The 114,985-nt window shown below is 41.6% G+C and overlaps 1 protein-coding gene across 1 annotated transcript; it reads left to right on the top strand.

The window, feature by feature from the left end:
* The first annotated feature begins 15,541 nt into the window (after positions 1 to 15,541).
* On the top strand, positions 15,542 to 99,023 carry LOC125461586 (cadherin-like protein 26). Its single transcript, XM_059652633.1, has 17 exons — positions 15,542 to 15,613; positions 21,010 to 21,132; positions 23,845 to 24,003; positions 29,369 to 29,513; positions 31,945 to 32,111; positions 34,587 to 34,715; positions 42,095 to 42,280; positions 50,096 to 50,364; positions 56,639 to 56,781; positions 66,095 to 66,328; positions 67,117 to 67,338; positions 69,105 to 69,226; positions 74,786 to 74,905; positions 80,194 to 80,283; positions 88,348 to 88,437; positions 94,895 to 94,984; positions 96,493 to 99,023. The coding sequence occupies exons 1-17, from the start codon at positions 15,572 to 15,574 to the stop codon at positions 96,682 to 96,684; spliced, it is 2,523 nt and encodes an 840-aa protein (XP_059508616.1). The 5' UTR covers positions 15,542 to 15,571; the 3' UTR covers positions 96,685 to 99,023.
* Positions 99,024 to 114,985: the final 15,962 nt, after the last annotated feature.

Raw genomic sequence — 114,985 nt, 5'->3', positions numbered from 1 at the left:
CTAACTGCCTTCTTAACCAGCTGTAATGAAAATTTCAAAGAATTTTGAACCTCAACTTGTAGGTCTTTCAGCACCTAGGGCTCTATCAGTAATTATACAAGTTCTGTCCTTGTTTCTATTACCAAAATGCAATACCTCACATTTACCCAAATTAAGCTCCATCTGCCACTCCTCAGCCCATTTACCCAATTGATCAAGATCTCATTCTTGACTGTCCACTACAGCTCTCACGCCATAATGCAGGCACCCTAAGGTGACCTCAGGAAGGCCAGAAACCCTCCATAGAGCAGAGGGGCAAAAGCTCACATCTTGATTTTCGGTAAGAGTACAGACCGTGACAATGTGGCCTCACAAACCTTCTGACCTTTTGGGTTTTAAGCAGCAGATGTCAGAAACATAACCACAACGATAACAGGTTTGTGGTAGCCAAGTGTTCATAGCAACTTCACTTTTTGAACCTTCATTATTCTCCAGCAAAGGGCAGAGTGCAGAATGTGTTGTGACCCGGCTTAAAAGGTTTTTCACTGAGGGATGTGGCCCACTTTTGGAAAGGAGAGAGTGCAGGCTGTTGTCCTTCTGTGGTGCAATGCCATTGGGGGAAGTGCCCCAGCTTCAGTCAGATCTTCATCTTAAATGGGAGATCTCTTATTTTTAAGCCGGTTCCCCTAATTATGTCTCATTTACAAGGGTCATCAAAGAGTGTCCACTCTGGCAAGTCCACCTTGCAATTTTGTATGTTTCAAGAAGATCACTTCTCTTCCTTCCAAGGTAATCCCTTCACTTCAGGAATCAGTCAAGTGAACTATCTCTGTATTGCTTCTAATGCAAACACATCCTTTCTCAAATAAACTGCTCAAAACTGTACACAGTATTTTCCATGACCTCGCCAATGTCCCATATATTTGTAGTGTATTTTCCTTATTTTAACATTTCATTTTCCTTGCATTTACAGCAATGATTTATTTCCCTTCCTTGTTTTTACCTGCATTTTTTATGATTCAAATATCAGGTCACGCCAGGTCCCTCTGTACCATGGAGTTTTGCAATCTTTCAGCATTTAAGTGAGGTACTGCTTTTCCATTCTTCCTGCCAATTGACAAGTTCACATCTTTTTCACATTACAAACTGTCATTTTTTTTGCTTACTGACTCTTGCTATCTAATTCTGGAAATACTCAGAAAGTGAAGCAGAATCTGTGGAGACAGAAATTGCTACTGAAGTGGAAAACAGCTGCAGCCATTTACACACTTTACACTTCAATGAGCCATTTTGCACTTTGGTTTTATATGAACTATATTATGATCATATATACAGATGTCAAATTCTAGTTCTGATATATGATTCCACATATATGCATTGCATGCTGTCATTGATTTAGTGCATGGGGTTTTCTTTTTTAATTAATTAAGTTGATTAAGTTTCAATTAAGTTGATCAATGTCAGCCTTGCCTGCATTATATCGCATTAATTTCTACCTCAGAAAATTGTGTCAGCTCCAAATCAGAGCAACAAGATGTTCAAGCCTGATACTTTAAAACAAAACAGCAGCAGGCAAAATAAAAGGAAAGAAAACCCATAACAAGAAAAAAAAATAAGAGCAGAAAAATTGGTAAAAGAAGTCAGCTCATGTGTTTATGCAAAGATATTACGTCTTTTGATCTAGTTGCCATTATATGACATGATCATGAACAATGGTCAAATCTTTCAAAGAAATAGGCAATTTATCTGAACTGGATATCATCAAGCATACATTACACTGGATAACGATTTGTTATTAATGATATCATGCCAGAGAACAACAGCTTATTTATGACTAATTTACATGTCTATCTGTGGCAGCAGACCATACATTGCTGACCGAAGTTACACTGCCAAGTCATGATAATGGCATAAGAGCAGTTCTGGTTATTCTATGTGTTAACTAAGGCATTACCTGAATGTACAGAGTTGGCTATGTATATAACTGTATGTACATCTTGGTTCATGTTATCAGAATAGGAGATGATAGGAACTGCCGATGCTGGAGAATCCGAGATAACACGGTGTGAAGCTGGATGAACACAGCAGGCCAAGCTGGAAATGAAGGGTCTCGACCTGAAATATCAACTTTCCTGCTCCTCTGATGCTGCTTGGCCTGCTGTCTTCACACCATTATCAGAAAAAGATTTCCATTTCTTAAAAGAAAATGTGGGCATTGTACTCTAGCACAAATTCTAGACCATACACGAACTATATTTTGAAGAGTGCTGTGTTCTTTTTATTCACTTATTGGGCAACACTACCTGGCCAGCATATATTGCCAATCCCTTGCTACGCTAGAGGATGTTACAGTGAGCTGCACCACTGCATTCTATCTGCTGTTGGTTTTAAAAAAGAGGAGGTTGACTTCCCCCTGAGAATTAAAGCTGAAACACCTAAAGAGAAACATCCCACCCTGTAATCTGTAAAAGAAGTGTGAAAAACGTAACCTGTCTTTCAGCAGCTTCTAGTGGTTAAACAAAATAAATCCCTGACGCTCACTCTACAGTCGACAAGTGACAATTTATTTATCTAACTCTAACACTGAACAAATTAACCACACTATTAACAAACCGAAAAAAAACCTTTCCAACTGCTAACTATTCCTGAATAAAACAAGATTCCAATGGAATACAATCGTTCCAATAAATACTAGTAAAATGCAGAGGAATGGGATTATTGTACAAAATGTGGAGGAATGGGATTGTGGGAGATATAGCAGTTTGCATCGGAAATTGGCTTGCAGAAAGAAGACAGAAGGTGGTAGTTGGTGGGAAATGTTCATCCTGGAGACCAGTTACTAGTGGTGTACTGCAAGGGTCGGTGTTGGGTCCATTGCTGTTTGTCATTTTTATCAATGACCTGGATGAGGGCGTAGAAGGATGGGTTAGTAAATTTGCAGATGACACTAAGGTCGGTGGAGTTGTGGACAGTGACGAAGGATGCTGTAGGTTACAGAGAGACATAGATAAGCTGCAGAGCTGGGCTGAGAGGTGGCAAATGGAGTTTAATGCGGACAAGTGTGAGGTGATGCACAATGGTAGGAGTAACCAGAAGGCAAAGTACAGGGCTAATGGTAAGATTCTTAGTAGTGTAGAGGAGCAGAGATATCTCGGTGTCCATGTACACAGATCCTTGAAAGTTGCCACCCAGGTTGACAGGGCTGTTAAGAAGGCATACAGTGTTTTAGCTTTTATTAATAGAGGGATCGAGTTCTGGAACCAAGCGGTTATGGTGAAGCTCTACAAAACTCTGGTGCGGCCGCACTTGGAGTATTGTGTACAGTTCTGGTCACCGCATTATAAGAAGGATGTGGAAGCTTTGGAAAGGGTGCAGAGGAGATTTACTAGGATGTTGCCTGGTATGGAGGGAAGGTCTTACGAGGAAAGGCTGAGGGACTTGAGGCTGTTTTCATTAGAGAGAAGAAGGTTGAGAGGTGACTTAATTGAAACATATAAAATAATCAGAGGGTTAGATAGGGTGGATAGGGAGAGCCTTTTTCCTAGGATGGTGATGGCGAGCACAAGGGGGCATAGCTTTAAATTGAGGGGTGAAAGATATAGGACAGATGTCAGAGGTAGTTTCTTTACTCAGAGAGTAGTAAGTGAATGAAATGCTTTGCCTGCAACGGTAGTAGATTTGTCAACTTTAGGTACATTTAAGTCGTCATTGGATAAGCATATGGGCGTACATGGAATAGTGTAGGTTAGATGGGCTTCAGATCGGTATGACAGGTTGGCACAACATCAAGGGCCGAAGGGCCTGTACTGTGCTGTAATGTTCTATGTTCTAAGTCCCACTTATATAAAATAAAAAGAATAGAATTTAGTCTCTTTAAATTATAGCCAACTACATGTCTTCCAGAATAAAAACAAAGTTGCTGGAAAAGCCCAGCAAGTCTGGCAGCACCCGTGAAGGAAAAAAATCAGAATTCATGTTCCGGGTCCAGTGTCCCTTCCTCAGAACTGGACCCGAAATGTTAACTTTGCTTTTTTCCATCATAGATGCTGCCAGACCTGCTGGGCGTTTCCAGCAATTTTGTTTTATCTCCTGATTTACAGTGACCACAGTTTTTTCGGTTTTTATTTATATCTTCCGGAATGTTCTGTACCTTCTCTGTCAAATGTTCCATCAGCAAAGCCTTCCCCGTCATTTGTTGTGTCAGCAATATTAACTAGTTGTGCCATCATTACCTTTGTTCTTTAGATGGTACCTTCTCTAAGAATTACAGAAGACTGTGAGAGCAAGCAGCTCTCTCTTGAGAGCTGAGTTGTTAACTTTGGCAGCTGGCAGTTAGCTCCCCTGTCTTTCTCCAACTGCCCCCTTCTTTTATACTCTTGATGACCTATCAATTTATTACACTAGTATTGGTTCTATGTTGTCAAAGCCATTAGATTTAAATTTAATTGGCTTTTGGTAATTAAGTGTATGCTTCAAATTAATTGGATAAATTCAAACCTTGTTGTCTTGGTAAAACTGCTGCTTGGCCTGCTGACTGTATGGTATTTTGATACAAATGTTTCAATTTGGGTGCTCCCTGTGTACTTGCAAACTTTTAAGCTGCTGCTCACTGACCTCCATTTTAAATCTCTAAGCATAGAAAAAACACATTATCTTTTAAAGGGGCCACAGAATGATTTTTCCCCTAAAATTTTACAAACACAAATTTCTAACATCAAGACCCCCAAACCAACTTCGTAACATGGTAGGCCACAATGCTGTTAAGGAGGAAATTTGACCCTGTAATTATGAAGGAATAATGATATATTTCCAAGTCAGGATGGTGAGTGGCTTGGAGAGAAAATTGTAGATGGTGGTATTCCCACATGTCTTCTGTCCTTGTCCTCAATGGAAGTGGTGTGAGTTTGGAAGATGATATTTTTAAGGAACTTTGGTGAATTTCTGCAGTGCACCATGTAGATAGTACACACTTCTACTACTGCGAATTTGTGGTGGAAGTAATGGATGTTTGTGGATGCAATGTCAATCAAGCTTCTTAAGTGTTAGAACATAGAACTTAGATCAGTATAGCACAGTACAGGTCCTTCAACCCATGATGTTGTGCCGAACTTTTACTCTAATCCTAAGGTCTATCTAATCTCCACCCGAACCTTATACTATCATCCATAGGTCTATCTAATAGCTGCTTAAATGCCCCATATGAGGCCAATACCACTACCCTCTCTGGCAATGCATTCGATGCTCCTACCACTCTCTGAGTAAAGAACCTGCCTCTGAAGTCTCCCCTATATCTACCTCCACTCAGTTTAAAACGATGCCCCTCGTAAAAGCTACCTCCATCCTAAGGAAAAGTGTCTGGCTATCTACTCTGATCTTTTGTATATCTCTATCAAGTCAGCTTTCAACCTTCATCAATCTAAAGAGAAAAGCCCTAGCTCTCCCAACCTTTCCTTGTAATACCTTCCCTTCATTCCAGGCAACATCCTGGTAAATCTCCTCTGCACCTTTTCCAACACTTCCACATTGATCGAGCTGGCCGCTTCCAGGCAAGTGGGGAGTATTCCGTTAGACTCCTGACTTGTGCGTTGCAGATGGTGAACAAGCTCAGGGCAGTCAAGAGATGTGTTATTCACTGCAGTATTCCTAACCTTGACCTCCTCCTGCATCCATTATGTTTATATGGTTCATCTGGTTGAGTTTTTGGTCAATGGTAAACTAGGCCGATGATAGTGGGGTATTCAGTGATGGTAATGCCATTGAATGTTAAGGGGGTGTAGGTAGATGGTCTCTTATTGCAGATGGTCATTACCTGGTGCAAATGTTGCTTGTCACTTCTTTCATTTTCACTCACTCTCTGGGTAATGGAGTCAGTGTAATCAGTTATTAGTGCATAATATACAGTAATACCCATCGCACAGAACCCAATCTATTAGTGTAAGTCTGTGATACCATAGCCTTCTGAACAGTTAGTGTTGTAAATAAACTTCTACATGCCTAATTCAGAAAGAACTCATGTTTCATAGTCTATGTTTCAATAGCTAACAAGAAGTAAACCACAAGTGAAATCACTAAATGTTATATCCTTATGTAGTAAACAGGATGTTTAGGCCCATATAAAGCACAAAAAGCAAAGACTGAAAATCTGACACAAAAACAGAAATTGCTGGAGAAACTCAGCAAGTCTGGCAGCATCTAGAGAGAAAGCAGAGTTGATGTTTTGAGTCGAGTGGCGCTTCTTCAGGCTAAGTTCTGAAGAAGGATGATTGGACCTGAAACATTAACTCTACTTTCTCTCCATAAATGCTGCCAGGGCTGCTGGTTTTCTCCAGCAATTTCTATTTGTGTTAGGCCCACAAATTCAGTTCAACAATTTATATTACCATGCCAATTTGCTACAAAAGTAAACATTAATCAGTATTTTGAGAAGTTTGGAGAGAATTAAAGCTCACTGTTTTTAGCCTCTTCTATGGATTAAACATGCAAGATTCAGAGTTGTTACTGTCAACAGTTTGTCTGGCTGCCTTCACGAACCTATCTTGGTTTCTATTATTTATGTTTATGGGAAAATAAATATGCAAAGTTGCCAGGAGGCAGGCAGTAGTAAGCTGATCGCTGTATTAATCAAATGTATCCATCCTGAAAATCTTGCTCAAATGCTAGCTTACTATACCAGGAAGGTTTAACTTCAACATTACATAATTCTTTAACCATAGCTTTTCATACATTTTCCAACATTATTCTGTGCTCACAGCAGTACAGTTTTATGTGCACCATCTCTTTATTAAAGAACTTGTAAAATGGCTGCTTGTGGTGTTTGTGTGTGGTTTGTGTTAGAGGTCGTGTAACAATGCAAACCGAAAAGGACATTTATTTGCTTATTTTATTATCTAAAAATCTCCCTTTCCACATCAAATGAAAGAAAACAACTTTGCATTCATTACTTATAATTGTCAGTTACCTAAGTTACAACTAAACAAACAATTGGCTCAAAGAATGACATCTTCAAACCAATTCATGCATAACCTTGGCCCACGATTGTTTGCAATTTTACACACATGATCTTGAAAATGTTTAGGGCTTGTGATGGTCACATGGGAGTTGTCAGCTTTTTCTCCATTGAATAAAATGCATTCTTGTTCAGTTTTGATATCTTCCCAGCTGGCACAGCTAATTTATGCCTCGATACCCCTTTCCTTTAGGTGCATTTGCTGTGTGCAACAAGGCAATCTTTTCATTCTTTTGATTTCAGCGTCAAAAATCCTTTGGGGTCCTTGTGCTGTTTGTGTCAATATGGCCTGCTGAACACTGTGCATGGCTGTAACTTCAAGGTTTTGACTTGTTTCTTCTGAGACCAGTCGTGGTTTAGATGTGGAATTCCAGATCTCCAGTCTTGCATTGAACTGGGCTCTCAGAATAACTTAACCCCTTGGGCTGAGCATTGTTCTAAAACAGAGCCTTAATTTTGCCTTTGAGAATTTTACTTTTGGGTCCAGTGTAATTTTGCATATGTCTGTAAATCTCATAATATTGAAGGAAGCCTATCTGGCACTTCATAATCATTGACCATTGCCTGCTCTCTTCATCACAATGCTTAGAGGCCATCTCTCTCCTTTAGACTTGGCATTGCCAATCTACTCTAATGTGTAGATTATATTGTCCAAATCTTGGTCAATGTTTTTCTAGCACCAATAGATGAAATTTTAGAATTGATATCCAACATCTCTGTAGCATTCACCTCTACAGGCTTTGCAGGCATACTTGTCTGCTTCTTAGCTAAACACATGCATGCAAAGCAGTTTAGCATTTTGCATTTGAGACTCTTTTTTCCGCAGGCTGGGCATATTTTCTTTTTTATATAAAAACTTCGCAACAATTGCAACATGTTCTGCAGCCTTGATCTTCTTGCTGGTACTTCTGTGGATGCCCTTTGCTCTTCTCTACATTGCTGCTCTTGAAAGATCTCGTCTGCTTTTCAACACAGTGAGCAGAGCTGTTTATCAAATCAGTGCATAGGTATGAGCTGCTTTTCTCCATTGTGGATAAACTCATTTGTTCTCCTGTGTATGATGTGCTTGTTAATTTACAAGCTCAGAGATTCTGCTTATGTCTGTAACTTCTTTGAGTGTCAAATTCTCTTCCCTTAATCATCGTAGTCATGTAGAATCTTTTATGCATAAGTTAATTCTATCTTCAACGATATCATCTTACTGATGCCTAAATTCACAGGTTCACTTTTGCCTTGAGCTTTACTAATGAACATGTACTATTCGTAGGTTACATTCACTTAGGTTTCAAAATATTTAAGTCAGTTTTATTTTCATTCTTCAGGGAGATTTAAGTTTGAATATACTTTGGAAGAAGCTCTCTCCAAAAGTGATAAGGTCATAGCTACTCTGGTTTGTTAACTAAACCCATATGCAATCTAGTAGTTATAAGTGTAACCTACTCAGTCACTCAACCACCACTCTTGGCCTGTATTGCCACTAGCCACTCTGCCATTGACTTCCACTAAAATCTTTCCTCCCTTTCCCCTCAAAGCAGAAGAATTGGCCTAAAACTGGACTGAGGTGGCCACAATCACAAGTGGAGTTGGTGGTGGAAATTAGAATCATAACCCATTATGAAGAGAAAATTTTAAAATTGGATGGAGATGAACACAGCCGTTATGTGGGGATGGGATGACAATCTACTCTACTAACCATGTAAAGTCATTATGTGTACTGCAATTCTCTCCCATTACTGACAGTGCAAACTCATTTTTAATCCACACAAACTTTTATCCTTCCTGCACAAAATCCTCCCTTCTTTTATGTGGTCACGAGTGGCACCCAACAAACCTCTGATCAGGATAACAAAGTGTGGAGCTAGATGAACACAGCAGGCCAAGCAGCATCTCAGGAGCACAAAAGCTGATGTTTTGGCCTAGACCCTGTTCATCCAGCTCCACACTTTGTTATCTTGGATTCTCCAGCATCTGCAGTTCCCATTATCACAGATATAATTTTAACCTCTGATCAGAGTTGGCCTGGGTCAGAGATCATCAGCTGCACCTCCACCTTTGAGGAACAAGCAAGCAACCCCCAGAGAATGAACCAGTAAGCTTTCTGCCTGTAGTCTCCACCAGCTCAGTGGTTGTCAGCGCTGTAAGTTCTTTGTCTAGATTAGAATTGGGAGTACAATCTGGTGAATACATCACTGACATATCTCTGTACTTGATCAAAGAAGAAACAGCCCAAGTCTCTGAGATTCAGATGACTGTCAGAGAACAGGACCCTCCTTAGCCATAGACAGAGTGGCTGGGGTGACAACTACTAATAACCTCTTCAAAATACACTAACAGACATTAAGAAACATCAGATACATCCTTTGTAGATGCATGATGTGTGTGTGTGTGTGTGTGTGTGTGTGTGTGCGCAAAGCTATCTGGCAGAAGTCCCAGGTGTCCCTGAGCTCCGAAGTAATGTTCTGAGGGCTGATGTGGTGCTAATATTGACCTGATAGCATGCACTGATAATGTTGTGTAGCGGATGGTTTGCCATTGCTGACTCATGCAGTTGAAGAGTGCATGAGGATGGTGTCTATGGAGCATGCAGAGACATTGTGCTGAATACACAATTGGATGTTGGCTGGGCCAAGCATTCTTCTGGTTGCAGCAGCCAGGTAGCAGCTTTGACTTACCTGTCGGAAACTTGTTCCATTCAATTTCTTAGTGAAGGGAAGGAGAATTGGATGTGGTGTATAAATAAATGAGATATAAGTACAGGAAATAAGGAAGTTGCAGTTCAATTTGACAAGATTCTAAAATTGCCATTTAAGGCTTAGAAAAATATCTTTTTCTGGTTTTATACTCACCTTTTGTATTTAAATAAGCAAAGAGACTCTTTTGACCTGAAGAACCTGTCTACTGCCTCTTCATTTCACATTCCTTAAATAAATCCAATGTCCAGAACCAGGGATCCGGGAGTGATTCAAATGACTTAAAAATCAGAAAATAACTGATTGCAAACCAGAACCTTACAGGTAGTGACCCTGCCATCATCTCTAGAAATTATGGCAGGAAGTGCCAAGTCACTGAATATTTTTTAAAAATAAATTGTTTTATTGACATCATGCTGGTACAGTTATAGCTGGAGCTACACAGAGAGCCAAACAAACAAAAATAGTTAAATGATACTTCACTATAATGTGCAATGTCACCTGTACCATCAAAATGCCTTCAGTAGGTGTTTTTCTTTCTCTCCCTACAGCAATCTTGCAGTGCAGTTCCTGGTTTCACTGTCAGGCTAGAGGGACCCTGCTCAGCAGTGGAGCCCATTAGACCTGAAGAAGTTTTTCGGTGACCTTGGACAGCAAGTTGACCCTCCATGGATTGAACTTCTGAAGTTTGGGGGATGCAAGCAAGGTAAGGCAAATTTGAAGAACAACACCTTACCTTCCAGCTGGACATCCTACAGCCCAGAGGACTCAACATTGAGTCTTCCAATTTCAAATAACCTTCCTACCCATCCCCCGCTCCCTTTCGGGCCCCACCTCCTCCATTTCATTTCACCTACTGGTCCTCCCTTCCAGCGACCGACTGGATTCATCCCTCACATTGACCGACCAGTGTCCACCTATCACCACCATTCCATCAGCCCCACTCCCCTTCCCATCCCTCTTTTTATCTGCAGCACCCCCTACCCCACATACAGTCCTCAAGAAGTCTAATACCCAAAATGCTGACTTCTCCCTTCCTCCACATGCTGCCTGGCTTGCAATGTTCTTCCAGTTCCCTGCGTCTCTACTTTAGAGGTGAGGGCCTTTCCACCTCTGGGGTGTCCGGAGAGGAGACGTCTGAGGGACCTGTCTGCAGTTTTCATCTGGCTGGGTACCTCCCGACACTGCCCTGTCTCCCTGTGAGAATGTGGGTCACCTGCAGTGTTCACTGGGTCCCAGTTCCTCCTGTTAGCATGTCTTTGGACATGGGACCCACTGACCTGGAAGACAGAGTGCAGGCATGTGGCTCTCTAGCAGACTCTGAGGATGCTGGGGCTGTCTCTCCATGACAGTCACCAACCTGTTCTGGAGGTAGCTGGATGGTTGTATGCATGAACAGAAGTGAATCCCGCAGCCTCTGAACAATGAAACCCATTGTCTCCCCCATTACTGTCTGTCTCTCCTCTTCCTTTCTGTGCATGTGGTCGGAGACTGTGATTGCTGACAACATTGGGTATTCTCCTGCGAGGGACGAAGCAGATGCTTGGCCTTTTGTAGTCCACTGAGAGCCAGTGACCTGGGGACATTCTATCCTTGGCCAGCCGTGGGGACGTGGCATTGAGGTGCTCACCAGCTAATGAAGCTAATGTTCCTGTGAGGAGTCTGTATCTGAGCTGGTGCTGGGAGCAGGAGCAGGAAGCATTGTCAATGCTTCATCTGCGGCCTCTGTACTCACATCCTCAGAGTTTCGGGGGTGTCTTTTGAGGGAGCAGATTGCTTCCCTGCAGAGGTAATGTTCATCCCACTGAAAATTGAAAGATTAAAGTTAAGGCACCACGGCCAGTGCTTAGAAGTGTTGTAGAATAAAGAAGAGTTACAGCAGTGTTACTGTGAGAGTGGCAGCGAAATGAACAGTGGTATCTACATGACTGGCAGGATGTAGGTACCCTCAGAGGAGTGGTCCTGGCTTTCTCCTTTGAGATCCAAGATTATGTTCCTGTAGGGGAGGAAGAAGTTTGATGTTGGGCACCCATCGAGCATTCCTGATGCTCTTTTGCCCTATTGTCATTAGAATGAGAATAAGGGAGGGATAAAATGATCTGAAAGTCGGGATGGGGGGGGGCATGCTGTTATTGTTGGTGTAGGCAGTAATGATATTACAGCATTTCTAGTGATTGTGGTGAGAGGGAGCCAGAGGATTTGGAAACAAGTTCGGATGAACACCTTGCCCTAGTTGCCTCAGCTTTGTGCAAATTTGTATTTATCTAGGAAACCTCCCTCCCTAGCTGACACCCTGTTTGCACAGGTTACTAAACAGGTATTTTCTAATCAGCCCAGACAGAGATGGTGGGACTTGAACCCTGGTCTCCTGGTTCAGAGAAAGGGACACTCCCACTGATAGCCCAGACTAGTGAAGGCTCAGGGAACATGGCTTTTTCTTGTTTCACCTGCAGCTGACATAATTGCAGCCTGTGAGGGATGATGTTTTTAAAAGGTCAGTAATTGACTGCTGCAGGCTTTACTTTTATCCATGGGCCTTCACAACTGGAATTTAATTTGTTAATTCAATAGTTCTCGAATACTTAGAATCATAGGGTCACACAGCACTGAAATAGGCTGTTTGGTCCAACAAGTGCATGCTGACCATGTTCCCAAACTAAACTAGTGCCACCTGTCTGCACTTGGTCCACATCCCTCCAAACTTTTCCTCTTCATGAACTTATCCAAATGTCTCCTAAACATTCTAACTGTACCTGCATCCATCACCTTTTCCAGCAGTTCATTCTCTGTGTGAAAAAGTTGCCCTTCAGTCCTTTTTAAATCTCTCTGCTCTCACCTTAAAAATAAATCCTCTAGTTTTGAACTCCCCATCCGAGGGAAATGACTCTGTTAATCACCATATCAAACGTCTCATGGTATTCAATAAGATCATCCCTGAACCGTCTATGGTTCCTGCTGAGAAAAATTCCAGTCTTTCCAGTCTGTTTTTAATATTCAAACCTGAGGAAATCAATTGCTGGAAGATTTCAGCTAAGTTGGTACATGGCCAAACAGATAATACCACACCCTATTCCCCTACTTTGCATGTAAACATGGATTATTTATGAAAAAACTGTATTGTAACCTGATATAATGATTATAATCTGCAGTATTAGTTTCATCTGCAAGTTTGCTATGTTGTTTACTACTTCTTCTTCACATAATTTTATTTTTTATCCCATTTTAAAAAATGAGAGCACATTTATACATTCCTGTTCATTTTATAATAAATGGAAGAGGATTATTTTCTACATTTATACATAATTCACTGAATCTGTAAACCTAGTCAGGTCCATACATAATAGATTGCAAAACTATGCAAAGTTTCTGAAATAACTCCATGAACGCTGTTAATATGTCACCAAGTCACCCCTTACTTACATGTGCATAGTACAAGATACTGACCCAGCTGGTTCATAGAGTGAACAGAAACTCTGGCACTCATATTTATAACTGTCAGCCAGGGCTCCTTGATTGGACCAGGTTAATGGCCTCAATCAAATAACTCATATTGTTTGAGATCCACCTAGCTGACCTCGTTCCAATCACTACAGTTTCCAGTCTGTATTTCCTGCTGGGAATCAATAGAATGTCTGGTCAGCATTGAAGCAAAGCTGGTCACTACTGACAAGGAAAACCAGGAATCACTCCTATATTCTTTTCATTCACTGGATGTGGGCATTACTCTCTAGGCCAGCATTTATTACCCATTTCTAATTGCTAGGGAACAGCTGAGAATCTACCACATTGTTTAAGTTTGGAGTCACATGTAGACCAGATCTGATAAAGATGGCAGATTTTCTTCCCTAAAGGAAGTTAGTCAATCAGTTCGTTTTTTCTGACAATCATTTCTTTTCATCCCTGATTTTTATTGAGTTCAGAATTCACCATCTGGAAAGGTGGGATTCAGACTCGTGTCCCAAGCATATTACCGGGTATTTTGGGTTACTTATCCAATGGCTTTATCATTACGCTGCATCCTTTCAGAGATACTGCAATCTCTGCAGAAGAAGCTTCTCCTGCAGCCCCATGGAATGTAAGTGCAGCTGATTATTGCCACCTTCACTGGGCCTTCCCAGCATGGACCTGCTGTAAGGCCATCAAGCTGTGCAAGCTACATTAAAGGATTTTCACAGACTTCCCCAAAACAGTATCAAAAATAAAACAGCAGGCAGAGCAAATCAAAGGTTGAGCTGGAGGTAGAAATTAAAATCTTCTGAAATAACTTTGAAAAAACATTAAGAAATGTTCTATAGAAGAAGAACTAGAATACATGGAACAGTGCACTACAGTCTTGAAATTATTTTCTCACAGCCAGTTCTGTTGATCAGCAAATTGTCTTTCTTTTTATTTATTCATTCATGGGGTGTGGGCAATGGTGGCTGGCCAGCATTTATTGCCTGTCACTAGTTGTCTTGAGAAGGTGGTGGTGAGCTGCCTTCTTGAACCGCTTCAGTCCACCTGCTGTAGGTTGACACACAATGCCATTAGGGAGAGAATTCCAGGATTTTGACCCAGTGACAATGAAGGAATGGTGATGTATTTCCAAGTCAGGATTTTGACCCAGTGACAATGAAGGAATGGTGATGTATTTCCAAGTCAGGATTTTGACCCAGTGACAATGAAGGAATGGTGATGTATTTCCAAGTCAGGATTGTAAGTGGCTTGGAGGTAGTGGGGTTCCCTTCTATCCACTGCCTTGTCCTTCTGGATGGAAGTGGTCATGAGTTTGGAAGGTGCTGTCTGAGGATCTTTGGTAAATTTCTGCTTTTTAGGTGAATTTCTGAATTACATACATCATTGTTAAAAAAAAAGCCATTGCAAATCTCTTGAACATGCTACAAGATTTTTATGGGGTTTCTAATCATGGTGTGGGAGCACGGACGTTGAAATTTTCACTGGTTTCCTGATTGCCAGCCCTGTGGGGGTGCATGACAGGATAGAATGTGGGAGTTGAGAGATGGTGGTGATAGAAAGAAAAGTGGGAGACAGTGCTGACTCTGATAGAACCCTGATTGAAAGGCTGCAAATTTAGAATTTCTACACCTGTCCAACATGCTGATCTTGTAGTGGTCAAGACGTGAACAGAACTCCCTTGTCCCTTCCCTTTATTTTATTGTACATAGTACAGGACAGCATTTGGTTGAAGGTAGCAGAAATAAGTTAATTACAATTAACATCTCTCTTGCAGCTCAAGAAAATACAAGCTGGAATATTCACCTTTTCAGTCCAAAAGTTGGAAAGTTTGCAAGAAGGAAACCTGTAGCCTGATGAATGAAGAATCTTTTAATTGCCCAGAGGGCAGCTAAGAGTCAACCATACTGTTGTGGACCACAGTTACATGTAGGCCAGGCCAGGTAAGGGTGGCACTTTCTTTCCCTGAAGGATGTTAGTGAACCAGGTGGGGTTTTCTGACAATCAGCAATGAATTCATGGTCATTGTTAGATTCTTAATTGCAGATTATTTCCCTTGATTTCAAATCCCACTATCTGCTGTGGCACGATTTTAACTTGCGTACCCAGAACATTACGTGGGTCTCTGGATTTATAGACCAGCGATGATGTCACTCGGCCGTTGCCTCATACCTTTCTTATTTCAGGGTAATGGATAGGGGGACATGGAAGGCTGAAATGAATGGAGACGATGGATCTGTCCCAAGCCTGGTTCCAATCCATTGGTTTTGCACAAATAATGTTGAAGAAACCTGTCTCTGCATCTCCAGTAATCCTCCGCCCTCCAAACTGGCAGCTTGCCTGTACTTTAATCAATTAACCTAGCAAATTGATACATGCGTCACTTGTTTATGATTTGAAAACCAAGTCCAATCTTTCACTCTTGCTGTAGACCTTCATTAACATGGGGTTGGCAATATATGCCGCGTTGCTTTTCTTCTCAGCAGTAAGTACTAGTTTACTTTACATATCGTTCATTTTTAATGTAAAATAATGCATCTTTACAGGCGTATGCTGAAATAGGTTTAATAAATTTGAAGCAGAGTTTGTATGTAAATTCTTTGTGCAGTGAATATCTGATATGTATTTTATTTGTAGTAACGTACTGTGTCATGTGAACAACACATTTTAGTATCACCAAAGCTCAACATATTTTTTGATCAGTTAGTACATGATGGTAAGGAGGAAAATTGTATTCAGTTTAGAATATTTCAACATTACCTTTTTCATGTGTTCGTTGTAATCAGTCGTATAAAGGTACAAACACAGGACCAAGCCAGCATATGTTACATAAAATGTTTATCAAACTAGAGCGGAAGTATTTTGTTAGAAGTCTTAAAATTAGATCTTGTTTGGAATTAGATAAGAATGATTAACAGTTTTGCTCACTATTATCTTCTAATAACTGTAGGTTATTTCAAATAAAAATACATTACAAAATATTTAAAATGAAGGAAACAAAGAGCATTTTAAATGCGGTCAATTTTCTTACTTCATACTTTTTAGTTTGGTTTGCGAGGAGCACATATCCAAATGTTCTCAAGAATTTAGTTTTTGATGTTTGATTGTAAAGTTCTGCTCATTCGTGTATGATATATGCAACCATCAGACATGGTTTCCCATAGGCAAGGCACTGAAAAATTCTTCTTCTTCTTTATTGAGGCAAATTTATTTTTAGGATATGAAAGATTACTCTTTTTGTTTATTGTTACACTGGCAATTACACTTTGAATATTAACTATTCCACACAAAGACCACAGAAAACATGGGAACAAATTCTCACAGTGAAATCCTCTTGAGTTTTTGCTTTAAGATGTGTTATCCACCTATTGTACTTGCGTGAAGATATTGTTACATAATTTTATATATTCTTTACCTGCTACATGAACTTGAGGAGTCGAGAAACACTGAAACAATGTCTCATTAAAACCTCATAAAACTAAGTCAATTACAAAATTGGTAGAAAGTGACTGTCAGAAAATTTGACCATTGAATCTTTACTATAATTATCTTATTCCTTGCTTAATAATCACCACTTTTTGTTTCGGCTGTGGACTGAAAGAAATGGGAAAAGGCACCTCTTTAAGCCAAAAAAAATCTACGGAAGAAGATTTTGCAGGTTTAAAAACAAATTGCTGGAACTCATTGTCAGTTGACCCACGGTGCTGACTTATGGCAGCTATGTGTGTATATGTGTGGGGTATGTGTGTCAGTTTTGCCCATAGACAGTCCTTTCATTAGTTTTTCAATTAACCAATGTTCTGGGCTCAGGAGGGCTCAGCATTGCAACAAGCACTTGTTTAGTTCTTGCACAACTGCCTGTGGGAGAGAAACATGTAACCTACAAAGAGAAAACTCCTACATTTCTCTCTTGACCTCCTGTGTAGAGAAGTAAAAGAAAATTTCCTGGTGGCTCAGTTGCCATTTTCCTGTGAAGTGCTGTCTCTGCAAATTCCGTTATTGAACGAAAAAGTGGGCGAATGATCTTCAGTCGCACTGAAAAGACAAATCTTCAAACAGTGAATGAAAGACTGAGAATTGGTATACTTGTAGTCTTGTGTCATCAATAAAGAATCAAAAGATATTGAAAGAAAATTAAAGAAAATAACTCATCAACATCCCAGGTCCGAGCTGCCACTGGAATTCTGTATCTTTGTCTCTTAATCCCCTTCCATAACATTTGTATTTTATCTAGTCTCTTTGCATTTGCTTGTAGTGCATGGGGTTTTTAAAAGTTTAAATTACAGAGTGATTAGTTAGCAATTTATGAATTTTTTCCCCTGCTATTGGTTAAAAACAGCTTGATTGCAATACACAATTATTTTCTTGTTGATGAAAAGCAAAAAAAATGGCATGCTTATTTGTTTTACCTCACTTAAACAGGTAAAACCAGATAATTTGCTGGTTTGATTAAATTTTCACTTTTGTGAAGAATCTAGGAACAGTGGGTCTTGATTTCCAGTGCATTACCGCAATAAGTTGCAACAGCTTCAAAATGTTGTATCATTTCACGCTTTATTCTGTTGGGCTTAACTGGTTGATTGGTCATTAACCCCTGACAACCCAATATTTGACATCGTCCATCCTTTACTGCGGGATTACAGGTTATTTACCTACGTCAGCAATTAAAATTTCTATTTTATACAAGTCCCTTTCACATCTCTAGCTGTGATATAAATTCTGTACCTTAACTTAGTTTATCGCCACATAATTTGATAGAATAACATTTCACAAGTAAACATTTGCTTTATCTCATCATCATTCTCTGACTGAAAGGAAACTTTCAGGGGACTCCAGATATTGAAGAATTGCCCAACGGAGTCTTCAATTTCCCAGGCAATTGCTTCAGAATCTGCTATCAAAGGGATTCTGTGGGTCCCCATATGCAACTCACATCTACCCAGGAATAAACACTAGTGAAAATCTGGGCCATCATTTTTGTTTCGTCTGTTTGTTATGTTATCATTTCCAGTTTGAAATGTGGTTTCTTGAATATGACCATCATCAGATGGACAAGATAAGCAAGAGATTCCATCCTTTTAGGGTAATTTTTATTTGCTTCGATTGGTGTTAGTCAGGTGGTAACAGCTGCAAAATGGAGTCAGTTTTCTTTCTGTCCATTCGGCATTGATTATGTTGATATTTTGAAAGGATCCTTCAGTCAGGTGTAAAATGCACCTCTCTGTAAAGCAGTATCCTCTGCCAACTTCCAGGAGCTCAATTGCTATTTCTGTTTTGTGCATTGGAGGGGGACAAATCAGTCCTATGGGTTATAAAGCTGGAGATGGTCAACAAAGATAAAAGTAGAATTGAAACCATGACAACCTTCATTTATAGGAATAAAGGAACACGAAGGCCATTGAGCCTATTCCTCCATTCAGTAGGGCTATGGCTGGCCTTGGCCCACTCTATGCACCTACTTTATGTCTATATGCGTTAACATCTTGGCTTAACAAAAAATGCCTACTGCAGATTTTATATGAACAACTGTTCTAGCATCAATGGCCATTTGTTGAAGATAGTTCCAAACCTCTAGCAACCTTAGTGTGTTAAACTATTAAACTGTGCCCCCGAGTTCTAGAATCTCCAACCAGGGGATACAGTTTCTTATATGCCCTGTCTTTTCTTATTTCTAAGTTGACAAGGAAGGTTAATTTTCAGACGTTTTGTCACCATTCTAGGTAACATCATCAGTGAGCCTCCGATGAAGCGCTGGTGTTACGTCCCGCTTTCTATTTATATAAATATATTGTTCATGTAACCCATTAACTTTCTAAATTCTGGAAAAAGCAGGGCTTAATTTGTTTGATCTCTCTTTATAACTTAATCTCTGAAGTCCAGGAGCCATTCTTGTAAACCAGATTGTACTCCTCCAATATATCCTTCCTAAGATGTAGTGCCCAGAACTGCCTACTGTGGGGTCTGCTTAGGGATTTGTAAGCCTGCAGCATAATGTTGGCATCCTTGTATTCCAGTCCTCTAGGTATTATGGTAGCTCTCCATTAGCTTTTGTGATTATTTTTTGCCCCAGTCCAGGGCATTTTAAAGATCTACATACCTGAACATCTATATACATTCATCCATCGCATTTAACGTCATACTGTGAAGAAAGTACCCAGATCTATCCTTTTTTCAATCTAAAATGGATAGCCTTATGCTTACTTACATTTAAATTCACCACCGTCATTTTGTCCATTCACTTCATCTATCAATATCCCCTTGTAAATGTATGTACCATCTATACTATCTATACTACTACCTACATTTATATCATAAGAAATGTCATGTTTCAGTACTGTCATGGGGTCATAGTTTTTACAACATAGAAAAAAGCCTTTCTCTGATGAAGGGTCTAGGCCCGAAACGACAGCTTTTGTGCTCCTGAGATGCTGCTTGGCCTGCTGTGTTCATCCAGCTCCACACTTTGTTATTTTGGCCCATTGTGTATGTGCTGGCCATCAAATATCTACCTGTTCTAATCCTATTTTCCAGTGCTTAGTGCACAGCCTTATATAATATGGCACATGCTCTGCAAAATGTTTTGACAGGTCCTGCTTCTACCATCCTTTCAGGTTGAGAAATCCAGATACGTTTGTTTTTCCCCTAAACCTTTCTAAACCTGCTATGCCTTGACCCTGGTTATTTACATCTCTAATTAGGAGAAAACGTTTTCCCTATCTATGCTCCTTATAACTTCGTAATCATCAATAAAGTATTTCCCTCATCCTTCTGTGTTCGAAAGAAAACAATCCCAGTCAATCTATTCTTTCTTTATTGCTGGATCACTCCAGCCCAGAAAACATCCTGGTGAATCTCCTTCGCACCCTCTTTAGTAGAATCATATTTTTCATATAGAGTAGTGACCAGGACTGCTCATTGAATGCCGCCTGTAGCCTAACTGACATCTTCATCATAACTTCCTTGCTGTTGTATTCAATGGCTTAACGAACAATGGATAAGCATCCCAAATGCCTTTTAGGCCAACTTATTGACTAGTCTTGCTGTCTCCAAAGGTCTGTACGAATGTACACCAAAGCTCCTCTGATTCTCTGTACTTCCAAAGGTCTTACCACTCAACATGTAATCACTTGTCTTGTTAGTCCTCTCAAAATGCACTTTGCAGGGTTGAGTTCCATTTGCTACTGTTTAGTCCATCTGACCAACCTATTGAAATCATTGCATAGTCTTAGGCTTTTCTTCTAGCTTTTAGCACACCATAATTTTCATCTCAAATGTGAACTTAGGGAAGTTAGTGAACTTCGATTTTTAATGTACAAAAGAATCAGAAAGGAACCAAGAACCAAACCCAGTGGTATGCTACTGGACATATCTTCCAGTTGCATAAACATCTTTTGAATATCATATTTTGCCTCCAGCATCTAGTCCAATTTTGATTCCAATTTCCAAATTGTCCTGGGTCTCATGTGGTTATGTGGTCTTAACTGGCTTGTCATGCTTAAAAAATGTATCCTGAAACTTTCAGTGCAATACATTATCCCCAGTTGGCCTGTAAATTTAGTAATTTTACAATGTAACAGTATTTGTGGAGTTCCTAATTTAAGTAAGCGTAATATAGGTGTTTTCAAGAAAGTCCTTCAATTAGCAAGAAGATGTAAGATTAAGCATTAATTGGGCATTATGTGAGTGGCAAAAATTGATGAGTACAATTTAATAATCAAGTATACTGATTTTTGTTCATTCTAAGGAGGATTTCTAATTGGTTGGGTTTGAAGTAAAATTCATTCTTCAGAGTAGAACCTGTGGAATCTATTCAGCTATTTGACACAGTGATCAATGTTAATGTTAGATATTAAAATGCTAAATATTGAAACTGAATTTTAGGATTTGAGCAGAGTGGGAGCACAACGCTCAGTAGTGTTGCATCGTGAGAAGAGAAGGTGGATTTCTGCAACTTTCAAACTTACAGAAGAAGATGTGGGTCCTTTCCCTAAAAAAGCAATAAAGGTAGGTATTAATATATGAGGAAAAAGGAAATTCTTTTCTTTGCAACTGTAATGTAGATAATGAAAAGATTTGTCAGTTGGAATATTTTAATGTAATTCAGCGTTCTACATTGTGTATTTTGCGTGTTCATAATTTTACGAGTAAGACTGATGATTGAATTTTTCTAGCGTTATAGCTAAGCATTGACTCCATCAATGTCTGACAAATAAATTAGCTTGATATTGGTTATTTAACTTTATTTAATTCTAGTTACTTTCTTCAAGGTATATAACAAACTTATTTTTATAACTGATGTATGCCTTCATTTATTATTGCATCCAATTTGCTCACTTAATATATGGGGCAGAACTGCGGCTCAGTGGCTAACACTACTGCCTCATATTGCCAGAGGCCTGGGTTCAACTCCACTTTCAGGTCCAAGGTGGAGTTTGTGCATTCTCCCCATGTCTGTATGGGTTTCCTCCCACAGTGCAATGATGTGCAGGTTAGGTGGATTGATCATACTAAATTGCCCATAGTGTTCAGGATGCTTTGAGGGAAAGTGTGGACGTGTTGGGCCATTGTAGGGGTTATTTTTTTAAAAAAACTCTGGCACTACTCTGGTGCCTTGCAGTGTTGTATTAATTCTGGAACATTTAAAGATCTTCTGTGTCTTTAGCAGTTTCAACCCTAGCTCTGTGCAAAACATGAACAATGATGTAGGCCAATAAAGCAGACTGGTCTGTTTTTGTCCTTTATATAAGGATGGATTAATTCCATTGATCCCAGTAAATATACACGTGAAATTCAGATCATGATTCTCCATACCCACCAGAGGATTCTAATTCATTATAGCAGTGTCTACAATTTAAAAGTCTGGGCCGGTTTGAAAGCAGAGAGGCTTGTAAAATCCAGCATGTGGTCTTCTCATTGGCTACTCACCTCTACTGTCCTGTCTGAAATTTTATGGGAGACAGTGGTGTTGACAGGTGGCTTTCCACCCTTGGACCTCCGATGTCATTAAATGAGCAATTAATAATCATTTAAGGGTCTCCACCTGCCCCTGCTATTATTGTACCTGAGGTGGGGAAGGTCCATGTCATAATGGAATACCAACAGCTTTACCTGCATGGGATGATGTTGAGGAAAGTTTCGGGGAAGGGTGGGTATATTCCCCTCTGTGTTTATCGATGACACTTCTCCTTTCCAAGTTCCTTTACCCTCTCTCTAGTCTGTCAAACATTGTTTGTGTTTTTTTATATTCTCTTCCTCTCTTATTTTTCTGATTTTCTGTATCGTTCTGTCTTTAGTTATTTTGTGTTCGGATATCAGGATTTTGTTTATTATTGCTTCCTGTGCACATTGTCCTTTCAGTTTTCCCTCGTGGCTTCTTTCTTTCTTTGCCTAATTGCCCTTATTTTTCACTCTCATGGCTTCCTTGTCTCTACAATTTATTACTCACATGTAATGGCCTTGATTCTCTAGCCCCTTTCTCCAACTTGGGTTAGATCAAGAACATAAGAGGCAGACAGGACTTCTCAGTGTAAAAGGGAGAATGTGAAAGAAACAAAAAGCAGGTCATTGGAATGTTTCACTACTCTGAAATTCTGATGTCTTTTATGAGGCTGGAAGTGCCCAAAAGAAATTGTGAAATTTGAGCCAAATCATGAAAATGACATTTTAAAACCTGGTTAAAGATGACAGATATTCTTTGGAAGCATTTCAATAACTATATGTAATATTGTCTGTCTGGCAGTGAGAATGATGCCAGAAAAAAATACAGTGTAAAATGACTTAAACAAACCAGAAAATCCAAGATACACTCAATAAGTCTGACAGTGTCTGCAGTGACAAAAACAGTTAACATTTCAAGTAAAGTAACCCTTTGTCAAAAGGTTTTGTGAGATGAAAATTTACTGTTTTATAAAGAAATTTCACAGACAAACGAATGCTGAAATGACTATTTGAACTTTATTATATGTAGCAACCAAAATAAGATCCCTCAAGTAAGCAAGTTAAGCCTCACAATCCAACTTAGTTTAACTGATAAATTTTGGAATTTAGCTATGATTCAAACTGGCAGTGTCTGTCTCTGGATATGTGTGGGATTTGATCCTTGTGCAGTGTGGTCATCCAGAATTTTGTTGCTGAAGAATCCAAAGGTTGAATTCTTATAGGATTTTCTGTCTTGTAGAGTTTGTGGTGTGGTAATATTTAAGATGCTTCTGAAGTCACCATGTCTGTAGTTTGCTTTCTTAGCAGAAGTAAAAGCCAGCTGATTTCTCAACCAAGCTTCTCTGTTCCCTGTTACTCTGTTAGCTGCCTTTTCAAAACATAGCCTGTACTGCAATTAACTCTTGAAATTCTTCTGCAGGCAATCTCACTTGCCCATATTTCACAAGGCAGCTAGTTATCAAGGAGATGTTAAAATAGTTTGTTTATTTTGCTTTGACTCCTTTCTCCCAAATATGGTTAATTGCTTTCAATTCCTTTATGATAGCTTTTCCGTGTCCCTTTCATCTTAAGAAACACTTTTTCCCCATAAAAAGTCATTGCTGATTATTTCAACCCATGAAGGTCTAAAATGCCTGTAGTTTACAGCATTACATCAGGAAAGTCAAAAAGCTTGACATTATGTAGTTCAGTATAGAAAGTTCAGTATAGAAAGTTTAATATAGAAAGTTGTGTAGAAAGTGATAATTAGTCACAATTGCAGCTTATTTCCTTTTACAGGTTTCCAATGATCAGTCACAAAGCCATACAATGCTGTTTTCAATGACAGGCCAGGGTGTGGATGCTGAACCTGAGAGAGGCTTGTTTTCAATTGATAGGTACAGCGGACAAATATACATCCATCACAAAGTTGATCGTGAAAAAACAAAGGAATTAATGGTACGAACTACTGTCATTTGAGTTTATTTAGCAACAGTTTTGCTTAAAAGCTCAATGTGTGCATATTGGATGCTGTATCTTACTTGTATTTGTTCCGAATCAACCAACATAATAAGTCCAAGAATTAGAAATCTATGATCCTGCTTCACCATTTTAACAGTGCCAGAGAATGAATTGCAATGTGTTGAAATGTCTAATGGTTCCACAAGAAATGTAACAAATTATGGATTTCTCAGTAAGAGTAATTTACATAATACATACTTAAATGGTGTTTTTACAATCTCAGGATGCCCCAGAATGCTTCCCAGCCAATTAAGTATTTTTCAGTTGTAGTCGCTGCTGTGATATAGAAAATGGAGCAGCCAAGTTTATTTTGCACAACCAGTGAATAAGCCAGATAATGTGGTTGTGGTTCTGTTTTTTCCGGGATAAATCATTCCAGAGTATGAGATTTTTGCTTTTTTTCTGTTCCCTGCCTGAAGGCAGGTCAAACTACAGCATCAAGACCTCCACCACAGAAAGGCCAAGGATGGCCTTGAAACCCCAGTGTAATCCACACAAGCTGTCTAGCCAACTAAAACAGCTGGCTTTCCCAAGGTGTCACAGCAACTTGGACAATGTGTAACATTCAGTTGTAGAGCAGATATATGAATAGTGATAGCAGAGGCTCTAATTTTACTTTCCACTATATAGCTGACCAGTAATCTCTCCCACTCATGCTGCCGTCAGCATACATTGGAAGAGCTTAATTAAATACTCAACCTGTATGGCCACATTAAGAATGCAACTTCCTTTTCCATCAAGTCCTGGAATGGAACATGAACTTAGAGCTTCTGGTGCAAAGACAAGGATTCTGTCCATTGGACTATAGGCCTCCAAGTATGAGATCCTATGGACCCATTTGAAAGTACACTTAGCCTTAACTTAAAGTCTCATTCAAAACGCAACACTTTTCAACAATAGGGCACATTCTATTAGTCTTTTATAACCAGTCTAGATGATATGCCCTTGGCTTTGAGTAGAATTTGAATCCACAGTGTATCTGACTCAGTGATAAGGAAGACAATACTAAGCTAAGGCTATGCAATGTGAGGCTGGATGAACACAGCAGGCCCAGCAGTATCTCAGGAGCACAAAAGCTGATGTTTCGGGCCTAGACCCTTAATCAGAGGGGGGGATGGGGTGAGGGTTCTGGAATAAATAGGGAGAGAGGGGGAGGCGGACCGAAGATGGAGAGAAAAGAAGATAGGTGGAGAGGAGAGTATAGGTGGGGAGGTAGGGAGGGGATAGGTCAGTCCAGGGACGACGGATAGGTCAAGGAGGTGGGATGAGGTTAGTAGGTAGGAGATGGAGGTGCGGCTTGGGGTGGGAGGAAGGGATGGGTGAGAGGAAGAACTGGTTAGGGAGGCAGAGACAGGTTGGACTGGTTTTGGGATGCAGTGGATGGAGGGGAAGAGCTGGGCTGGTTGTGTGGTGCAGTGGGGGGAGGGGACGAACTGGGCTGGTTTTGGGATGCGGTGGGGGAAGGGGAGATTTTGAAGCTGGTGAAGTCCACATTGATACCATTGGGCTGCAGGGTTCCCAAGCGGAATATGAGTTGCTGTTCCTGCAACCTTCGGGTGGCATCATTGTGGCACTGCAGGAGGCCCATGATGGACATGTCATCTAAAGAATGGGAGGGGGAGTGTAAATGGTTTGCGACTGGGAAGTGCAGTTGTTTATTGCGAACCGAGTGGAAGTGTTCTGCAAAGTTGTCCCCAAGCCTCCGCTTGGTTTCCCCAATGTAGAGGAAGCCACACCGGGTACAGTTATTGCAGTATACCACATTGGCAGATGTGCAGGTGAACCTCTGCTTAATATGGAAAGTCATCTTGGGGCCTGGGATAGGGGTGAGGGAGGAGGTGTGGGGGCAAGTGTAGCATTTCCTGCGGTTGCAGGGGAAAGTGCCGGGTGTGGTGGGGTTGGAGTGCAGTGTGGAGCGAACAAGGGAGTCACAGAGAGAGTGGTCTCTCTGGAAAGCAGACAAAGGTGGGGATGGAAAAATGTTTTGAGTGGTGGGGTCGGATTGTAGATGGCGGAAGTGTCGGAGGATGATGCGTTGTATCCGGAGGTTAGTGGGGTGGTGTGTGAGAACGACGGGGATCTTCTTTGGGCGGTTGTGGCGGGGGCGGGGTGTGAGGGATGTGTTGCAGGAAATGCGGGAGATGCGGTCAAGGGCGTTCTCGACCACGGTGGGGGGAAAGTTGCGGTCCTTGAAGAACTTGGACATCTGGGATGTGTGGGAGTGGAATGCCTCATCGTGGGAGCAGATGCGGTGGAGGCGCAGGAATTGGGAATAGGGGATGGAATTTTTGCAGAAGGGTGGGTGGGAGGAGGTGTATTCTAGGTAGCTGTGGGAGTCGGTGGGCTTGAAATGGACATCAGTTACAAGCTGGTTGCCTGAGATGGAGACTGAGAGATCCAGGAAGGTGAGGGATGTGCTGGAGATGGCCCAAGTGAACTGAAGGTTGGGGTGGAAGGTGTTGGTGAAGTGGATGAACTGTTCGAGCTCCTCTGGGGAGCAAGAGGCGGCGCCGATACAGTCATCAATGTAACGGAGGAAGAGGTGGGGTTTGGGGCCTGTGTAGGTGCGGAAGAGGGACTGTTCCACATAACCTACAAAGAGGCAGGCATAGCTGGGGCCCATGCGGGTGCCCATGGCCACCCCCTTAGTCTGTAGGAAGTGGGAGGAATCGAAAGAGAAGTTGTTGAGGGTGAGGACGAGTTTGGCTAGGCGGAGGAGGGTGTCGGTGGATGGGGACTGGTCGGGCCTGCGGGACAGGAAGAAGCGGAGGGCCTTGAGGCCATCTGCATGCGGAATGCAGGTGTATAGGGACTGGACGTCCATGGTGAAAATGAGGTGTTGGGTGCCAGGGAATTGGAAGTCCTGGAGGAGGTGGAGGGCGTGGGTGGTGTCACGGACGTAGGTAGGGAGTTCCTGGGCCAAAGGGGAGAAAATGGAGTCCAGATAGGTGGAGATGAGTCCCATTCTTTAGATGACAATGTTCATCATGGACCTCCTGCAGTGCCACAATGATGCCACCCGAAGGTTGCAGGAACAGCAACCCATACTCCGCTTGGGAACCCTGCAGCCCAATGGTATCAATGTGGTCTTCACCAGCTTTAAAATCTCCCCTTCCCCCACTGCATCCCAAAACCAGCCCAGTTCATCCCCTCCCCCCACTGCACCACACAACCAGCCCAGCTCTTCCCCTCCATCCACTGCATCCCAAAACCAGTCCAACCTGTCTCCGCCTCCCTAACCTGTTCTTCCTCTCACCCATCCCTTCCTCCCGCCCCAAGCCGCACCTCCATCTCCTACCTACCAACCTCATCCCACCTCCTTAACCTGTCCGTCTTCCCTGGACTGACCTATCCCCTCCCTACCTCCCCACCTGTACTCTCCTCTCCACCTATCTTCTTTTCTCTCCATCTTCGGTCCGTCTCCCCCTCTCTCCCTATTTATTCCAGAACTGTCACCCTTCCCCCTCTCTGATGAAGGTTCTAGGCCTGAAACGTCAGCTTTTGTACTCCTGAGATGCTGCTGGGCCTGCTGTGTTCATCCAGCCTCACATTTCATTATCTTGGATTCTCCAGCATCTGCAGTTCCCATTATCACTAAGCTCAGGTTAGCATTTTGTGAACAAAATGCCTAAGCATAAAAACAGGGGAGTAGATGTAATGAGGTTATCAGCAACGCCTTCTACCCCAACCTCAAGTTCAGCTGGACTATCTGTAACACCTCCCTCAGCTTCCTTGACTTCTCTGTCTCCGTCTCAGGCAACCACCTAGAAACCGATATCCATTTCAAGCCCACCAGCTCCGACAGCTACCTAGAGTACACCTCCTCCCACCCACCTTCCTACCAAAAATTCCATCCCCTATTCCCAATTCCTTCGCCTCTGCTGCATCTGCTTCCAGGATGAGGCATTCCACTCCCGTATATCTCAGATGTCCTCGTTTTTCAAAGACCACAACCTCCCCCCTCGCAGTGGTCGAGAATGCCCTTGACCATGTCTCCCACATTTCCCGCAACTCATCCCTCACACCCTGTCCCCGAAATAACCACCAAAGGAGAATCCCCCTCATCCTCACATACCACCCCACCAACCTCCGGATCCAAAGCGACATCCTCCAACAATTCCGCCATCTGCAATCCGACCCTATCACCAAAGATATTTTTCCCTCCCCACCCTTGTATGCTTTCCAGAGGGACCACTCTCTCCATGACTTCCTTGTCCGCTTCACATTCTCCTCCTACCCACCACACTCCGGCACTTTCCCCTGCAACAGCAGGAAGTGCGACATCTGCCCCCACACCACCTCCCTCACCTCCATCTCAGGCCCCAAGATGACTTTCCACATCAAGCAGATGTTCACCTGCACATCTGCTAACGTGGTATACTGCATTCGCTGTACCCTTAGTGGCCTCCTCTACATTGGGGAAACCAAGCGGAGGCTTGGGGACTGCTTTGCAGAACACCTCCTCTCGGTTCGCAGTAAACAACTGCACCTCCCAGACGCGAACCATTTCAGCGCCCCCTCCATTCTGCAGACGACATGTTCATCATGGGCCCCCTGCTGTGCCATAATGATGCCACCCGAAGGTTGCAGGAACAGCAACGCATATTCCGCTTGGGAATCCTGCAGCCCAATGGTATCATTGTGGACTTCACAAGCTTCAAAATCTCTCCTCCCTCTACCACGTCCCAAGACCAGCCCAGCTTGCCCCCACCTCCCTAACCTGTTCTTCCTCTCACTTATCCCCTCCTCCTACTTCAGGCCGCACCCCCATTTCCTACCTACTAACCTCATCCCGCCCCCTTGACCTGTCCATCCTCCCTGGACTGACCTATCCCCTCCCTACCTCCTGACCTACACTCCCCTCTACTGGCTCCATCCCTGCCTCTTTAACTTATCTGTCTCTTCTCCACCTATCTTCTGCTCTATCCATCTTTGATCCGCCTCCCCCTCTCTCCGTATTTATTTCAGAACACTCTCTCCCTCCCCCATTTCTGATGAAAGGTCTAGGCCCAGAACGTCAGCTTTTGTGCTCCCGAGGTGCTGCTTGGCCTGCTGTGTTCTTCAAGCTCTACACTTTGTTATCCCTAAGTAAATGTAGTGACTGCATTAAAAACATACATTTAAATAATTTCATGTCAAACAAATTAAACTTTAAGTATATAGCAAAGAAATTTGCTGCTTTCTGATTTTGGTATTTTTTTTTAACCTAAACAGTAGAAATGATCAAACACTTATCGATTTAAATTGCATTGTTCTAACTTTTGAATAATAATTAATTCTATCGATTATTTTCCATTTTCAGTTTCAAGTCGATGCTCTGGAACGAGACTCTCTGCGACCGCTGGACGAACATATGCTGTATAAAATTGTCGTGAATGATATCAATGACAATGCTCCTCAATTCAAAGAAATAAAACCTGTTAATGTATTGGAAAATACTGCTCTAGGTATGCTTTTATTTCAAAGTCGATAATTGTTTATATGTTCTTTCCAATTTATTCAGAATACAAATGGTTTTGCAAGCATGTCTTTATGTATAGTTAGCTGGTAATGATTTGGTCAAGGACGGGGTTCAGATGCATAATTCTTTGAAGCTTGCACTACAGTAGACAGGGTAGTTTAAAAAGCATTTATAACACTTACCTTCATTATTCAGTCCTTTGATTACAGGAGTTGGGAAGTCATATTGAGGTTGTACAGGACATCATGAGGTCTCTTTTGGAGTAATATATCCAGTTCTGGTTGCGCAGTTATAGGAAGAATTTTATTAAGCTACAGAGGGTTCAGAAGAGAATTACCAGGATGTTGGCAGATATGGAAGGTTTGAGTTATTTAAAAAGGCTGGATAGGCTGGGACCATTTTCACTAGAGCGTAGGACATTGAGAGGTAACTTTATAAAGGTTTATAAAATCATCAGGAGTAAGGATAGGGTTAATGGTAGGTGTCTTTTTCCGAGGATGGGAGATTTCAAGATGAGGGGACATTTTTAAGATGAGAGGGGAGAGGTTTAAAAAAGACATGAGGGCAAATTCTTTAAACAGAGGGTTGTTCGTGTGCAGAATGAACTCCCTGAGAAAGTGGTGGATGTGGGTACAGTTACAATGTTTAAAAGACCCTTAGATAAATACATGAAGAGGAATGGTTTGGAGTGATATGGGCCAGGAACAGGCAAGTGGGATTACTTCAGTTTGGGGATTATGTTTGTCATGGACGGGTTGGGCTGAAGGGTCTGTTTCTGTGTTGTATGACTCTATGACATAGGTATTCTTATTTTCTTTATCATTAATCTTCTTTATAAACTCTGGCGTACATGTGAGCCCAGACCACTACTAATGTGATTCACTCTTAACTATTGTCTGAAGTGGCCTATCAATCCACTCAAAAACAGTTAAGAATAAGCAACAAATTAAAGAATGGGAAAAGGCTGAGGGTGACCTAATAGAGCTCTTTAACGTTATGAAAGTTTTTGATTCAGAGAGTGCAGAGACAATGGATTAGATTTAATGAGGTGCTAGAGTAATTGGTCTCCCTGATGAAAATGTCAAAGAGAAGCTCATCCTTGCGCTGGCACCTAAGAGTGAAGCTATTTACGTTTAGAGGGACTTTAATCAAAGTAATGCAAGTTTTCTGCATATTTCTAGGCAGAAAGTCCCACCACCGAGAGCTAATCAAATAGCTGGGAGCTCTCCAGCCCCAATGCATGGGTTTGGTGACCACTGTTGGCTCCACAGCAGTCTCAAGCACTCAGGAGTCAGAGATGGAATGAAAGATGAATGGGTGGGAAATTTAAATTACTGTGCAATCAACGATGAGTGATTAGGCAGCAGGATTAGTGCTCATGGTATTATCCGGGCTGTCTACCTTTAAGCCCGAATAACCAGCCCAGTGCTTTGTCTTAACTGGACAGCTCTAGAAGCCATCAATATAAGCATCATGAAGAAATCCAATAGGGAATGCAGAAAAGTTGTTCTGAATGACTGGTGAAATTGTGCAGCTTGTTATCACAGGGAAACAAATAATATATATCTATTTCAGAGAAGCATTTGGAGGAGATGGGAGTAGACGGTTACCATGGTAGACTTAGATGTAAAACAATTGGTGAGGGATAACTGGTGATCTGAATTGCCTGTTTCTGTGTTGTCTATCCGAGACATTTTAAAAATCCTGAAATTTGATAAATGTCTTTCCGCTGCATTTGTGAGGGCTTTAGCTTTCCCACAAAGACCACATTTTTTCTACTTATATTTATATTGTATGTATTACACCTTTTAGAATGGTCCTGTGAAGTTCAGATCCAGCAAATTATTTTATGTATAGGTTGTTTTGCAAACAATATAGCCAATTATAGCACGCTAACTTACACGGCAGGTCAGCAGAATTTCCTTTTTTTTAGGACAGGCAAATGGGGCATACGCACCAATGCAGCACTTCTTCAGAGCTTCTCTGAAGATTCAATTTTGGGTTGTCCATTCAATCCCCAATGTGTAACTTGAAACAATAACTCATTCCATTTAACAAATTCATTGAAAGCGAAATCTTTATATGAGTTTGTTTCTGAGCATGCAATGATCACAGCAACTGGTCACACACTGAAAACACAAAAAGTAACCTGTGTGAGAAATCTGAGACAAAAAATTTGTCAAGAATGCAACAATCTTCAACATCTGAAAGACAGAGATTAATATTTCAGGAGAAACCCAGCAGGAGGTGAGAGTCAGCCTTGCATCTTCTCTGTCAAATATTGGCCAAGCTTTCCCAATGTCTTCTGTTTTAACTAGATGCATCTCTTCTTGCCCTATGATTGGGGCAGTGATAATTTCTGGGATAAGTCTTAAACAGTGCACTTTTACTCAAATAATTGACATTCTATGTTTTAGGTGAAGAAATCTTGAAGGTGGAAGCAACAGATCCCGATGATGTAAGGATTGGTAATGGAAAAATTTCATATTCAATTGTTTCTCAAAGACCTGCAATCCCATCAAATGTGTTTAATATTAATTCAGAAACTGGATCCATCATTCTTGAAAAATGTCTGGACTATGAGGTATATATTATGCATGAGTCATATGATAATACAGGAAATTGTTACTTTTGTAAATCACAAAAACATTCAAAACATAAAATAACTTTAATATGAGAAATTGCATGTTAATTAGAAGTCACGTTGTTACAATAATCACAATTTCATCATATCAGCCATGATCTCGTTTAAGTGATTTAACAGGCAACAGTGGCTAATTGTCTATATGCTCTTTGGTATTTATAATCTCTTTTATCAAACATAATGCTAATGACCTAAGTATTTGGTAGGATTTAATGTCCCCTCCAGGGGCAGGTTGGCAGGTTGGGCATTGACATAAAATCTGATGCCATGATAATAGTGCCATTTGACCTGCAGCAGGACAGGTGTCAGGTGACCCAGCTCCTAAGGAGGAATTAAGGGGTGTCTCCCACAGATACTCAGGCAAAATAACAAGGGCCCTATATTGCTACTTAGTTGAGGAGGTGATAAGGGAACTTTTCCTGTTTGGCCACCATGTGCTTACAGGACACCACACTTAAAGTATTTCCTTTTCCGCACACTGCAACACCCTCATTCTCCCATCACCCACCCCACTCCTTTCCTGTAGAACACAGCTTTCCCAACTCTCTCTTTGGGGCGTTCCACCCTGATTCCCCCTGAAATGCCATTTCACAATCTCCACAGGTGCTGTGCGGATACTGGAGACAGAAAGTATTTGTGGTCCTGGATACCTAAATTGCTTGGAATCTTCAAATCTTCTGACCATAAATAAATCAACACCAATATACCAAGGTCTATTTCCCTGATGACCAAGTTCATTCATCAGATTGGCTCAAAAAGGAAAAACTGGAAATTGGGACATGAGAACCACATTTACGAGATTGTCAGGATATTGTGGCATTTAACAACAATCTGAAGTTGCCCTGGTAAGCAGAGGTGACCAATCATCCTGCCTACTGCTTCTTGAGTGTTAAATCAAACATAGATCTTGAAAAGCAGATACATTTACATTTTCTGGAATAAGTTTCAGGCAATCTTTAGGATTCAAGGGATTTTGACTGACATGCACTCTCCCACCAACCTCCCCACACTCCAGATCCTGGCACAAGTCCCTATGGGGCTATGGTGGATTCTTCTGCATAGGTCCTTGAGCATATTTCATGTCTTTTGGTTCCCAGTTGGTGAAGAAGAGGGAACACCAAGGGTGAAGTTGAGATAAATCCTCATCCCTCTTCAAAAATTCTCTGAATACTATGATTCCCGATTTTCCAGGAGCCTCCCGAGTGTATTTCACATAGTCATTGTTCACACTGACAGTGGGAGAGCTGAAGTTGTTGAATCGAAGATTTCTCCATGAGGAAGTGGTGATAAAATGGGCAGGAGATGCACTCTGGTGGTAAATTGAAACTGTTGCACCAATTGGCCTGTCGGAAGCAGTATTTGGGATAAGAATCACTGATTCTGCAAAAATCCTGATCATTCCAGGAGACATGGGAGCTGTAGCTGGAGTCAGAAATATGCACAATTGATCGAATCACCTGGTATCCTTGAGAAATCATCAGGAGCTCCTTCATAAAATTCTAAAAGAATTTGGAATGGAAATGAAAACTCTTCTATTCATCTTCCAGTCCAAAACTGTAAAGAGCAGGAGTCCCCTCTTTTGGACAATGTGTTGGGATGCTAACCCTGTTTGTTTTCCTGAGTCAGCCATCATTTGGCATGAAGGGCAGGATTGGAGAGGAAGTCTTCTGAGTTGAAGTGGTAATTGAGAAAGTATTTACCACATTGGAATCCCAGAAGAGACTGCTGGAGGCTAATGGGTGGACAAATTCTTGATTTTGTAGGCATTGTCAGAAACTGAGGAAATTTAAATAAATGGGGTCAAATTGGAGGAGGTGGAAGGCCTAAGGATTATATCCTTTCCACCTATACAATACAGGTTCCCATTATAACTACCTAGGATCCAAAATCATATCGCACTAGAGGGTCCCAAAGAGACATGGTCATGGGGTGAGTTTGTAGATAAATGGGCCAGAACTCAGTCTTTGGCAAGACTTATTTGTGGTCAATGAGGGAACAGTCAGCATCACTCCTGGTGGGTAAAAAGGGGAAAACAAATCTCTAGGCAACGAGGTGGGGCAGTCTGCATTTGAGTTTATTTTCTGCCACTATTTACATCAAATTCATAGGGTCGGGGTAGGGGAGGAAGGGGACAGTGGGAAATTGCAGAAGAAGTTCAGCCTTGTGTCCTACATTTATTATGTTTGGGTGATGCTTACACTGTAAATCAATGATGAAGATGAAATCAAAATATCAAACCTTATGCAGTCTTGGAGTTTAAAAAGACTAAGGAGTTTTATGCAAAACAAGACAATTGTCTTCCAACTCCTGTAACAGTTAGGTTTGTAATTACTTTTTTATTGGTAAGAAGTTGATGGCTTTTCTTTCTACAAAACATCATTTATGTTTTTTGACTGACTATTATGTTTGCTTTAGGCCATTAAATCGTACTCTTTGGTCATTAAAGCAAGAGATAATGGATTGCAAGTATTGTCCACCAGTACAGCAGTACAGATAAATGTGACAGACGCCAACAATAATCTTCCAATTTTAACTCAGAAAAGTGTAAGTAGGTTTTAACATTTTATCCCTGGTGGGAGCATTGTGCTAAGGGATTTTTAATCTTGAAGAAAAGGTATTTCTTGGGCAGACATGGAATTAAATGTATTGTTCTTTCAATTGCAATTGCAACTCAGTTCGAATGCAACTATGAAAGATAAAAAAGAACTGAATGGACTTCAGATGCTGGAAATCAGAAACAAAACCAGAATTTTTTTGAAAAGCTCAGCAGGTCTGACAGTACCTGTGGAGAGAGAAAGCAGAATTAATGATTTGGGTCCAGTGACCCTTCTTCAGAATGGATGGTAGCTAGGAAAACGTTGGTATTCATGCAGAGGGTGGCTGGGGGTAGAATGAGGAGTAAATAATAGGTAGGGATAGAGCTCAAAGAGAACAAAACAAAGTTGGACAGACGAAGGTAAAGGTCAGCCTAGGAGAATGAATAGCTGCTAATGGAGACTATCAGTAGCTGACAATGGGTTGTGTGCGGTGGCAGCCAATGTGATGACAAGGCCTGGTGTGTTAGGATTTGGGCAAGGATATGGGATAAGATACTCAAGCCCTAAAATTATTGATCTCAACATTGAATCCAAAAATCTGAAGATTTCCCAAGCAGAAAATGCAGTGCTGTTCTTCCATCTGCTGCATAAATATCAGGCTTTCCCTAGCTACCATCAGTTCTGAAGAACGGTCACAGCATCTGAAACTTTAATTCTGCTCTACCTCCACAGATGCTGCCAGACCTGCTGAGTTTGTCCAGAAATTGCTGTTTTGTTTCTGATGCAAATACTTCTGAGTTTATGGGATGCACATTTGGATGTCTTCAAAGCATACTGACTGAAATAAGGAATTGAATTATTGCAGGTGGACAAGGATATAATTTTTCAATTGAAGTCAGATGGTTTTACCTTTATTAAGTGTTGTTTCCAAATGTCTTTTAGTAAGTGCCAAAGTAAGTTCTCAGCCTATGTTTAATGCTGTATTTTTAATTTCATCTCTCTTGCTCTGCCAAAAAGCACCACCTCTGGTCAGCTATGCCCTTCTATATTTTCCAGCTGCCATCCACTTTCAGTTCATCAATGCTTCCTTTGTGCCATGTGGTTTTCACATCACAGTGTGTTTCCAATCATCGGATAAAAGTGAATACTACCTTCAAACCTAGAAACTCTCCCTGCTGTCTCTCTCTTTCTGCTTCACCATATAAAATGCAAACACTCATATTTCTCTCTGTGGCTGTCTGTTTATCTTCAAATCTGAATTTGTTGCCATCACAATATCAAAAATCATTACATGTTTGTTCTGTGGGTTGGAATAATTCTAAACCAAACTGGGGTTTCAAGCATTCCTATTGACCTGTTACGTGCCTAAAATGTATCAGGAGTGCATAAAAATGACATCAATGCTTCAAGCATGCATACAGATACCCTTCAGTACTTCTCCTTAGTCTCCTGAAAGCGTACTACATATACTCCTCAGTGTCATGAAACACAGCCTTTAAATGTAGCCATTTGTGGGGTCAGGTAATGCCTTTGGCCAATTTGAGTCACATTGTTATATTCCATTTAAAACCCATTCAGTCCATGAAAGTTTCAGATCTCGGGTGTTGAAAATCAAAAATCAGCAGTCCATTTTTCAAATTGTCAGCATCATAATAAGGCAGCTAAACGTGTTTGAGGTTAGTTCTGAAGAGGAAGACTTCAACATCCACAGCATCAACAACAAACTGTGTTGAAATCAGCACATGAACAGGGGAGAGTCGAAGACAGGGGCACAGTTGAGAAAAGTTGCATAAGAGAAGGGCCAATGTCACATTAGGCACTGGAATTTACAGACAGAAGCTTCTTTGAAGGGCAGTGCTTGGTTTCTCATGTCAGTTGATGGCTGACATCTGCAGCCCCTGGAAGTCTTTCTCTTGATGTGGCAGACACGTGTTAGATTGACTGACAATCAATGCTGCCCTCAATTTGTTGCTTCTGGTTCCTTCCTTGCACTGAAGGAAATAGGTTAAGAATATCAAAATACATTGTACAAAAAGACACATGGCAAGTATTGGTTGAATGGTGATGCAGGGATTGGCAGACATCATTGCGATAACAGCCCGAAAATGGATTATATGGAATTAGTTAAAATAAAACAAAACTTGACACACACATACCATTAGTGAATTTCAATGTTATGAACTAACTTTTTCTACTGGTCCTATCTGCCATATCTTAGTAATTTCTCTAGGGGGACTTGTAGGCACAGGGTGCTGTGGTCCTCTATTTGTTTTAATTTCTTTTGTTGCATGGACTGCCAATGACAATGGACAGCAGCAGCCTCTGGAAGCAGAGGCCAGAGCATCAGAATGCCAGTTGGAGTGGATTCTTCAAGCTGTTATCTCGTCGTGTGGTCACAGAGCTTAAAGGGAACATTGGCACAGTGAGATAACAAGGTGTAGAGCTGGATGAACACAGCAGGCCAAGCAGCATCAGAAGAGCAGGAAAGCTGACGTTTTGGGCCTAGACCCCATAGTGACACAGTCACTAGGTGTAATCCAGAGGCCGTAGCTAATATTTTGCAACTCAAGCCCAGATTCCATCACAATTGCTACTTAATGAATAAATTTGAATTAAAAACTAGTTTGGTGATAGTGACCATGAAACTACCGGATTTTCATAAAAATTCATTTGGTTCACCAATACCTTTAAATGCTCTGAGTACATGTGGCACACAATGTAATTTAGCAGCTCTAAACTCGGAACCCTTGGGACACTGTAGGCCATCTGCAACAGCACAATTGCATTCAACTACATTACATATGCACCTAATTTACCATTATTAACAAGCCAGTAAATCAACAGTTTTAATAAAGAGTGTAAGTCGGCAGGACAGGAAAAACACCAGGCATACCTAAGAATAAAGTGTCAACTGATGAAGCTACAATATAGGATTATGAGCATTCTGCTCCCAGTATTTCTTACAAGATAGAAAAAGATAAGACATTCAAGAAAGGATCAGATCAAAACACTGCATTTCCTGCCACTTCCCATTGATAATGTTAGTGGATGGAACTTGAAGCAAAGGCAGAGGCTCAGGCTTTTTCCATTCTTAATGATAGGTATCAGTGCACAATATATAGCTGAAGAATATACCACCCAGAAGTGCTGAGCGGGTGATTCAGTTTGGTCTTTGCTTGAAGTCCCAGTATAACCTTCTGACAATAGAAGTAAAGGCTTCTGTTGCACATGCTGCTATGTCTTGTGATTATTTGTTGCAGTACAGCTACAACACTGGCAATTACAAAACAAAAACTATCCATATCTGTTAGCTACAAAAAGCAGAATAAACCCAACCTAGGTAAATATTACCATCAATCTAACTTCAATCATCAGTAACTCAATGAAGGGATCATCAACAAGTGCCATCAAGCAGCACTTAATTAGTAACAATTCAAACACGGATGTTCAGTTTTGGCTCAGGTAGGGCATTCAGCTCCTTACCCGAATGAATAGTCATTATACAAACACCAATAAAAGAGCTAAATTCTCGAGGTGAAGTGAATGAGAGTGCCCTTAATATCAAGGCAACACTTGACTGAATTTGGCATCAAGAATCCCTTGTAATGTTAAAGTCAATAGGAGTGTTTGGGAAAATTCTTCACTGCTTGCTGTGACACATAGAAGATGTTGGGGTCACGTGGTGGGTCAGTCGTTTGCCTCAAGGTGCGGGGGATCCGGGTTCAATTCAGTCTTGGGCAGCTGGGTTTGCATGTTCAATGTGCATTTGTGAGTTTCCTCTGGGTGCTTTGGTTTCTTCCTGCAGTCTAAAGATGTACACGTTTGGTAGATTATTTGTGTTAAATTGTCCATAGTGTCCAGGGATGTGCAGGATTGGTTGATTAGATATGGGAAATGCAAAGAAAGCGTAAGAGGCTGGGTCTGGGTGGGACTTTTGGAAGATCAGTACAGACATAATGAGCTGAATTGCTTCTTTCTGCACCGTATGGATTTTATGTTCATTGTTACTGGAGACCAATCTGCTTAGCTCCAGGACATTGCTGCAGGAATTACTCAAAATAGTGTAATATGTCCAGTGAGCTTTCCTCTATCACAAGGAAAGATGTGAAAATGTTTTCTAGTGATTTTCAGAGTGTTCAGTGCCACTCATAACTCTTCAAATGTTGAAGTACGCTCTATCCAAATGCATAAAAACTCTGATAAAATTCAAGCTTGGGCTGATGTGTGGCAAGTAACAGCTCTTCCACACTTATGCTAAGTAACGATCAGCTCCAACAGGAGAAAATCTCCCTTTGACGTTCAATGGCATTACCATTGCTGCAACTCCAACTTTTAACATCCTGGGGTTACCCTTGACCATACCCTTAATAGACCAGACATATAAATACTGTGGCTGCAGGAACAGGTCAGAGGCTGGGAACACCATCACCTATAAGTTCCTTTCCATGTCTCACAACAACATGATTTGGAATGATATTGTTGTTCCTTCACTTGTAGATGGATCAAAATCCCAGAACTCTCTTTCTAATAGTGCAATAGGGTGTACTTACACCAAATGGCTGCAAAATTTCAAGAAGGAATCTTGTTAGCACCTTCTCCCAAACAATCAATATTAGGCAGCAAATGATGGCTTCTCAAGTGACTCTCAAATACCATGAAAGAGAAAAAAGGTTGCCTAGATGTTACCCAGACCATGGAAATGCTTTTGCCTGATGCACTTTGAAAGACACTGTTAAAGTTGCCCCATTGCATGCATGTACTGGCAGCCTGAGCCATAGTGGAAATAATGTAACCTGATCATTGTCTTATGGTCTTCTTCCTCTCCACCACAACGAGTAATGGAGAGTGCACCTAGCATACTATCCAGTACCTCATTTTTTTTTCTGATGCATCTTTAGGATTCTACTTCTCAACAATAACCTTAGTTGTTCAGCAACTGTGTCAGAGCTGAATACAGCTCTGGGAAGATCAGAGCTCCCAACTCTCTGTAACTCTAGTGTTGAAGGAATCCATATGCCTACTTGTGGGGAATGACACATAAGGTGAAAATACAGCTAACTGTTTAGGTGCTGGTGTTTGTTGTGTGACATGGCTATATATGCTGTGATATTGCATACTCAATAAATGGCTAGTCTGCACAATCAGCATGCATTTCTTGTTATGTTTTTGTGAAAATCAGGCCTGAAACATAGAGGAAAGGATATAATTTAGTCATAGCAAAGTACCAATCTCGACAGTTACCATATTCAGCCATCAATGCAGTGCCATCATTAACAAAATAATGCCAGAGATATTTCAATGCTGTCAGCATTTATTGGCAAGTGCCCTGTTTTCCATCTATGACTGAAGATATAAATGCATTCATCTTTATGGTCCCTTCTACTCGATTTCTGGTTCTACCAATGCACTTTCCCTTTCTTTAACAAAAATTCAAGTGAGTCAAGGTGAACTATTCACCCAATGGATTGTGTTGCCCAATGCATTTGTTGGGGGATAAAGTACATTTTGTTAGGGGTCTGGTGCATGGGTGGCAACAGTTAATGGGTAAATGATGAAGCAATGATGTGTATACAAAGTGAAAGTTAGGTGTTGCTGGACATTGAGTATAATTGGTGACATAATTGAATAAGCTAACAAGAGAGAGTAGAGGACTTAAACCACAAAGATGGTTTGTATTTGCTTTGCCTCATGGAGTTAATCCAAACTGTTTCCTACATTGAACTCAATACTATGTGCAACAGTACTGCTGTTGACTTCCTTATTCAGTTGTGATTACATATTCTGACACATTGATCTGACTTCCAGTTTGTATCGACTGTAAAGGTACAGAGCCTCGCTGTGTAGATTGCAACTGCCTGACCAAATTTTAGAATTTACCATCTTTTATTTACTAGTATGCTTCAGGTTGACTGATATTTCAAAGAAAAATAAACCTGCTGAATGTTGAAAGCTGTTTTTCAAAGTTAAGAATGAACAGTTAGCATCTACTGACGTGATAGGCTTTGCCAGTCTGTCAGGATCTGATGAAACAGTCAACCATATTACAAAGCTGTATAGCTCTTTCAATTCACTTTGCCTAATTGAAACACTTGCTGGGATGCAAAAGTGAATTGAATTCGGGTTTTAATTAACTACTTTCTATTTCAATTGTCTGATAAGATAGAAGAATAGTGGGACTAAAAAGGCATTGTGAACAATTCTAATCATAAGCAATTGGATACTCCATCCACTCAACCCTGGAATTCCTTAACAAGCTCAAGAACATTAAAATTAACGACGACAAGATTATGATATACTTTGACGTCACAGCACTATTCACGTCAATTAACATACCGCTAGCCAAAGAACACTTGCCACATTACTGGATACAGCAGGAACACCATCAGCAAGGACGATATACTCAGAGTACTGGACCTATACCTCACCAACAGTCTGGAAACTTTGACATACAATAATCTTACAGCATCCTGTCAAATGTGATTTGTGTTCATGACCATTCATTTATTTCCCTTTGAAGTGTTTATTCAGTACCTGCTTTGAAATTATAAGTTCGCTATCAATATTGTTCGAGGCAACAAATTATGCATCATAAATCACTGCATGAATAATTTCTCCTCATTACATTCCTGTCTCTTTTACCAATTATTTAAATCTTGATGCCAAGAAAACAGTCCCCTTGCCACTGGAATAACAATGTGTAGAGCTGGATGAACATAGCAGGCCAGGCAGCATCAGAGGAGCAGGAAGGCTGACATTTCTGAAGAAGGGTCGAGGCCCGAAATGTCAGGCTTCCTGCTCCTCAGATGCTGCTTGGCCTGCTGTGTTCATCCAGCTCTACACCTTGTTATTTCAGATTCTCCAGCATCTGCAGTTCCTACTATCTCTGAAACAATTTAAACCCCTTGCCACTGGAGCCAGTTTCTCTTTATTTACAACATCAAAGCACTCCATGATTTTGAAAACCTCTAATTAATATCCACTTAACTTTCCGCACTCTAAGTAAAATAATTTCAGCTTTACTAGTTTTGCCACGTAACCGAAATCCCTCATCTTGGGCACTATCTTAGTAAAGTTCCTGTTTAGCGTAACTATTTTGCTAGTAATCTATGCCTCCACTTATGAATCAAGTATTCACCATGCTTATTTAAAAGCCTCACCAATTTGTCCAGCCACCTCCAAAAATTTCTGAATGTAAACCTTTACATCTTCCTGTTTTTGCAGTCCCCTTGAAAATTGATAGGCTTACTTTTATGTGTTACAAATTTATATGAAAAGAAAGCTGTTATTATCTCAGATCAATATGACATGTACAGTACAACTGAGAAAAATATTGCAGATTTCCTCTTTTTAAATGAATACAGTAATGTTATTATTTGTTTTTCATAGGTTTCAGCTAATATCAATGAAACTGACAATAATGTAGTAATATTACGAGTAAGTGTTACGGATAAAGACACTCCTCATACACCAGCCTGGAGAGCGAAATACAAGATAATACAAGGGAATGAAGATGAAAATTATAAGATTGAAACAGATCCAGAAACAAATGATGGAATGTTGTTTCTAATAAAGGTATGGCATTTTAATTGAGATTATTGATTCGATCCTGACTAGATTATTTGGGTTTTTGAAAAGAAAATGGAGGGAACCAAGCCACCATTCAATTGTTTCTTTGAAGACATAAATATTTTATTTGCATTTTCAATTTTTCTCTTGTATGTTTTACTGTTCTTAGTTTAATATTTTCGATTTGCTAATTTCATGAGTGAGTTAAATCTCAGTTTGCATCTATTAGGATTTAGTGGTAAGGAAATCCAGATCTGAACTTTGCAGTCAAATTTGTGAATCTCTACATTGAATCCATCTCTGGAAACATCATAGCTCGTTCAAATGCTATACTCATCAGTGCTGGGAGTCATAGAGATGTACAGAGTGGAAACTGACCCTTTGGTCCAATTTGTCCATGCCAATTAGATATCCTAGATAAATGTAGTACCATTTGCTAGCATTTGGCCTGTATCCCACTAAACTCTTCCTATTCATTTGCCCATCCATTTTTAAATGTAATTGTACTAGCCTCCACCACTTCCTCAGGCAGCTGGTTCCATACATGTACCACCCTCTGCATGAAATAGTTGCCCCTCAGGTCCCTTTTAAACCTTTCCCCTCTCACCTTAAACCTATGCCATCTAATTTTTGACTCCCCCATCCCAGGGAAAAAACCTTGTCTATTTACCCTATCCATGCCCCTCAAGATTTTATACACCTCTATTAGGTCACCCCTTAGCCTTCAATGCTCCATTGAAAATAACCCCAGCTTATGCGGCCTCTCCCTATAGCTTAAACCCTCCTCCCTGGCAACATTCTTTTAAATCTTTTCTGAACCCTTTCAAGTTTCATTACATCCTTCCCATAGGAGGGTGACCAGAATTGCACACAACATTCCAAATGTTTTCTGACGTTTTTCTTTACTAATCCAGAAACGCTGTTAAAAGCGACAGTTCCTCAATTGTTTCTTATGTTACTTAACTATTCAACGGGCAACCAACTCTGGTACCCATTGTTCCTAATTGGCCAAAAACTAATTCTAGTAAGTTCAGAATTGAAATTCTTTATGCATCACTGAATGTAAACTTAAGACTTGAATTTACAATAATTTTCAGATTTGAGAAGCTTTAACTTTCTACTTAACAAAAAGAAAGAAGCTTTAGCCACATAATCGGTTACTTGGGCAATAAAATCTAATATATCAAGATAAGGTAATGTTTGATTGATTGATTTTTGTCACAGGTATTGAGGTTCAGTGAAACATGTTGTTTTGTGAGGTATGCAGACAGATTGTATCATACAAAGTGCATCAGGTTAGCAGAATAGAGTGCAGAATACACTGTTACAGCCACAGAGAAGATACAGAGAAAGAGAGAGAGAGAGAAAGAGAGGGAGATAGAGAATTAACATATGAGGGATCTGTTCAAAAGTCTGATAACAGCAAGAATGAAGCTGTTCTTCAACTTTATCCATACACGTACTCAAACGTTTATATCTTCTGCCTGATGGAGGTGCAAGAGGGTAAAATCAGGGTGGGAGGGGTTATTGATTACCTTGGTTGCTTTCCCAAGGCAGAGGGAAGTATAGATGGAGTCAATAGATGGAAGGCTGGTTTGTGTGATGGACTGTGCTGTGTTCATGACCTACTGTAATTTTTTGCAGTCTTGGGAAGAGCAGTTGCTATACCACACTATGAAACATCCAGATAGGATACTTTCTATGGTGAGGACAGATTGTTGGTGATCATCACTCACAGGAACCTGACCTTCTTGACAATTTCCACCTCGACACCATTAATGCATACAGGGCCATGCCCTCCACTTCTCTTTCTGAAGCCAATAATCAGCTCCTTTGTTTTACTGAAGTTGATGGAGAGATTGTTGTCTTTGTACCATGCCACTAAGTACTCAATCTCTTTCTTGTATTCTGTTTCTTGAGCTCTGATGTACAAGTGCGGCATCGTCAGCAAACCTGTAAACTGAGGTAGGGCAGAATTTGGCCATGTTGTTGTAAATGTATAAGGAGTATAGTAAGGGAGTTGAGTACACAGGCTTGTGAGGCACCGGTGTTGAGATTATAGTGGAGGAGATGTTGTCACCTATTCTTACTGATGCAGCCTGTGGGTCAGGAAGTTGATGATCCAGTGACAGAGGGTGGAGCCAAGGCCTTGATCCCAGAGTTTAGAGATTAGTTTGTTTGGAATTATGGCGTTGGAGGTTGAAATGTAGTTAATAAGTAGGAGCCTGACATATGCATCCTTGTTGATCAGATTCTAGGGCTGATTGTAGGGCTAGGGAGATGGTGTTTGCTATGGACCTATTGCACTAGTAGGTAAATTGTAAAGGATCAAGGCAATGTTTAAATCTTTGTTAGATTTGGATTACATGCTTGGTTGTTGATAATTATTTGAGTGCATTCAAAATGGCTGCCCAAATAATCTTCTAATAGTGTCACTGTAGTACAACTATAAAATGTAAATGAAATAGTTTTATAATCACTGTATATTCTGGATTTTAAAAAAAAGATGCAATATATCTTATTGAATATACTTTCGTGACAACTGACTGAATGTGAAATTATTTAAATTCCGTCTCCCCTTCCTATCAGAAATCTTCGCGATCACTGGCAATCATTTATCTTTTATTTCATTTGTGTACATCAAAGTAAAGGACAGTACATCCAAAATTGGTGCACATCTTGTTGGTATAAGGCTTTTGGTTTTGAAAAATACTCAGAGCCACAGAACTGTTATAGTGCAGAGGAAGGCCATTTGGCCCATTGTTTCCACACTGACACTCTGAGAATTTTGACTTAGTGTCAAACTCCTGCCTTTTCCCATAATCCTACCCATGATTTCTGCTGAAGATGTTCATTAAATCCATTCAGTGGCTCTTCCTAGTTAGTCTGAATTGAACCTGCCTCAAGCACATTTTCCGATAGTCCAGTTGAAACATGGATCGCTCACTTTAAAGATGCTTTTTAATCTTGCATTTGTTATTTTTTAGCAAAGCACTTTTGAACTCTGTCCACTGCTCTACGATCTATTTATGAGCAGGGACAGTTTTTACCTATCTAGTCTATTGTGATCTCTCATGATTTTGAAAACTTGGATCAAATCTCCCCTCAGCCTTCACCTTTCTAAGACAATGCCAATTTCTCTGATCGATCTTCCTTACAAAAAAAGAAAGAGAGCCAACCCTGGAACCAAGATAACAAAATGTGGAGCTGGATGAACACAACAAGCCAAGCAGCATCTCAGGAGCACAAAAGCTGACGTTTCGGGCCTAGACCCTTGTTATCTTGGATTCTCCAGCATCTGCAGTTCCCATTATCTCTGATCTCCAACCCTGGAACCATTCTTGTTTGCTTCTTGTGCACTCTCTCTGATACATTCACGTCCTTCATAAAGTGTTATACCCAGATCAGTCCACAATATTCTATCTGAGGTCTAACCAGTGTGCTACATATGGTCACTGTAAGCTCCTTGTTCTTACAATCTATGTTCTTATTAATAAAGCTCAGAAAATTGTATGATTTCATCAACAGTTTTCAACCTGCACTGCCACCGTAAATGAATTATATACATAGATACATTTACACGTCAGCTCCTGCACACTCTTTAGAAAAGCAACCTTTAGTTTATACTGTCTCTCCATGTTCTTTGCACAATATTTCTTCACAATGAACTGCATGTGCCATCAAACGTCAATGAATTTTTCAAGTTATGCTCTATCACTCTCATAGTTTTCAGTTCTTCAATTTTTTTTGTCACCTGCAAATTTTAAAATTGCTCTCCACACGTAGATGTGGATCATTTATGAGTTTCAGGAAAAGCAAGGATGCCAGTACTAACTGCTGGGTACTGCAGTACAAACTTTCCTGCCATCTAAAAAAATCCATACCTATCTCTGTTATTAAATGGGCTATTAGATTCTTCAAGTCTTTTTGACATCACTGTATTGAAAATTCCTGCAAGTCAATATATATCACATCAACAAATTTGCCTTTATTAAACCTCAGCAGTGCTGCTTCAAAACATTCCAGCAGGTAAATTAAATACTTAACAAATCCATGCTGCCACTTCTGAGCTGACCCATGTTTTTCCACAACGATTAATTCTATCCCAAATCATTCAGTTTCAAATTTTCTACACCACTATAGTCAAACAGAATCACCTACGCGTACTGCTTTTCGGCTTTCTTCCTTTCTTTCTCTACAGCTGGGCCATCCATTGTGTCACAGGCTTGGCTGTTGCTACAGTTCTGCAAAGGTCCATCACCCTCATTGATATTTGGAATGGAAAATTAGTTTGTGAACGAACTGTGGCACAGTAGTTAGCACTGCTGTCTCATAGTGATAGGGACACAGGCTTGATTCCAGCCTTGGGTGGCTGTGTAGAGTTTGTTCATTCTCCAGGTGCCTGCATTGGTTTCTGCCAGCTGCTCCAATTTCCTCCCACAGTCAAAAGATATGTGGGTTAGATTGCCTGACCATGCCAAAGTGTGCCATAGTGCCCAGGAATGCGTAGGATAGGATCAGCCATGATAATTGTGGCGTTATGGTGATAGGGTGGGCATGGTGGGCATGGTGGGATACGCTTCAGAGGTTTAGTACAGATTCAATGAGCTGAATGGCCTCTTTCCACACTGTAGGGATCCCTATTGAATCCTGCAGTACCTGCTTATTGGACATCCTGATGGTCTACCATCTACAATCTGTCAGCTTCCCTCTAACCCGCATATGACTACCACTCTGACTGTGCTATCCATGTAGCCACTGACTCATAGATGCACCTCAGTGGCTCTAGCCATTCTTCAGGCTTTTACATATGACTTGTCCTGCATGTGGGCCAGTCTAATTCCCAAGAAGCATCCACAATTCCCCACATCCCACAGAATGGGCATTCTGCTTGATTGAACTGATCTGCAGTCCTTTAACTCATACTTTTAAATTACTTTAACTTACTTTCATCCCACTATTTTGCACTATTACTGAAAAACTTAAGATTCATATAAAGTAGAAACTCCTCCTTCTTACTTATTATCTCCCTCTTTTGTGCATATGAATAATTCATTTCCTTGCACAAACTTAATTATTTCAAAATCATAACACAGTCCCTAATAGTAGCTGCTGAACATTAACTTTTCACCGATATTTCTTTGATATTTTCTTCTTATCTGTGTGCTCTTTGTATCCGGTGTCCATCCTCTCCCCTGGTCTTCTAGGTGCTGGTGATTATCTCTATGCCCTCCTCTTTTTCACTGTTTTCGGTGCTGCTGAAAAGCTTCCACTGAAGTGTAATTAAACTCCACCCAATGTGATAATATCAGTGAGACTTAGGCAGGAAGAACAGCTCTGGATCTCGGAAGAATCAAACATTCAGTTAGATCTCCTCACATGATTGGCCAGCAGCTTCAATAGCCCCAACAATCCCAGAATACCACGTAGGTGCTATTGGGTCTGCAGGCCCATGAAAGCAGCCAAGGTAACTCAGGTGAGTTGGACAGGGTGGTGTTGGCCACCTTAGGGAATGTGACCAAGGGAGTGGAGAGGTGTTTTAGTGTCTAAGACTGTAAGGTACAGAAGATGTCCATTTATAGAATCCCAGAATCCCTAGTGTGGTAGCAGGCCATTTGGCCCATCAAATTTACACTGACCCTCCGAAGAGCATGCCACCCAGACTCACTCTGCTAACGTTTCCCTGTAACCCTGCACCTCCCATGGCTAACCCAGCTCTCCTGCACATCTCTGAAAACTGTGGGGCAATTTAGCATGGTCAATTCATGTAACCTGCACAACTTTGGACTATGGGAGGGAGTCAAAACACCTGTTAGAAACTCATGCGGACAGAGACAGAATGTGCAAACTCCACATAGACAGTTGCCTGAGGTTGGAGTCAACCCTGGGTCCCTGGTGCTGAGAGGTAGTAGTGCTAACCACTGAGCCAGCATGCTTAGCCCATTGTATCTACTCTATCACCCAATGAGGTCAGGGCCAATCTGATAATCCTCAAATCCACTTTTCCTGGGAAACCTTCACTCCCTTGCTATTTAAAATCTGCCTATCACATCCATGAATCTAACGATCTGCAGAGTTGATAGGAGAACTCCATTCACTTCGATCTGCTGTGAATCAGGGACAAGGAGTGGCTGCAGAAAGCTTTGCTGAACTTGCTCCTAACCATCCTGACGCATGAAAGTTACATTTGTAACACACAGGTGCCAGGAACTGACAATCTCCAACAAAATGGAATCTAATGATTGCTCCTTGACATTTATTAACAGTACCATCGCTGAATTCTTCCACTATCAACATCCTGATGATTACTGTTGACCAGAAATTCAGCTGGATTTGCTACATGAATACAGTGCCTACATGAGTAAGTCAAAGGCCTGGAATCCTGCAGCAAGCAAATCACCTCCTGGCTCCCCTAGAGCCTGTCTGCCATTTAAAGCATGAGTCAGGATTGTGATGGAACATTCCCCATTGGTGAGCGCAGTTCCAATAGCACTCAAGATGCTTGACACCATCCAGGATAAACCAGCTTGCATAACTGGCACCAGCGCCACAAACATTAAGACCTTAGGCTACCAACACTCAGTAGCAACAGTGTTTACTATCTACAAGATACACGGCTGAAATTCACCAAGTCTCCTTAGAGAACACCTTCCAGATTCATAACCACTGCCACCTAGAAGAAGAGGATACACTGGAAACTACGCCATCTTCAAACCTCTCACTATCTTGACTTAGAAATATATTGCTGTTACTTCAGCATTGGTGGGTCAAAATCCTGGAATTCACCCCCCAACAGCACTGTGGGAGAACCTGCACCAAAAAATTGGCATGGTTTAAAAAGGCAACTCACCACCACCTTAGCAAGTGCACCTAGGATGGGCAATAAATGCTGGCCCAGCCAGTCACCCACATTCCGTAAGTGAATTCAAAAAGTTGCCAGATTAAGCAGGAATGACTTCCTTGTGAAGGACATCCAAGAGATGAAAAGTCCTAGATGTTCAAGGAACTTATAGACCGTGACCAATCAAGAATGGATCAAGGCAAACAGTCCTCAAGAAAAAGATTTACCAATCTTCCAAGGATGAAGAGAATGCATTCTAGATGGATAGTGAACCCTCCAGAGCACCTGACTTTCTGAAGGCGGAGACTCATGAACAGATAAAGTAGAGGCAAATATAATTAAATAAATGAATGTACAGCCATTAATAACGGAGAAAATTTACAGGGAAATACTTTATAAGGTGTTTCATTCTGAAATGACTAATGCGGAGGTATGTGATAAAATACACCCATTAAGATAATATCATAAAGACTTGGATCAGGAAATCAAAGTTGGATCTTGAAGGTGACAGGCATTTCAGGGTCTCCTCATACTAGTTTTCCATAACCACACCAGACAAAGTAGGTCCTGTAGACCCCAATTGAAGAGAAAGGATGAAGGCAGCAGTCCACCTCAGGGTGACCATGAGTCCAACTAGCCTATACAATGGGATGAGAATGGTGATGACTTCCAACGCAACATGGTGGTATCAGTGAGCATATCATAATATATTACAATTATATACATTACACTTATATTACAATTATATATTACTTCATATTACAATACATCCAACGATGTGAAAATGACAAGTTGATCAGCAGATTAATCAAAACACTGGTACCACTCCTAAATGTGACAGCTCATAAAAATGCTGAATTTTCAGTCAATGCACTAAAAATAGCCAATAATTAACACAACCTATCAGGTAGAATAATTTAAGCATTTCTAACCTATGTAAAGTAGCATTCAAATTGATTACATTATTTTTACTTTTGTAGTCTTTGGATTATGAAGCTAATCCTCAGAGTTATCTGAAGATAATAGTTGAAAATGAAGAACCTTTCGCTACATGTCCAGCACTGAGTGGGAGAACTTCCAATGAATTCCCAGAAATCTCTGCAGTTATAACTGTGAAGGATAAGAATGACCCTCCAGTGTTCACCCCTCCAGTATTATTTGTTCAGGAGATTGAAGGTCAGAAGCCTGGAAAGATACTGGGAAGATTTAATGCGACTGATACTGATAAATTCTTTAAGCATTCCATCAGGTAAAAGAAAATCTTGAGCATGAGAGAACATGTATCACAGCTTTTCAGATTTCTATCCTAATTATTTATTTTTGTCAAAACTTTATTCTATTATCTTTGCATTGGATACAATCTAAGGCTATTTGTTACTGCGTGGCATTAGAGTTTTTTTCCAACTGTAGGGACTAGATGATGGTATAGTCCCTGTCCACTCTTGGTATAGTCCCAGTCCAATAACTTTTCCATGTGATTTAACTACGGCAGAAACAGCGTGGATAAATTGGTCTGACCTCTTGATCAAGATGTGATAAACAACAAACTAATAGAAAACTTTGAAGTTGGGAAATATTGAAATAATGTTATACCAAAGCCACCAATTCCGTTCACATGCACTCTTGGAAATAGTTGAAAATTGCTGTTAATATAATGGAAAGGAACATCAGGTTACATGTAACCTGATTCACATGTGACTGATTCACCACTGGCCCTTTTGTATTATATGCCAGGTCCAAATTCTATCTCTGTATAAACAGTGAATAAATTCCCTAAGTACTAAGTCCTGCTTTACTAAGGTTTACCATATAACGTATTTATTACATTTTCCTTCAAACAACTACAGCTTTATTGAAATATAGTTGTGTGAAGTAAGTGCAGAAAATTCTGGAAATATATAGGCTGCTAACCAGAATTAAAGAGAGAAGACAGATTATGATGTTTTAGATATGTGCTGTTGATCTGAAATGTTTGCTAATGCTATTGTTGATAATTCCTTCCAGGAATGTGTCCTTTTTAAAATTACATTACCAAATTTTCTGAATCTAAATAACACATAAAACAGGATATACATGATCTAACTACACAGTAATTGGCTGGATTTGATATATTCTGTACTTTAAGCATCCTGGGCAATGTTCCACATGGTTAAGCAGAGGCCAAGGCTATAGAAACACGTGTAGTTTGGCTAAGCAATATTACAACTCGGGGAGATTTACTCAGTTGTCTGCTTTTTTCAATGACATAACCAGAAATGTGCATCATTTCTGCTTTATCTCGTTTTAGCTGTTTCCTGCTTAAATAATATTTTAAATACTCTGTGGGTCAGTGGCAAAAGTAGCTTTTCACTGGTGATGCTTGAAATTGGTTGACATTGCCTTAGGCACAGGGATGCTGTAATGTCCTTGTCAAACAGAAATGCTCTGCATTGTGGCCAAAACTTTCCTGTCTAATTTCAATGCGATTAATACAGGGCCTAAAAACACAACAGTAGCATGGGGTTTTTCAGAGTTAAATTTCACTCGCAAATATTTCTCATTACATTACTTTCGCTTTATTCCTGCGTGTTTCTTGATTATTCATTCAGATTAGCTTCATCAGAGATTTAAAAATATTGGCATCCCTCATTGTTGGCATACATTGTGGGTTATGGGAGAGCTAGGGACATTAACTTCATTGTCGAAGGAGTAATCTTGCTTTTTTTCGTTAATGTTTAAAATTAGAATATTCATACAAGTGTCTGTGTCTCTCACAGACATGACTGATCTCGTAAGCTCAGCTGGCCCTCACCTTTATACAATGAAAAGGCATCGTCCCATATCACTTTCCACAGGGATAATTGAAACTTTGGAGATGAAGTAAAAGCTCTGCTATGAATCCACCATCCAGCACCAAAGTGGACACAGACTTGAACAATACTGATACTTTAAGGCCCCTCATTTTCATAATTTGAGTTTTCCCACCAACCTTTACCATACCCAAAAGGCCAAGCCATTCCCACTTCATTCTTTCATTCCGTAAACCTCACCCTCTGTCCCCACCGAATCCCTTTTCTGCTCCTCCATGCCTGAGCCCATTTCACACCCTCTCTCTTTATTACTGACCCACTTGAGTCAATTCTGAGTCTCTTCTACTCCTCTCCCTTGGAAGATGAAGTTAAACAGGAAATCTACTGACCAGCCCCAACAAATTTGACTGGTGAATGCCATTTTCAAATTAACATGAACCAGGGGCTACAATTCATTGTCCAAGAGTGATATACAGAGACATGGCCTCAAGCTTAAAGGAACATCACAGTGTAGTTTAATAATGGTTCACTGAGAGAATTCTAGTCAGTCTTGAGAAGGCTCACTAGGCTGTGACTGGGTCTGGAGAAACTCTCTCATGAGGACACGTTGAGTAGGTTGGCCTCTACTTAATCTTGTTGAAACATACAGGATTCTTAGTAGACTTTGTAAGGTAGATGTGGAAAGTCTGTGTTCCCCTGTGGGAGAGTCTCGGGCCAGAGGGTATAATCTCAGAATGAGGTGTTGCCCGTTTAAGGCAGAGATGAAAATTAATTTCTTCTTTCAGAGGGTTGGGAATTTGTTGAATTCTTTACTGCAGAGGGTTGGCGATGCTGGACTGTTATGCCTATTCAAGTCTTGGACAGACTTTTAATCAATAAGCGAATCAAAGATTTTGAGGAAACAGCAGGAAACTGGAGTTGAGGATTAGCAGATAAACTGTGGCCTCTTTGATTGGCAGAACAAACTTGATGGGCTCAGTGGCCAATGAGTGGCCTCCCAATGTAACATTAAAACTTTGATAGTGCAATTGATTGAACAATGTCACAGACTCTGAACACCTTGTAGAGGTATAACATTGACCTCCTTGGTGACACATCATATGAAGACTTAGTATGAGGCTTCATTGTGATGAATGTGAGAGCTAAGGAGTTCCTTCAATGGAATTGAGTTATCTTTCTAATATTCCTGACCGTTCAACAGATTATTTGTTTATGGATCAAACATGAAGCTAGCCATGGATAGGATCATGAATGTCACAGTTCAAAATCCCTAATGATTCAGGCTTTCTGCAGTCAAGGAGTCAGTAGCTTGTAATCAATAACAAACACTTGGCAATTGCAACTTCTTTTTCCTTGGGATGTCCGAACAGGCAGCTTATCCCTCATGTAGGTGTGATTTAATCAGGCCCAACAGTGAAAATTATATGACAGTACACATTTTAACAATGCAAGTGAACATACATCGACAAAAGTGAAAAACTATCTACAATGTTGTGTCACCCATGACATCCATGTGCCCTCAGTAAGTTTACTATTTTCTCTGTCTCCAACTGTTTCTAAATACAGTACCAACTTCTGCTTCTGGGGTGGAGGGACATTACTGTGTTGTTAGCCGCATTTGTCTGGAAGACTTTGGTAGTTGGTTTTGTGGTCTTTTGGATCTGGAGGGCCTGGTCCCGCCCAGGTGCAGGCACACCCTCCTTGTTGTGGACTTCAAGCATGCTTCAGAATCAAAGGCAGAGGTGAGATGGAGAGTCTGGGTTAATCTGAATGTTGTGAAAAGAAGCTTCAGGTGTCCTACATGGTGCTCCTTCTCCTATTGGTACCTGCTGACATCAATCTAATTCCCACAGAGGAAGGATGCTCGGAAGGAGGTTGAAGTTTCTCATCCCGTCTCACCTTGCCATTGCTGCTATGTGTGTAGCTAGAAAATGGAGTGCAGGCCGAAAACTGGCAGATCCAAAGTGTGCTGGTTTTAGACCTCCACAACATGTCCAAGGAGAAAGTCAGATGCATGCATGCTGGAGCAAACACTGTATTGATAATGCTGGTGGACTCCTCCATCCCCCCAATCCAAATTACTGAGAGTGTCTGACAAATCAACCTGCTGTTTCTGTGCTTTTCTGTGCAGTTTCATGAAGTCATTAATGGAAAAAGCAATGCAATGAATCTTACTGGGTTCACCATTACCAGTTTTGGATCTCTAGGCCCAATCAGAGACAAATCTTTCCTGCACTGAGGCAAAGAGAGGGATTGGTTATAATAGAAGGCCAGTTAATGCTGATGCATGAGCAGAACAGGTAGTGAGGAGTCCCCAGTGACTAAGTTAGAAGGAATGAGTAGATAGTTTAGGAGCTTGAGGTAGTTGAGACCCATTGACGCATGCAACAGTGAATTGTAGGCTGTGAGGTCCAGTAAGGTGAGTGTGCAGCAGCTGAGTGAGAGTGGATATTGGCCCCTGTGATTGTGAGATAGCTGAGGGAAGATGGTGTTACTTATCCTTCCAGAGCCCAGACATTCATTAACTTTCTCACTGCACTATTAGGCATGCTGCTTCATCTGTATCACAGCACTGAACTGGGTTGGTATCTGTGTCCAGGCTGGTTGGTCTGGTGATGATCAGTTGGCAAAAGGATGGCTGTCCTCACTTCTGAAACTTTCAGGTACCTGTCTGTGAGATAGCTTTTCTGTGCCAAATTGATACATCACCAGTGTGAAGACAGTTCCTACCCTACAGCATCTGAACTGCTGTGGAACTAGGCTTTGAATTTGGAGCCGGCTGTGTGAATACCAAAAGGTCTCTGTAGGGGGAAGCACGTGTATTTCTCCTGCCACATGATTCTCTGTGAAAAACACGCAAGAGCCTCATTTCAAAATTAATATGGCAAAGAGCAAAGATTTGAGAAAAATCACTCCTAGACTGTTGGATGATTGAATTACATTTGATAAAGCACTTTAACAAATAATGGAAAATTTCTGCCCACAGTCTTGCCAAAAGAGGATTGGAGCATTGAACAACCTCAAATAATACTTACCTTGTGTCACATACTGGCAGAGTTGGCAACTGCCATGATGGGTCAGCAATGACAAAGAGACCAACTCCCACACCTGTACAATGTATTCCCCAATTCATTTCCACCAAATATTATCCACCATGTTGGTAACCAGTTATAATATTTTTTGCATTATAAGGATTGATTCAAAAAGCAATTAGCCCAACAAAAACATGCAACTTTGCATTTTTTTTAATGGGATGAGAGCATTGCTGACTAGTTCAGTATTTATTACTCATTCTAATTTGCTGCCCTGGAAAAGTTGGTGGTGAACTGTCGGCTTGAACGGCTGGGGTCTTTGTGCTGTAGAGATACCCATAGTACAATTTAGAAAGGCGTTCCAGGATAATGCTATGGTTATACTGCTGGGCTAAGAACCCAGACCTCGTAAATTCAAATTATATCCTGGTAAGTTGATAAACTGATGCACTAAATATGGTAATATACAGAACTAGCTTCAGGGAAAAAAAAAAGATTTCATGGATAGACGTACATTTCATTCTCACAGGCTGATGATAGATCTAGCTAGTCAAAGCTGAACAGACCGTTAACAGCAGTAGGATTGTATATCACTACAATGTTTTTCATGATGTCGTTAATATACCTTGCCTATTGAACAAGAGATCGACTCTGGTTCTACACAGCCGGTAGAAGGACTTGTCGTGAACCAACTTAGTGATGTTGATAAAGAGGGAAACATTCATGATGAACACCAATATCTTGGAAAGTGCATTTGCAGTTGTAACTAGTCACTGTGTAAAGCAGTTTATTCTTCATACTATAGTTGATTCTTTTCCCAATCACCTTAAACCTGAGTCCTATGAGAATAATTGCTTTCTGTTTGCAAGTTTAAACAATTGATCACCTAGCCAATTTCGTTCACCTCGGGTGATGTCAAGATGCAGCTGGTTATACAGAAGACTATGACCTTGACAATATCGCTGCTGTGGTGTGGAAGATGTGCATAACTGAACTAATCATCACCTATAATCTATAATCAAACTACAGATATGTTTCAGGGCACTGGCATCTGCCTGACCATGTACAAAATGGCCCAAGGTATCCTGTTTGCCAAAATGAAAGGATTACCTGTTCCAGCCAAATACTCGCTAGTTTTATTTCATTCAGTCACAGATATAGGCATCACCTACTAGGCCAGCATTTATTACCAATCCCTGATAGTCCAGAGGACAATTAAGAATCTACCACATTATAGTGGGTCAGGAGTCACAGATTGAAAAGATCGGATAAGGCTGGCAGATTACCTTCGTTAAAGGGCATACCTGAACCTGATGGGTTTTAGGCCATCCTTATCCTGTCTTAAGAGTTAACTTGCTTTTGAAAACATGGCAATGTAATTAAAAAGGATACCTTCCATTCTTCAATTGTCATGGAAAGAATTATCAATAATGGCATATAGTAACCCCCAACTCACCATTCAATTGTAATCCCTGATTATTGGGTAATAATCATCATCATTATCATCCTGGGAGAAATACAACAAACCAAAATAAAATAAATTAAAGAAAACTTTGGAAATTTTGACCGTGACCCCCTGGGCTCGCACATGACATCAAATAGTTTCAATTTCTCTAACTGTAACAAATAAAAAACGACTTGGTGTTAGCAATTAATGTTTAATGTTCTTGAATAAACCATTGTGTGTCTTTTTCTGTGAAAGATATGTTCGAGGATCCGACCCAGCTGAATGGTTTGCAGTAGATGCTGACACTGGTGCCGTCTCAACAGTAAAAACACTGGATCGCGAATCCCCTTATGTGAATAACAGTTTTTATACATTAATTGTTTATGCAGTTGAGGATGGTAAGTTGTCTTCCAAAAATATTAATTTGCGGATTACATACTTAAGTGGGCAGGTTAAGTGTCACACCTTTTGTGCTCTGCTACTTCACATTCACTCTAGCTTTGCTACTGTAACCATTTACTACTACAGGTCACTCTCTACCACGCTTGCAACTACGTGGCTCATCTTCCCTCACTCGTTCTTGCCCCCTCTACCACAAAACTCCAATATCACTCATCATGAATGGACTTGGTGCTGCCCACTCACTTGTCTGGGAACTTTGGGGGGCACAAGTTGGTGAGCACCTCACTGTTCCACATCTGCCTAAGGAAGAAACACTCAAGTTGCTGACGGTGGGAGGGCTGAAGGTAGCCAGGCACCGTTCAGTACCAGGTAAAAGAGGACCCTGTGGTGTCAGCAATTAGTGCCATTTTCCAACTGCGCAGGGAGCAGCAAGAAGTATTTTAGGACAGAATAGCTTTCATAGCTGAGACGCTGCAGGAGTACAACTCCTTCATGAGGACCCCACTGCCTGAAACATGTGATTACTGACTCCCTCCGTGGACAGGTTGGAAGCTGCCACGGAGAGCTATGTCCAGTGCCCTGAGGAGCTGTTGGGAAGTGCATGAACCTGCACTTCATCACACCGGTCATTGGGCCTCATGACCAATGGCATAGTAACCGTAACCAAAACCTAATACAGGGAACATGGAATTTGGTGCTTATTTCAGGTGTCTCTTCCTCATAAGGAGACAATGTAGTAACCAGTCAGTGGAAGGACCACACACGGGTCCCTTAGAGGTTTCCACTCAGGACATTACAGAGCTAGTTATCCCTCAGCCTTCAGATTGTTTGTCCTCATCCCAAGTTTAAGCTGAGAACGGTCCACTTGCATCTCGTAAGGAGTCCCTGAGTATGTCTGGGCTGTCCAGGAACAAAAGGATCTGGCTATGCCCAATGAAACCTCCAAGGTAAATTGGCCCCATTGTCAAACAGGCTACCCCACTCCAGTGGTGGAAATCATAGAATCCCTACACTGTGGGAGCAGCCCATTCAGGTCAACAAGTCCACACCATCCCTCTGAAGAGCACCCCCTCCCAGACCCATCTCCCTACCCTTTCCCTGTAACCCTACATTTCCCATAGCCAATCCACCTAACTTCCACACCTCTGGACACTACAGACAATTTAGCATGGCCAATCCACTTAACCCACACATCTTTCAACTGAGAGGAAGCTAGAGCACTTGGCGGAAACCCACACAGACATGGGGAGAATGTGCAAACTCCACACAGGCTGTCACCTGAGGGTGGAATCCAGCTTGGGTCCCTGGCATTGTGAGGCAGCAGTGCTAACCACTGAGCCACTGTGTTGTCCTAACCTAGGATAACACTGTGACTTAGTGGGAAGGAGAGAAAAGAAACCATTTTTGAGAGCATATTGGTGGCATGGATGACATTGTTCTGTGAATGAAGTCTAATACTTGCATGAAAGTTAAAGGTTTTGCAATAGATCTCTTTGTGCTCCTGAATGTAAATGTACCAGCATGATGCCTAACCTCATGTTCATACAGGATGCACCATGCATCAATGTCATCATTGAGACTCTGCTGAAGCATGTGAAAGGAAGATGAAAAAGGTGTATTTAGGGCAAAGGATACCATCATCACTCTTGGTCAAACATTTCTTTTTTCTTTCCCAAAACTCTGTGTGCAAAAGTGTTGGTGTTGAATTAAATGGTCAGTAGTTTGTTGCCAGGGAGATGTACAAAACACAGGGAGCTACTGCCTTAGAATGACCATGGATTAGGGAGTCCACAGGTCTGTGTCCTGCACAGTGCATGGGTCTGAGTGTCAATTTTTTTGTCCTCTAAAGGGTCTCACATGTTGCAACACTTACCGTGTCCTTTCTGGGTGTGGTTTCAGCCATTTTCTTTCCTGTTGGGTAGTTTTGATTCCCAGCACAATGGAAGGCGACAATAAGCTCACTTTGGTCAGTGAACAGGCCTGGATGACAAGTGCCCAGACTACTGACTATTGGCTGTACATCTCCCTGACTGCTTTGGCCCTACCTCCAGACTTGCCAACTACTGAGCCATGGGACTGACCTTGACCCCTTTCTGGATTGCAGAAGTACGGGCTCTCTGATTGCGAACATTCTGACCAGATGCCTGACCGTGGCCGATTCTCTTGACTGGTATTGGAAGCTGTGCTTGACTTAATATGTCTGACTGACAGATGTCTCTATTAATTTCTTGTCTGTAACTTTGTAAGATGTTGCCATTAGTGAGTAGGTCAACATTTATTCCCCATCTTTAATTGACTAGAGGGTAATTAAGTGTCAATTGTATTTGCTCCTGATTTGTTGAGTCAATAATAACAATGTAGTTGAGTCAACAATCATTTTCTGGAAGCGTTTGACAAGGTCTCAAGTAAGACATTAGCATGTGAAATTAAAGCACATAGGACTGCGGGTACACATAGGATTGCGGTAGTGTACTGCCACAGATAGAGAACGGGTTAGCAGATAGGAAACAAAGAATAGGAATAAGTGAGTCCTTTTCTGAATGACAGGCAGTGACTTGTGGAGTATCTTAGGGATGAGTGTTTCGACCCCAACTCCTCACAATATATGTTAATGATTTAGATGAGGGAACTAAATGTAATATCTCAAAGGTTGAAGGTAACACAAGGGATAGGTATAAGGGTAGCTGTGAGGAGGATACAAAGGCACTATGGTATAATTTGGACAAATTGAGTGAATGGATAAATGCACAGCAGATGAAGTATTACATGAATATCCACTTTGGTAGCAAAAACAGGAAGGCAGATTATTATGTGGGTGAAGATAGGTTGGGAAAATGGGGGATGCAATAAGCGCGCAGGTGAAGAAGGCAAATATATGTTGGCCTTAATAGTGGGAGGATTTGAGTACAGGAGCCAAATTGTGTTATTAAAATTGTACAAGGCTGTGTTAAAAATCAGATCTGGAGTACTGTGTGTAGTTTTCATAGAATCCTTACAGCGTTGAAAAGGCCATTCAGCCCATTGAGTCCACACTGACCTTCCAAAGAGTATCCTTCCCTGTAGCCCTGCATTTCCCATGGCTAACCCACCTAGCCTACGCATCATAGGCATTTTAGCATGAGTCCACATAACCTGCACATCTTTGGACTGTGGGAGGAAACCAGAGTACCCAGAGGAAACCCACACCAACATGAGAGGATGTGCACTCTCCACATAGACAGTTACCCAAGGGTGGAGTTGAACCCAGGTCCCTGGTGCTGTGAGGAAGCAGTGCTAACTGCATGATACTGATTTTGGTATCTGTTCTGGCTGTGGAGGGAGTGCAACAAAAGTTTACCAGACTGATTCTTGAGATAGTAGGACTGACATACAAAGAGAGACTGGATGGTTAGGATCTTCTTCACGGGCGTTCAGAAGAATGAGGATCATCTCAGAGAAAACTATAAAACTTTAACATGTCTAGGCAGGGTAATCTCTGGAAGGATGTTCCTGATGACTGGGGGAGTCCAGAACCAAGGGTCAATGTTACTTGCCAGACGCAATACAGATCAGATCTTCCTAAGTGTCCTGCAAGTGGATGGGAGATGTGCCATGAGGATACGGATAAGTTGACAATTTCAGATGCCAATGGATGAGGGTTGTATGTGGCTACTGTCCAAGGATCATGTCCTAAGATACTGTTGATCGGTAGCATCCGCGCTGAACTGGAGTCACTTGATACCCGTTCTGACTTACATATCGAGAATTTTTGGCAGCTAGATTGTACGTGGCAGTTGTAGATTAAGGAGTCGCTCACAGATGAGAGAAGTTATGCAGTTAATAAGGTTGTTAACAAACAATAAACCTCCTAAACTAGCAACTCACCATTACTGAATTAGAGTCTGTCCTCAATGACCAGAACCTGTTCAAAGGATGCAGTGGGTTGATCTTGACATCAAGTTAGACCTTGCTGAACTTCTCACATGATTCTACCACAATTCTTGCCATTACCATCTAATTCCATACAACGAAAAATGGATTTCTGAACATGAGCTACCATATAGTGGGTGATTCATTGTGGATGCATACAACTAAATTGAGAGTTCATCAAAGTGAAAAAGGAGATACTGGAGGGGAGTACAGGGAACATGTCCATGGTGAGGATACGGCAGTGCAGTGGGGAGCCAGACATAGAGGTTGGTGAAGAAAGGAGCAGAGAGCACTCATGCATTGACATAAAATAGCCTTGGCATGAATAGATCTCACTGAGAGTTTGCTGAGCAGGTGTAATAGTGGAACAAAGGATGGCCATCCATACAGCTATTATGTTGCAGTGAGTGGCAAGTGAGGCCATCCTTGAAGATGCAATTCATCTTAGAGTCAGCAACAAGCAGCGATGAAGATCTATTTCTCCAACAATAAACTCACTCTTTTTGTCATGAGGCTCGTGAAGCTGTTTGCTGAGGTGCAGGGAGAGTATGAAGGAGATATGCCCATCATTGGATTTACCACAAAAATACAGCTTCCTGAATAGGCCAGAGAATCAGTGCCATCAGAGCCTGTATCAATGAGCTCCTTATTTGCATAGCTTTGTGGAGGAGAATCCTGGGTCTTGCTGCTTGAGAAGGCACACTCTACCTGTAGCTTTGAGACAATCACAAAGCTACTTTGCATCTGGGTCATTTCAAGGCATGACAGTGGACTTGAGTGGCAAAACACAGGCAGCCTCTCATTATTGCATCTGGTAGGTGATAGTTTCTTGAATGAGTTAATGTTAGAGTGCATTGAGCTCCAGACCTAAAGGCGTGCACAGGGTAAAGTGAGGCTACGGGATTTAAGCCAAGCAAGTGTGACTTCCTTCTCACAATATCGACTGCCTGTAATTTGGGTGCTAATTTCATCACTGGGCCACTTGTTGCACATTTGGAAATTACGTTGGACATCAGGCAGCAAAGTTGAGTGAGTTTGGGATTTGAAATGGGTGTGGTCCTGAAATGGAAATCCATCCCAATGTATCAATGGAAAAAAATGTGTTATAGAAGAATATCTTTAATGGAATTGGCTAATATTGTATTTTGAGAGGTAGAGATGTATCCTGTGGATAATATTAGAAACTCTTCGTTCCCAATAAAAATTGTATCATTAGGTGGAGAGAAGGCATCTTAAAGGAGGTCATGGATAGACTGGCAGTGAAAATTGTTATTTCCCATTGCCATCTCTTCAAATGTTGGTTTCCACACTGCATGTTCTGTTTCATATCTGAGATTGTTGTATGAGTCTTGTCTGTTTGGGGACTGAGTACTGGCTGCCTCCAACACGTTCTGCTCCAAACCATGGCATTCCTTTTTATTGGTAGTAGTTTTTAAAAAAATATACATTTGTTGTATTGTTACCTTGCTGAAAAATGGGGTAGTGGTGAGATGAAAATGGTCCTGCGTAGTTGACCATTTTCCAACTGGAATAATTTTTTTTGAATTTTGAAAGTTGTCTTAAGTAAACTGGTGGCTTGCTGTCAGCAGTTTTGCAGTAATTTGTTCCCCAGCTACCAATTCCGTCTCACTTCCTGCCCTCTACTTGAGATCAAACCAGATTGTTCACTATATTGCTGTCACGTTTGAAGGTGGCCTTCAACCACATGTTTACAGCATTACTGTGATATGCCATCAAATCTCAATGATATCACCCAATTTCATCCCAGCATTGGCTGAAAACGCCCAACATTTTCATGCATTCCTTTGTTGCTGGTAGATTTGACTATTCCATTGTTAACTGGTTTTCCACATTCTACTCTCGAAAAGCTGAAGGCTATTTAAAACTCTGTTGCCCGTGCCCTTACTCACATTTGAGTCTTCTTCATTTATTACTGCTGTGCTCAGTGGCCTACTTTGTCAAAGTGAAGCAATGCATTGGTTTTGAAATTCTTATATTTACTGTCAAATCACTCAGCTATCTCTGTCACCTCCTTCAGCCCCACAGCCAGCTAAAGTTGATCTCAAGAACATGGTTAGTTTTAATTACTTAAACATTAGTAGCTGTGCTTTCAGAGATAAGGGGAACTGCAGATGCTGGAGAATCCAAGATAACAAAGTGTGGAGCTGGATGAACATAGCAGGTCAAGCAGCATCTCAGGAGCAAAAAAGCTGACGTTTTGGGCCTAGACCCTTCATCAGGGAGGGGGATGGGGAGAGGGAACTGGAATAAATAGGGAGAGAGGGGGAGGCGGACCGAAGATGGAGAGAAAAGAAGGTAGGTAGAGAGGAGAGTATAGGTGAGGAGGTAGGGAGGGGATAGGTCAGTCCAGGGAAGATGGACAGGTCAAGGAGGTGGGATGAGGTAGTAGATAGGAAATGGAGGTGTGGCTTGAGGTGGGAGGAAGGGATGGGTGAGAGGAAGAACAGGTTAGGGAGGCAGAGACAGGCTGGGCTGGTTTTGGGATGCAGTGGGGGAAGGGGAGATTTTGAAGCTTGTGAAGTCCACATTGATGCCATTGGGCTGCAGGTTCCCAAGTGGAATATGAATTGCTGTTCCTGTAACCTTCGGGTGGCGTCATTGTGGCACTGCAGGAGGCCCATGATGGACATGTCGTCTGAGGAATGGGAGGGGGAGTTGAAATGGTTCGCGACTGGGAGGTGCAGTTGTTTGTTGCGAACTGAGCCGAGGTGTTCTGCAAAGCGGCCCCCAAGCCTCCGCTTGTTTTCCCCAGTGTAGAGGTAGCCACACCGGGTGCAATGGATACAATATGCCACATTGGCAGATGTGCAGATGAACATCTGCTTGATGTGGAAGGTCATCTTGGGGCCTGGGATGGGGGTGAGGGAGGAGGTTTGGGGGAAAGTGTAGCACTTCCTGCGGTTGCAGGGGAAGGTGCCGGGTGTGGTGGGGTTGGAGGGATTGTGGAGTGGACAAGCGAGTCGCGGAGAAAGTGGTGTCTCCGGAAGGCAGACAAAGGTGGGGATGGAAAAATAGCTTGGGTGATGGGGTCAGATTGTAGATGGCGGAAGTGTCGAAGGATGATACGTTGTATCCGGAGGTTGGTGGGGTGGTATGTGAGAACGAGGGGGATCCTCTGGGGGCAGTTGTGGCGGGGGCAGGGTGTGAGGGATGTGTTGCGGGAAATGCAGGAGACGTGGTCAAGGGTGTTTTCGACCACTGCGGGGTGAAAGTTGCGGTCCTTGAAGAACATGGACATCTGGGATGTGTGGGAGTGGAATGCCTCATCTTGGGAGCAGATGCGGCAGAGGCGGAGGAATGGGAATAGAGGATGGAATTTTTGCAGGAGGGTGGGTGGGAGGAGGTGTATTCTAGGTAGCTGTGGGAGTCAGTGGGCTTGAAATGGACATCAGTTTCTAGCTGGTTTCCTGAGATGGAGACTGAGAGGTCCAGGAAGGTGAGGGATGTGTTGGAGATGGCCCAGGTGAACTTGAGGTTGGGGTGGAAGGTGTTGGTAAAGTGGATGAACTGTTCGAGGTCCTCCGGGGAGCAAGAGGAGGCGCCGATGCAGTCATCAATGTAACGGTGGAAGAGGTGGGGTTTGGGACATGTGTAGGTGCGGAAGAGGGACTGTTCCACGTTACCTACAAAGAGGCAGGCATAGCTTGGGCCCATGCGGGTACCCATGGCCACCCCCTTTGTCTGTAGGAAGTGGGAGGAATCGAAAGAGAAGTTGTTGAGGGTGAGGACGAGTTTGGCTAGGCGGATGAGGGTGTCAGTGGAGGGGATTGGTCGGGCCTGTGGGACAGGAAGAAGAGGAGGGCCTTGAGGCCAACTGCAAGAGGAATACAGGTGTATAGCGACTGGATGTCCATGGTGAAAATGAGGTGTTGGGGGCCAGGGAATTGGAAGTCCTGGAGGTGGTGGAGGGCGTGGGTGGTGTCACGGACGTAGGTGGGGAGTTCCTGGACCAAAGTGGAGAAAATGGAGTCCAGATAGGTGAAGGTGAGTTCAGTGGGGCAGATCCCCCTCGTTCTCACATACCACCCCACCAACCTCCGGATACAACATATCATCCTTCGACACTTCCGCCATCTACAATCCGACTCCACCACCCAAGCTGTTTTTCCATGCCCACCCTTGTCTACCTTCCGGAGTGACCACTCTCTCTGCGACTCCCTTGTCCACTCCAAACTCCCCTCCAACCCCACCATACCCAGCACCTTCCCCTGCAACCGCAGGAAGTGCTACACTTGCCCCCACACCTCCTCCCTCACCCATATCCCAGGTCCCAAGATGACCTTCCACATCAAGCAGATGTTCATCTGCACTTCTGCCAATGTGGTATATTGTATCCATTGCGCCCAGTGTTGCTTCCTCTACATTGGGGAAACCAAATGGAGGCTTGGGGACTGCTTTGCAGAACACCTCCGCTCGGTTCGCAACAAACAACTGCACCTCCCAGTCGCAAACCATTTCAACTCCCCCTCCCATTCCTCAGACGACATGTCCATCATGGGCCTCCTGCAGTGCCATAAGGATGCCACCCGAAGGTTGCAGGAACAGCAACTCATATTCCGCTTGGGAACCCTGCAGCCCAATGGCATCAATGTGGACTTCACCAGCTTCAAATCTCCCCTTCCCCCACCGCATCCCAAAACCAGCCCAGCCTGTCTCCGCTTCCCTAACCTGCTCTTCCTCTCACCCATCCCCTCTTCCCACCTCAAGCCGCACCTCCATTTCTTACCTACTACCTCTTCCCGCCTCCTTGACCTGTCCATCTTCCCTGGACTGACCTATCCCCTCCCTACCTCCTCACCTATACTCTCCTCTCTATCTATCTTCTTTTCTCTTCATCTTCGGTCCGCCTCCCCCTCTCTCCCTATTTATACCAGTTCCCTCTCCCCATCCCCCTCTCTGATGAAGGGTCTAGGCCCGAACCGTCAGCTTTTGTGCCACTGAGATGCTGCTTGGCCTGCTGTGTTCATCCAGCTTCACACTTTGTTAGCTGTGCTTTCAATTGATTTTACCCTAAGAGCTGGGATTTCTTTGTTAAACATGCCTAGCTATCTCCTCTATTTCCTCTTTCAGATATTTCTGAAAAGCTACAACTTGTGATCAACTGACCTAATATTTCCTTAATTTTATTCAATGTTAATTTTTAATGCTTCTGTAACATGCTTTGAAGTATTTTATTACATTTAAGATGCTATAAAATAAAAACCCTTATTGTTGTGCTCTTATGAGTAATTCTCTTTGAGGAACTTAGGTTTAGAAGTTGCCAAGTGGATTAAAATTTCTTGGCCCAGTTATTTGCTTTCAGAGAGATCACTCGCCAAAGAAATCTTTGAGTGATGTCAGTTCATTTTTGTATTGGCACCCAACTCTTGTTTATTGCAGGTGAGAGCCCTACAACAGGAACCGGCACAATGTCTCTTTTTCTGATCGATACCAATGACAATCTGCCTTATCTTGTCAATACACACCAAGAGATGTGTGATGAAGGTGAAGTCCCATTTGTAACTGTTGCAGCCAGGGATGATGACCTGGATCCCTACAGTGGTCCCTTCACATTTATGCTGTTGGACAATGAACAACATATAAAGGACAATTGGAAATTGCGCACACCAACAGGTACATATTATGCGAAAGTGAATGTGATATTAAAAGAAAATTGGAAGCATTCACCTGTTCAGGCAGCATCTCACAGAGACATAGGCCTAAATTTTACTGAATGGGTGGGGTGCTTAATATTGGAAGAAAACGTGTGTTGTCAGCTTTTGGGGGTGAGCAGTAGGACATCCCCACACCCCATGAATTTTTCAGAAATTTATAAAGTAAATGGCTGCTGGAAGGGTCGCTGGACAGTAGTAAAATTCCCTGAAATGATCTGACCTGGCCGAGCCGTTCTAGCCCATCCCTAGGTACTCAATAAAATTCAGCCCACAGAGTCAAATGGTACAATAAAAGGCTGCTCAGCTCAGCGAGTACATGATCGCTTTCTATAGAACAATTCATTCAGGACTATTCCTTGTATCTGTGAGGGAAACAGACAAAATAATATTTCAAATTACCAGCATCTGGGGGACTTTAGTTTTTAGATGAGATCATTTTGATTTAACCTTCAAGGAAACGTAGAACAGGTCCTGAGCAATAAGGCATTGCTGTATCTTCCTTTAGTGCTGATAAAGTGTAAAGCTGGCTTGTCTAACTAATGTGAGACCGAATGTTTAATGAGTTAGAAAGCAAAGCATGAGATGACCTGTACAATCAGTGTAGAGCATTTTTATCACTTCTCGATAGATTTTCAATTGAGTTATCCTTTCCCTTGCAACTTGAAGGCGTGAGTGATAGCTGATGTGGAAAGTTATCACCTTGCAAGTGCCCTAATATTATTTTCAATTGATACTTTGTTGTGTCAGACAGGACAGTTCAGCTTGTGATGGAAAAGAAAATTCCTGTTGGAAACTACTCTGTGCCTTTCAGAATCCAAGATAGACAGGGAATTACCCAGGAATGTGTTTTGAATCTGCGCATATGCCATTGTCTTGATGGGAAAACATGCCCTGTACTAAAGCCTGCAACAACTAACTTACGTGGAGCTGCGATTGGAATGTTCTTTGCTGGCTTATTATGTTTGCTCTGTAAGTACACATTGTCATTAAAAGTTAGCATCTCACTGAGTAAAAGTTTACAAACAGTAGAAAATGGTTTGTGGTATTTAAGGGTTTCAACTATTTGCAGTTATGTGGAGAATGCATATCTTCAAAGCTCAAGTGGCTGACAGGAAGCAAGGAGTAGTGATAAACGGGTCCCTTTCGGAATGGCAGGCAGTGACCAGTGGGGTACCACAAGGTTCGGTGCTGGGACCGCAGCTGTTTACGATATATGTTACTGATACAGACGAAGGCATTAAAAGTAATATTAGCAAATTTGCTGAAGACACAAAGTTGAGCGGCAGTGTGAAATGTGAGGAGGATGTTATGAGAATACAGGGTGACTTGGACGGGCGAGATGAGTGGACGGATGCATGGCAGATGCAGTTTAATGTGGATAAATGTGCGGTTATACACTTTGGTGGCAAGAAAAGGAAGGCAGATTACTATCTCAATGGAGTCAAGTTAGGTAAAGGGGAAGCACAACGAGATCTGGGTGTTCTTGTACATCAGTCAATGAAAGCAAGCATGCAGGTACAGCAGGCAGTGAAGAAAGCTAATAGCATGCTGGTCTTCATAACAAGAGGAATTGAGTATAGGAGCAAAGAGCTCCTTCTGCAGCTGTACAGGGCCCTGGTGAGACCGCACCTGGAGTATTGTGTGCAGTTTTGGTCTCCAAATTTGAGGAAGGACATTCTTGTTATTGAGGGAGTACAGCATAGGTTCACGAGGTCAATTCCCAGAATAGCGGGACTATCATATGTTGAAAGATTAGAGCGACTGGGCTTGTATATGCTTGCGTTTAGAAGGATGAGAGGGGATCTGATTGAGGCGTATAAGATTATTAAGGGATTGGACACTCTGGAGGCAGGAAGCATGTTTCCGCTGATGGGTGAGTCCAGAACCAGAGGACACAGTTTAAAAATAAGGGGTAGGCAATTTAGAACAGAGTTGAGGAAAAACTTCTTCACCCAGAGAGTGGTGGATATGTGGAATGCTCTGCCCCAGAAGGCAGTGGAGGCCAACTCTCTGGATACTTTCCAGAAAGAGATAGATAGAGCTCTTAAAGATAGTGGAATCAAGGGTTATGGGGATAAGGCAGGAACAGGATACTGATTGTGGATGATCAGCCATGATCATATGAATGGTGGTGCTGGCTCGAAGGGCCGAATGGCCTACTCCAGCACCTATTGTCTATTGTCTATTTGTAGTGGAATAAATTTACAAATATTTGCAAATTAATAACAAAATATTAGTGGCATTTTATTGCCAACGATATTGGAATATTTCAATTACCACACATTAAAGAACTTGTTTTTTGAAACCCTACATGGCTTTGCCCTCTTTATCTCTGTAATCTTTTCCAGCCTTGGAGGTCTCTGAGGTATAAGAGCTCAGTTAATTCTGGCCGCTTGAACATTCCTGTGTTTAATTACCATTCGGTTGGCTGTGTTCAGCTGCTGAAGCACCACATTTTTTGATTCACTTTCAAACTAGCCTATCACTCAAACATGCCTTTCTCCTATAAGTAAACCTTTAACTGGCCATCATATTTGATCTGTAACACTCATATGAAGAGTCTTGTGATATGTTATGACAATAAAGCTGCTAAATAGATAATAGTTATTGTCATACTGTTCTTATTCTATTGTTTAAATTAAATATAAAATAATCCTCCCAACGGAAAGAGATAGAGCCATTTTTCAAATCGAGGATGATTGACTGTTTTCATTCACTTCTTTTGAACTTTGCAGTGGGATTTTGTTTGCTAATATTTTGTACGTTTTCAAACAAGAAGGGTCAGCACTCATTACCTTCGAATGAACCTTTGTGGACTTTGATCAACTACAATGAAGAAGGAGGTAATACAGCTCTGGTAAGTAACTAAGCTCCAAAATTCCACAATAAAATAAGTTTCCTTAATTACCTTATGCTGTCAAATTTAAATGATAAGTGAGTGAAAATGATTAAGCAACACTTTCACTTACTGGAATGTAATATTGGACTTTAAGATCTTGTGCATATTTTCATAGCGTGAATAGTCCACAAGGAGTGTTCAGTTTGATGTAATGTTCTGTTTAGAAGATGAAAAATGAACACATTGTGATAAAGTGTTACAGTAAAGTCCAAAGGGGCGCATAATTTTCTCTTTCCTACTCCTGAGGTTGGCGAGAATGGAAATATTTTTGAAAGATGTGCATATTTAATTCTCAATGTTCTTGACAATATGTAAAGCTAAATTAAGAAATCTTCCAATCAGTTCTCTTAAGTTAACAAAAATAAGGACTTAGTCTTATTGTTAAAAACTCTGAAGTTTTAAACTTACATACATGTTATGGGAGGGGAGATGGAGTCGGAAAAACATTTAAGTCCATAAAGAAAGAATGGTTACTTGTCAATGAACTTGACATCCGAGCTGTGCTGTAGCTCAAGCAAACAGGTTGTTTCTCCAGGGACAATCACTTTAAACTGCAATCCATCTTTTTCCTGCGTGAGTGTTGTAGCACTTTAGGATTCTTTTATTTTTAGCAGTGTGCTCCCAATGCAGGATCTAGGTTTCTGCCATTAAAACTGACCACTGTGATTGAACAAGTACACAGTTACACCTTTGACCTCAGGCTGATAGAGTACTGTAAAAGCTCTTGGTGCAACTTCGAAAAGTTTCAAACCAGAATTGATTGCGAAAGTGAGAGATAGTAGGAACTGCTAATGCGGGAGAATCTGAGATAACAAGATGTAGAGCTGGATGAACACAGCAGGTCAAGCAGCATCAGAGGAGCAGGAAAGCTGATGTTTCAGGTCTGGACCCTTCTTCAGAAATGTGTCTGGTGCTACTTGGCTTGCTGTGTTCATCCAGCTCTACACCTTGTTATCTCTTTGGTTGTGAAAGTACCTTAACATTATTATATCTGTAGCACTGATGGGCTTAAATATCAGTAATTCATGATAAATTATAATCGTCAGCACAATTCAAAAAAATCTTCTGCCAGAAAGTGATGGATGCTGAAGTGCGAGGAGAGTTGGAGCGGTCTTCTGAGGAGGAAAATAAGAGCAATAAGTGGGAGAAGCGTCACCTTCAGCTGACTGCGTGGTTCAGCATTAGGCTCAACCAGCCAAGAAGGAATTAATTGACAGTTGCTTCGAATAGAATTGAGTGGTGTGAAGTCATAATTCATTGACTGTAATTCTGTTGCTGTTAGAAAGACAAGCAGTTCTTGTTTATTCCAAAAATACAAATGTAGCTTTTTATTTATTTTCTCCTCCGTTTTCCTGTGGTGTATTAAAGGTTCATGTCAACAACTGTTTGAAGGCTTTACAACATGCGAAGTTTGCTGATGATATGAAGATAGGTGGACAGGCAGTTAGTACTGAGGAGGTGGGGAAGCTGCAGAAAGATTTAGACAGTTTAGGAGAGTGGTCCAGGAAATGGCTGATGAAATTCAATGTGAGTAAATGTGAGGTTTTGTACATTGGAAAAAAGAATACAGGCATGGACTATTTTCTAAACGGTGAGAAAATTCACAAATCAGAAGTGCAAAGGGATCTGGGAGTGTTGGTCCAGGATTCTCTAAAGGTTAACTTGCAGGTAGAGTCCGTGATTAAGAAAGCGAATGTAATGTTGTCGTTTATCTCAAGAGGGTTGGAATATAAAAGCAGCAATGTGCTTCTGAGGCTTTATAAGGCTCTAGTTAGGCCCCATTTAGAATACTGTGTCCAACTTTGGCCCCAAACCTCAGGAAAGACATACTAGCCCTGGAGCGTGTCCAGCGGAGATTCACATGGATGATCCCTGGAATGAATGGTAGGTTTAACGTATGATGAACGGCTAAGGATCCTGGGATTGTACTCATTAGAGTTTGGAAGGTTGAGGGGAGATCTAATAGAAACTTACAAGATAATGTATGGTTTAGAAGGGGTGGATGCTAGGAAGTTGTTTCCGTTAGGCGGGGAGACTAGGACCCGTGGGCATAGTCTTAAAATTAGAGAGGGTAAATTTAAAACTGAAATGAGACGGCATTTCATCAGCCAGAGAGTGGTGGGCTTGTGGAATTCATTGCCGCAGAGTGCAGTAGAGGCCGGGATGTTGGATGCCTTCAAGGCAGAGATCAACAAATTCTTGATCTCAAAAAGAATCAAGAGCTGCGGGGAGAGTGCAGGGAAGTGGTGTTGAAATGCCCATCAGCCATGATTTAAATGGCGGAGTGGACTTGATGGGCCGAATGGCTTTACTTCCACTCCTATGTCTTATGGTCTTATGGTCTTATGGTCTATGCTGCGACTTTCAATAATTACAATGGGCGTTAGTGAGAGAACATCACTCCCTTAGACAGTTGTTCTGTTAAATGGAACTAAGGATGGGTTGCTTCTGTAGCCTGATTCTTGAAGCCGCAGCTAAACTAGCAGTCAATCAGACAGTTGATGATTTGAATTGCCAAGTGCATGTAGAAATCTAATATCCTATTTCCAACAAATTGTCGTCCATGCCGGCCCACTATGTCTAGGTGCAGTCCTGGAGTCTGCAAATTCCGATAGGGAAGCCTGTTAGTCCTGAAGCTTTGAGCAGATAACCCTGGGGGCATTTGAAGCTTGAAGGCCCAGACATGCTTAGAGTATTGGCCTGATGCAGCCTCACCCTCTCTGGCTGGATTTTCCATAGGGGTAATGATTGCAGGCAGAGTGAGGTAGTAGGGCATTAATATCCTGAGACAGGACTTCTTAGGGGTGTGTATATGATTTCTCCTCTATTTGCCTACTGGTAAGACATTGTCTCCTTGAGAGGTGGAAGCACTTGGAATGAACTTAAGGTCCCTTATCCCTCTGTCACTTTACCATTGAAACTGAGCATCAATGGCTAGAGTGATGGACTCAGGTCTGAATGCAACTCCAGCAGCCAATGAGCGTTCTGCTCAACTTGGGTCACCATGGCGGCACCAACCCATCAATGGAGCAGCCAGATACATGCATGCCAGCACTAGCACTGTCCTCCACCAAATATGAAGAAGTCAGTATACTTCTCTGAACTTTGATCCAGTTTATTAAGTATCTCCGAAAATGAGGTGTGGAGCTGGATGAGCACAGCAGGCCAAACAGCATCAGGGGAGCAGGAAATCTGATGTTTCGGGCCTAGACCCTTCTTCTGAAGAAGGGTCTAGGCCCGAAACATCAGATTTCCTGCTCCCCTGATGCTGTTTGGCCTGCTGTGTTTAACCAGGTCTACACCCTGTTACCTCAGATTCTCCAGCACCTGCAATTCCTACTATCTCTATTAAGTATCTCCACCTGCTTTTGCTGGTGTGTCCGCCTAAACATTTTAGCAAAGTGATTAATGGCCAAAACCAGAGGTCCTCTTGTGCCTAGTCTCTGGCAGCTATCTGAGTGCTGACCAACTTGACATATCTTTCTCAGCCAGCTGTGGAGACATTCCAGTGAGATAGTGCGAGAATGCGTACTCCTGTGCCTAATCTGGAGAAACTACCTACCGAGGTGAGCTATCCGAGCTAGTCCGGGTGCAGGAGACAGCCTTGTCAGTGCTTCAACTGAAAAGTTCTGTTGCTTCTGCTTCAGAGATAGAGCAGGAGCTGATGGTCTGAATAACTGGTCTTTTGCTGGAGAATTCTGTTTGCTTGCCTATAGAAAACACGAAAGGAATGAGTGGGATATTAGGTGTAGAAGCTTGAGCCTGCTAAAGATATGTTCATAGTAATGGTAATGGAAGAGCAGCATAACACATCACCGTGACGGTTCCTTGGTTGTTAGGATGTTGAAGTCTCAGTATCTCTGCATGCATGGTCTACATCCTATTTCATCAGCTCGAATATCCTCTCCTCATATAGGGTAAGGAGACAAATATTAGTCACCCTGTAATGTGAATTGTAGACTATTTTGACATCTTTGTCTGCAATTAGATAAATTGAGGGATTTCTTTTCAATTTCTTTCATTGGACATGGATTTCCTTGGCTAGGCCAGCATTTATTGCCCATCCATAATTGTCCAGAGGGCCGTTAGGAGACAACCACATCACTGTGGGTCTGATATCACAGGTGGTCAGTCCAGGAATGAATGGCAGATTTCCTTTCCATAAAGTCATTCATGAACCAAAAAAGGTTTCTATGACAATTGACAATGGGGTTACATGGTCACCATTAGACACCATTAATTAGTTTTAATTTTAGAGATTTTTAAGTTGACATTTCACCACTTGCATTAGTGAAATTTGACCCCATATTCCCAGGGCATTAGCCCGGAGTTCTGGATTTTTTTTCAGAGATTACTCCTTTGCTGCCACAACAGTTACTGCTGGTGCAGTTGGAGAAGAGGTGGTGAGGTGCCATGACTGAGTGAATGGGTTTGTAAAGGTCGTGATCTTAGTATTCTGGAAAAGGGGTAGGTGAAAGTCCCTGGGGGAATATACTGCTTGCAACAGTGAGAGTGTCAGACCATGAGCCTTGGGGGAAGGTGGCTGCAGAGTCAGATTGAGTTTGCCGTAGTAGTGAGAGAAGATGGTGGTACTTACTTTTGTGTAACACTCAGGTGGTACCTTTCTTACACCTTTCTTATGGCAATGTTGTGACTCCCTCTAGATTATGGACACTGTACTATTCTGGAATGGCTATTACTGATCAGGCTGCTAGTGTCTGCTATTATGGCGTCCTGTGGGAACCTTGAGGAAACAGGACGGCTATCCTACCTGTCACCTTACCCACCATCACCTCCAGATCCCTGACAAAGGGAGGTCAAACATGTCATTTATAATTGCACTATAAAATGTTAAAGGTTGTTCCTGGCTTGCAGCATTCAAAATGATGCCAAGCTGAAGTTGAAATCTCTCTGATGAAGGGGCTAGGCCCGAAACATCAGCTTTTGTGCTCCTGAGATGCTGCTTGGCCTGCTGTGTTCATCCAGCTTCACACTTTGTTATCTTGGCTCTTTCCATGTGGCTGCTGTAAGCGAGCACTTGCACCTCTACTGAGCACAAGTTTGTGCAAGAACAATGCCGTGGAAGTGTGATGCTTAATTAACTAAGTGAGCAGCAGAGAAAATGTGTGAATAAAACCAGGGCTTCTGGAGGGAAAATGTCTAAGAAATCTAAAACAAAATTGACCCAACCAAAATATCTGAAAATTTAGACTAACTTTCTTGATGCCAATCAGTTTCTTCATTATTGGCTTTTCTTTTCCTTTTGAGCTTGGCCAGCTTAATGGTCGGATGCATTCAGCACCATTTTTGGTCAGTATCCAGGCTTGTTTAAAGCTCCTTTCTTCAACAAACGTCTAATGTATTAACCCAGTCAATGAAACTGACGATTAATAATTTACATTCATTTTTGTGACTAAAGTCAATGGCAGTTCACTGAGTTCCATCATGTACTAATTTTTGCAGGCTGTTCACCTATGGCTCATTTGAAATACATGTGCATATTATTTTCTATTATAGAAAACTCCAACTGATCATTCAGCTCAATTAGTTTCTGACGATGCTGGTTTGGGTACAAAAGGAACAATGTCAATTAAATCTCGTGTACAAAACGGTGCTCAAGTTGTATACAGAAAAAATGTAAGTACTTCCATTACAATTTAAGTTAAATATCGATTGATCCCTCATTTAGATACAATTTGAGTTTACAATTTTATTTTTTATCATTTCTGCAAATCAGGAAGAACAACATATATCCTCTCTGCACCAAATTTAGGCAAGAGTTGTTTTGATCATGATAGGAAACTTGCACATATACTTTTAAATACCTCTACCATGTCCTGAAAAAACTGGCAACTTTCCAAAAAGTTGAAATATTTCAGTTATAAAGTAATTAATCAGTCAGCTTTGCCAGTTTTCTGTAAATAAGTCATTCAAAATATGTTTACTTGCAACCTGGTGATAGTGGTGAAATGGTAGTTTAGGGGGCGGCATGATGGTTAGGTTCAGAAGAGGCATTCATAGAGATATCAGGATTCAGACGATATTTGGCTGAATTTTAACAGATTTAATTCAATATAAATGATGCAATGTATTATACATTAGAAGGGAAAAATGTGGCACATGATTAATGAATCAAATTTTAAAAAATAGGTGGTGAAAGATATCTGATTTATATCTTTTTAGAGTTTGGATTTCAAACTAAAGACATGTGGATGTTTGTCTATTTTCGTCAAGTGGTTTAAAAAGTAATTAGTTCAAATGCTTTTGGGTTCAGTTTGAAGACAATCTGACTGAAGTCAGATGTAAATATCTCTTCTTTAAAATATAGGAAAATGTTCAGAGCAGTCAAAGAAATAAACTGTTACACTGAGATAGCTTAGTTTATGGAACTTTCAGACCTGTAAAGTTTGGCTAGGAACCTGTATTGTTTTTTCAAAGCTGAGAATCTCTAAGATTTCCATTGTGAGTATGCAAAAGAAAGATCTTGAAGCTTATGGTACAGGAACTGAGAGGAAGCAGTTAAATCAAACCTACAGATTAGGCAGGGAAAGAAATGTCTTCTGGGTTTGGATTAACTGTAAAGTGATGGTATTGCAAAGTAGATAAAATTGTGTTTTGTAGTGTTTTGAAATCTTTCAAACTGTTACGTTTAGATAACTTGTTTGAATTTTCTTTACTTATTTTGTGTAATACACTTCTGTTTTGTTGTTAAAACCAAATCTACAACCTTATGTGCTTATGTTTCATTAAAAGACTACCAGCTAAATTAAAACAAATGTGACCTTTCAAGTCAGCTTTCATTCTGGGTTCTGGCTTGTCCCGGAGCAACTAATAGAATCATAACAAAAGAGTATAATTGGTTAGGGGGAATTTACTTACACAAGATCCTCCTGTGCTGCACTGCAAACTTGCATTTAAAGAATGAAAATTCTGAGTTACAGTTGCCAAATTGATTGAGTACAGCGAGAAACTGGAGGCAGTACTCTGGTGAGGAGAAGCCTTGAAGACTTAATTTGTGTACAACTACTGAAGCACATGGAAGATATTTCAGCCTTGGACCTATCATGAATGAGGAAATGAGGACTAATTTCTGTGGAAATGTTAACTGAATGAAAGCCCCTGTAGAATAGGCTCAGTCTTCCCCGACAACATCAATTTGAGGCCTGCGTTATTTTGGCACCTAGTTCAATTGTACTCTTCAACCACTTGCCTGATACAAGCAGATAAAGGAAATCTGTCAGCTGGAAGGTAAGTGCAAGGTAAGGGAGATTGCTGGAATATTTTTAGTTGATGGTGAAGGTGGATCAGAGAAAATAAGGGTAGAGATCTTTTCAAATGAGCTCAGTCCTTTTGAGAGCCTGAAGGAGCATTCCTAGTTTCCTGGCACTAGAAAAAAGTCATCTAAAATTAATCTTTTTAGCCTTAATTCCTCAATGTTGTTTTCACAGATTAAGATGGTCTGGAAGGGCAGTCCACTCTGATTACATTTAAAGAGATGCATTTCAAGCTATTTAAAGTATCTTGATTTGTACACATGCAAGGTTCCTGCCTCTACAAGCAATAATGTTCTGAAACATTAACTCTATTTTCTCTCCATAGACGCTGCCAGACCTACTCATTTTCTACTGCAATTTCTGTTTTTGTTTGTTTTAGTAATGTTAAAATCCCTGCAACATTCAGTAATTGAATTGGTTCCTTTTAATTGACACCCTGCTTGTAATTCGATTGGATAGATAGAGTTGAAACTTCTCCAAAGCACCAGAGCACTTTATTGTGCAAAAATGTAGAACTACTTGAATTTGATAATTTTGAAAGGAAGTGAATGACAGATGCTAATCTAGTTATAATAGTTACAAGGTAGAATAGAAAAGGTTAAACACTTATACGTCAAGTCATGAATGTATAAAAAAATCAACATTTGTACACTTAAGGATGATGTAAAATAGTACTTCTTCATAGAACGAGTGTTGATTGACATATCAAATAATTTTCTGGTTAATGCACCTCCAGGGAAAAGCTCTGGAGATATGTAAGAGAAAGTTAAAAAATATTTTAAGAATTTAAAAAAATGAGCAGAAGGTTCACCTAGTCTAACTTCTTTATTACTGTGTTGGATAATGGTTAGGACAGTGGGAGTTGTTAACTTATCATCGAAATCAATCTATAATATACCAAGACAAGTGGCAGCAAAAGCTCCAAAGATGAAAAACTTTGTGAACAATAGATCGACAGCTACTCCCATAGCCTGGTACATTTACCCAATGCTGCATCTCAAATTACTGTTTTAAATTTATTCATGAGATGAGGACGTCACTGGCTGGCCCAGCATTTATTACCAATCCCTAACTGCCTAGGGGGTGGTTAAGAGTCAACCACCATTGTTGTGGGTCTAGAGTCACATGTTGGCCAGACTAAGTAAGGATGGCAGATTTCTTCTCTTAAAGGGCATTTGTGAACCAGATGAGCTTTTTCAACAGTTATCATTAGAACCTTAATTCTAGACTTTTACTGTAATCAAATTCCACCATCTCCCATTGTGGAACTCATTCCTTGTTCCCAGGACACTACCTGGGTCAGTCCAGTGACAGTCGCACTAGGCCATTGACTCCCCTGTATCACCTATCCTTTCCTAAAATATTATGTAGGAGAAGGAAGAGCTAAGCGACCTGTATCTATATTCTCCTTAGGCACATTTATGGTTGTACTGTAGTGGTCTACAGTCTACTCTTCCTCTGTTTTACGAATTGAAAATACACTTTTGATTCAATAATATAATAGATTTTGCCAAACAAATAAAATATTTCAAGCATCAGAGCCTTGTAACTGGCACAGATACCTGAGGTTTAACCAAATGTATGCAGTAGAAGCACTTAACGCAGACTGTGTGCATGGCTAAGGAAGGCCAAACATTTCAAGCAAATTAAGGGGCGGCTTGCCAATGTAGTTGGCCAGATGACCAGCTCTCCAGGCAAGGAAAGAACATATCTGAAAGTGGCTTCAAAGGACCCTATGTAAAGAATTTAAAATATGGCATTCACATTATTGCTCCTGGCTCAGATTTCATTTGCCTCCTATGTGACAGCTCTTGTAAAAAGGTGTCAGCACTCCATCTAGAAGTTTTTCTCCATAATAAAACCATCTATAACTTCCAAATCATGTACAGCATATCATGCTTTGAATGTCACAACATTATTAAATGAGTTAATCATACGTTATCAGATGAAATTAGATAAACGTGGTGCAGATGTACATAGTACTTGAGATCTAGCCATTTTAGCACAGATGCCTTTCAAATGCAGCCAGCTCCATTTGGCCAGACACCTCTAACAGGAGAGAGTAAGGACTGCCATTGCTGGAGTCAGAGATAACAGTGGGGAGCTGGAGGAACACAGCAGGCCAGGCAGCATCAAAGGAGCAGGAAAGCTGATGTCAGCTTTCCTGCTCCTCTGATGCTGTCTCATCTATTGTGTTCCTCCAGCTCCCCACTGCATTACCTTTAACAGGGTATGACAATGGCTGGCAGAACTTTATGAAAATAATATTTGACATGTCACAAGCTACACAGTGCACAGTAAACAGTAGATTAGATTAGATTTCCTACAGTGTGGAAACAAGCCCTGTGGCCCAACAAGTCCACATTGCCCCTTGAAGCATCCCACCCAGACCCATCCCCCTATAACCCACACACCTCTGAACACTACAGGCAATTATCACGGCCAATCCACCTAACCTGCACATCTTTAGACTGTGGGAGGAAACCGGAGCACATGGAGGAAACCCACGCAGACACGGGGAGACTGTACAAAGTCCACACAGATAGTCACCCGAGGCTGGAATTGAATCCCGCTCCCTGGTGCTGTGAGGCTGCAGTGCTAACCACTGAGCCACTGTGCCGCCCCAATATACTAGTTCCACCCATAATAACAAAATCCATGAAGAATCCAGAAATTATTTTTATGCACTTAGAGATTTCTACTGTGTGAAAATGTATTTTTAGATGTAAATATATTTATTTCACCATTCTGCACTTTTGACAATTTAGAACAACATGCTTAAAAGTGATTTTTAGCACTCAACTTCAAGCTCAGCCAACATAAATCTGATCTTAGATAACAAAGTGTGGCACTGGAAGAACACAACTCAGCCCGAAACATACTGGGCCTGCTGTGTTTATCCAGCTCCACACTTTGTTATCTCGGATTCTCCAGCATCTGCAGTTCCCACTATCTCTGATAAATTTGATCTTGTTGTTTTGTATATTTGAAGGGATACCACAACCACAGTCGATACATCAGGGATTTGACAACTGGTATCGCCAAGTACCTGCATTGGCCCTCTTGGGAGGATATTGTGTAAAGGAGGTCTACTTGTGTTTTCAGCACTACATTCTTTGACCACATATATTAATGTATAAATAAATAGTCAGTTGGTAGACAAAATTTTCATCTTACTGAAAAGATCTCTTTTGAAACAAAACAAAGAATTGCGGATGCTGGAAACCAGAAACAAAAAAAAAATAGAAATGGCTCAAAAAACTCAGCAGGCCCAGCAGTATTTGTGGAGGGAAAGTAGAGTTAATGTTTTCCATACAGTGACTCTTTTTCAGAAGGGTTTGACATCATGTTAACCTCTTTGTCTTGTATTCAAAATTTGCAAGAATATCAGCTCAAGAGGAGAACTACATTTTTACTTCCCATCTGGTTTAAAATTTAAACAAAGCATGGTGATGAATTGTCAAGCATCATTAATTAGTGCATTCTCCATTGCAACACCTCTATAAACCAGACTTCACTATCCAACCAAACTGCTCTCTCCTCATGTGATTTAAATATTGGTTTGAAATTAACTTCCATTTAATCTGATTTTGTTGTCTTACGACGTTATTGAATTAATTTAGAATTATTAATTTCTCTTTTCTCTCATAGGATGTTTTGCCATACAGAGTTGGTACACAGGGCCCATTCAGTGCATTACAAAGACATGGCATGAACAGCTGGACTAACCAGCAGAGTATGGTAAGAACAGATTGTATATGCCTCTGGCATGTAGTTTTTATAGAGACATGTGGTAATATATTGCATTGAGCCTGTAGGTTGCAAAGGTCCTTTACTCTCTGGTTTCCTCCACATACTTAACATTTGGTTGAACCTTTTCCACCAGTTACATTCTGAAATAAGGCCTACTTTACGGCCTGGATTTTCCTTCTGGTCGCTGAGTGCAATGCTGGGACTGCCCCTGTCCATAAACCTGATTTGGAAAAAGTGCCCTTGAAATTGGGATTTTTATTCAGGGTAAGGGGGTTGGGGGTAGGGGGATGGAGTGGGGGCACTGGTTTTCATGGAAGTCGTGCTGGATGGCCCTGGAAACAGTGTTGAGGCAGTCGGGTGCAAAGATAAGCTGGGTGGAAGACCTGCTTACTGCACTTTGTCAAAGATGTGAAAAGTGAAATAAAGAAAACGGTCCCTCATCCCTTATGCTTGCATGCCTCAATCCCCACACAATCTGCATCCCATTAATGTCAACTCATGCCACCTCATGTATTCCATGCCAACATATGCACCTCTATCTATTCTCATGCTCCTCATACCTTACATGTCAATCTATGCCATTATACCATTACTTGTAGCACTTTATATCCCCTATACGAACTTCTTGACAATATATTACAACTCATGTCCCCATCTACCACCCTTTGTTATTACATCTACCATACTAATTCACCTAATGTTCCCCATTGCAGCACCTCAGGACCCATGCTGTGATAAGATAATGTAAAAGCCTTAAGTGTCTATTTCAGAATTCATGATATTTTAATCCACTCTCTTGATAAAAAAAAATATTTAACTTCATTTAATTCCTTAATATGATCCCAATACTTTCATTTACATCAGTCCAAAAGACTTATAACCGCTCACAACTTTCAATCAAATTGTGAAATATCAAGCCACACACTGTCATAATGAAAGATTATGAAATTAGCCATGAAACAATAACCCTGAGGTTTATGTTAATAGACAGATTGAAATAGCAAACACTTACTTTGTTAATACTTAAGACGGCCCTTTCTTCAAATATTTGAAGGAAAAGCATTTTGCTACATTAAAAATTGCTAGTTCTGTTTTTTACAGATTCGTTTGACAGTTCCAGTGAGCTTGATATTTCGAATGTATTTAAACACTCTCAATCACATTCATGTTTACTTTTAACAATCTCAAAGGAAACCATACTTCTCTTAAAGGGCATTGATCTCTCCTGAAGGTTTCCTGAGTCCGTATCTACAAAGATCCTTTGCCTCTCTGAAGTGATACTCTATTCTTCCAAAGGACTCTATCAGCTATCGATCTTTTCTTAACAGATTAAAGTACACAATCATGTTTTGGATATCCCAATAGTGAAAATTGTATCAACTTGAGGCAGTGGCATTAACATGGTGCACTTCCTTCCATGAAAAGCCGAGGAGCAAATTTCAAGTTGCTCCCATATACCCCTTATGGGATCGCCCATCAGCATTTTATGGGCATGTCTTATAGATTCAGAACTTTGGAGATGTTTTCATAATGAAGGAAAGATTCTTTGTTTTATGAAAATGCATGCTCATCTCTTAGATAGCTTGGACAGGATGGAACAATCTGGAAATTCTGAAAACAAGCTTAGCGCTGGGGACATGATGATGCATATCAATCACACCCAGAGTGCCCTCTTCTTGAAGAGTCAAGGAAGTACAATTGAAGAGTGCCTTGTCTGGACAGGAGATGTTGGTTGCCCATTGGAAAGAAATGATCATTCTCCACATGGCCTCTTTCTGTCTTTATCTCTGTGGTCCCAGCCATAATCCTAAATTGGGCGTACTGGTGATCCCTATGACTATTAGCTATCAAAGAGGTGAATTTTCTGGATCCTATCAAAGCCTGGGAAAAAATTCCTAATTCAAAATATCCTGACGTCTGTGGTAAAGGTTGAAGAGAAATTGAAACAGATAGGAAGATAAAACACAAAAATGTCTGTTATAGAAGATGTCATTTGTATCTTTCAAGGCAGCTTTCAGGGTGGGAAGCTAATTAGAATCAGATTTAGAGATAATGGGAACTGTAGATGCTGGAGAATCCAAGATAATAAAGTGTGAAGCTGGATGAACACAACAGGCCAAGCAGCATCTCAGGAGCACAAAAGCTGACGTTTCGGGCCTAGACCCTTCATCAGAGAGGGGGATGGGGTGAGGGTTCTGGAATAAATAGGGAGAGAGGGGGAGACGGACCGAAGTTGGAGAGAGAAGTAGATAGGTGGAGAGGAGAGTATAGGTGGGGAGGTAGGGAGGGGATAGATCAGTCCAGGGAAGACGGACAGGTCAAGGAGGTGGGATGAGGTTAGTAGGTAGGAAATGGACGTGCGGTTTGAGGTGGGAGGAAGGGATGGGTGAGAGGAAGAACAGGTTAGGGAGGCAGAGACAGGCTGGGCTGGTTGTGTGATGCATCACTCCCCCCACTGCATCACACAACCAGCCCAGCCTGTCTCTGCCTCCCTAAACTGTTCTTCCTCACACCCATCCCTTCCTCCCACCTCAAACCGCACCTCCATTTCCTACCTACTAACCTCATCCCACCTCCTTGACCTGTCCGTCTTCCCTGGACTGATCTATCCCCTCCCTACCTCCCCACCTATACTCTCCTCTCCACCTATCTTCTTTTCTCTCCAACTTCGGTCCGCCTCCCCCTCTCTCCCTATTTATTCCGGAACCCTCTCCCCATCCCCCTCTCTGATGAAGGGTCTAGGTCCGAAACATCAGCTTTTGTGCTCCTGAGATGCTGCTTGGCCTGCTGTGTTCATCCAGTTTCACACTTTATTTTCTTAGAATCAGATTTAGATCTGTCGGAAAAGTTAGCTTGGATTTCCAAGGCAATATAAAAGTATGTTGAAAAAGAATACAAGTGTAATACAAGAACATGTACTAATAATTATTTATTAAAATTCACTGGACTCTGGGGTGGTTCCTGCAGATGGGAAAACAGCCAATGTGAGGCCACTGTTTGAGAAAGGAAGTAGACAAAAAGCAGGTAACTATAGGCCAGTTAGCTTAACTTCGGTAGTGGGGAAGTTGCTTGAATCTATCATTAAGGAAGAAATAGATTAGATCAGATTCCCTACAGTGTGGAAACCAGCCCTTCAGCCCAACAAGTCCACACCGCCCCTTGAAGCATCCCACCCAGACCCATCCCCCTATAGCCCACACACCCCTGAACACTACAGGCAATTTAGCATGGCCGATCCACCTAGCCTGCACATCTTTGGACTGTGGGAGGAAACCGGAGCACCCGGAGGAAACGCACACAGACACGGGGAGAATGTGCAAACATCGCAAGCACAATTGCCCCAGGCTAGAATTGAACCTGGGTCCCTGGCGCCGTGAGGCTGCGGTGCTAACCACTGAGCCTTCATGACGCCAGTAAACAAGGCTCCCCGAGGCTAGCACTAACCTGACCAAGAGCTAGGCTGCCTCCAGATTCGAACTTGGATCACAGCGCTCAGGAGCCAGCTTGCTAACCATTATACCACGGTAACCAGAGCAAGACAACGGTATACAAATTCTCCCATTGGGAATACCCAACATGGCTTCATGAAGGGTAGGTCATGTTTAACTAATTTGGTGGAATTTTTTGAGTACATTACTTGCATAGTGGACAATGGGGAACCTGTGGATGTAGTGTATCTGGATTTCCAGAAGGCATTTGACAAGGTGACACACCAAAGGCAGCTACATAAGATAAAAGTTGCACGGTATTACAGGTAATGTATTGGCATGGATAGAGGATTGGTTGACCAGTAGGAAGCAAAGAGTAAGGGTAAATGGGTGTTTTTCTGGTTGGCGGTCAATGGCTAGTGGTATGCCTCAGGGATCAGTGTTAGGACCACAATTGTTTACAATCTGCATTGATGATTTGGAGTTGGGGACTAAGTGTGGTGTGTCAAAATTTGCAGATGACACTAAGGTGAGTGGTAGAGCAAAGTGTGCAGAAGACACTGAAAGTCTGCAGAGGGATATAAATAGTCTAAGTGAGTGGGCACAGGTCTGGCAGATGGAGTATAATGTTGATAAGTGTGAGGTCATCCATATTGGTAGGAATAACAGCAAAATGGACTATGTTTTAAATGGTAAAAAGTTGCAGCATGCTGCTGTGCAGAGGGATGTGAGTGCCCTTGTGTATGAATTGCTAAAAGTAGGATTACAGGTGCAGCAGGTAATTAAAAAGGCAAATGAAATTTTGTCTGTCGTTGCTGGAGGGATGGAGTTTAAAAACAGGGAGGCTATGCTGCAGCTGTATAGGGTCCTGGTGAGGCCACACCTGGAGCACTGTGTGCAGTTTTGGTTTCCTTACTTGAGAAGGGATGTACTAGCACTGGAAGGGATGTCGAGGAGATTCACTCAGATGATTCCAGAGTTGGGAGGGTTGGATTATGAGGAGAGACTGAGTAGGCTGGGATTATACTCATTGGAATTCAAAAGAATGAGGGGAGATCTTATCGAAACATATAAGATTATGAAGGGAATAGATAAGGTGGAGGCAGAGACGTTGTTTCCACCAGAAGGTGAAACTAGGACTAGATGGCATTGCCTCAAAATAAAGGGAAGCAGATGTAGGACCAAAGTCAGGAGGAACTTCTTCACCCAAAGAGTTGTGAATCCGTGGAATTCCCTGCCCAGTGAAGCAGTTGAAGCTACCTCGCTGAATGTATTTAAGGCAAGGCTATATAATTCTTTTGAACAGTGAAGGAATTAAGGGTCATGGTGAGTGGGTGGGCAAGTGGAGCTGAGTTTCAAAAAGATCAGCCATGATCTTATTAAATGGCGGGGTAGGCTAGAGGGGCCAGATGGCCTACTCCTGTTCCTAGTTCTTATGTTCTTAGGTAAACATAAATGTTTCTGCAAGTTAACATCTTAAGTTATTGAGAACACAGTGTGGAGGTGGAGGAACACAACAGGCCAGGCAGCATCAGTGGAGCAGGAAAGCTAACATTTCAGGTCAGGACCATTCTTTTTGACCCTAAAGGTCAAATGCATGGGGCTGATGGTGGTTGCATATCAGAGACAAATGTAAAGGAGGACTTTACATTTGTGAGGTAGAAGTGGAGATGACAATTTAGAAACATAGCTGTCAATATGAAGAAGAGAGTTTATAATGAGGGAATGATTGAGAGAGGACAAGCTGACTGAAATTTGGGAATAATTGAATCGAGAAAGAGATTAAAATCACTGAGGATGAGAAGTTGCTCACTGCAGAAGCTGCCAGGAAGCTGGTGGGATGATATCATGTAAAGGAGTTCTATTTGGGTTTTCAAATTGCTGCAAAGAATGAAAATTGAACAGAAGGTGAAGGAACAAGACAGCAAGTTTTTAAGAAGTGAAGATGCCAGAGTCAGTGTGGAGAGAGACAAATGTTTTCTTTAGTGATACTTAATGAAGAACTGGGAGAACTTAGCTAGTTGGAGATGTTTTTGTAAGGCACAGCATGTTGTTTCAAGCAAACTGAGTTTCAATAAAAGACAGGACAGTGTATAGATACACTATAAGGTTACTGATCAAAAAATCCCTAGAGCACAGGAAGAGGCTATTCAGCCCATTACGTCAGCACCGATCTATCAAAGAACATCACACCCAGACCCAGCCTCCCACCCAATTTCCATAACCCTGAATGCACAATAAGGCCATAAGACATAGGAGCAGAAATTAGGCCATTCGGTCCATTGAGTCTGGTCTGCCATTCGATCATGTCTGATAAGGTCCTCAACCCCATTCTCCCGCTTTCTCCCCACAATCCTTGATCCTCTTGATAATCAAGAATGTAGCTATCTCACTCTTCAATGTACTCAATGACCTGGTCTCCACAGCCTTCCGTGGCAGTGAATTCCATAGATTCGCCACTCTCTGGCTGAAGAGGTTTCTCCTTATCTCCGTTCTAAAAGGTCTTCCCTTTACTCTAAGGCTGTGCCCTCGGGTCCTAGTCTCTCCTACCAATGGAAGCATCTTCCCAACATCCATTTTGTCCAGGCCATTCAGTATTCCGTAAGCATCAATTAGATTGGCGTCACATTGGCTCAGTGGTTAGCACTGTTGCCTCACAGTGCCAGGGATCAGGGTTCAATTCCAGCCTTGGGCGACTGTCTGTGCAGAGTTTACACACTCTCCCTATGTCTGTGTGGGTTTCTTCCAGGTGCTCTGATTTCCTCCCACAATCCAAAGATGTGCAGGGTAGGTGGGTTGGCCATGCTAAATTTCCCATATTGCCCAGGGATGTTTCGGTTAGGTGGGTTAGACATGGGAAATTAGGAGAATGGGTCTGGCTAGGGAGGCTCTTTGAAGGGGCGGTGTGGTCTTTTTGGGCCAAATGGCCTGTTTCAACATTGTAGGGAATCTATGATTCTATTTATGAGATCCCTCCTCATCCTTCTAAACTGCAATGAGTATAGTCCCAGAGCCCTGAAACATTCTCATATTTTAACCTTTTCATTCCTGGGGCTGTTGTAGTGAACCTCGTCTGAACCCGCTCCAGGGCCAGCACATCCTTCCTGTAATATGGGGCCCAAAACTGCACACAATACTCCAAATGTGGCCTGACCAGAGCCTTATACAGCCTCAGTAGTGTATCCCAGCTTTTATATTCAAGTTCTCTCAAAATAAATGCCAACATTGCACTTGCCCTCCTGACTACTGACTCAACCTGCAAGTTTGCCTTGCGAGAATCCTGGACTAGAACTCCCAAGTCTCTTTGCACTTCAGACTTTTGAATTTTATCTCCATTTAGAAAATAGTCTGTGCTATTATGTTTCTTACCAAAGCACATGACCTCACACTTTCCCACGTTGTACTCCATCTGCCACTTCTTTGTCCACTCTCCTAATCTGTCCAAATCCTTCTTCAGCCTCCCCGCCTCCTCAATACTACCTGTCCATCCACGAAACTTCATATCATCTGAAAACTTAGCCAGAATACCCACAGTTCCTTCATCTAGATCATTAATGTATAAAGTGAAAAGTTGTGGTCCCAACACTGATATTTGCAGAACACCACTTGTCACCAGCTGCCATCCTGAGAAAGACCGTTTATCCCCACTCTCTACTTTCTGCAAGGGAGCCAATCTTCTATCCATGCTAGCACCTGGCCTCTCACACCATGGACCCTTATCTCATGCAGCAGCCTCCTGTGCAGCACCTTGTCAAAGGCCTTCTTAAAGTCCAGGTGGATAACATCCATTGGATCTTTTTGGTCTACCATCCTCATTACTTCCTCAATGAATTCTAGCAGGTTTGTCAGGCATGACCGCCCCTTGATGAAACCATGCTGACTTTGCCCTATTTTACCATACACTTCCAAATATTCAGCAATCTCATCCTTTACAATGGACTCCAAAATCTTATTGACAACCGAGGTTAAGCTAATTGGCCAGTAATTTTCCGTCATTTCCCTCACTCCCTTTTTAAACAGGGGTGTCACATTAGCGATTTGCCAGTCCTCTGGACCCTCCCTGACTCCAACAATTCCTGAGAGATCACCACAAATGCTTCCACTATCTCTTCAGCTATCTATTCACCATGGCTAATCCACAATCCATGTGCTAATCCACCTGCACATTCTGGATATTACAGGGAAACTTAACTTGGCTAATCCACCTAACCTGCATTTCTTTGGGCTGTGGGAGGAAACCAGAGCGCACGGCAACCCATGCAGACAGGTGGAGAATGAACAACTTCACACAAACAGTCACGCAGAATTAGAACCCAGTTCCCTGGTGCTGTGAGACAGCAGTCTTAGCCACAGTAGCCACTAAGCCTCCGTGCTGTCCCAGTATCAAAGATTATTTGTAAGAAAATAGACATTTTAAAAATAATGAAATGACAATTGCAGAGGGGCGTGATGAATCAAAAGATGGAACTGAAATTTGTAATGAGGATCTCAACTATATGTTCAAGAAATAAATATGGTATTAATGTTTGGAAAATATGTGAGTTACTGAACTTGAATGTGTTTAGTTTTATCTAAATTATGCAATTAAGTTCATGTAGAATTCATTTTATATTTTTATTGCAAGGAGACTTTGTCACATGGAAGTGCTCCATCCAGGTCAAGCTACATTTCTCACAGTTATGATTCAAATGCTTGGGACTCAAGGAAACAATTAGTAAGAACAAATCTCTGTATATTACAAATGTGATCAACGTTCATGACTTTATTATTGTTATTAATATTTGGAAACTTGGATGCTAGAGTGAATAAAAACATGTCACTTTATGTTTAACTGCATTTCTATATTTGTGTATAATAGGAAGTAAATGAGATAGTTTTCATTTTGTCTTTGTTTTCTGAAAGTGGTGGTGAGTTGCCTGTTTGCTTACATGCGTTACAGCAAAGATTTAAAACCTTGGAACTGAATAGTTCAGTGCATTATCAACAAGGAAAATATTGACTGTAGCTTAGAAACAGGGTTCCCTACAACATAGCGAGATAGAAACAGAAACAGACTCAGTTTGGTAAGGCAGTGTACTATTTCTGGCATAATGCCTTTATTTGGGAAACTTGACTCATTCGATCTTGCCATCTGGGCCCAGTATTTGGGAAGAATGCAAAATCTTTTCCGGACAAATGACATTGAGGCAGATGAGAAACAAGAAGTAATCCTTCTGATAGCTTGTGGATATGCAGCATTTTCAGTTATAAGAGGCTTAACTTGTCCAGTGGCATCCAGACACTAAAACCTTCTAAAGTAGACAGAGTTGGTTATGGGATATTATGGCTCCAAACTTCCTCTAATTCTAGGTTGCTATCAGTTTTATTTGACTGTTAATGAACCAGAGGAATCTGTATTGGGGTTTTTGATGAAGTTGAGATGACTGGCAGAGGCATCTGATTTTGGGTTAACCCTGAATGAGATTCAGAGAGACCATTTGGTATGTGGGATTAATGATGTAACCATGCAGAAGCACCTACTAGCTGAAGCCCAACTGGACTTCAACCAGGCACTACAACTGGCATTGTCATTAGAAAATGGAGCATGGGAGCTACAGTGTATCCCAATGGAAAGTGGACAACATCACCTGTCCAACTAAGCTTGGGAAAGACCACTTGAGCATAGACAATTGCAGAGCCTCATGCAGTGCATGTCCCGAGCAGAGGGGCCTGAGACCAGTCCGCAGCAGAATCCCACAACAAAGCCAAGCCTCAGCCAAGTGGTTAAAAAGTTCTTTTGGATCTGGGCCGGCAAGCCATTGTAGTTGCTACTGGACTGGAGGCAGCAAAGGAATCGTACAAGGCCTGATTTGAGTAAGAAAATTCATTAGCCAGTACACAGGAGAGTGCACGCCTGGAAAGTCCAAATCAGAACCGATTAAAATTAATGTTTGGCTAAATGGTCACCCAGTTCCCATGGAGGCCGATACTGGTGCAGCTGCATCTGTGGTTGCAGAATCTCTCTTTAACAAGATTCACTTAGGTCTCCAACTCTTAAAATTGCACAAGATCTCAGCCAGACTGAGAAAATACACGTGGGAACCGTTGCAGATTAAGGGTACTGTCTCCAATGGGAGGCACTTTTTGCAGTTACTACCAATGGTGGTAAGAAGCTCAGGCCCAAGCCTATTAGAGAAGAATTGGTTGAGAAGATTCACCTAGATTGGCTCAACATTTTTCGTTTAGAAAATGGCTGCCTCAATGAAGTTCTGGTGAAATACCCAGGAATTTTTCAGGAAGTGCTTGGGACTATCAAAGGGGCCAAAACCACTTTACATGTTGACCAGGCCTGCCCAGTGCCAAAAAGTCGAGGCTGAAATCAAGAGGTTGGAGATCGAAGGAATCATCAAACCAATGCCGTTTGCAGAATGGGCAGCACTGGGCATACTGATTGAGAAGCCTGACAGCTCAGTTGCCTTTGTGGGGATCTTAAGCAAATGATAAACAGCTTCTCACAGCTCGATAAATACCTGATCCCTCGCATAGAGGATTTGTGTAAAAAGTTGTCAAGAAGGCTGCCTTTTACCAAGCTGGGCATGAGCCATCCCTACCTGCAATTGTGACTGGATGAGGAGTGCCAGAAGTGCACTACAATTAAAACCCATAAGGGTTTATACGAATATACAAGACTGCCATTTGGAGTATCATCAGCAGGCACACTTTTCTTGCAGACCATGGAGAGCATTTTACAAGGGCTACCATAGGTGGCCATTTATCTAGATCATGTGCTGATAGCCAGGACGACCAATATAGAGCACTTGGAGAACTTGGGCATAGTACTTAAATGTTTCTCACCATTGGATGTGTGCATTAGAAGGGAAAAAAAAACTTATGTTCTAGATTCCCCAAGTGACCTACTTGGGTTACAGAATTGACAAAACTGGGTTACACCCATTGGAAGAGAAAGTAAGGGTGATCAAAGGATCCCTGGCTCCCCTGTCTGTACCAGAGCTTAGGACTTTCCTTGGTTTAGTGAATTATTACAGAAAATTTGTACATAAGCTAGCATCCATCTTGGCACCCTTACACCTGCGATTGAAAAAGGGTCAGCCTTGAAAATTGTTGTGTAGCCAAGAAATAACCTTTAGGGAAGTGAAACAGCAGCTATCGTCATCTAAGGTGTTGGTACCTGATGCTCCCACTATGGTACCGGGGCAGTGTTGGCTCACCAGTGGTCCAACAGACAGGAACACCCAATAGCATATACTTCCTGGACTTTGGCTGGTGCCAAATGCAAGTATGCCCGGATAGAGAAGGAAGGTCTGACCATCGTTTTTAGTGTGACAACGTTCCACTAGTACCTTTACTGATGGGAATTTGTTATAGTTACAGATGACAAACCCCTGCTAGGGCTATTGCATGAAGACAAGGCAGTGCTGTGCATAGCTTCCCGTGGAATTCAGCAGTGTGTTCTTATTCCCAGATCTGGGACGGAAGGTGAAACCGGAGCAGGAATGCCAATGTTGACCACATACCTCCTGTAAGTGAGAGAGACAATTTAATTTGAGGGAAGAAGTTTGGTGCCGGAACCATGGAAACGGCTCAGTATGGGTATGTGGTGAGGTTGATGTGAGGTCACGTCCTGTGACTTACAATGTTTGGGCAGGAGGTACAGCTCGGGACAAACATGAGAATCACCTGAAAGCTATTACCTCGCAAATGGGGCAGGAGCAAAACATACCTGGCCCGTCAGGACATCTGTAAGGCCTGTCGGAAAACATAGGTTCTACCCCTCCATCTAGTGTCAAGGAAACCTCTGAGACAGAGATGGATGTAGCCTCGATACCACTACTGCCTGAAGAAGAGGAGGAAATTCTTCTGAGATGCTCTGGAGCAAGAGACAGGCGACGGTCCGGTACCCGTCACCTATGTTAAAGTCTGAATCAAAGGAACCGGACTTAGGGAGAAAATGTCGCAGGAAAACTACAAAAGAAAGACCAGACCTACATCCAGGAGCTTGAGGGGATGAGACGTAGTAATTAGAACCAGGTGGATCCCATTGGCCATGAGAGTCTTGATTGGGGTTGTTAACCTAGGCCAATCAGGAATCCCTGGCTGACCAATTTAAACAGGGGATTAGAGTTATCTCTGTGGAGATGAGTGGCTCTGATTTGGCTGGTGGAAAAGTGATTGTGAGATAGCAATGCTTTTTGGCATAAATCAGGGCAGAAGAACATTTCAGAAACTAATCATTGACATGCTGACTGAGCAAGGGATTTTAAAATGGAGAAAGCTGCCTCTTCACTCATTAAAATTTAGTTTCTATAATGTTCTTGTTGAGAGGTTGAAACTTTATTTCTGATAATTAGAATAAGATCATTTGATTTTGTTCTTATGTAGTGTGTGATAGTTCATTTTTGTTTTCTTTTGAGTGCAATAAACATAGATGTTCTTATGTTGATGTGTGTCCTCTTATGAATATGTTCAGTCACTCATTACCATGGTTACCAATCAGCAGAAGCAAAACTTATGGTCTCTCAAGCCAGGTTTAGCTCTGTTATGTGACTTATCCAGTATTACATTCAGCTGGGATCACTAATACTAGGCACACATTCTCCTCAACTAAGAGCCTCTAAAGCCATATGAAAACTCCTAAAATAATTTGTAAAATAATGAAGATAACACTTTCAGCATTCTCAATGTTTTCATGGCCCTTTATACCCCAAAGTTTGATGAATTGTTCACTAAGTTCCACTGAACATGTATTCCTTAGAATGAATATTGAATGACTGGGATTAATTTTATTTCATTTTCAAAGTATTTGAATCTCTGATATTCTGAGTCTATCAGTGTGCCTTCAACTGATAGTTACTGAAGGAACAATAAATAATATCAAATACTGATTGTTAAAGGAATGTGTGTAATTTCCATTTTGCATCCTAGTTGGAAGAGTGATGAGCAAACATTACTCAGGAAAGAAAGCAGTACAAGTGATTTTGGTCCATTGGCCTCTTCATAGTATAATTAGCCAGATGCCGGCAGTTATCATAGAATCCCTAGAGTGTCGAAATAGGCTCTTTGGCCCAACAAGTCCCCACCAAACCTCAGAGCATTCCACCCAGACCCATCCCCCGTGACCCACCAAATCTACACCTCCCTGAAAACACTATGGGCAATTTAGCATAACCAATCCACCTAAACTGCACATCTTTGGACTGTGGGAGGAAACCGGAACACCGTGCAGGCACAGGGAGAATGTGCAAACTCCACACAAACGGTTGCCCAAGGTTGGAATTGAACCTGGGCCGCTGGTGCTGTGAGACAACAGTGCTGACCACCATGCCACCCCATGAGAACATCAATGCTTATTGCACTCAAAAGTTACTGTGCTATAGTGAGGCGGTTTACAAATCTAGAAACATGGGATCTGTTGCTGTGGTAGCTTGTCAAGGGCTTACATTATTGTCACATCGACATTTGCTTAACATCAGGTGTACAACAAAGCACAACTATCAGCGGAATTGACAACAGCAGTTACATTTTATGGGAAATTTCAGCAGTAATTGTTAAAGCTCCATCTAGCTTTTCTTGACACGAACTGAGGAAGCCTTTTAATCATCAGTGGAAATGGCTACTTCTAGAATTCTGCTAGTTGGTCTAGCAATGAAATAGTCACCATAGTCTGACCAGACCATAGGACTGCTATTTCAGTAGACAGAGAGAGAGAGAGAGAGAGAGAGAGAGAGAGAGAGAGAGAGAGAGAGAGAGAGAGAGAGAGATGTTGGTGGGGGGAGGGTGTGGGAATTGGTCTTGGCTTAGCCTGCCACATGTCTCATGCAAGAGGGGTTGGGAAGGAGAATCTTTCACAGTAACTTCAGTTGGTGTGGAAATTGAACCCATGCTGTTAACGTCTCTCCACATTGCAAACCAGCCTTCCAGCCAACTAAACTAAAACAACCTCCTTTGCAATGGCACAGCTTGCAAAACACTACAGCAGAGACAATAATGGCAGTGTACCTTAACTACTTCACATGAACATTATTTAAATTTTCTTTAGAAGGGACGAGTTTCCAACAGCAGCTTCAAAAAATGGCAAACTTCAACTCATCAGTACCATAATACTTCCACACAGTGCTTAATGCTATTCCAAACACAAACCTACTTTAAGCAAAATGAGCTGCATTTCTGAATGTTACAACAGTGACTACACTGAAAAATAAATACTTAATTAGCTCTCAAAAACAATCTGCAGATCTGCTAATGTGGTATACTGCATCTGCTGGTCCCATTGTGGCCTCCTCTACGTTGGGGAAACCAAGCAGGGCTTGGGGACCTCTTTGCAGAACACCTATGCTCAGTTTGCAATAAACAACTGTGCCTCCCAGTCGCGAACCATTTCAACTCCCCCTCGCATTCTGCAGACGACATGTCCATCCTGGGCTTCCTGCAGTGCCACAATGATGCCACCCGAAGATTGCAGGAACAGCAACTCATTCTGCTTGGGAACCCTGCAGCCCAATGGTATCAATGTGGACTTCACAAGCTTCAAGACCTCCCCTCCCCCTACCACATCCCAAAACCAGCCCAGCTTGTCCCCGCCTCCCCAACCTGTCCTTCCTCCCATCTATCTCGTCCTCACACCTCAAGCCCCAGCCCCATCTCCTACCTAGTAACCTCATCCCACCCCCTTGACCTGTCTGTCCTCCTTGGACTCACCTATCCCCTCCCTAGCTCCCCACCTATACTCACCTCCACAGGCTCCATCCTCGCCTCTTTAACTTTTCTGCCTCCTCTCCACCTATCTTCTCCTCTATTCATCTTCAATCCACGTCCCCTTCTCTCCCTATTTATTTTAGAACCCTCTCCCCCTCTCCTTTTCTGATGAAGGGTCTAGGCCCGAAATGTCAGCTTTTGTGCTCCTAAGATGCTGCTTGGCCTGCTGTGTTCATCCCGCTCCACACTTTGTTATCTCGGATTCTCCAGCATCTGCAGTTCCCATTATTGGTGTTATGAGGGTGATCAGGAAGCAAAAACGATAGTGGAACATTTTATTGAGGAAATACAGTACCCTTAGGGATATATTATAATTGATAAATCTTAAAAAAATGCAATCCTTAGTTCAAACTGATTGCTTTCAGTTTTTCTGTGCAATTGAATTAATTTGGTATTATTTATTTCTGTTTTCATTACAGGGCACTTTACCATTTCAAAGAAGCATGTTTAGGCCAATTGACAAACCACAACAACATGACTCAAATGTTTGGGCTAACAGGCACTATTTGGTAAGAATATATTACAATGAAATATATAATAATTAATTGTCAGTTTCCAAAGCGGTTTGTTTTCAGACAACTAGTGGCAGGAAGTTCAGATTGCACACATCCCTCACTATTTAAGAGTAGCCAACAAGAAATAGGCTCTTTGACGGTGTTCAACCAGCACTAATATTATTACTCTTCAAAGGATGCAGACAATAGAACAGAAGCTGCCAATGACAATGTAAGCAGATAATTACACTTAGAAATGCTCATGATTCCAAGTAATCTAAGCATTTCCTTAGAACTGCTTCCACCTGACTGTCATGAATCTAGTCAGAAGTATAGCTTAAACAATGCTTTGAAGCATATCAGAGCATCTGCCATGCTTATGATGAAATGGCAGCAGAACTTTGAGGATTTATTTTATCTGAGCTAGCCTGTGTCCTATTGGCATCAGAGAGATGAACTGGACTGCCACTTTCACAGCTGGTTTTTGTTCTAATTACTACGAAACAATCTCCAGTTGCATGCAAAATATTGTCCAAATAGAAATGAACTCTCTGGCAGTCATAAAATAAACTTTGTGACTCCAGTAAACAAATCCGGCTATTAGTTGAAATAAGAGATAACAAAGTGTAGAGTTAGATGAACACAGCTGGCCAAGCAGCATCAGAGGAGCAAGAAAGCGGATGTTTCGGGTGTGAACGCTTCTTTGTTTTTGGAAGGTTCCAGACCCAAAACATCAGTTTTCCTGATCCTGTGATGCTGCTTGGCCTGCTGTGTTCATCCAGCTCTACACTTTGTTATCTCAGATTCTCCAGCATCTGCAGCTCCTACTATTTCTGAATTAGTGTTTTCTGAGACATGTCTTGTTAACAAAAGAACCCTAATGCCCAAAGTGACTTTTTAAAAGCCAAGAGATAATGGGAACTGCAGATGCTGGAGAATCCAAGATAACAAAGTGTGAAGCTGGATGAACACAGCAGGCCAAGCAGCATCTCAGGAGCACAAAAGCTGACATTTCAGGCCTAGACCCGATGAAGGGTCTAGGCCCGAAACGTCAGCTTTTGTGCTCCTGAGATGTTGCTTGGCCTGCTGTGTTCATTCAGCTTCACACTTTGTTATTTTAAAAGCCAATTCAGAGATCCAAGGAACTTGAAATAAGTTAATTTTCCATAATCGTTCAAAACTCCATGAAAACCATGCAATATGAAGCCTTCGTAACAAAGGATTTGCACTGCCGTTTGATGTTTACAGCGCAGTACCAGCAACGTTTAGTGTTCATTGACCCACAGATCTCAACCTAAAAACAGAGAAAACCCTCGTTTTCAGTTGTGGTCACCCTCACTCTGGTTATAAAAATATTGATTGAAAGATAATTGTTTTTTTTCCAAAAAAATGAAACGAAATGGCATTTTCTGATTTTAATTTTCAAAAATCATTTAATAGAAACTGATGTATGGCCATTCTTTTAATAGAAAATCTATTACTTATATCATGTGAATGTTCATTATTGTTTAACCTTTTTTTAGGCACCAGATATAAATTATATTGACCCTACTTTTGAACCTCGTGTATATAGCTACGAAGGAGATGAGCTACATGCGCCATCTCTTGATGCCATCAGCATAGTTGAAAGTAGCTTTGGCTCTGACTACCTGAACAACTTAGATCCACGGTTTACAGCACTAGCAAGAATCTGTCAGGAAAAGTATCCACTGTAAGTTCAGTGACGACAGAAATAAACTATGAGCACTAAGGGATGTGTTTATGTATTGTCTGTATTACCATTTAACAAATCAATGATGTTGGCAAGAGAGCATTGTGTTACAAAGAAGTCTAGACATCGATGTTGCATGTCAAAATAATGAAAGTTAACCCTAATTTTAATTGCTTTCTGATTTCAACACAAGTCAAAACAAACCACTTGACCACTCAAAACCTGAATATTGCTGAAAAGAGACATATTGATGTATAACAACTTGTACCTCTTTTCAACAATAAACTGATAGCTTGTGTTACAGACTATGCTTAAGTTGAATAGCTAAAACACAAAAGTATTCAATATCTGGCTTTAACTCGTCCCCAGTTATGGAGGAAAATCCAAGGAAACTCCAGACCAACTACAAACAAAGCATACTTGAGGGATTTTCTGCTGAAGCTATGGTCATTCAATGATGAGAATTGCAATGAAAACTAGTTGTGATTTTTCAACATGGCTTCAAAATATTGTGCATTTAGTTATTATGTAAATAACAAACACCTCATAATTTTAAATCTTCAGTTTGTACATGGAATGAATTTTCAGAGCAAGTGGTGGCTGTGGGTACAGTAACAATGTTTAAAAGACATTTAGATAAGTACAAAATGAATAAGAAATATTTGGAGGGATATTGTCCAAGCTCAGGCACGTGGGACTAGTTTAGTTTGAGATTATGCTCAGCATGGATTGGTTGTGCCGAAGGGTCTATTTCCATGCTGTGTGACTCTATTACTCTGACTCCATGACTCATGACTGAAGAGAGTTTCAGTAAGGTTTTAGGGGCCATCTTGTAGTCCCTTGGTATAGTCCCTAGCTTTGTACAGGAGGCCCAGGTCCAAGTCCCACTTGCTTCGGAGGTGGGTAATGACATCTCTGAACATGTTGATTAGAAAAATGGGTTAAAAAATTGAAGTATGTTATGCTGTTAATGTAGTCAGGCATTAGGTTTTCTATCCTTATGTTATTTGAATGCTATCACCTAATTGCTGTAAATATTTTTACATAACTGGTTAATATTGGGAAAGGTACAAAAATGCAGAGATTTCACAAAATGGCTAAATGTTTTTATATAAGTTAACATTCAAACAGATTGTTTTTGATCAGGGAATCTTCAGCATTGAAAATTGGCTAAATTATCTTGGGGTGATGGGTGGAAACAAGGGCAATTTAACAGTGAAGGCAACCACCATCTTCTTGACCTGACCACAAATTGTTTCCTCCAGACACAGATTTGATAGTCAAAAGTCATTCTTTCTTGCTCATTTTGTGTAAATTACAGTAGAGGAGTTAGTCCTCATGTGCCAACTCATTTCCCTCACTTTACCCCAAGTGTTGCTAACCCTAGGAATGGTGAAGTGAAATGTGCTTTTACTATCCGCAGTGGCAAAAGATGTGAACATGCCTTTTTTGAAGGGACAGAGTATAATACAATAAGCACCTCTTCTTTTGCTTTTGTCTTAGCTATTATCTTTTTGAACATCAGCGCATTTAAAACCGTTAGGTCTCTAAATTATTCTTGGTTACTCAGGCCTCCTTTGCCACCCTTAATATTTCAACAAGCTTTTCACCCATATTTCCTTCTTCATTTAGTGTGGACTCACCATAGTGAGAGAGCTCAGGCTGCATGCTTGTTTGGATCCAATTGGGAAAGTAGATTGGAATGGGAGGAGTGTCAGAATGGCGTGTGGAGATTCTGCATCAACAGTAGAGTAGGGGCAAGAGAAATCCAGCTTAGCGTTTTTCTTATGAGTTTGGATCAAGATGTAAAATGGTAGGAGTTTGTTAACCTTCTACATTTGATCCTTTCCTGAATAATTGATTGTGCATTGTATAAACTAATGAATCTGTGTATATTAACTCAGTTGGCTGGATGGCTGGCTTGTGATGTAAAATGATCCAAACGGCAGCATGGGTTCAATCCCTGCATCTGCTGAGGTTACCATGAAAAACCCTCCTTTTCAAACTTTTCCCTTACATGAGATGTGGTATCCCTCAAATTAAACATTAGTTGTTTCTCAGCAATGAGAGAGCAGCCGTCTGATCTGGTCGAACTGTGGGAATTTTACTTGTACATACTACTTGCAATAATGCTATAAACTGATTGGAAGTCATCATAAAATATACAATGATACATATCCACTTACTTAAAGAACAATTGTTTTGGAAAGTTGTTGCATTTGAGAATTGTTTACATTAGCTTTGATCTTGCAGTTTCTAACCTTGAACAAATTTCCTGACTGAATGTATGCTTACAAGTTATGCATTCAATTTACATGAACAAAGTGAAATATGGAATAAACTATGGACTGAAGCTTACAATATTTTGGCTGTGTTATTTTTGTTAAGTTTCATGGACTTTCTCTCTGTGAGGACTTGTACGTTTTCTTATGTTATTGTCCTAAACTCACCTGGTTTATTTGAGACTTCACCCTATGGTATCCCACTTGTTCGATGCTAGCCTGATACTCCCATATGTGGTAGCTGAAAGAGGTCATCATTCACTGGATGTGTCTGAATTCAGCATTATTTTTAGAATTAATATGCCACTTTTAAAGGGCATTGCTCACTTGAGCAAATGCTAGCAATCTGGAATAGCCTTGCACGGTTCATAACAGTTTCTCCATACTGGGCCTAGAAGGGGAAATCAGCATTTCACTTAATGGACAGGATCTTGATGTTCTGCTGAAAAAAATAGTGCAGAGGGGAACCCTCTATAACCCCCAAGGTCAGCTGTGGTGGCCGTGACATTAGACCCTGCCAGCCTGATTTGTGGCTGTCAACCAGGTCAGAGCAGTCTCAGAGCATAGAGGAATGCCCAGCAATATTGTAAATAGGTCTATGATCTCTTCTGCTCTGCTAATATAAATGCCAATAACTTCTGACCAATAACTCTCTCTCATCTTATCTCTGCCACACATCCACCTCCCAACAAGGCTATGCCCTACTACAATCACTGGTGTTTGCGAAATCTTCCCTCACTTGCCGTCAACTACCCAATCTCCCTACACTACCAACCTTGCAAAACCTCTGTCTCTCCTACTCAGTCACAACATGTCAGCACCATAAACATCCCTGTGCCATCCATTTTCATTTTACTCAATCCTTCCCCTTTTATCATGCCAACAGAAAATGGCCCTAGAAGCCAGGATGGGAGGTGGGGTATCTATCATCTTATTCCTCACCTCACACAAGTAGAGGGATCTGTCCCTGACTACTCAAATGAGATAGGCCCAAAATGGGTCTAGGGTCTCCAAATTCTGTAGTCGTGAGGTGTCCGCCATTAGCAGCATTAGCATTAAACTCCACCATAATCTGCATCTTAATGGATCAGTATGCAACTCACTGTACCACCTTTACCAATAGTGGGAACTAAATCTAGTTTAATGAAGAGTGTAGAAGAACTTGTATTTATAAAAATAAAGAATTGGCCTGGTGCAGTTACAGTTCAGGCCTACTTTTTTTGCAAAATAGCAGAAGTAGCATGTTGTAGGTATACCTCATTTAAGGTTCTGCAATCTTCGCACATCATACATGTACTTATGTAGACCTCTTCTGATGTTTGCATCATATATTCAAATTTCATATTTCAGTCTTCATCAAAGGTTGTAGGCACTGACAACATCCTAAATGTAGTTCTGAAGCTGAGTGTTCCAGAAATAGTCATGTCTTGAAGCAAACTGTCCGTGTACAGCTCGGTCTCTGATATCAGCTGGCAATGCAGAAATTTACCCAGGTATGTCATTTCTACAATAAGCAGGACAAATCCAATCCAACCAATTACCGTACAATGAGGAGAGGTGGGTGTAACAGCCCTTGACATCAAGGCTGAATTTGACTGAGTGTGACATCAAGGAGCCCTAGCAAAACTGGAATCAATGGGCTTCAGATTGCAAACTCTCCAATGGTTGGAGTCATACCTGAAACATAGGAAGATGGTTCTGGTTGCTGGACGTCAGTAATCTCAGCTCTGGGAATTTCTGCATGAGTTTTTCAGGGTAGTGTTCCAGATTATATTCAGCTGATTCCTCAATGACTTTTGCTCCATCATAAGTTCAGAAGTTGGAATGTTTGCTAATGTTTACGCAACGTTCAGCACCATTTGCAACTCCTTAGATACTTAAGCCCTTCAAGTTCAAATACAACAAGGAGTGGACAACAAACAGACTTGGGCTGACAAGTGGCAAGTAATATTTGCATCACACAAAATCCAAGCAATGACTATCTCTAACAAGAGACAACTTAACCACCGTCCGTTGACATTCAATGGTGTTACCATCATGGAATCCCCATAATGGGAATCCTCCTGAGGGTTACCATGAACGAGAAACTCAACTGGAGTTGAGACTTAAACAGAGTGGCTACAAGAGCAGGTCAGAGGCTAGGAATACTGCAGTGCATGACTGGCCTCCTCACTCCCCAAAGCCTGTCAATCATCTACAAGGCATATGTCACGATTACAATGGGAAACTCCCCACTTGCCTGAATGGTTGCAGCTCCAACAACGTTCAAGAAGCTTGACACCATCCAGAACAAAGCAACCCACTTGTTTGGTGCCTTTTCCACAAACAGCCATTCCCTCCACCATCGATGCCCAGAAACAGCATTGTGTACTATCTACAAGATATGCTGCAGAAACTCACCAAAGATTCTTAGTCAGTACCTTCCAAACCCATGATCACTTCCATCGAGAAGTACAAGAGCAGCAGATACATGGGAGCATCACCATCCAAGCCAGTCACCGTCCCAACTTGGAAATACATCACCGTTCCTTCACTGTCATTGGGTCCCTGCTTAATGGCAATTATGGGCAAAAGATGCTGGCCAACCAGCAATGCACATGTCCCTTCAGTGAATAAATAATAAAAAAAATGAGATGAGCATTATGTTACTGAGCATGAAGAAAACAGGCAGGGAGCCATGAGATGCACATATTTTAATCGTTGAGTTGGATAAATGTCCAGCATGCAATATTTCCTTGCAGCAGCATTGTAATGAGGCGCCAGTGCACTCCAAAGTGTAGCATTAAAGTACAGCAATGTATGTGGATGTGCCGTTACAGTGGTGAGAGGCTGGCACACATTGGATGCCTGTGTCGAGGGCATAGGGTGTGTGTGAGCGTTGCCGTGGAGCCCCACTCTAAGATGTTGCTGTCAGATATCCATAAGGCCATAAGGTACAGGAGGATATTTCGGCCATTTAGCCCATTGTGTCTGCTCCACCATTTGAAGATGGCTGATATGTTCCTCAACCCCATTCTCCTACCTTCTCCCCGTAACTGTTGATCCCCTTATCAGTCAAGAACCTATTGATTTCAGTTTTAAATACATTCAATGACTTGGACTCCACAATCTTCTGTGGCAAGGATTCCAACAGATTAGCCACCTCCTAGCTGAAGGAATTCCTCCTCATTTCTGTTTGAAAGGGTCATCTCTTCACTGTGAGGCTGTGCCCTCTAGTTCTAATCTCTCCAATTAGTGGATATATCTTCTCCGTGTCCAATCTACCCAGGACTATCAGTATTTTCTAAGTTTCAATGAGATCAATTCCCACCCCATCTTCCTCTAAACTCTATTAAGTACAGATCCAGAGTCATCAGCCAATCCTCAAATCTCAAGCCCTTCATTCACAGGATCATTCTTGTGAACCTCTTCTTGATCCCATCCAAAGCTAACACATCCTTCCTTAGATACAGGGCCAAAACTGGTCACAAAATTCTAAATGCAGTCCGGCCAGAGTCTTATACAGCCTCAGCACTATCTCTGCTCTTCCATTCTAGCCCGCTTGGAATGAAAGCTGACATCGCATTGGCCTTCCTAACTGCCAAATGAACTTGCATATTAGTTTTAAGAGGATCCTGAACTTGGACTCCAAAGTTCCTTTGTGCTCCAGATTTCTGAAGCCTATCCCCGTTTAGAAAATAGTCTGTGCCTCTATTCTTCCTCCCAAAACCTCACATTTTCCTACAGGGTACTTCCTGCCCCATGTTTTCCCACTCTCCTAACCTGTCCTAGTCCTTTGGCATCTTCTTTGTTTCCTCAATATTACCTGTCCATCCACCTATCTATGTATCAACTGCAAAACAAACAATAATGTCCTCCGTTCCTTCATCCAGATCGATAATGTATAACATGAATTGTGTGGTTCCAACACTGACTCCTGCAGAACTCCACTTGTGAATAGCTGCCATCCTGAAAAAGACCCCTTTACTCTCATTCTCTGCCTTCTGTTAGTCTGTCAATCCTTTAGCTATGTCAGTGCCTTGCTCCTAACACCATGGGCTCCTATCTTATTTCACAGCCTTCTGCACAGCACCTTGTCAAAGGCCTTTTGGAAATCCAAATAGATCTTGTCAAGGGCTCTCCTTTGTCAAACATGCTCATTATTTCCTTCAAGAATTCAGACAGATTTCTCAGGCATGGCTTCCCTTTGATGAAGCCGTCCTGACTCAACATTATTTTTACAGTACATTTCCAAGTACTCTGCAAACTCATCCTTAATAATAAATGTTAAAATCTCATCAATGACCAAGGTAAGGCTTGTTGGCTGATAATTTCTCATCTTCTCTCTCTCTTCTTAAAGGGAAATGTTACTTTAGCCATTTTCCAGTCTTCTAGGGCCCTCCCTGACTCCAGTGATTCCTGAAAGATCACCACCAATGCCTCCACAATCTCCTCAGTTATCTCCTTGAGAACCTTGGTGTGTATCTCATCTGGCCCGGGTGATTTATTCACCTTCAGATCTTTCAACATCCTCATCATCTTCTCCTTAGTGATAGCCACTGCACTCACCTCTGCCTCCTGACTCACTTGAAGTTCTGATATGCAGCTGGTGTCTTCCGCCATGAAAACTGATCCAGTGAAGCAAGTGGTGAGCTGAGCCGACAGGTCCCTGCTCTGACTTCCACATTTGGAACTCCTGGCATTTACTTCTTCCAGTGGGTGGTAGAATGAGAACCTGTATAAGGATGGTGTGAGATTAGGTCATGGAGGAGCTAACAAAGATTTTTAAATAGGCAGGCTCATGTAACTTCTCAGGAGTGGGACATAAACCAGCTCAGCAGAATTGCTGATCTAACTCCACTTTGTTTGCAAGTTTCCTGTCCTCCCCTGCTTTATGTGGAGGACAGCTATCACTCTCCAGACTCCTCCAAATGCAGGCCTGCCTATGCAGGTTATTCGCAATGCAACTCACCAAAATGATGCAAGAGGGTCCTTTGGGTGTAGTGTAGTAAGTCACTCACCATTGTGACAATTCTGTTTAATTTATTGAAAAATCATTACCCCGATGATCAAGAGTTAATGGAGACATTGTGAAATTTACGTGTAACTTGGAAATGTGATCTTTTGGTTACATGGAAGCAAAAACTGCATAACTTTCTTCACAATTTGCAAGTGATCTTTACTTCACTACCGAAAAGCTTCCAGCTAAACTCTTCTTCGAACATCAGATTGTAGGAACTGCAGATGCTAGAGAATCTGAGATACCAAGGTGTAGAGCTGGATGAACACAGAAGGCCAACCAGCTGCTTGGCCTGCTGTGTTCATCCAGCTCTACACCTCGATATCTCTCTTCTTTAAACATCTTTTGTTCACACATATTCTTAAACTATCTGGCACAGCTAAAGATCAACATGCATGTGACTACAAACAAGAACAAAAGGATTTAATGCAGACCAAAATCTGAAATTTAGAGGTACACCCCAGAGTCGGGAGCTAAAGCACTTGTGAAATGTCATGAACACGATGAAAAGTAAACCAATTCTTATGTTGTTTGAACAACAAAGAATGATCAATGATGACTGTTAATTATGATTCACAAATCATCACGTGGGACACATTTTTCATTAAAGCACCAGAAATACCATTCATGAGAATTGAATCTGATTTTGAAATCAGTGTCTCAGATGAAGAATATGAGTTAATTAAGTCCAAACCTGATGTCAGATGATATTCAGCTTGTGAGAAAAGTCACACACTAAATGTTACAGAATGACAATTACACTGTATAAAGAAGCCAGTGGTGTCGTAACATAACTTTTGTTACAGTACTCCGCCAGGAACAGCCTAACCTAATCACCATTTTATTTAAAAGAAAGTTGAAAGAGACCATTCTGTTTGTCCTATCTGCATCCATTCTCCACTGAGCATTATACCTTAATGCTATTATCCAGTTGTCTATCCGTAAACTGTGCATTGTTCCTTTTCAAATTACAGTCTCACTTCTCTGTGAAATCTTTAATGGATCCTGGTTCCACCACACCTTTTTGTTTTATAAACAAGTGTGCTAATGAGTCTCAATAATCACTTTGAATCTTACCATTTCTTCCAAAGACTTTTATATTAACTTAACCATTATCTCCTTCCAGGAACACCAATTGCATATTGTACATTTCTGCTCTGGTGGCGATCATCCTGACACTTGTGTCGAACTCTCAGTTGCCCATGACAATCTAATGGTTTAGCAGCAGAAATTGGCAAACTGCAACAAAGTGGGAATGAGTAGAGGAGGATGTCCAGCCACATTGCATTTCCTAATCATCTCAAGGAGCAGGTCTTCCACATCCAAGGAAATCCCTTAACCATGTAAACAGGAATTATAAGATCAAGAGTGTTCCAGTTGAGATTTGGTACATCAGTTTTCATTTCTTCACCCTCCATCCTATTCATGTACATATTCTCTGCATTCAAAGTTCATAAAATTAGCAGATCTGTGCTATCTGTGTTAGTTGTCGTCAGTATTTCTGGGGTGCAGTTGCTGTCATGCGATGGTCATCAACAGCTCATATTTATAAAAGCTCTTATAAAATGCATGACTGTCTTCTCTTTACCAAATCTTTCAATGTGATCTTACAAGGTGCTTTTCTGCTGGTAAATTTTCAAAGGTGCATGAAAAGACCACTCTCCATTGTAAAGCGTTGAATTCATGGTACCTGCTTCATGCATATCCTACTATAACATTTTTAGTACATCTGGACTTGTGAGTGTCTACATCAATGGTCTAACAGACTGCTCTCTTTTACTAGGTTACAGCTTTTCTGGCCTTTAGTGTCATTATCTAAAGAAAGGCTCTCACACTGTCTTCAATAAAGTCAAACCCTTTATTAACATTTATGTATTGCAGATTACAGAATAAGTCTCTCTAGTGTAGTTTTGAAGACCTCTCTCTTTACAGGCTTCTTCCTATCACTCTACTCTGACAACAGAGTAACGTTATCAGTTACATTCTCATCATCTGCAGATTCTACAATACAATTGAAGAGCCAAGTATTTGACAGTGCCATCAAACGTTGATAGTATATAATACAGCATCTCTGGAGCAAGGATATTTTGATGTGTGCATGCTTGACAGAAATTCTCTCTGGGAATGCCCCAGACAATTTGAATAAAAATGTACAAATGTACAATTGCATTAACACATCCCTGAAAAATTCCAGTAGCAGAGAAAGTTCTTTTGCAGTTGCTCCTGGGTTCACTTGATGGAAATGATTGTATTCAGTTAACAACCTTGATCCATGTAGTTTGTTTCTGTGAACTGTTAGATGTTTTAGGTCTTGTACGATAAATTCTACCCTTTTAAAGTATCACTAGCCATTCTGAAAAGTGCATCAAAATCAGGGAAATAGCTGGAAAATTTGCAGAACTGGTAACAGTATCTCTGCCACTGCAAGTTGACTTTTTGGAAAATTTCAGGCCCCGCTATATGATTTCCCTCATTTGCAGAGACAGGGTAGAAATGAGGTGAGTGATGAAGTTTGAGACTGCCAGAAAACAGAAGTGGAAGGCACAAACTGAAATAGGAAGATGTGCAATGAGAGATTTTAATGCAATGGGACTGGAAGAGGAATGCCTAAGAGGGGGAAACAATGAACGATGACCAACCAGCATGGCTGAAGCTCTAAATAAAAAGTGAGAAACTGAAAGCAGAAGGAGAAGACTGAGAGCCAAAGTTCAAGCCAACAGATAATATATTTAATATGGTACAGTTTTCAGTGCAAACAAATCAATTGAGCAGTCATTAACCCAAAGGGTACTATGTGCCTGATATTTGGTTTTATGGTCAAGGCAGAAACCCTCAACTTATTCAATGTGACTTGGATCTGCATCCAAAGTGTTGTAACCTGCAAGACAATGGGAACAGTAATGGTAAGTGGAATTTGAATGGTGGCTTATTTATTCAGCCTGTGCAGATACAATGGGCTGAATGGTCTCTTTCTGTGCTGTATTTTTACGATAGTTTTATGGTGCTTCTGCAAATAGAGCTCTGGGATCTTCTATCTGGGAAAATAAAAAAAAGGTTACAGTTTAATATTTCATCCAAAATTCATGACTCCTCCATAAATATGTTGAAGTGCAACATGACTCATCTGCTCAAATTTTAAGAGTAAGCTTGAAGATTATAATTGTTTCTCAGAGAGTGAGTGCTCCCACTGAACAAAAGCTGGACACAGCTAGACATATCAGATGAGTGTGAATCAACTGCCTGCAGCGATAATGGAGTTTAGGCAATAATTGCAGTCCCAGAAGGTGTAATTTATGTCATTAAATAGTGGGTGCAGTCTCCAACCACCTGGAGCATTAGACAAACACTTTCTATTGACGCTACATGCATAATTCCACATCATTGAAAGCAGACTGACTTGAACTTTCTTGACAAACATCAGGACATACGTTTCGCAACAGGGATTTTTTGTGGTCGATGTTTTTGGAAAGGCCAGCTATCACGAAAAAGGATTAAGTTTTAGATAAATGTGTTCAATAATCCATTACTTCTACAGTCTCAGTCCTCTTGTTGTGCAGAGTGTAGCAACCCCTGTCATTCTGAATATCTTGACTGGCAGGTACCAAAGGGCAACAAATGAGAGGCCAAGGAAGCTGAATGTGTACTTATACTTCCTTTTATATGCCTAGTACTTGCTGAAGAACTCAGCCTCTTCGCTGGTGTCTTCTCCGCTCATTTGATTTATCTCCATAGCAGGCTATTGAGCCGGTGCTATCTTCTCAGTGCATCACCTAGTCTCCTCAGTGCAGGATGTTGTTGCTGCTGATGGTATCCTTCCTTACTATTCTTGGTCCAATTTAACAGGGAAGCTGCCAATCTTGAGACTCAATACCTCCAAAATCATACACAAGTAACCGCTAGCTCTTTCCCAGTGACAAATAAGTTAGATACATGTGGGAAGAATTGTGCCCTCCTGGAAGTGGAAGAGAGATAGTGACAAGGGGAAATAATTGTGCAAGTTTCCCTTGAAGAGATACTCACCACTTCCTGCCACATCATCAATTATGTTCTGGGCATGAATGTCGGTTGAGGATTTTCTCAACCCACCACCAATTAAAGCCTTTAACTGTCTTTTTCATGGCCACTTGAGGCCCTCAACTCACTAGCTCCCAAATTACCTGGTGCAGTCAGATAACCCATGGCCTCCAGGATTGTTACAGAAATATTGTTTTTTTTTCACGAGAACGATAAAAACCCGAAAAATGGAAACTAAGTTTAAACTGAATTTAACATCTGTAATTTGCAAACTGCAGAGCTGGAATGCACAGTATTTGTGAAGTCAGGCCTTAGACAATCAACTTCCTGTTGGAACCAGACAAACCTAGAACTGTCTGGCCAGGTGCTGACAGCCACATCACTTCAGATTGAAACATTGTTCAATCCTCCATAAAACCTGCTTTGTTAGAAGAAGGCACAACAGACTTCATAGAACCTACATCATTTGGAAGCCAGAGGCACATGGTGTGACGAGGACAAGATTTGACTGTTCTGTGACCTCCAAATATGGAAAGTGGTCATGCCATTGGACCTTCCTGGCCCTGCTCACTGCTAGTGTTGTTTGAATCTTTGATATGGTTATGAAGATGGACTTAAAAGGATCACCTGGAATCCCAACTGTCTCTGTTTTGTTGTCTTCTTCAACAGCATCTCCAGAAAGCATCTTCAACTAGCAGCTGAGCTGTGCAGCATATCCAGCTCCTTTTACCTTGTGGTGAGCATCATCACTGAGCAGGCGCAGAGAGGCCACCACTTTGGAGAGACCAGCCGAAGATCAGAACCATCCCTAGACAGAAGGGAAGCCAAAATTGATGGCTGCAGATTGTGAACCTTCAGCCAACCCTCAAAGACCATGGAACAACCTGTCCCAAACTTATGGAATAGGTATTACCATTCCTTTCAGACAAACAGTTCAATAGAGTAGTGGGTAGCTGAGGATTGGGTGTAGTGAATCCTTGGATTAGCATGTCAGAAGTAGGCAGCTAGTATATATTTAAGAATGTTTACAGAGAGATTTACAATTCTTTATTGAAGAGTCCTGTGAAGAGGTTGATAGAGTTTGATACAGTTTATTTAAAGTAAAATGCTTGAGCCTTATAAACATTGCTTTTCCTTAATAAAGTGCTAAATAAAGTTATATTGGACCTCCCTTGACTCTTGTTCCCTTTATTTGTCTTACTGTGTAGCATGTCTGAGTCAAAAAGGGTAGTTGTAAAATAGTGAAGGTGAGCCGGAGTGCATTTGCCCAATTTCCACTTTAAATATTGGCTTCCCAGAATAGATGAAAAGAAAATAGCTGTTTAAAGGTGTGGATGGGGGCAAAGGAGTAGCCTCTGAAAGCTACAACACTGAGCATGGCTCCAAGCCTCCTGAGTTACTGCGCCCTTTGCTCCTACCCAAAGAGGAGTAAAAAAGAAAAAAAAATCTGCCTTCACGACATTGGATTATCTGAAAAGTAGGCCTCAGCCAACTTGAACCAATGTCTTACACTGGTAGAGAGATAGAAGGAACTGCAGATGCTGGAGAATCTGAGATAACAAGGTACAGAGCTGGATGAACACAGCAGGCCAAGCAGCATCAGAGGAGCAGGAAGGCTGATGTTTCAGGCCTAGACCCATCATCAGAAATGGGGGAGGGGAAGGGGGTGCTGAAATAAATAGGGAGAGAGGGGGATGCGGACACAAGATGGACGGAGGAGAAGATAGGTGGAGAGGAGGCAGACAAGTCAAAGAGGCGTGTTGGAGCCAGTAAAGGTGGGTGTAGGTGGGGAGGTAGGGAGGAACATAGGATATAGAACATAGAACATTACAGCGCAGTACAGGCCCTTCGGCCCTCAATGTAGATAGGTCCGTCCAGGAAAGATGGACAGGTCAAGGGGGAGGGATGAGGTTAGTAGGTAGGAAATGGGGGTGGGGTTTGAGGTGGGAGGAGGGGATAGGTGGGAGGAAGAACAGGTTAGGGAGGCAGGGACGAGCTGGGCTGGTTTTGGGATGCGGGAGGGGAAGGGGAGATTTTGAAGCTTTGAAGACGAAGGTGATTCTTTTTTGATTGCTATTGCAGGGAAGGGGAGTGAGGGATGAGTTGCGGGAAATGCAGGAAATACGGTCAAGGGTGTTCTCGACAACTGCAGGAGGAAAGTTGCGGTCCTTGAAAAACAAGGACATCTGAGATGCACGGGAGTGGAATGCATCATCCTGGGAGCAGATGCAGCGGAGGCAAAGGAATTGGGAATAGGTCTAGGCCTGAAATGTCAGCCTTCCTGCTCATATCTTATACTGGTAGGTTGATGGCACCTAAAATGCGCACACAGATTCTGTCTGTGACCCAATCAACATTTTAGACAGTTCCAGCATAACATCCTTGCTTTTGCATTACATACCTTGTCCTTAAAGGAAAGCCTTCCATATGTGTTCTTTAACACCCTATTAACTCATTTTGCCACCTTAAACAACATTTTGAGCCAAAGAGAAAATCACAATTAAACTGAATTAGGGAATAAATGTAAGTTATTCAATTTGTAATATAACTCTAAAACAAATTGTACAGTTCTTACTTTAATTACTTTTGTTCCTCTTGCAGATTCATCTTTCTCCAAATTCTATTAAATTCTTTTAAAGTAAAGGAGTAGAGAACAAATTATGTTTATTAAAGCAAACATTATAAATGTGCTATTTCAGTTGCCTATGTTAAGCTCTTGAAAAAAAATAAGAAGAAGAATGGAGCTGATATGAGATAACAAGGTGTAGAGCTGGATGAACACAGCAGGCCAAGCAGCATCAGAGGAGCAGGAAAGCTGACGTTTTGTGGCTGGATCTTTCTTCAGAAATGGTCTAGGCCTGTAATGTCAGCCTTCTTGCTCCTCTGATGCTGCCTGCCCTGCTGTGCTCATCCAGCTCTACACCCTGTTATCTCAGATTCTCCAGCATCTGCAGTTCCTATTATCTCTTGAGCTGAATATGTTGTCCAGGATGCAGGCCGAAAAATGTTGCAAATGAGTTAAAACAGCACTTTTCACACATTGGTATCTTATAAAGAATTTCAGATTGTTGCAGATAGAATTTCCTTCATTCTTTCTTTTAGAATATGTGTTCCCTACAACATTACAAGCCCTATTTATGTTGGCCGTAGCAACTCAGGATCCAGCTCACTTGGGATGAAACAGCCAGCCAAATCTTTCTTAATATTTCCACAATATGTTTTTTTCTCCCTGTTGTGTAATGGGCCAGCCCAAGGCAGTTTTGCTGTTTTACTCAAGTCTCACTTTCCTGCGGAAGAGCCTAAACAGCTAGTATCAACAGACATTAGCACTTAACCGTGCACCAGATCAGAACTGAGCTTTATCTCATATGTGTAGATTCAGCACAGGCCACTCGATAATGATCAGAAGTGGGAAACTGGTCATTACTCCGACTTGTAAATACTAGTAACGAAACCTGTAACCTTCTAATTTGTGTGATGCCATTGCTGATTCCTTTGGCTAGCTGAACCATCAACAACCTGTTTGCCTGAAGTGTAATTTTAACAAGATTAGGGAGTCTATTGTGGTAACAGGTTTAATGGGGGCATACGTTTTAGTTTTGTTTTTATGGGGCATTAAATTTATTGTCTTTCAAACGAAACCAGTTTAAACTGGTACTTCTTTTTTTAATGGTGTTCTGAGAATGCTTGCTTTGCAGATTTTTGTGTTGGCGTGAGAATGAGTCATTATGTGAATCCTTCAGCACCCGAGGCTTTAGGAAGGCAAGAGATGGACGTGCTGGTGTTGGACTGGGGCAGACAAAGTAAGAAGTCACACGTCACCAGGTTATAGACCAACATGTTTGAAAACACAAGCTTTTTGAGCCTCAGTCCTTGTTTAGGTGTTAGTGAGAGAGATAGTATCAGACACAGAATATATATGTAAAACATCAAAGGTTCATACCATTGATAAGGATGTACTAAACAATCCTAAGATGCCATTAAATCTTTAATCAGTTAGAAGGTTTTAATTGATTGATATGTATATGTAAATTCCAAAATTCCTTTCAACTTGTGGTCCTGAGAGAACTAAAGGTTTTACCAGTATAAATAAAGGGTGACATTTTATATCAGACAATGTATGTTAGGTGTGAGGCCTTGTTTAGAATCAGTTTGTACTTTAGTTTGGAGTCAGACTGGTTTTATTTCAAAAGAAGGAATTTACAAACTGCCACATTGACTGATTAACTCTATAAATTGTGTGCTTTATGAACAAAATAGAGCGTACCTGCAAATACACATTCACCCCATAGATTTGTGTGTGCGTGTGTGTACGGCAGAGAGAGAGTGCATATGTGTTGGGGAGAGGGATAGAGAGAGGGAGAGAGACAGTGTGTGTGTGGGAGAGAGAGAGGGTGTGTGTGTGGGAAAGAGAGAGAGAGAGAGAGAGTCTGTTTGTGTTTTAGTTTGGAGTCAGACTGGTCTTATTTCTAAAGTAGGAATTTGTAAAACACCATACTGACTGCCTATAAATTGTGTGCTTTTTGAACAAATTAAAATATATATGCAAGAACAAATTCACCCCATAGATTCATATGTGCATGTGTTGGGGAGTGAGAGTGTGTGCATGTTTGAGGGAAAGGGAAAGAGAGCGAGTGTGTTTGTGTGTGTGTGTGAGAGAGATAGATTGTGTGTGTGTGTGTGTGTGTGTGTGTGTGTGTGTGTGTGTGTGTGTGTGTGTGTGTGTGTGTGTGTGTGTTTGTGTGTGTGCGTGTGTGCGCGCATGTGCATGTGGGTGTGTGTGTGTGTTTGTGTGTGTGCGTGTGCATGTGGGTGTGTGTGTGAGAAAGTGTATAGTGTGTTGGGGTCACTTGTAATGCGACATGAGTCCAAGATCCTGGTTGAGGCCATCCTCATGGATACCAAGCCTGGCTATCAGCCTCTGCTCGGTGACTGTGCTTTGTAGTGTATCCTGCAGTCCGCCTTGGAGGAAGTTTACCTGAAGATCCAAGGTCAAATGTCCTTGACCGCTGAAATATTTCTCCACTGGGAGGGGACATCCCTGTTTGGCGATTGATGCACAGTGTCTATTCATCCATTGTCGTAGCGTCTGCATGGTTGGGCCAATGTACCTTGCTTTGGGACACCCTTGCCTACAGCATATGAGATGGACAATGCTGGCCGAGTCACATGAGTATCTGCTGTGCATGTGGTGGGTGGTGTTCCCATATGTGATGGCAGTGTCCATGTCAAAGGTCTGACACGTCTTGCAGAGGTTACCATGCCAGGGTTGTGTGGTGATGTGATTGATGCTGTACTGAAGGCTGGATAGTTTGCTGTTTGGTAGTTTGGTTATTTCTTAAACATATTCAATGAAACCTAAGGCCTGAATACTAGGGGTCTCTTTAACGCTTGGCAGCTGTTTGAAGGTGAGAGGTGGAGGTGTGGGGAAGATCTTAGCGAGGTGCTCATTGTTATCAGTAATGTGTTGAAGGCTGCGAAAAGCATGGCGTAGTTTCTCTACTCTCGGGAAGTACTGGACAATGAGGAGTAGCCTATAGGTGGTATACCGTGCCTGTCTTCTGAGGAGGTCATTACAGCTTTTCTTGGTGGCACATTCGAACTGGTGATCAATGATTTGAGCATCATATCCTGTTCCTATGAGGGTGTCCTTCAACACCTTCAGGTGTCCATTGCATTCCTCCTCATCCAGGCAGATCCTACGTATTTAGAGCTTGTCTGTAGGGAATGGCTGCTTTAATAAGTTAAGGATGGAACTAAAGAAGTGAGCATTGTGAGGTTATCCATGGGCTTGTGATTGAGTGAGGTATTGAGGTGCCTGTCCCTGATAGAGATATGTGTGTCCAAGAATGAGACTGATTCTAAAGAGTAGTCCACGGTAAGTATGATGGTGGGATGAAACTTGTTGATATCACTATGTAGTCGTTATGGTGATACGTTGCCAAGAAAATGTCATCAATATATCTGCTGAATAGCATTGGTCAGAGGTTCTATGCAGCAAAGAAGTCTGGTTCACACCTGTGCATGAAAATATTAGCATACTGTGAAGCAAATCTGTTCCCTATGACAGTTCTATGTCTCTGGATGAGGAACTGGTTTTTGAAGGTAACGACTTTGTGGATGTGGATGAAGAGATGAGTTGTAGGATGGAGTCTGGAAATTTGCAGTTGGTGGTATTGAGTACTGAGGCTGTTGAGGCAATGCCGTTATCATGGGTGATGCTGGTGTAGAGTGTCAAAATGTCCATTGTGACAAGGAATGTTCCTGGTTTGACTGGCCTGTGAGTGTTGAGTTTCTCTAAGAAATCTGCAGAAGCTGGGGGTTCCCTGTACTAAGGGTTTTAAATGCCCTCGATATAATCAGAGACGTTCTCACACTGGTTCCCATTTCCTGATGCGATGGGACATCCAGTTGTGTTGGCTTTGGATATCTTTGGAAGGCAGTAGAAGTCCCCTTCGCGGGAAGTGTGTGGGATGAGAGTGTGTAGGGTACTCTGAAGGCCTTGATCAGCCTGTTCAGTTGATGGCTGTATTCTTTGGTTGGATCAGCAGGTAATCGTCTGCGATGTTCCAGATTGTTCTTATTGTGTATGATGATAGATCCTCCTTTGTGTGCTAATTTGATGACAATGTTGTGATTGGTCTTGAGAGCATGGATGGCATTGCATTGTGCCTGGGTGACATTTTACACTACCTTGTGAGTGCAGCTAATGAATCTGGCATTCACACATTGTCTGATTGCTCGAGCATACTTGTTAACCCCTAGTCAACAGCCTTCCAGAGGGGTCCAATTCGATTCCTTCTTTGCCTGCTCCCACATGGATCTCTCTGTTGACCGATCCAGTTCACTGGGTGATAGTAAATGTACCACCCATGTTAGTAACACCTTGCCAGAATTACAGTGCCATAAAGTTAGGAGGCCGAGGGGCAAATTTTCCCCAGCAAATGAAGAAATCTGCTGCCCTCACCATTAAGGTTTGGTAGCAAGTAGCTGATGAGCTGAATGTCAAC

This window comes from Stegostoma tigrinum, chromosome 19, assembly GCF_030684315.1.
Source record: "Stegostoma tigrinum isolate sSteTig4 chromosome 19, sSteTig4.hap1, whole genome shotgun sequence".
NCBI lineage: Eukaryota > Metazoa > Chordata > Chondrichthyes > Orectolobiformes > Stegostomatidae > Stegostoma > Stegostoma tigrinum.
This window is presented reverse-complemented; position numbering and strand designations above follow the sequence as displayed.

What these genes read in the sequence shown, in the direction of transcription:
- LOC125461586 (XM_059652633.1), top strand. Translation starts at nt 15,572, where the DNA reads ATGGGGTTGGCAATATATGCCGCGTTGCTTTTCTTCTCAGCA. An exon ending in CAATTTTAACTCAGAAAAGT is followed by an intron (nt 34,716 to 42,094) that starts GTAAGTAGGTTT and finishes TGTTTTTCATAG; the next exon opens with GTTTCAGCTAATATCAATGA. An exon ending in TGGCTTATTATGTTTGCTCT is followed by an intron (nt 67,339 to 69,104) that starts GTAAGTACACAT and finishes TGAACTTTGCAG; the next exon opens with TGGGATTTTGTTTGCTAATA.